This window comes from Zosterops lateralis (genome assembly GCF_965231275.1).
Source record: "Zosterops lateralis genome assembly, chromosome: 1".
NCBI lineage: Eukaryota > Metazoa > Chordata > Aves > Passeriformes > Zosteropidae > Zosterops > Zosterops lateralis.
The window spans coordinates 67,201,403-67,344,841 of NC_139762.1; the positions used below are offsets into that span (position 1 = coordinate 67,201,403).

General features: G+C 42.2%; 1 protein-coding gene across 1 annotated transcript; it reads left to right on the forward strand.

The window, feature by feature from the left end:
- Nucleotides 1-62,545: 62,545 nt before the first annotated feature.
- On the forward strand, nucleotides 62,546-121,514 carry F13A1 (coagulation factor XIII A chain). The gene is made up of 15 exons (XM_083857444.1): nucleotides 62,546-62,646; nucleotides 63,559-63,712; nucleotides 69,251-69,439; nucleotides 80,978-81,229; nucleotides 88,817-88,935; nucleotides 94,532-94,639; nucleotides 97,148-97,322; nucleotides 100,342-100,480; nucleotides 106,814-106,917; nucleotides 107,726-107,814; nucleotides 108,675-108,828; nucleotides 109,405-109,692; nucleotides 113,722-113,882; nucleotides 115,533-115,669; nucleotides 119,573-121,514. Exons 2-15 carry the CDS (start codon nucleotides 63,577-63,579, stop codon nucleotides 119,715-119,717), a joined length of 2,196 nt encoding a protein of 731 aa, XP_083713570.1. The 5' UTR covers nucleotides 62,546-62,646; nucleotides 63,559-63,576; the 3' UTR covers nucleotides 119,718-121,514.
- Nucleotides 121,515-143,439: the final 21,925 nt, after the last annotated feature.

Consider the following 143,439-nt stretch of genomic DNA (forward strand, 5'->3'; position numbering starts at 1 on the left):
GACCATGGCTGTCTGCCTGCTGCCAAGGCCATGCATCTCACCAGCAGTTTCCATCTGAGTTGCTTCCAGGCGCATCATGCCAATAGAAGTCAGGGAATGTGTGTGTTTGTCTGTTGAAGGCTCATATTTTCTATAAGCACCTTGGCCTCCATCCAAATCATTCTGAGGTCTGCTGCATTCTTTTGAGTTTGTGAAGATGGACCTGACCTGTTTATAGTCAATTAAAAACACCCAACAAAGAGTAAAATTCAGGGTGAGTTTCCCTTAAACTGTAATACTTACTGCTATTAAGAATTTAATTCAATAAGTCCCTTCTTACAGCCAGGATAATTTGGCCCATGATCCTTGCATGGAGCCCTTTGCAATCCAATACTGATTTATTAGTTTCCTACTGTGACTAATACTTCAAAGAAAACACCCATCCTCTGTTCCACACTCTGTTGGGTTTATTCCCCCTGAGATTGTCCTGAGTGTGAAAGATAATTAGTCATGAGGATTCTGAAAAGTTCTCCACAATGACAGACAGTTGATTATCTCCTGCTCCATATGTTACATGCTCGCATAGGAGGCTGCTGGAACTGAAATCCTGTCTACCTGCAAGTGCATAGAACAGACCCTGGTATCCCAGGCCCCTTAACATTTCCAGGCAGGAAGAAGAGTTCTTTCCTTGCTCATGGCCCTTGTAGAAGCAACTTGCAAATAGTGTCAGTGAGTTCTAACTGTAATGTACTCACGTCTGCTGTGGAAAGGACTGGCTCCTGAAACTGGCTTTCAAAGGTCTTTCTCACTCTGATCTGACCTTCCTAGTTATTTGCAAGCACAGTTTGACATTTGGATAATTAAGCACATAATTTATGACTGAAAAGGGAGAGCATTTTTTTCACTGGTATCTGACCCAAGATGTGGAGAGGTCAGGCTAATAGGAGTCCTTATATTCCATTTCTAATTTCAGTAAACTCACCCTGAATGAGGTTCTAAAACTTACATTGATAAGTCTTGCCTCTGAGAGATATCAGCAATGGACAATGTTTACTGGAGTGAAGTGGTACCACTGTAGTTGGTGTGGTTCAGGATAGTCTCACAGGGGTCCCTGCTATCCTTCCTTCTACACAAAGAAAACACTTGTATTAAATATTCATATGGGCGGAAATATTTTCCTTGTGGCTGGCACTGTGGTTACACTCTAGCAAGATAACCCATGCAGTTCCTGTGAAACCACCCATCTATCTAAAAGGCACAATATCCGCAGGGGTGAATAATAAGCATGGCCTGAGCCTGAAATGGCTTGACAGGCCTTGTTTTATTGGTCATGGCATGACCACACAGCTGGGATGGAGGGGGGTGGGATCACATGAGGATGCAATGGAAATATAACAGCAGAAGCAAACAATCACCTGTGTTGTCACGAGAAATCAGGTTTCTGGAGAGAGCTTTCCACTTACAGAAAGCCACCTTTTGCTGTGCTTCTTGTTTTCACATTCTCTGTAAGTTCAACAAGCATACACATGCAAAGACAAAATCAGACCCTGCTGTTACGTTGTGGAGACAGAGAAAGCCTTTATGAATGAGGAGCTGCCTTGCACACAGCTCAGCCCAGCAGCTGTGGCTGTGTGTGCACTGACTATTTTGTGCTGGCACAGCAGTCCAGAGTGGCTGTCTGATGTTTGACTGTGAGCAACAAGGGCAAGACTTTTGTCTCTGAGCACCCTGAGTGGGCACAAGGGGCTGGTAGCCCTTCTCCTGCTGGAGCTGGACGTAGCATGTTTAAAAAGGATATATCTACATTATACTTGTCCAGAAAAAGCTTTCTTGCTTATGCTAGGGGGTCTTTTGTGTGTGTTGAACCTTCTTTATGTTAGTTTAGATACTGCTCCCTCATTGTACAGGTGTGTCTCTCTTGGTGAAGGAGAGGATGAGGGACAAAAGACTGATCCTAGACTGGACCTTTGGATACAACTCCCATGGAACTTTGGAAATGTCTGAGGCCTTGGGTCTTGGGTGCTCTAACACTGGCTACAGGAGATCCACAAAACCAGCTGTGCTGTGTGACAGTAGGTAATGCCTAACACAGAGGCCTCTTAGACCATCTCTATAACGTGCTGCAATCTGCTAGTGAAACACAAATCAGAACTAGTTCTTCCACTGGAAGTGTTTCATGGAGCTTGTAATAGCAGGCCATGCTTGGGTATGACTTTTTGCTTTCTACTTCCATGTTTTCCAAACCTCACATCTACTGAGTAAAAGGTAGACGTGTTTGTACAGCCAGACTTTGGGGGCCCACTCTGTGCCCACAGCTCAACAGCATGTTTCTCTGACCATTTTAAGTACAGTAATTCTGTTTTATCTGACACCCTAAAGTCTTCCTGCAAGGGCATCTAGGAAGATTTCTTGGTTTTTTTCAGATTAATAGCCCCTAGGTGTCCAATGTTCTGTTTTGGGATACAGCTTTAGGTTGCTGTTATTTTGCATGTTTCAGTGGTGCAACCAGTTCCTCTTTCCATTACAGTGAGGAACCAGTTCTAAAACCTTTGCCAGCACAGTGTCTGCTTTTTCACTAGGATGATTTCAAGTGAAGGGAAAAATGGGCTTGTTTAGGAGTCTGGGGTGTTCCCTGCCACTCTAGTGGCAGGAAAATCCCTGCCTTTCATAAATGATTCTTTTTGTAACCGGTTTGAAATCTCCTCTGCCTTGACTTGTCCGTGTAGAAGGGTTCAAATGGAAAGAAAAGGTGATAAATAAGAATGAACCTTCTTGGCAGTATCCATTAAAGCTATGGCATGGCCTTCTTGCTGCTCTATGCTTTGATGTATGGGACCTGAGCCTTTACTGACTTGCCAAACAAAGATGATCAGGTCAGATGAAGATCAGGCTACAGCTCTTCAAAGGGCCATTTGTTTTACAGGGACCCTGAATGTCTAGGCTATTTTGCAGCACACTGGTGGGAAGAAAGCACAATAGTTTGTGGGGGTTTTTTTTCCTTTATTTCTTTATTTTTTTCTTTTTTCCGTACCTTCATTTTCTTATCACACAAAAAACGTGCTACCAGCTAAATGGTATTGAATGAGTTTTGGCCTCTAGAACTGAAAACACTCTTTGTAACTGATGTTTTTGTTTTAAGACCACAGGAAACTACTTGTTACTATCCATTAATGAGCACTTGGCTAGCTGTTTTTTATCTTAAGAAAAATAGATGATGAAGCAGAAAACTCCACCATCCAGAGTCTGCTGTTTTATCCCTCCATCAAACTAATACTGAACTCACTTTCTCCACAAAACACCATTTTCATTATCTGTGCTTGCTATTTTTTCCCATCCTCATTAAAATCTGCCAGAATAAGAAAGAATGAGCTAAATCCACAGTGAGCTCATTCGGTCTGGGAAGTGGGGGAGGCTGCTGCTCCTCCCAATGGTGATCAAGTCAAGGCTGGACCCTACTCATTCAATGGGGGAAATAATTGCACTGGAACATCAGCAGGTGCAGGATGGACTATTCCTCCCAATCTCTATGGGAAAAAGTGGTGGAGAAGACAGGCCAAGACAATGACCTGTGTTCCCAAACTGAGCGCACAGGCTACAGATCAGCAATCTCATCCCCACCCAACAGGCACATCTGCCTGCAAAAGCTATGTAAATAATTTAACAGTGAGATTTGTGGGCTTCTTTCTCACTGTGGTGTCTTAGATTGCATTTAGTCACATTTACCAGGATAATTGCCCTGAACTTGTGTTCTGATGGCATGGTAATGTGTAAGAGAGGCGCTGACATCTTCAGGTTGCCGATTGAAAGGGGGAAACATCTCTTTTTTTGTCAAAACAAAGCGTGAAAGACTATTTTTCTCCTTTTTTTAAAAAAAAATATTTTTTGGGCAAGCTTTCAAAGACACGGTGGAGTATCTCTCTACAGGTTAGATTGAATTCAAGGCTCTTTGGCTGTAAAAGCTCATTGCTTTGCTCATTCTCACAGTAATCAAATCAGTGTGTCAGACTTGATAGTTATACTCCATACAGGAAAAGGACATGGCAATTGTTTTGTGAGGGGGGAAATAGAGCTATCACTTGCAGATAACCTATTTCTTTTTAAAAATTGGAAAAAATTCACTTTTGTTTATTTTCTGCTCTGAGTAATTGAAGTATTTGTGTTTTCCACAGCCATTTTCTGACATGCAAATAGCAATTTATTTTTATGTGCGAAAAATCCTTCCTGTGTGCTTTCCACTCTGTGAAACAGAGTTGAGGGAAATATGCCTTTTTCCATGAAAATTCTAATGACTGAATTAAAGCATGACTCAAGTGGGCACTGTTCTAAGCAATAATATCAAAGTTGTCACAATTGTGTGTGGGATTTAATGTTCCTGGATGATACTTGCATTTAGTCTGCAGATCCATGAGTCAAGGCAACTGTTAAAATCTCTCCAAACCTTGGGTGGGGCCCAAATGACTTACTTTGAGGTGTTAATAGAGTCATTTGAAGACATAACAGAGAACGGACTTCCAAACAGGGCCAGCTGGGAGCACAGGTGATGTGGCCTGTTGCCTTGGGCAGCAGCAGCCTGCCAAGGGCACAGCAAAATGGTCATGTCTTCATCGCTTGCTCTGCCTCTGCCAGTGCCTGGGGAAATCAGGTTTGCTGCCGGTGCCAGGGCAGGGACCAGGGGGAGTGTGTGCAGACTGGGACCAGCTGCTTTCAGCGGTCACTGCCCCTGCCTGGTGAGTTCTTTTCTGACAGCATGAGCTGCCTGTCATGAGCTGTATTGTGGTTTAAGGGCATGCCTTTCCCTGGTGAACATGGACAAACTGTGGTGGCTTTTTCAAATCCTGAAAGATTTGTATACCCTGTGTGAGCAAGGGTAAAGTCTCTGCTATGTCCCTGCTACCAGTCTGTGGTGCAGCCTGGCTCCCCATCCTCCTCTGTTCTCTCAGCTGGATTTTGATTGGGTGCCTGGTGTTCCCATGATGGCAAGTGATGATGGAGTTTGGAGCTCTGACAGCTCTGCAGTGAACACAGGGTGGTTATATTTTCCAGAAGAGGATGTTTGAACATTTTTTGGTACATTTCAAAGTAAAAGTAATATAGATTTTATTACAATACATAGAATTTTTGTCATGAGAAAAAAAAAAAGTCATTAAAAGTTCAGGCCCCCACAGACATGAACCTGATGTTCTGGGGTCAGTGTTGCTTGTGGCTGACAGGTTCCTTTATGCTTTGACCCTCTTTGTCCATGCAGATGCATCTCGATTATTAACTATTTTATTCCCCTTTACAAAATGGTTGTGACTTCCATGATATTTCACAATGCCGGAACTGTACAGCAAACTAGAGTTAGGGAAACTTCTGGATACAGAATCCTCTGCACAACACACACATCAGTTCAGAGTGGCTTTCTAAAAGGTGTGTTCAACATTCATTGTTTCATTTCATGACTTCTTTCTTCACTAAGGATTCTTCCTGAAGCAGAAATATAGTCCCAGCAGTGTCCCCAGCAGAGAACTAAAGAGTTTTCTGGGCAAAAAAAAGGTAACATTCCAGCTGGAAAGGGGTTATTTTCTGGTAACCCTCACCCAGTGCCTACACATGCTCTTCATGAAGTTGTATTAGAAGCAATTGTGTGTACTGCAGTATTGACTGGTTTCAGGAACAGAATGGAAAGCAATTCCTTTGAGAGTTTGAAAGCCAGAAATCATTTTGCAGTTGGCTGTAGGATGGATACCATTACTTCTGAAAGCAGCAGCACAGGGCAGTGTGACTGGCTTGGAACAAACATCCCAAGCAGTGCTTGCTTAGGTGGAGATATTTCTAACCACTTAATTCCCTTTTCTTACATATTCATAGAAGTATTTGTATGGAGGAATATGTTAGCCATTTTAAACCCAGAGTCCACAAAATAATGCCATAACAGTCATCTAGCACTGACAAAAAGGGGTGGCAGGGTACCAGAGACTGGCAAATACACAGTTATAAGGGAATTTCTTCTAGTAGCTATAAAAGTTTCTCCTTTGTTGTTCTAAAAGCCAGCATTAAAGCCAGCATGGACCTTATCCATCTTATGCATCTGTTTTAGCAGACATTTCTGTACAGCTGGAAATTGCTAGTTCAGTGTGGCTGACCCAGAGAGCTTTCATCAGTCAGCTGATGTGTGGCTGCTGAACACATGCCTTCTTGTAACCTGTCCCAACAGCTCAGGAAGACACATTAGTGTGATAAACCATGTATGTGGTATAAAATCAGCTAAGAGAAAAATCCAGGTCATTGGAGCTCTTTGGCTATTTGTGGTGATATTCCAGAGGCAACTGCTTCCAATCACTTGTATTTAAGTGCCTGAAATAAGATCTTGTTCAGTTTTCAGCTGAAATAAAATTCCCTATTTCTGTGTATGAGTGAGCAAGACCAACGGCGGGGGGAAAGTGAGACTCTTTGGAAAATATATCTATGTAGAATATCTGAAACTTGGCAGAAATGTTTCTAGGCTTTCCAGCTACATGGTTAACTGCATGTTCAGGACAAAAGCAGTATCTCCCATTGTTGCTGTATAAAATGTGTGTGCATTTACCGGTACTTCAGTAGTGAGTGAGGCATGTGAGTATGTGTTATTATCTACAAACATTTTGGGTTTATCTCTGGACATGCTCCAGCACCTCAATGTCTTTCTTGTAGTGAGGGCCCCAAAACTGAACCCAGGATCTGAGGTGTGGCCTCACCAGTGCTGAGTACAGAGGGATGATCACTGCCCTGGTCCTGCTGGCCACATATTTCCTGGTCCTTTCCTGGCTACACAGGCCAAGAAGCCAGGATTGGCCTTCTTGTTGACTTTCTTCTGTTAAGTACCACTCCCAAGTCCTTTTCCACTGGGCAGCTTTCCAGCCACTATTGCCCAAGTGGGAAACAGTGTATGGCATCACATGGGGTTGTTGTCACCCAGAGACAGGAATGAGCATTTCCTCTTGCTGAACCTCACACAAATGACCTCTGCCCATCCACTCAGTGGACTTGACCAATCCTAGGAGTGAATCAGATGACTTGACCAATCCTTCAGTGAATGAGAAGTAGCATCAGAGAAGCTTCAGTACCTGATGATGCACTTTAGGTCAAAGTGCTTCTTGAAAGGAAAATCAAGTCATTTTCAAAATGCATGTTCTTGCTAAATAGATTGCATTATTGCAGAGGTGGATACTCCAAGTAATACTAAGGCAGTTGTTGCTGTTATCTAAGCCCTGGTGCTGCCAGAGCATTGCCTTATGGCAGCAGAAGCAAATCACTGGATGATGAATATTTAATGGTAAGGTTGACGTATATCTACAGTGAATCATTTGCTACAGAATTGTAAATAAAACAGTGTTTTTAATTCACTGCCTAGGGCTGTTTAAGTATACCACGTATGAGTTATGTCCACAGGGGAAGGGAGCTTAAGTTAGAGTAGCCCTGGCTGAAAATTTGTGAAAATGTAAATATATATTTTTATTTGATAGTGGTAGTTGTCTCAATCAGTTTTCAGTATAGGTATGTGTATGTTCATATGTCTTCTTAAGACCAAAAGCTAAATGTTTAAATGTGCCTGGTTTAAATTCAGTTGTCCAAACCCCTGATTTGTTGTCCCCCCATCTTCTTCTTCTGCTCTGTGTGTGTGTTTGAATTAAACCACTCTTCATGTAGGTGGTCACACTATATTTTCTTTCTTTGAACGTCTCACCTCAGTCCAGGTGGATTGTGCTTTTTCATTTCCTTTTATTCTCCTTCACATTACTTCATACACATCCTCTGAACCCTACACTGAATACAAGCCTTCCTCAGGGGACTGGAAATGCTGTGATCATAGTTTGTAAGCTGTTCATGGACACAAGTGGATTTCTGCCCACAGCTAGCTCTTCACTGATGTGAGGTGTCCTTGTACATAAGCCACTGAGATGCAGATGTTACAGCTGTTACTGCTTGATGTGCCCCCTGGTCTTTGATTCTGTATCTGGGATATGGGGGACCAAGGTAGTTATAAATTTTTTTCTCTTGCATTCACACTAAAAGCACAGCTCACACTGACCGTCAGTGGGAGGTGGGAATTCCTGTGTTCTCCATGTACCAAATGTCCCAAAATGGACACCAGGAAACTGAAACATGAGTACATTGAGGATATTGGATTAGAAGGGGTTTCTGGCAACTCTGTGATGTAGAAAAGCTAAGCCCAGAGACAAGTAAAATATTTTTTTTCCAGAGTAGCACAGAATTGCTACTACTACAAGCCCACCCTTTCAAGGCAATTTGGGAAACTGCTCCACCTCTCCGTCAAGTTTATTGTTGGAATTACAGCTCTTTTCCAGGTCAGGTGTTTTGGCTGCATCCCTCTTTAACTTCACCATGGGTACTTTTGAGTATCAGCTCCTCTCTACACTGCTCAATTCTAGGGTGAGGACCTCTGGGCCTGAACAAGTGAAGTTTCTCCACAAAACCTGAAGCATTTCCATAACTTCTCTGTGGGCTTCAGTCACAACTCCAGAGGTTCCCATATACAGGACTTGGCACATAGGTGTTTTGTCCTTTCTGCTGCCGCACTCTCCTAATGACCTAACAGGAAAGGATTTACGGCAACAAGAGGGCTTCTTGCTTTATCCTATGAAGCTTCTAGATCTGTGTAAGTATGCAGGAAAGCAGTCCATGACACCTTTCATTTGGATAGGTACCTTATGTCCAGGTTTATCATCAAAGAGAAGCACCACACATCTCCAATTTCTGTGATTGTAAGCCCTACCAGACCAGAGTCTGCTTTAACACGCCCCCTTTGTGTCCAAAGCTGAATTCATCCTATACACTGAAGGAGGCTGGAAACTGTGGGAAAACACTGTGTAACTGAGCATTGGATCCTTGAGTATACAATCCATGGGAAAGAATTAGTGGTTTTACAGGCATCTCTTGACTTTTTTGGGGATAGAATTTGCAACATTTTATGTCTTTGAGCTCCAGGTTATGGGTCATGCTCTTGGTCTTGCAGAAGGAAGGGAACTAGCTTCTCCAGCTTGCCTGAAATGGGAAGTTTTGTTCAGATTTTGATCTGTGGTTATGTGATTTCTTAAGACTGACTTTATTGAGCACCTTCTTTGACAAATAGCCTCATAAGTTCAAAGCAATGTGCTACGAAATAGCACTAGTATGGAGATCAGTATCTAGCAAGACTGGCTTTTAAAGTGCTGTAGAAAAACAGCAAGAAAATAAATGTATGTGAGACCAGAAGGACATTTATCCTACTAGTAAGTCTCATACATGCTCACTCAAACTTACTGTGACATACTCTGAGGACCCAGCCTAATGGCAGAGACATTAAACTTTGGCATTAGGGGACTGGACTCTGTAAGTTGGCTGGAAGGGTTCCCAAGAGGTTTTATTTATTTTTTGCCTATGGTATTTATGGCAAAGTAGCTTCATTTTTCTAGGAATACATCTTATTTTGTTTCCTTTTGAGACTTCTCTGTTACAAGAAGTTGTTGGTTAAAACTATGCAGAAGTAAGCAAACAGTAAAATCCTCAGAAATGTTTCCATTCTGTTTTTCCAAATATTTTAGGCATCTAAAAATCTCTCATTGTTCCATGTGACAGGAAAGCAGAGCAGAAGATCACTTTGGGGTTTTGGCAAACAGTGCATGTTCATGGGGCCAAAGAGAGTGAGAATAACTTGGTATCACAGCAGCCAGGGAACAGTCGCCCACAATTTGTTAGAAGAAGAGGAACCAGGAGAGATTCAAAAGTCCTCTAGCTTCTGATTTCAAAATAGTTTGTGGGTAAGAAATTCTCTAAAGATCAAATCCTTCTCCTGTTTCATCAGAAAGGAGAACCCTGGTCTCCAGTGGCCCAGTTGTATACAGTAACAGGCTCTCCACCTCTAGCTCCCACTGACTTGGTGTGAAGCACACAGGTGGAAAGGTCCCCTTCCTCATTCTCCTTATGCTTGAATTCACATGAGAAGTTTGATTCCAGATTGACTTAATTTTCCTTTCTCCTAAATTTCAGTCTTTTTGAGGGGGATCCATCCCTGTGCCATTTGCCAGCGTTTGCCTGGCAGTCGCTTGCAGGGCTTGCTGAGCCCTGAGGGAGTGGCAGTGAGAGAGGGAGGCAGCCAGAGATGCCTTAGGCAGCACTGCCTTTGAGCTGCTGCTGCTTCAGTGCTCAGCCTGACAGAGAAACAAGATGGAAATTATTCAGGAGCATGGACTAAAGTGGAGGTGCTCGTGGTACCAGTGGCATCCCAGAGGCCTTTGGCAGAGGTTTATAGATGTCAACTTTTGTGTTTCCTTGGTAATGAGTCACTGTGGCTGTGCTTAAATCTTTAAACTGCCTTTTAAGCATTCACAGTGGCATTTTTTTGCTTTTCGTGTGGCTACTTTCAAATACTAACTTCAGGTACACGCAGGCCTTTGCAAATTGATGTGAACTCTCCTCTGCTGGGCAGAAGCCAGGTTTGACCCAGAAGCTGTTTAGCCATGTTAGTCAAGTCCAAAACATGATCTAAGCTCTCTGGCAGGTTTTAAAAGCTTAAGCATGGAATTTTTTAGGTGGCTTTCCATTATAAGAGTGGGTTCTTGTGCAGATGGATCAAAATAGAGGGAGACTGATCTTGCAGTTACTTGCAAAGTCAGACTGACTATATCCTACGAATCTGCAGTATAAGAAACAACAAACCTAAATAGCATGCCACATCTTGACTCCATCTTTCATTGCTTCTCCTGTTCTGGGGGAGTTTCTACCTTGTCAAAATATGATGTGTGCAGAAGAAAATACCAAAAAGAAAATCAAGCAACAAATTAGGTATTCTCATCATACTGAATTTTGTGGTGGACAATGGGACTGTTCTCTGGGACACCATATACTAGAGATCATGGCATGATATGTAAGTTTAAACTTTCTCACTGCCAGTTTTGTTGTGTTAATGTTTGGGTGCTCTGCTGAGTTGGCACTGCCGGATGCCAGTTGTTCCTTATCCACTACTGGCAGGAAATGTTGAATCAGAAGGGTGGATACAGACACCCTGGCTACTGGGCACTTGCAATAGGAGATAATTTCCTGAGTAGCATGAGACAGTGTGGTTTGTATATCATGCAAAAAGCCCATCTCTTGTGGCATTTTCCTCTGCTTGCTGAGTCCACTGCAGAAGAGTAAAAACATATGACACTTAAAAATAGGATATATCCTCAACCATTGCAAATGCCATCTGTTCTCAAAGAAACAACTGGTAGAAAAAAATAACCTTGGGTTGAAACCTTGCATGAAGTTGCCATTTAAGATAAGTGGGGTTGGCTTTGTTATTTTTATTTTTTTGGAGGTGTGGAGAAGGGCTGTTTGATGGCAACTGAAAGAAAACAGAAATGTGAACTGGAGTGTGCGTGTTACAGATATGCAGAGAAGTCGTGTCTTGAAGACCTGCTAAAACTATGGGACCAAGCATCACAGTGACACTGGAAGGAACCCATACACTATTTTAAATCAGTTCGTGCAGGTGACTGCAGCAAAGTGTGTGCCCACCACCAGAAGGTGGTTTCTAGGGAAGATGTCTACATTCCTAGTCATAAACAGATAAGACCTAATTTTCCAATTGGACACAGTTCTCTGGTGAATGGTGTGGCTTCCTCACCCACTCAGACTCCATCCAGACTGGTAGAGAGAAATGAATCAGTAGTTTAGGGAATGCTGACTCCATCTCTGTATGCTGCTCCCCCAAAGCACACCCACAGCCATTGCCTCTGGTAACAGGAGTGAAGTTTCTGGGCTTTGGCCATTCCCAGGAGTCAGCACTGCTTCTTCTGGCCCTGTTAGAAGAGAATTTCATTTTCACATAGTAGCAACTTGCTGTTACCCATGGAACCTCAGTACTTAGTAATACCACCTGGCCCAAGTCTGATGAAAAAACCTGAAAGCTCATTAGTGGACTTGGTCACTTGTGCTGTTTGGATATCCTTCTGAGAAGTCAGGTGGGATACCCTCAGCATCTGCCTGTGATTTCCTTTGGTGCCAAAACTGAAGGCAAACAGGAGCAAATCGTCTCCTTTACATGGGCGGATGGGTTCAGAGCATCTGTGGGCTACATGCAGCTGCAGTAGCACGTGAAATCAGCAGGCCTCAGTAGCAATATGCTACACAGGCAAAAGTCTGTGTCTTCATAGTCTCGTATGGATCAGAAATCTGAAAATGGGATGACTGCATTTCAATGCTTCTTCCTCTGCTCTATACTAATGTGAAGAGCAGCTGACTTGTACTTAAGACACATGCCAAGAAACTGTGCATGAGGTAAAGGGAACACTGCATGGTGTTTGCTCAAACAGAATAGTCATGTTCCAAGGCAGTGTCCTAATCCTGTCAACCTCACTGTTTTTATGAGTTCCAAGTGGGACAACATGGTGAGGTAAGAAAAAGGCATTTTAATGAATAGGTTTGATAGTGATATTTCTGAATCATTTCTCTTTTTTGCATCTCACAGCACAGGAATAGCTGCAGTGATGTAGTGTTGCTATTTAGAATTGTTTTCAAAGTGTGTTTTGAGTTTAGTGTCTGCAGTATTGAAAATTTTGCTTTGGAAATGAGTGCACCTAAGGTAAGGGCTGTGTGCATGCATTTTCAGGCTCTGTCTCTCTGAATTTGGACTGCCATGCTTCTGATCCTCTTATTTCCGGTCTGAACATTAGAAGATTTGAAGGGTACTAGCTTGTGCTCAGCTTTTGTGACAAGCAGATGAGGGATGAGACAAATCTACTAAACACATTCCCTGCTTTGCAGGGGAATAAGGCAATAACCTGATTGCCAGTGTTTGGTCCTAGTAGACCTAACTCCTGAGATAAAGACCTTTTGGTACTTAAACCAGGGAATGAGTAATTATTTTGTGATGTGCTGCAGCAGCACATTTCTGTGTTCTGGCCTTAACTGTGCAGCAGGAAAACCTGGATACATTGCCCTACAACAGAGCAAAAAACCACTATGATCTTGAGGGTAAAACTCCATGGAAGCCTCAGGGGTGATGTGTCTGGCATAGTGCACAGTGGTGGGAGAGCAAGCTTCTGATTTCATAAGTGACAAGACAAAAACACTCAGTTTTGCAAGAACTTTTTTTTTGGTCAAACTCCTACTGGAACAGTGTGACTAATTTACCAGTCCACAGACAGGGCAGTAACACCAAGCCCTGTTTGAAACAAAATATGCTGTTCTTGCAATACAACTCATAGTTCTAGATTTGAGCCTTGAATGTGGGTCAACTACAGTTAACATTTAATGCTCTAGCAACATTTCAAACACACTCTGCTTTTGTCTACCAGCTTTTTCATTTCTTGGCACTGATGGTCTTGATCTTCTATGGCGGAAGTTCAATATCTCTCTCAAGTTGAAATAAAATCTTCAGTACTCTGAAATGTTAGATCAGCTTTATTATTATTAATTTTTTCCAGCTGTCAAGCTTAATGCATTTTTTGAAGCATCCTCCTACTTTAAGATAAAGTTGTGAAAAGTGAATATGTAACAGTGCATATCATATATATTTATTGTACATATATTTGTTTGTGAGAGACCAGGACTGAAAACTAAATTATGTTACTCCCTAAATCTGCAAGTTCACCACTTCTCACAGCTTTAGATCGACCAGTGAAGTTTGTTAGCATTGTGTATCTTTTTAATGGGCTAAATGAAAAGTCTAGTTTGGGGCAATACTGACTTTTGTCCTAAAATGTATGAGCTGGCTTGTGGTAAGTACATTCCCATCATGGACTCCTGTGCCTGCATCCTGTCAAATTCTCTTCCGTGACTTCCAACTCATGTCTGCTGTTCTGCCTAGTCTTTAAACAAGTTCATTAGATACGGCCATGTTTTAAAAATATAAACCACATTTTTCAGGCTATGGACCAACATGTTAAAAACCATCTGTGATATCAACTGCTCAACTTATGCTCTCCAAAGAGCCTGCTTTACTTAAGGCAAATGCTCTGCACTTACAGAAAATAAAGATGGTCATTAAGTACCTCAACTCACTTTTGAATATTTCAGCTAAGGCTCTATCATTACAGCTTTTATTGTATCTAATCCTCTGTGTTCTTTTGTAAATGTGGTGAGGTTTAGTACTTCTGTCATTCATTCCAGTTATTTGTGAGCCCAGATGTGGAGTTAGGTAACTCGCTTCTAACACCTGACTTTGAAAACAGGTGATGAGAGTGGTGAGTGAAAACTAAATGAAATTTCACAATCTGAGGCTTAGGCAAAATGTCCCTTTGGCTGTTCAGGTTAATATCCTTACCAGGGGAGACTTCTTTTTCTTGAAGCATTTGTTCCAGATGTGTTTCTTTAGCCTTCTGCTCTGCTTGGCTGACTGTTTATAGTCTATCCTTGCTCTTTTGTACATAAATAAGTTGAACTGCTGGATATGGAATTAGGAATTATCTTGGGATATTGAAATGATCTCTAAAGAAGGTAAAAATACTTCAGAGGAAAAAAAGAAAAAAATTACAGGTTGGATTTTTTAAGTCACACTGGTATGGCCATGCTGAGGATTACCTAGAAGTGTAGCTGTGTAAAACGCAGTGAGGTTGACATGAAAGTGAAAGGGAAAATGAATGTCGCACAAAAACTCTGTGTTTACAAAGTCACCTTCTGCACTGCAGGGACACTTTAAAGAGGAACATTAAGGGTGATAAACCTTAGCTGTAGAGCTCTTCTGAATTTCAGTCCTTTTAAACATATTTGATGTTCGGTACCTTATGCCATATGAGAACAACAAAGGACCCCTCAAAACAGCAACCAAAATACTGGCAGCTTGAGGTAAAAATTCTCAAAAACTTTCTCATTTCTTGCTCATTATGTTCTGTTCCTGCCCTCACCCACTGTAAGTGGTGGGAATCTCGATTTTACCATTGGAGCAGATGGGATTTCTGCAAGTCACTGAGGATTTCTACCCTGTTATTTAGTTCAGAGAGAAAAAAAAACCAAAAACAACAACACCTCGTCCCCTGCCCTCCCTCAATCAGGGCTGTTAGCTTTTTAGACTAATGCTTGGATGTCCTCCTTGGCTAATGGAACTCTAACTTCAGGTTCTTCAGTTGTGTCTTCTCCTCTGCCCCCTGCCCCCTCCCTCAAGAATCTGAGCTGTGAACAGCTACCATCACCTATTATAAATTTGTTTTCTCATATTTTAACTGCTACAGCAAAAATGAGTGCTTCACCACAGGTCAGGAACCAAGTCTGACCTTAAAAAGCTGTAGACTCAGTTCTTATTGGTACTCAGGCCCTTTTTTATGCCCTTGTTTTGCCATCAGCAACAAAAAAGTTCCTTTGCCCTTGCAAGAATGCTACAATGGGTTTTGACATGCATAAGAATCAGGGACCAAGTATCTCCAAGTGCTGAATGATTTATGAACATATATTTAGTTAAAGGACAGATGACCACAGCATGCCCTGTTTTTCTAATGCATTTTTTTGCAGTCAGAGAGTAAAATGTTGAATGAAGCAGAGTGTCTGAGGACACACCTATATAAATTAGGGCTGACAGCCTCATCTTCTCTTCCCACACTTTGTGATTTACACAAATTCCCCACTGCTCCACATCCAGCCAACATGGAGCATGGACAGTGAAAAGTTTGAGTCTTTGCCAGCCTGTGTACATGTACCCTTCAACTTTTCCCAGTTACCCTTGTGGTTTGGGTGTCTCTTGTAAAGCTGCTGTCAGCCACTCATAGTGGCTGACATTATTCCATTAAAAATTTTAGATGTCCAGAATATGCGTCTTCTGTTAGTTGTGGCTTCTTGCAATTCTGGAAATCCCAGTATCATCTTCTTGTGAGACAGTTTTGACCATCAGAGTTTGGGTAAAACATGTTGAATCACACTGTACCAACTGTACTAACTGTCCTTGGTCATGCATAAACTTGGCAGTTCATGGAGCTTTGCTCAGCCATCTGCTTCCACCAGATTCTTCTTCAGAAGAACAGCTTATCACCTTGGTCAAACAAGACCCCAGGCTCACCCTGTACTTCTACCTTTTCCTAGAAATACCTGTTTTTGTGTCTGATTACTCTGAGGCCAGACTTCTCTGACTAGTTGTTAGAATCTTGTCATAGGAGAGACCCACATTTTTTGGTATAGTCTGGTCCATTACTGATAGAATACAGAAATTAACACAGTAATGTAAAACATCTTTGGGACTGGGGTGGTCCCCACATTTCAATTTTGTATGGCTGGTGTGTATTTTTGTAAATATATCCGTTGAGTGTTTCAGTTCTTACTTGCAACAGTTATTTCTGGAGGTGTTTGTTTGTTTGTTTGTTTGTATCACCTTAAAAACCTTTTCCTACTGGGTTCCCAGCTCACCAAATGAGTATGTCAGTATCCATAATAAAATACAGAGACCTCATTAAAACATCTTTCTTTTTAAAGTTGTTGGGAATATAGAATTCTGATGGTATAGTTGGTGGCTGACTTAACGAGATAGCAAAGTTTCTTCAGAGCAGAGGTCTGCTGCTGTGCCAGGCTGATTAGCTCTCCCATATTATGACTGTGTGGTCACAGCTGAAACTAAAAATATGACTGTGTGGTCATAGCTGAAATTTAAGATGTTAAAGTAAATTATCCTTCTTCACTTCACAGCAGTGTGTGGCCAAGTTAATCAGCAGTATGGAGCTGCTGCATGGCACACAGACGGCATATCTTCTTGTCACCTTTCACAGCAGTGACACTGTAGAGGCATAAAACTTTGTTGTTGAGAACACTCAAATTTGTTGCCATTATCACACTAGCTGATCTTGTAAAGATGGTCTGAATTGTGAGGTAATATTCTGCTTAATGAGAAAAATGTCTGAACAGAAACACAAACTCCCCTTGTGACTGATGAAGTTGCCCAAGGTCCCCAGAAGCCAGTGGGAATCTGAAAGACTTACCTTACTGAAGAAAAAAATGTAGTCCTAGGACTAAACTCATGTTTAGCTATGCTTTACTTAAGCAGCTATTTCTGTTCTTACTTTTAGGGCATGCTAGTAAAGCAGATTCTGACTTAAGATCCTAATTTCTTTTTCCTAGCTAGGAAATAATGTCCTTTTCAGTGAACCTCCTTTCTTTCCAGCCTGTAGTCTGCAGTCTCAGATGGTAATAATGTTTTTAATATTTCTGGCTGAGAAATGTAGTCATTAATATTCTCATGCAGAACTCACAGCAGTGACTGTAAATTACATGGTACTCTGGAAACACAGCGGGAGGCGTTTCCTTCCTTGGACAGTTTATTACAGGGCCTTCATCCCGTGGCATATTACCCATATTTAATTTGCATGTTGAGTAATATCATTGTGCCAAGTAACAGCGTTCTCCTGGCTGGCGAGAATGCCTGTCTGTGACAGTGAGCTATCCCTCATGGTCTGCAGCTTGTCCCGTGTGAGAGCAACAAGAAAACAAGTCAGGGATGAAATTTTCAAATGCCTCCTAGGGATTTGCCTACTGGTTTTAACAGGACTTATGAGGATTAACTCTTCCTCAGCCTTGAAAAGATCTACCCTATTGTCTTTACTGAGAACAATAGAAAAGGTTTCAAAAAGTTCCTTTTGCTTTATCTGTGGCCAATAATTTGGTGTGAGACGTTATCACTGGCAGTATGGGATTTTTTACAAATAATCATTGAATCAGATTAAACACTTAGTGGACATCAAAGAAGGAATCCTGTCTGAACTTCCTGGGTTAATTCTGAGGGGAATATTTTTAACTAGAATGACTGCTTTACTGGGGACCATTCTAGGTGTTGTTTCAAATAACAGTGGCAAAGAACAATGACTGTTGCTTAATCAGAACAAAATAAGACACATTTGCCTAATTAAGATATATTCAGCTGGAGCCAAGTCTTTAAGTGGTGCTTAAATTTATATTGCAGTCTAAATTTTGGAAGTTTCCAAATAAGTATTAAATGAAGATGTAATGCAACAAATACTGGGTTGGGGGTTTTTCAATGTTGTATTTTTACATCTCTTAAAAACTACTTCGACTAAGGTTTTTAATAGCTTTTCTTTTTTACAGCTGTTAAAATACAATGATTTACTGTTCATCAAGGTGCCTCCATTCAGAGGATTTTAGTGCATTGTTATTAGCATATAAAAGCACAATTTTTTCATGTACCCCAAGTTCAGGGTTTTCCTCTGTGGGCAGCTTTTCTGCACAAGCTTGCAAAAGCTGTGACAGTGGTGTGTCCTGATGTCAGTCACCCGGTGGAGCAGCAGGTGGAGGAGGTGATGATTTTGGGTGCTGACCCGTGCTCAGCTTGTGGTTTCAGAAGAGAGTACACAGCTTTTTGCTAGCCCAGCACTCTTCTCTGATGTGCGTGGGGTGAGACTTCAATGCACACGGAGATAAAGGTACCAGAGTGCTGGACTGGAGGGGAAAATCCCTCAGGCAAATGAAGGGGTTGGTGGAGTTGCTACAGGAGTGGGGAAGTGGGATTTTCCCCTCTCTTTCTCTTGTATTTTCAAGACTCCATCAACGTGCCATCCCCATGGGGCAGGGAGGAGGCATGAACGATAAAGTTGCTCAGCATGAATGTGATTCACACCTGAACATTGTTTGTGAAAAACTACATCTTCCTACCAATAAACCAGCTGCTGTCTATAGCCTTTGAGGTAAAGAAAAACCCAGAAGGTGTGTGTGTACTGGGATAAGTAAGAGAAGAGCTGCTGGCAGATCACATTCTGTGTTATAAAATGAGATCAAAGATACATTAGTGCAAAAAGTCTGACATTGAACAGACCTGTAGTATCTGTCAAGTGGGATGTTAAGATGTCAGATAGGTTTTGGCCACAAACATTTTCTCTCTGGTATTTTGGATCAGATGCATTGATTTAATCATGAATGAGAACTGGAAAATGTTGCTTAGGGGATCATATACTTATAGGAAATGACCCTGTTACCTTACATCAACAGCTTTTTCTTAAAGTCACACAAGTACACTCTGTGCTACCCTGAAACATCAGTCTCATTTGGCTAAACTTCCTGAAGTAGTTAACCTTTATTTTGCCATCAGAAGGTATTTGGTTTTACAAAGAAGAAGTTGATAGTTTTGACAGATATATAGACTTGTTACATCCCTACTTGTAGGCCAGTGAAGATCTGAAAGCACTTACAGTGTTATCTTTCATGCAGTCCTGTGATAAGGGAAGATTTTCATCAAGTGTCTTCCTGGCTCTCAGATCTAAGGTCAATAATGTTCCCACTCTCTTACTGTGACATGATTCTATAAAGCCATTCAGTTACAAGCGTGTAAATGAGTAGGCTGAGGTCCATGCTTTGCCAATTTTCTCCCCAGCACCACAGGGCTGATTTTCCCTTTGGTCTGGGAGGATGAACACTGGGTCATTTTCACAGCCTTGCTACAGTGTGGTGTCTCAGCTGGCAAAGCAACATGTTGTCATGGGGCAGCAAGCCAGGTCTGAGAGTATCCATGTGCACCTTCCTTCCCTGCCTGTGCATTCATTTATGCAGGCAAACAAACTGTGTCCAAACTGCTGCACAGTGGGTAGACATGGGGGCTCTCTGGAGGCCGTGAAGGAAAGTGGGCATGGGTCTGGCGGTATGCTAAAACTTCTCAGAGCATCATGATTTACACCTGAGGCTAATAAATGAATGAGACCTGGGGAGTAGCTCTGTGAAAGGGAGTTGGGGTCAGTCCTGGTGGACAAACAGCTCAATCTGAGTGAGCAGTGTGCTGCAGCTGCAGCAAAGAAAGCCAGCAGGATGCTGTGCTGCATCAACAAGGGCATCACCAGCAGAGATGGAGAGGTCATTGTCCCTCTCTAATCATTGCTTGTCAGGCTGCACCTGGAATATTGTCTTCAGTTTTGGTCCCCACAGTGCAAAAAGGTGTGCACAGGCTGGGGAGGGTCCAGAGAAGAGCAACAAAGGTGATCAAAAGTCTGGGCAGCCTGACATATGAGGGAAGGCTAAGAGAGAAATGGATGTGTTCAGCCTTGGAAAAAGAGGCTTAGGGAGACCTCATCACCATATTCTAGTATTTCAAAGAAGATGGATATTCTCTTTTACATGAAGTCACATGGAAAACACGAGGGGTACAAATTATTCTCCAGAAGATCCCAACTGGACAAAAGAGGGAATTTTTTCACAATGAGAACGAACAGCCCTTGAAATGATCTTTCACAGGAAAGTGGTGCATTCTCCAGTATTGGCCACTTTTAGGATTCAGCTGGAAAGGGTGCTGGACTGTCTTGTCTAGACCATGCTTTTGCCAAAATAGGTTGATATTCTATGATTCTGTATCATAAATTACTCTCAGCACCGTTGTTCCAGCTACCCTGTGAAAAAGCAGTGCCTGGTGTCCTGTATTACTTTTTTCCACCTTGTGGTCTCCGGGCTGTCCTGCGTTCCGCTGCTTTCAAGAACAATGAGCAGAGTGGAGGTCAGTCTCAGGTAGTACAGCATGCAGAGAGGATTTTATCTGTTGGAATACCTTAACTGCATCTTAGGCAGGCACTCTGAAATCCAGAAATTCACCTTGCTTGACACATGTGGAATGTGGCACTTAGCTTAAATGGAGACTCCTCTTTCTCCTCAATTGGGAACCTCTTTAAAATCTCAGCACACCCACACACTGAAGATTGGGCTCATTTGATGTGTACCCAAGCTCTCCCTAGGTGGTACAACACATTGCTGCCTCTGCACAGCTTTCCTTTTAATCTGCTGTGCTGGGGTTTTCAGCAGTGAGACTATTGCAGTCTCTCTGAAATACAGTCTCTCTCTAAAGAAACACTTTATGCTATTTTTGAGAGTAAACGGGTGAATTAAAAAAAAAGCATACTGCCTGTCTTTCTAAACAAACATGTGGTTTGGGTTTTGATGTGAATCAGTAATTTTGCTGAGGTATCTGTTGATGCGCTAGATCTATGAAGAGAGGTATTTTCTTTAATGGAACATATACTGTCTTCTAATTCTCTCTATTATGGTAAATCTCAAGTCAAGCCAACTTCAAATTCCTGTTTTGGTTACCCAGTCCTCTTTCCCAAAATGGTACAATGCTGAGTGGAGGCAAATTATTTTATAGTTGTCATAATGGAGGACACTATTAGTGCAGTCATAAAGTGAGGAATTCTATTAAGTGGAGTCAATGCTTTCAGGGCTTAATTTCAGCCTCAGTCATGGGTTAGACTGAAGTTCAGCCAACAACTTAAAGGCTTGACAAGTGCCTATTAAAATGAAGCCTAAATGACAGAGGTCATAAAAAGAAGTATTTCTGTCATTCAGTGTCTCAGGATCCCCTTCTTTTGTTTCCAGCTCTCCTTTGGGTCACACCAGTCACAAACCCAGGTCTCATTCTCAAGATGTCAAATTACTAGGAGTCAGAGATAGAAATTTCCTCAGTCTGAAACTTTCTTGAAACCTGAGACATGTGCTAGGCATTCCAAGGTCTTTGCTGTAACCTTACACAAGAAACTAATCGTACTTCAGACATATCTGTAATTAAACTGATTGACTATTCGAATATGTTATGGCTGGATAAAAAGCCATAACATATTTAAATAGACAATCATTTTAATTACAAATTTATTTCTCATGTTGGCAAAGGAGAAACCAACATCCCTTATGCTCTCCAGGTAAAGAATAGTTTGTTGGACTAGAGTACTTATGAGGGAGACACATGATAAAGTTCCTGCTCTGTTGTTCTCTTGTGTCTTGGATGAGATATTGGAAAATCGTCAAATAACTGCTCTAGTAGTCAAGAAGTTGTATGTGAGAAACCAGGATGATTGTAGCCCTGGTTTGTTCCTGAGATGCTTTGGTTTTCTGAAATTCTTTTCCCAGGGAATTTTCTGTAAACAAGAGACATGTTTTTGTAACTGCGAATTTGTTTACATTCTTTCCTTAGGAGGGCCTTCTTGACGTCCCTCTGGTCTGATCAATGTGATTAAAGAGGTTGGTCTTTGTTTCACCAATCAAATTGGTCTGTGTAGAATAGTATACAAGGGAGACACATCCCAAAAAATAAAGGAGTCATCTTCAGCCTTCTGAAGTCGGAGTCTTTGTGTTGTGGTGTACAACAGCATTAGATTATGATTCTTTTTCAGAATCAGCATTTTTCTCTAAAATAGTTTTTGTTGACCAGTTTTGTCAACAGAATTTGTGATTAGGAATATCTTGGTAATCTCTAATATATATATATTACCTGAATAGCTTGTGTAAAGAGTCTTGGCCATTATTGGAATGCAAGGTAGAATTCCAAGGGATGAGAGATGCAAAGACGGATTGCCAGGCTTTTGAAAGGAGTTAGAAGCAATGAGCCTTTACTCATTTTAAAGCATACCTTCAGAATCCTAGCTTTTTCTCACTGCTGAAGCAAAACGATTACTGTCCTCAAACTCTTGTTTCACCATGGCAATGTATTTCCAAGTAATGCAAACTATGGAAGGTCTGGGTGCATCTTCAAGCAGTATTGTGCTGCATCAGCCCATGGAATAGCCATGATTCACCAAGTTTCAAATCTTTTAAAGATCTTGGTATCACTGAAGATGAAGGTTATAAATCATTTTGAGAGCAGCAAACTTAAAGTAGAGATATTTTTCTCTGAGAAGACAAATTTAAAAACACATTTATTGCAGTTTTTCAATTTTACATCAGAAATGTCTGAGCCTATCCCATTCAATTTCCACTTCTTGTATCAAGTATTTATTATGTTTACAGAATGTTGTAACTAGGTTAGAAAGCACCACTACGTCAGTTCTTAATTTGATAATAACAGCCTGAAATCCCAATGCTGACCACTGAAGTGTTTCTTCAAATATCTCTTTTGAACAATGCTGGCTGAAATGGCAATAACAATCATACTTGGAGGTCCACATGAGGAAAATATGCTTATGTAGTAAGTCAAATTGGAGTTCTCTTTCACCTGTCTCTTGTGAATACACATCAGAGCAATAATCACTGGGTAAATTTATCATTGTGATCTGTTAGTAAGAGACTACAGATTATTCATAAAAACGGTGCTTGTTAAAGCCAGCTTTCCAGGGTTCATCTCTGGCTGACCAACTGATACTGTATTAATGGGAATAGCTGCCTTTAAAGAAATTGCATCCCTGTCGTGGTACGCTGGTTTCCTCACCTGGCCAGCCCAAGCACCATGGCAAGTGAGATACCTTTTGGTGGGCACACCACCTTCTGGACCCCGTGAGTCTTGGCTTGTCTGTAAGCCCTCCTAACTGAGGCAATGATGGCAAAGGAACAAGAGAGGGGACACTGCTGAGGCGAACCAAACAGGCTTTATTTTTCCATGGGGGGAGCAACTAAACCCCAGGATGGCAGCCCCGGCAGTGCCAAGGAGCAGCCTTGTGCAACAAATTTTATGTGAGGGTGGTACAGAGGGATGGGTTCAGATAAGGTCCAATCAGAGGTAACATGGGGGCAGCCTGGAGTATAACTGGTAAATACAACAACCAATCAGGGTAACATGGGAGGGGAAAGCCGGGATCCTGCCCAATCACTCAATGCTCTCCTTGGAACTTTCCAGGTACAGGGAGAAGTCTCAGAGTGATGGACAGGACCCAGGAGTTATATAACATAAGATTGACAACTAACTGTAACAAGGGAGAAATCAAAAGGGAGTGGGGGGGGCGGGTACATGGAACAAACCAACATACAACAGAATTACATACAGAAAACTGTAAAATGTACCACCACACATCTCTTGGACTTTTAGTGAAGAAAATAACAAGCTTCAAAGACAAGACAAAAAGTCAAACATCGCAATGTGTAAGAATGCATTGCTTAATATTACAATGTTCCACAGCTGGAGAAAAATTAGTGTGATAGTTTGCTGGAATAAGTAAAAAAAGGGCACCTAGACCTTTGCCAACCTCTTCTGATCAACAATCATTTTATAAAATTTCAGACAGGCAGAAAAGCTGTTTGGCTCTAAAAGCTGAATGAAAACAAATGGTTGTTTGAAATGAGGCGGCTTAGATTTTCTGGAATTCTTTGGAAACACTTCTGTCTAAAGTGTTAATTTTTAAGCAGCATTTGTCAGGTGTCCTTGGGCAGCAGCCCATTACTGGCTCAATAAATGTATTAGTGGTGGTTTTGTGCCCTCCCAGAAATAAGGCACCTTTGCTCTCTTCAAATCTGTTTTGAGTGGTGACTGTGCAGCACTAACCACAGCTGCAGCCAAGCCTCATCAGGCTTCATACCTTAATACCACATGATTCAGAAGGTACATTGGTCCTTTTTCAGAAGTCACTCTACTTACAAGAGCAAATGCAAACCTTATCTTTAAAGTTGAGCTCAGCCAGGAGACGTGTGAGAGCTTCTGGAGCTAGCACAGGGAAAAGCCCTTGTACCTTCTCACATCCCTTCCCTTAACCTCTCACACTACCTGGCTTCTGACCAGCTAGCTCTCCTGGTGGCTCTGTTTTCTCAACTCATACTCTTCTAGTTTTGGCACATTCCAGGCATTATCCTGAAATGTTTTACTGAATATAGTATGTCACTCTTTTCTTTCATGTCAATCCATACTCTCAGCTCTAAAGTGCCACATGTCAGAGCCCTCTTTACCTCTCTGCTGCAGCTGAAGCTAAGCAGTGTGTGTGCCATAGCCTTTGATATTCTTGCTTATACAGGATAGAACTTCTGCTTGGCATAGCCCACCTTACATTGAAGAGCCATTTTCAGTAATGGCCTACACTGGGAATTTTACAAAGAATTTTAAAAAGCATTTGACAGGGTGATGAGAAAATATTTCATGCTCTTTCACACATGTTGGACTATAGGTTTCCTCTTTTCTATATCTTTGGGTTTTTATATTCAGAATCAGTTAAAAATTTCCTCTCTTAAGAAAAACAATAAAATAAATTTGAAAAACTCTTTTAAATCCCATTTCATTTGGCATTTTTTCCTTCTCACTCCTCTTTATACATACATATATGTTTGAAAATGAGAAATAGAAAAATAACCTTTTTTTTTTTTAATTTGAAGGAATGATGCCTGTTGAAAGGATCTTAATTAAAGTAGCAACTGTTAAAAAGGACTATTTCATTTTAATAATTCAAGTTTTGCTTGTGTGAATGTGAAAGGAAATATTTTTATAAACTTGAGATTTTTGTAAAAACTTGTTTTTACTAGTTCTAAAGAACTGAGTAGCACTAATTTGGCAAAATTCCTGGAAAATTGAACAGTTGAAAGGATAAAAATGGTTTTAGATTATCTTTGGGTTTTTACTGTTATTTTGCTTAGAGATTAACATACAAAAATTCAGTTGCCTTCAGAAGGCTTCACAACCAAAATAAATTGCTCAATTTTTCTTGTATTAACTATTAATTTTGGAAAATATTACTTATTATCCCAAACTTATCTAAATAGTGCCTGATCTTGTTAGAAAACAAAGCAAAACAAAAACCCAAACAACCCAAACCCTATGTTCCTTAGGAACTGAAACATCAGTCTCATGGAGAATTCCATTATTTCTAATGCATTTGTCTGAATTTCAAAAGAGAAGCCAAATATTGTTGATTTATTGGAAAAACAAGAAGTGCTTTTCAAGTAAAGGGAATGGAAGTGCTTAGGTGTGATAGTGCCAAATGCCCATTTTTCCCCCAGTGCTTTTATTCATTTTGTATGCATTTACTTCAAAACTACAGCAAGATATCAATAACACTAGATGTATGGTAATGGAATGTCCTGAATTAGGCTCTTTAAAATGAAAACTGTGTGGCCACTTCCCCAGTGCACTTCTCTTCAGGATGAGGGTCTATCGAAACAGCCTGGTTTGGGACTTGATCTCACAGGCATTGGGGACGGAAAAAGGATCTTCCACAGACTAATGACATCTGAGAAAAATCTGTGGCTTGTAGCAGGGTGGCAATCAGATAGCCACAGCCCTGGAGATCAGTAAGGAATTTATGACATACACACGGACTCAAAGCGTGGTATTTAAAATGACATGTTCATCCTGAAGTGAAGGAGAGACTTTCCAGCAGTGTGCTAAAGAAATACTCCCACTATTTCTGCCATAGAGTACCTGTGAATCAGCACTTTTTTATTTCTATGTGTCTTTTGAAATTTCTCTGTACAGAACATCCTGCGGTTGGAAAATCACAGGCGTGTCTGCAACCCTCTGGAGGAGACAGAGTGATTCAAAGGCCCTCAGCCTGTGATGGAAAACAGAGAACAAGAGCTCAGGTGTAAACTGGAGAGAACTTTGCTGCCAGCGAGACCTCCTTTGAGGTGGTTGCAGCTCAAAAGAGTTGAAATGAGAAGAGCCAGAGTTTGACTAGAAGCCAAGAAAAAGACCAGCTCAGGTCAGTTAACCTACCACATTGCATGTGGGGGATCTGTGATCGGGCACTGCCTCTGCCTGCTCTGAAATAGTGTAATTGAAGGGATACAGTCTTCAAAGATATCCTTGCCTGAATGGCAGCTGCTAGGGCTTGCTAGGCACCCCTGATGGATGACTCAGGAAACTACCCCAGCAAAATGCTGCAGCTGGTGAGAGAAATATGTATGTAAAAAATTGTAGCATTTAGAGAGGGAGTCTGTGGATGGATAGAAAAAGTATGGAGAGGGAGACCACCAAGCCGTTCAAAGGTATGAAAGCAGCAGCTGAGTAGAGTTGGACTCCTCATCCTGTCAGTGATGGAGTGCCGTAACAGAGACATAAAATCATGGGTCTATGCTGCTTGGTGACTTGAATGTGAGTTCCAGTTTGTTATTATTCTTAGCTGATATTTAGATACTGAAAAACCTGAGGAAACCTCCTGTCCTTTACACATGCTTTCTTGACATGTCTCAGACACAGCTGAGAGTATTTATGTTGCAGGCATTTATAAAATCACGTGAGGAGGAGATGCAGGAAGCAGATATACTCAAAACTAAATGGATAATGGAGCTTGGAATAGCACCCATTCAAAAAGGTGAACTGAAATCATGGCCAATACGTTTATCATCACTCCTCCATTCTGAAGAGAATGTCAATGCCAAAGTGGTGATACTTCAGTACTCAGCTGATAATAAAAGCAAGCCAAGAGAACTGTAGCTATTGGAAGAGAAAATTAAATGTGAGTAAAGAAAAACATTTTCTTTCACTTTCTTGGAAATTGTCCCATCTTCTCAATGCTTTCATCAGAAATGCTCACTCACACCTACCCACAATTTCCTTCACCCAAATCCTAAATGAGAAAGCCCTCAATGGGTGATGAAGACATTGCAAGATTTTAGCCTAGTTGCACAAGATATTATCTGATATCAAAATTCTTGTTCAGCATCCCAGCAAGAGCACAGGGTTGATAAATTTCTGGGCTCTTCCTTTAACCTCCCCAGACTTCTTAGAGCTCTTGCATAATTGCACATTTCACAAATCTCTAACTGTACCAGAGAAGTTTGGTGCCCCGGGGTCAAGATTTAGTTGAGTTCTGTTGTCATTGAAGCCTGCTCTCAATTCTGGTTTTGGCAGGCTGGCTACCTGGCTTTAATGAAGGTGATCTGTGAGAGCTCCAGATCTGAAGGCATAAGCAGAAAATTCACAAAGCTGAAGCTAGATCATTTGAAGGCAAATCTAAACATTGTAAATGTGTGTCAGTAGCTTCCTCCACAGGTTTTGGAAATTAGATAGAAATTTCCACTGAAAATTTCGGCTGCCTTGTAATGGATACTGCTGTGGCTAACCAGGTTTGGAGTGGGTCTGCTGACTTGATTTTGTTGATCCCTTGAGCAATAAATCTTGCAGTAGAAAGAAGCAGAAAGCAGGTGGTTTCTAATGGAATTTCCACCTAGAAAATTTCATTTGAGACATGCTTATCTGTGGAGAACCTGATCTTTCAAACAGCCTACTCCCTGATTCCTTCCATCATATTTGATGGCACCAAGCACTTTGTGTGGTCAGGGAGGCACAGACTTATTTGCATCAGAAGGAGAGAGCACCAAGCAAAATTTTCCTCTAGAAGCAGTCATGCAACTTAGAGGCAAAATTCAGCCCTTAAAAACTGATGATCCAAAGGAAGTTATTATTTCAATACTATTGTTACTGATGTGGTGTTAGTGAAGCAATGTCATGTCTTTGAACAAAATGACTCAGCTCCTTCCAGGAGAAAGAACTGAGTTCTGGTACTGACCTCTCCCTGTCCCTGACATACTAGGGTTGTCATGGTCTCAAAGGATGTAGGGAAAAGCAGCAAGAACTCATAAATAATTTGGCAGTAAGGAAAATGCCCTCTTGACATAAAGTTTCCTTTAGCCCTTTATAGAACAAGATCTATCTGTCTGACAAAGTGTTAACTTCTAATTTAAGAGTTAAAAGTAGGCTCATGTTACTAAACTTCTTTTAAAAAGAAAGCAATTTACGTTTCCACTGCAGCGATAGTCAGAGAAGGTGTGTTGTTGTGAGACATATTTGGTCCAACTCCCACCTTTGGAGTATGATAATCAGATCTGGATAAATACACATGGACTTTTCCTCTCCTGGGAGTGCTGGACCACATCATGCTGAAATGGCAACAGCTGGAAATATATTTGATTTTCATCAAGTTTATTTGATTGATCTTTCTTGGCAACAGTTTCAATGATCCTTTTCAATCCTTCCAAATGCAGTTTCTCCTTCTGTGGTTTCATGGTTCCTTTATTGCAAATTCACCTGGGCCAAGTTCTTAGTCAGCTTTCTTTCGGGGGAAAAAAAGTCACAGAAATGCCTCTAAGGACTTGTATAAGTGAATGCTCAGGAAAAATGTAAGCAAAAATATTTGATCTATTTTAAGAAATATAGAAAACTGCATCTTTCAATTGTCCCATGCCTGTGCTACCAGTGGTTTCTCCAAACTGCAGGTGTTGAGGGTTTTTTTTTCATTTTCACTGTTTAAACTCTGCCATCCTTCCCCAAATTCCTTCATAGGCTGAGTAGCAAGGTGAAAGTTCTCCCATTCAATACCCTTTTTACTTCAAAACTGCTGACACTACTGACCCCGTGTCTCACTAAATACTCTGCAGCATTTCCATCCTCTTTTGGATACCGTATTTGTGGGTCTCTCCTGGGCATTAGAGTCCTATTGAAGGGCCAGCTGCATGAGAAGCCACTAAGGAGTGTCTCTGCATGACCTTGTAACTCTTGAGTCCTCTATTTTTTTCCTCCATGGCTCCAATTAAGATATGTGACAGCTGGGTTTTTGTTCACATGTGCAGAACAGACTTGTGAAATAGGTGGTATCCATAAGTTTAAGAAAGTGTCTGTCTCTCTTTGGGTGCTCCACTCAGAGTTCCCTGAGCTCTTAAGGCACCCTGAGCACCATCACATGAGTATTTCTTGGGAGAGCTCTTGAAAGAGAAACTGGCACATGGCTGTGTGTTAGTGACCAGCCTTGCCATTTTTATGTAGTCCCTATGGGAAGAGAATTGATGCTGGAGTACTTCTGTCCTGTGGCTGTGTGTGCATGCAAACAGCAGTCACAGACACTCAGGACAAAGAGTGCATGGGTTGTATTTGGGGTAGGATCATACACATTATTTGGGCTGTACCACTTGTGCCACTTGCAAGCTATGTGGATTTTTCTAGGGCAGAACTCAGTAGAAGTAATTGAGAACTGTTTTACACAGATGTGGAAAATACGTTGGGACTGTTTTCATTTCCTCATGAAGACAAATGTTTGAGCTAGAAGTTCTTAGAAGACTTAGAATTATAAAGTAACTCCAAAATCCCAGAAAAATTTAAATAACCTGATGACACTAAATGCAAGCCTCAGGACTTTCCAGGGCTTTGACTAAGTTCTTTCTTCTTCCTAGAAAAAGTGAATATTCTCCATATCCTTTGTCTGAGAGCTCTTATTTCAATATTTGCAGGATAGGAGATGAAGAAACTATAAAAAAGTAATGACTCCTGGGTTATAGGGTAAGCAACTCACTCAGAGAAACAAGAAGAAGCTGACTTATGGCCTGCTGCTAATTGGAGTTACCTATAAATTGAGATGTGTTATCCTGAAAATTGCACAGAGACAGATGACTAGACGGAGCACAGGAGAAGATGAGGGAGAGGTTAATTTGGTAAAATTCTCTATGATTTATTGTGTGGTGATCCCAGCCATCCCAATGGACATCACTTTCACACAGTAGCTAGGGTCCTGCAATATACAACAAGAAGGTTCCTGCAAATCTGCAAGGGACTGTTACTGGCCATTTTCCTCTCTGATTTACAAACATTTGCCCAAGAAAAGGAAGCAAAACTTTAGTAAGTGGGGGAAAAAAAAAAAAAAAAAAAAAAAAAAAAGCAAGCTCTATTAAGGCTTTTATTTGTGGCAAAATATATTTGGTACAAATGGTGTTCCATATCTCCCTGGGTTATTTTCTTTCTTCTTTTGTGGATGACTTTATTATCTTCCTGGGTTTTTAATCATTATAATGATTGTGGTTGATGTAAGGGTCTTACAATTAATATTTTATTCTGGCAAAGATCAGATCAATAATTTGTACTCTCCTTTTTAGATTTTATTTAATATAGGCTGCTTCTTTTCCAGGGTTGGTAGCTTCCTCCTCAACTTTTCTGTCTACAGATCTTTTACACTCACATAATTTTTTCTTTCACAACTTTAGATTTAATACTGATGTTGTGACTTGGAGGGAGAGCTCCTTCCAAGAGGAGGAGGCAAGATGAGATGTCCAGACTTTGTTCACTCTGCAGCTTTTTTCAGACTGTATCAGCTCTTGTGAATTAGGTGGACTCAGGCTTGAGTCCAGCTTGTCAGGAAAGCTGTAACCTTCTTGCACCTCTTCATCATATCCAAGAATACTCAGGAGGAGACATAAATAGGGAAACAGAATAAGAAATTTTTGAACTCTTCTTCTCTTCCTCATTTTAATCTCCTTTTTCTGGCTTTGTCACATGAGGATCTTTCACACAGATTGTGTGCTTTGCTGCACCTTGGTGTAGCAGGAAGATGAGGTCAGCTCTCAGATACAGGTTGCTGCTCATATTGTGCCTTGCTCTCCTTAAAGCTCTGAAGAGCAGCCCTGGGGAACATCTGTGACTTCAGCCATATGAGAATCCTTGTTGTGCAGGCAAGACAAGGAGATTTAAAATAAATGAACTAAGTATGGGTTAACGATTGTTACATCATAACTTCTGAGGACTGTAAAGGTAAGAGCAAGATGCAGGAGTCAACAGTTCTAAATATTTATGTTGTAAAAGAGCACAAGTTTGTGTGCTGAAAGGAACTGGACATCTACACATTTGCTGATATTTCAAGTATGTGTTAAAAGATATATACTGTAATGGACCCTGATCCTTGATTGTCACTAACTTCCTTGAAACAGGTTTCAGCTTATGATGGAGGGATAAATTGAAAATGTATATATATTTTTTTCTTTTTTTTCTTTTTTTTTTTTCTCCATGGATTGACTCTCCCACTTTTAGCAACATAAGGACCTCATTAAGAGCTGTTCCTCTTTTGAGTCTTATAGGAAACACAGGGGTTGCTGACTGCAAATCCCCTTCTATCTGTCCCACCCAGTGGATTAGCACTCTAGAAGGAAATACCTCAGTCTTCCAGGTCAAGTGGGATCCCATCATTCCCATGCACGTGGCCAGGCTCTGCCCTTTGCTTTGCTGTTGCCTTCCACAGCATATCAGTGAGGTGCACAAGGTGCCTTTCTGTTCACTTTGTGAGTGATTTTGGTAACAAAGGCATATACTAACTCAGCCTGGCGTTGGTTCATTATTTCAGTACTTTCCCTGCCAGCATAGATGGTTTGAACACACATTTTGGTGTGGCCAAACCAGTTGTCATATAGACTATTTTTCATGTTTGCCCAGTGGGATGGCACTTGTTCATTCATTTAGGGGTTGTTATTATTTTACAAAGTATTTTGGACAATGTTGGCCTGTGCAAATTGGCAAGGAGAATTAGGACACCTAAAATAACTTTTAATTCTATCATGAGGGTATATCCTAGAATGAACAAATGTCCATTCTGATAGACCTGTGAAACTAGAGAAGAGATTGAATTTTTTGTGTTTAAGTAGAACTCACTGTCAGCAGCAATACACAGCTTCTGACTTGACTGTGTGTTGCTTATGTTGGACTCAGAAGAAAGGTCATAAAGGAAAAAATGAGACCAGAGATGTGGCCAGTAAGGTCTCAAGATTCCTGTTTCATGCCTGGTAAGAATAGGACTCCTAATGACAATAAGCAGAGAGAGAAGAATCAAGGCAAGGAGGAAAGTATGTGTAAGACTCCTAGGGAGAAGCAGACTTGAGAAAAAATGAATTTGTTGATTTACAAAAGAGGCAATCTTTTCACTGAATGAAGCTATTGTATAATTTTCTTTAGTCATTTTGAAGATTGTGATATGGAGACTGCGATCGGTCTAGAGTTATCTCTTTTTATCAATGTTATGTTTTTGTAAGAATATGCAGAGATTTCTTTCTTATAATAGGCATTCTGTATTACTTGGAAAATTATCAAGAAAGGGTTGCCTGCTTACAGAAAACATTTACTTTCCATACTCAAGGTTCACTTGGCAAGGAGAGAAAAGAACTGGTGCTGTAGTGAGTTCCCTGTTCTGAAAAAAAAAATAAAAAATAGGAAGGGCATGGTGAACAAAGAAAGAAATGTTCATAAATCCAATGTGTCCTTGAGGAGAACAAGGCTTTCTAAGGCTTAGAAGATAAAGCAGCAAGCTCTGAGACTCATGGGGGCAGAAATTAATGGCAAACAGGAAAAGAATTAAAAAGCTTCAATCATTAGTAGTTTCAAAGGAACGGCTTCCTTTGTTTTCCTTGCCTTAAATGGAGGTTGAAGCATTGAAGATCCTGGAGAACTAGACTTAACCTTGCAAAGTTTGAAAGAAACATTTGTGGCTGTTGACCCAAATGATAACTGAACACTGAGCATGGTGTTGCACAGAAGTCATGTCAGCCCCACAGAACAGTGTTGATTATGCCCTTAAGATCTTCACAATCTCCTGGGAACCAGAAACACCATCCTCAGCCCTCAACTTGAAAGCGATAATGGGATAGAGAGGACATCTGGACTTCCATGAGAGTGAAACCCCCAATCATTCAGTGAGTCTCTGGTTTTCAGATCTATGTTGTTTGTGCTCTAAGGATTGCAGTGCTGAACTGTAGTCATGTGAATGTTGAGCTTGCGGTCTGATCTACTGTGTGTAAGGCGATGTATTTTCCCCCTCTCTGGTGTACCTGAATACAGTGGGATGAACAGCCCTCTGGAGCTGTCTCTCTCCATTTACTGCAGAGAAAGCATAAACAACTGAGCTGATTTAGACCGTATCAAACTCCTAACTATCTTTGGTGAGAAGAGAAGAATCTAATTGGAGCCCACTGGAGATAGATCTGAACATTTCAAAGAAAGCAAAACCAGAGTGAGCCCTACAGTGAAGGCAGGTGAGAAGAAGCCAAGTGGAAATTAGGATGACAAATCCTTACTGCAGGGTCTGCAATTTCAAATGGGATCTGTGGGTGTGACTGAGTTAGTGGCACTTGCTGTGGTGCCATTGACTGCTGAAGCCTGGCTGTCCTGTAGGATACAGAGATCCAGCTGATGCAAGGGGATAGCAGGGGATTATGTGAAAGGCCACCACCCTGGTATCACTGGCTGTAGTGAGCTCCAGGATGGGTTTCTGAGAGACAGTTGTGGGCAAAGAGGAGACAGAGGCCTGTGCTGACCAAGAGGATGGACAGATGACAGAGTGAGGAAGTCATGAAAGGGGTCCAGCCTTCCTGAGGAAGCCTTTTTCCTGTAGATAAATTTAGGCATGTCCAGCTGAGGGGAACAATGTTTGTATCATATAAGGCCCTAAAAGTGACTTCAGGAATGAGAGAGACAAGATATCAATTTCAGAATGATTGTGGTGTCCAGGACTGGGTCATTAGGCTGAGGATCAAAGAGCTGAGCAGTCTGAGTAGACAGCAGGAGGTTTCTGGGCTGTGAGTTCCTGCTTTCTTCACAAAGGTTGTAATATGAAAGGAGGCCAGGAGTTCTCCCTGGGAGAAGCAAAATTTGGCCAACCAAGTACCTTGATGCCCTATTAATTACTGTCCTTTTTTTTCGCCTGTGATCTCTTCAGACACTACCTAAAACATGTTGTGCTGCCAAACCTGTTGAGGAATTTATGCACTCCAGAGATTTACTTAACACCTGTGAGGATTTTTATCAATCAAATTTCTGAATGTATCTACTTTTGCAACCATCCTACAACCTGGGACAAGTGCCTGTATTTCTCAAGCACAGAGAACTTTGGACCAGGTGACCCACTGTGGTCTCTTCTAACATTGCCTGTTCCCTGAGGTGAGCTAGCCACAAGATCTTCAGAGTTCACACCATGTTGAAACAGGCCAGTGTGAGGCAATGCTGGGAATGTCTAGCAGTCTCCAGTCTCATTTGGAAACAGTCTCTCAGTATATCTGATTACTCTGGTCCTAAGCTCTTACCCTGGACCACAGGTGAGATGGCTGGAGGGCTGGAAATCCAGCATCAGTTGCATCAATGTGAGGGGGAAAAGTAGATGAGGTTGGTTTGGGCACATTCAGAGTTCCCTCAATGCTAATGAAGAGAGAAACATGTTTGGCACCATTACAAGTCAAGCACCCTGAGGATTTCAAAATAGTGTCCTTTTTTATAACAGTAATAAATTTGTCAGTTATGTGGGGAAACATTGTGAAAAATGAATGTCTTTTACTGCATTCAGAACTGCTGTTCCAAATCTAGTGAGATAATGGCCAATAAAACTTTGAGCTGGGAGGTTGAGCTCTGCATTGCTAAAGCTTCATTATGTGTGGTTTTAGAAAATGTACACATGTGCCAGAGTGTCTCATTGTTCTTTTGCTCTTTTATTATTTTGTCACTATGAAGTGGCTCTGATTTCAGCCGTGAAATAGCCAAGTTTAGCTTATATTGATCCTGCTGTCTGTGTATAGGTCCTTAGCAACTTTGCAGGATGTTGTTAAGAGCAGTTAGGTTTTATTTGCAGCTGAACCATACTATCATCTGTTCCCTATCAAAACAAATTTCATCCCAGTCCAAATGTACTTGATGTATCTTTTTTTTTTTTTTTTTTTTTTTTTTTTTTTTTTTTTTTTTCATTTTAAAGTGTTGTAATTGAGGTCCCCCGGGTTTTCCGAATACTTAGAGGGAGTCAAGAGCCAATCTATTTGGGCATTCCAAGGCAGAGAATGTGACTGCAGTTCCTAAAACAGTTTCGTTAAATGGCAGGCTCTGCCGTGGAGCCATAGCATTCTCTCGTCTTTATAGTATACATATGCTCCATTAGGTGTTAGGCTGACTCTCCATTAGGTTTCCTGTTGCAGCTTCTAGGACAATGCAAGCTTTCTTTATATCTTTGACAAATCTAGTAACCCTTGTTTGAAAAACATTTTTACTTGGTCAGACTGGAATACAGTGAGGAGCTCTTCTGTAACCAGGGTTAGTTTTCAGCACTCAGTGAAAGTACTTCATCTCGTGAGAGGTTAGGATCTCAATCCAAGTATATCATATTGCCAGTCCACTTGTTGGTTCTTTAAGTATAAATCCAATTCACAATAATGACACTTCATATGTAGTGTCCGGATATTTTTCCCTAATTGTGGTGTACAGTTTGCAAAATGGTGCATAAACTAGCACCCATTAGCAGATCCTTGGAGGGATGGCATTACAGACACAATGATTTCAAAAAGCTTAGAAAATACTGCAGCCTTTAGGATGGGATATGTGAATTTATTTTGTTGTGTGACCAATGCTATGCTAGGAAAAATTAACACCTTGTGCTGGAACAAAACCAATAGACAATGACATGTGCTTGCATAAAAAGCCTACCCAGACAAATTGCAGAATATTTTTGAACAGAGAAATGGTGTGGTACCAAAGAACTGGCTTAGTGTAAACCAGACAATGGTGTTGGCAACACCAGGCATCTTATGAAAGACTGTGAGAACTGTGTGTTAGTGTAGCATCATCAGTATCTCTCAGTTTTCAGATCAAAACTGAACTCCTTGATGGACTGTGGGAATAGATTTCTCAGCATAGATGGACAAATCCTTGATCAAATTATTCTTTTGAAAAGCATTGAGCCTTTGCAAGGGAGGCTGGGCATAAAGCAGAGTAAGACCATACCAATTTTAAAAATTATGCTGGACAGAGAAGGGGAGGAGAGTCCATCATGGGCTGCCTCCCACCATGCTCTACTCCAAAGGACAAGTGTAGGAGAGCAGCAGAGTATTTTGTCAATCTCCTCTTGCAAAGGAAAACTCAGTGTTGACAGTACATCTGCTAGAGGATCAGAAAATGGAAATTGTTACTCTCCATTACCTCTCTTCTATTTCCAACACCTTGTCTGTTATTCATGGTTTTGACACAGTGCTATCACATGTATCTCTCTGGGGCTGTGTAATGGAAGTGCTGTACCAAAAGAGTGCAGAGAAATTTGCTGTTCCCCCTGGCAGGTTACAGCAGGTTACATGTACCACTAGAAAAACTCTCTCTGAAGTCACTTGATCAGATTTTTTTGCTGGTCATATACATTTGGAGAAATGTCTTCACTACTGTCCCTTGGATTGTGTACAGGCAATGAGGAGGGTCAGATCCTTCATTTTATCTAAGGAGTCAAAGGCAATTAAAGTCAGAGGATTTTAAAGGAGGGAATTGAAATCAGATGACTACTTTTGTGTTTGTTTATTTTAGAGGCAGTTAAGCTTATCAGAGTTAATTTTAGAGAACTAAAATATAAACCAAGAGCACTTAAACCAGCACCAAATTTCATCCTTTTCAAGTGGCTGTGTTTGTAAATAATACAGTATTATGAAACATTCCTGTAATGTTTCTTCTAATTCTTCTAACAAACTTCTAATTGTGTGTTACTGTTTCCCCTGTAAGGATGCTGCACAGGGAGCAGCATTCCACTAAATATTTGGAGATCAGCTGCAAAAGGCAGGGAAAGGTCTAGGTGGTTCCCTGACATTCACATGGTTTTGATAACCTAAGGGATCCTCTGTAAGTGAGGAACTCCTTCTTTACTCTTCTGCTCCTTCTCCCACTACCAGCTAACAAGCTACAAACCAAGTGTCCCCTTCCAGTGCAGTCTGTGTTTGCTAGAATTCTAGTAGCTCCACTCAGGCCCGGTGCTCTCCTCCCACTCTCATGCCTGAACCCTTTTCTGAGGACAAACACTGGGGCTTGAAGGGCTTCAGTTGCCTGCTACCACGGCTTGCCACACTGCACAGCCCTGCTTAGGAAACAGGATCTATAAAAGAGTGTCACTGAAGTCCTCTCAGATGTTTTTTGGCAAAGAAGCAAAGAGGAACGCTCGATTTGAGCATGGGAGGTTTAAAGCTTCTGTGCTGGTCTCTAAAGTCTCCCCGGGAGCGGTTTGAATGGGAGCCTTACGTGGGTTGAGTGGGTTTGGGTCTGCACCAAATCACAGGACTGAGTGGTGGGAGGACGGGGGGGTCCCAGGTCACGGCACACACCCTCTGTATCTCACTTTGGATGTGTTATTTTCTGATGGAAAGTGAAATGTTGATCCCCTCTCCTTTCCTCCTTATGGAATTGTTTTGCCCACTGCTAATTTAAATCTCAGTCATAAAAGAAATCTTTGTGTTCAAATAAAAAACATAAAGCTTCACTCTAGAGGCAATTAAAAATGAACAGACAAAATATTATAATATACTGAATGATATTCAAATGCTTTTTAACTTATTCCACAAAAATACATCTGCAGATCTGTTATTCCACAAAAATACATCTGCCATTGCAGAGATTAGTCTAAAGGGATTTGATCCATAAAACAGAACCATATACTGACTTTTGATCTTAACTGAAGTGGTGAGTGAATGGAAATTAAAAAAAAAAAAAAAAAAAAAAAAAAGGAGGAAAACAACACAGAAGGTAGAAATTGTGGAGAATACACCAGGAATTTCTGGAACATTTTACACTTCAAAAATATGCACATGTGGGTTGTGGAGTGCTCCATAATTTTGATGGGATTTGCCTCAAAAAGTTTGTCAGAAATGTTAGGGAGCCAAGGCTCTCATTCTTTAGACCAGATTCTGACAATGGAGCAAACCCAACAGGAAGGTCCTCAGGAGTCTTTTGTAGATAAAGTGGGCACACCATTCAGAGCACTGATATCGCAGATATCAACAGCATAGATATCACTCACATGTTTCCAGGAGTGGTTCAAATGTCCAAAGACTCTCAGAGGTTGGAAATAGCAATGATGAATTTTGTACTGGAGCAAATGTTAACTTTACCTCAGGTGCTGCAACTAACTTGATAGAAATGCAGTCTTCTGGACAGATCAAATTTGACCTGCCAAGTAGTCTGTTGGTGGAGAAACCTGGAGTCTGTGACAGTGAAACCCTGGTGAGAGACTCCGTTACCTCTCTCCTCACAGTACTAAATTTCCTAGTTTTTATATCACATACAGCTGATGGTGCAACAGAAAGGCAAAGCTGATGGTTCTCTATCTGTGATCAGAAAGTTGTCTAGCTGGCCTAGCTGGCCTAGGGGTAGTTTCTCGAAGATATACTTCCTACTTTTCTTATAGCCAAACTACACTGCAGAGAAAGGATTAATTAAAACAGAAACAGAAGAGAAGCTGGAGGGGGAAGCTGGAGAGAGAGGCATTGTGATGGGGTAACTTTCTCTTGAATTAGTGCAATTAGGTTGTGTTTGATCAGACTCTGTCATTGAAAATTAGTCCCAAAGATGACCTTAAGAGATCATTAAGCCATATTCCCTTCTGAAAGCAAGTGCAAATTTATCAACATCATCCCTGACATATGTGTGTTTAACTCCTCCTTAAAGATACCCAGAGATGAATGCTTGAAGTTGGGGTCTCAAAACTTAAATAAGCTTTAGCAAGCTACAGCAATGAGCAGCTGTGATTACCAGAATTAAGCTTATATTCTAAGGAGCTGGAAAAATCAATCATAATTTAAATATCTGAATGTGTAGGCTTAGTAGCCAAGCCACAAAGGTAATTCAAAATTAAGCTTTGTAGAGAGGTGAGACAGTAAATATCCTGGTCTTGCTGCCCTTTTCAGTTTGTTTTTATGGGTTTTCCCCCTTTATTTAAAAATTGAGTGCTTTCTCTGTCTTTTATAATACAGCTTTGACTGAAGATACATAAATATCTTAGTATCTTTTGCTAGGGAGGAGGGAGGAGCACATTGTTTTGTTTTAACTAAGAATTATTTTCTTCCTTAATTTCACATGGGGTGGAGGTGAACAGGTGGTGGGAGGCAAGGCAGTAACCAGTTAAGGCTCTCCAGCTTCTTACCTGCCTTGACATGGGTTTGCAAAAACTGCTGCTGAGAATCCGCATTTAGTACTTACTTCAGTTTATCTGGTTTAAATGTCTGGATAACTGCTTTTGTCTCTTTTGTGCTTACTATGGCCTTCTTCTAGAATCTTTTCTCTCCAAAATTGCTGAGGGATGTACAGGGAAAATTGTTTGTGGACTGAAGTCTTGACTTCAGAATTAGGTCATGAGTTATTGTCTGAGAGTTTGGTCCTTAAAACTAAACTGTCAGCAAGAATCATTGAAATTGCTAGGAAATACACTTAAAAAATCAGCTTGGCTTTACCTGCACAGTAAAGGAGGCTGCTCTTTGTACTTCAGCAAGGCTGGAATTTCGACATTAGTTAGGCATGTTTTGTAGCACAGACTTAATTCTGGCACATACCTTCATCTCTCTTTGGTATTTTGCTCCAGAGCCAATGTAGTTATGGCTACAGTGTTTTGAACTGAGTGCATCCTTTACAGATATGAATCCCTTTTCTAAAAGAGGAAAAAAGAGAGAAGTATATTGTGACTGACAGCCCAATCTCAACTTTGCCTCTAAGCAAAACCCTGGTCCACGTGCAAGGCAGGAAGTGAATTGCAGAGCTTCAGAAATAGCACAGAAACCTACATTCTGCTTGAAAATGCACCGTTCAGAGCTTCCACAGGGGCTGTAGCTCAGTCCCCTGCAAAAAAGGCAGCAATCCTGGTGTGGAATAACATGTAAAAAACTATGTTGTGATACACACTCACAATAAGGCTGCCTTACAGCAGGTAGGAAATCTTCTAATTGCTTTTGGGGTGGTGGAAAGTTGCCTTAATTCAAAGGCTTTGTGAGAAAATGAAGCTGAGTGTGGCAGAGCAGGACTTTGGAGGTTTAGTCTGGTGCAATGAAACTGCAGTTAGGTCAGGTGTGGTGCATGCTAAGGGAAAGTGAGCCAGGATCTAGCGTCTTTGGGTCAGTATGGAAAGCAAGACCTGGCATTTATAGCTAATGAAAAGTGTCAAAGTAGCTCTAAGTGGGCTGAGCTCCATCCAACAGTCTGCTTTATTTTTGGTTCTTTTTCTCTTACGGTGAGACTGGGTTTAAATAACAGTGGGTCTATGTAGTGAAATCTCTTAAAATGACCTAGAAGAGAGGTTTAGCTGACCCTGTGTGCTTATTCCCAGCTCCCAGAGCTGTCTCTTCCTTTCTTTGCAGAATTCATTCATTCCTAAGGCACAGTGTGGGCAAAGAATGCATATGTACACACTGCACATGCCTACAGATTACTCAGGTGCTTGTGGCATCACAGTGTGAGACAGGGCATTAAACAGGCCAAGGAGAAAGCAAATCAGCTCTCACTTCCTGCTCTTCCCATGCTAGCACATGATTAATATCCCAAGGTGCAGTGTGTCCTGAATGGTCTGGTGAGGGAATTGTTGAGGAACAGTGTCATGCTGGCTGCAGCCATGGTATGCAGTCATGCTGGCATCACCGGGATGAACACAAGCACAGCATCACTGTTCAGCCACAGCAGAGGATCCAGGTTATCTTCAAAATATAGTGCAGGTGCAGTCTGGCCACAGATGTGTTACCTGTGTCCAATGCATTGCCTCAGGATGATCAGTGGGAAGGCAGAGTCCAAGTGCTCAGGGTGGTGATGGGGAAATACTGAAGCAGTGGTAGAAAGCCATGTCCTAATTCCATCAGTGTGGCACTGGTTGTTTTTTGCATGTCTGACATAATCTGCTGTATCAACAGGCTGCTGAATCTACCAGAGTCTATCCAGGGAGTGTTAAGATCACAGAGGATTGAGCTGCTTTTTTGGAAGGCAAGAGTCTCTACCACTTACTGAAAACTTGCAGATGAAACCCTAAAAGTCTTGAAATTTCTAGAGGAGCAGTGAGAAACAGAAGACATGGGCAAAATCATGTTGTGATACTCTGTCATATTTATTGCAGTTCATAGTAAATGTGTGTGTGTAGACAACTATGTATTCATCTCTTTGTTAAATAGTTTCTCTACTTATGATTCTAGGAGTTCTTCATATTAAAATTAATAGAATATATGGTTTCACATCACTTATATTTGCAATCCCATTGTAGAAGAAAAGTATTGTGGTAGTTCCTGTTTGGTCCATTTCAGGAAGAAATATCCAAAACTGGTTTATTCAGATACACCAAACATATTTAGTTTCAATGATGGAAGTTATATAATCTTTTGGAATGTCACTTTTTATTTGTCTGAGTGGAAAATAAACAGCCCCTTCTTTTTTCCCCACCTCCAAAAAATAATAATCTGGAAATTGCTTTAAACGCTGGAAAACAGCCACCAGAAGTGCAAAATGTAGAAACAGAACTATCAACCTTCCCTAATGATTAATCCTGGATTTTAAATGACAAACAAAAATTCATCCCAAATGATAATTTTCAGGAAACCACAACTAAATGGAAGGACAGCTTTCCATTGGCCCAGTTGAGATTTTCATCTATACTACACGACATCCTTTTCCATGGTTAGTCCCATGGGATAATTCAATGTTAAGCATTTCACTCACTGTGAAACAGGTTATGGAAAAGCAGTGTCGTGAAAGTTTTGTGACTTTCAAAACACATCCATTCCCAGGCCTCTCAGGTTTCCTATTTGGAATGAAGGCAAGGACACAAGCATAGGACACTTGAGGGCTGGACCTCCACGTCAGCTCCTTGTGTGCTCTGCACCACTGTCATGCAGGAGAAGAGCTCTAGGTTTGGTGGGGTGGTGTTACCTCCCTTGCTTTGATAGAGCCCTGCAGGGATATGCCTACAGTCCATGCTACAAATGGGAATAACATCACCCTTTCCATCAGGTTTGTGCTCCTTTCCTCACTGTGTGTCACAGTTTTCTCTGCCAACAGCTTCATTGATCAAGGCATAAATGAAGGTGGGGAGCTGACATTTGCTGTCCTCTCAGCACAGAGAGGAATGCTGGCTCTGCAACCTCTTGAATGAAGGAAACACATGAAATCGCTTTGCTCCCCTTCTGCAGAGAAGTCATTAACCTCAGCAACAGGGAAGGGAGTAGGTCTTTAAACCCCATGCCTGGGGGATTAGACAAGAAACTGCTCTTAATGTCAGCATTGATATGTCTGAGTAAGTTAGTCCCTTTTTGAAAACATAACTTAGATGAGCAGAGGTTCTGACTGTGCAGCTTTAGCCCAAGTGGATGGAGCAGAACAAGGCTTACAAAGAAAGGCCAAACTCAGGCCTGTTTATGGTAAAAGAACTTCTACATGTTTACATTTATCAGTGTGAATTTCAAGGAAGATATATATATATATTATATATATATTCATATTCATATATATATATATATATATTCCTTTATATATATATATATATATATATAAAATATTCAGTGTGAAAAATAAAAGGCTCTTCACAAATGTTTTGGTATTGTGCCTTAAAAAAATGACACTTTCCACTGCCAGTCATGACTTTAAGTGAGATTATGACTAAAAATATTAAGGGAAGGATCACCACAGCAACAATCACATTGCTCCCATTCTGCAGAGGAAATGGAAAAACACTCAAACTTTGCCAACCTGAATAAATTACCCAGATTATCAGAACTGTAAGGAAAGCCATATGTAAGCAACTCTGTGTTTGTGTGTCTGGGAGTGTGTGCAAATGTGTTAACTGGCTTGCAACCCATTAAATACTTAAATCAAAGGGGACAACCATGAAAATATGCTCAAGAGACAAAAAATTACTGTGATGTACCTTAATTGGCCAGCAGATACCATGTGAAGGGTAATGCTCACTGCAACAGTGAGGGACTCTAGTCCAGCTGTTGGGCTAGAGTCTGGGCTCTCCTGCCTGTGCTGGGCTGGAGATGGGATGGAGTACATTGATGGTTATTTGGTCTTGCACCGATGTGAAGCTGAGAAAGATGCACTTTGCTGACACAGATGCACTCTTACTCCAGTCTCATAGCTGTTTGTACTTATTTGGCATAGTTTTCTTTGCCAAAGTAAAACATCTCCTTAGCCAAGGGGGGAAGAACAGGGGTAGAAGGGTGAGGGAGCAGGAGCAATATTGTCACTGCTTGGCTTGAAGCACATTATGCAGGAATCGGCACTGGAAACCTCCTCTTAGCAGGCTGCCCACACTGTCAATGAAGATAGGATGGCTTTTTTAGAGGCAGTCCAAGGACGTGACTTAGAATAGTTGAAACGATGTCAGGCTCTTTGGTGAATTCATATTGCATTAAAGACTCTAAAATCATCTTATGGAAGCCTAAAGCGCAGGGCTTTTGAGCACTGGAAGAAAAGGCATAGAGTGGAAAGGCTTTGTGTTCCCATTCTCTTGCTGTTAGCGTGAGCACTTGTTTAGTTGTTCGTAGGTGCAGAATTAAACCCTGGATTGTTGTTTGTCCAGGGGGCTGCTATCGCTTTCTGGCTTGATTTCTAGCTAGAAAGGATCCTAAGTTATTTTTGGGATCCCACATTTTAAATAAATGGTGCTTGATTGGTCTGTGTCTTTAGCCTTTTCTACTTTCCAGATTCCCAGATGTTTTGCAAAGGAGGTGTGTGCTCCTACTAAACAAATTTAAACATACTGATAACAGACTTGTTTTCTTTACTCTTTTTTTTATGTAGGCCAGTGCAACTTGGGCTTGGCCAGATGATCTAAGTGGCACCAGTGATATCCTGGCCCCATTTGAAGTATCTACTGAATGATGGATCCAGTATATATTGTATCTATCGTCTGTTGATGCAGACTGAATTCCAGTAATGACCCATACCTGATGGTAACACGGCTGGAAAATGGTTACAATGTCTGCTGTCAGAAGCATATGGGGCTCTCTCCTGACTGGTAGGACATGCTGTTCATGTGCCAGTGCCAGAGAGGCACATGAGCAAGCAGGAGGTTTCAGTTTGATCAGGCTGGCTGAAAACTCCAGCTGTTACCTCCAGCTTGGAAAGAGCAGTTTATGGTGAATTCAGTTGCTCCGCTTTTTTTTTTGTTTTTAAAGCGCATATTTTAAAATTTTCTTGCCAACTCATTTGAAGGGCCCTATGGGCCCTTGCTCTCTTTTCTGTCTTTTGATGGCTGCCCCCTTGCTGTGCCCACTGTGGCTCCAAGGCTGGCAGCCTGCTTAACCACAGGGCCTCGCCACATGGCATGGGTTTTGTGCTGGTTGGTGGTGACACTGAGCCATTGCAGTGGGGAAAAGCTAACAGCAGCAGCTGGCATTAATGAATCCTACATCACCCAGGATTAAGGACAGGAATCCCAGAGCTCAGAGGGTTTTCATGGAAGTCTGCTGCAATCTTGATATGAGTGAGTGAGCGGAGGAGATGAAAGCACATCTGGATGGGCTAAGGAATACATAAGCACTGGAATTCTAATACTAAATACAGTGCTTGTGCATTAGTTAATTTGTTTGTTGGGACAAACAAATTGTTTTTTTCTTTTTTTCCCGTCTCTTTTTAAGATTTGCTTGTTGTTTTTCTGGGTAAGGAAAGATGAGTGGTACATATGGTTAAATGCATGTCTGGTATGATTCTGTTATTGTGTATGGGACCTTTAAAAATAAAGTGTTCCCCTGGCTGTAGTCTAGAAGTGAATGCTATGCATCAATACAAGATACCCCTTAAAGTGAGTTACACTCTTGTTTGTTTCCCCTGTAGTTGTTATTTCTCTCCTTGCGTGTTTGATTTAATTTGAAACAAAAACTATTCTGGTTTTAGGCAATTTTGGTCTAGGCATTCAGGAAATGGAACAGGATTAGATCTACAGAAAATACAACTGCAAAAATCCTACCAGAACAACGTATTCTGTCAAAGTCAGGTCTGATCAGGATGTCTCCTCTATACTACACTGACCTATCTGTTAGAAGGACAGATTCTGAACTGGATGATAATGGACACTGATTTTCTTTCCCCTTCAAAATCACTGGCTCCAAACTAAGGTCTGTATGTTATAACCAACACTCCAGTCTAGAAAGCTGAAGTGACTCCCAGCTGCAAAACTCATATCTGACTTCCTGATAATGAGATAACATGTGAGAAGCCATCAATTTCTTTCACTCAGATTTACAGGATAAAAGCCTCAAATATGAGGGATATATCTAAAGCAGCTGTGGGTCTTGCCTGCATTATAGCTTGGGAATTGGCTTGCTGCATTATAGATTGGGAATAATGGACTTGATAGCCTCTAAGCTGAACTCGGCTTCACAGAATGCCTTTCTGGGGACTGGTTTATTCTGTTTGTTGTACCTTCCTGTCAAATGTGATGGGAAATCAGTGATGAACAGGAGGTCCCTAATCTCCATGGATACTTGTCTCTGCATGGTGTCAAAATCTGAGTTGGCTGTTAATTTTCTCATATTTTGCATATGACTAATTTACTTAGAGAGGGAGGGAAAGGAAGGAGGTTATTTGAGATTGAAGATGAGAGAGAGAAAATTTGGCAGTGGTTCTCAACTGTTGCTGCTGGGAGGCCTCCAGAAGCCTGTCCCATACCTGCATCCCCCAAGCTTGTTGTCAGCTCTCACACTTTGTTCTGTGCTCAGAGGAAGGTCTCAAAGGAACACAGCTGCTGCAGCTGCTCGTAGACCAAAAGGTGACCTTTTGAGTAGCTGAGGCATGATGCATTATTTAGTGTATTCCTGGCTAAAATGGAAATGAAATATATTCCTTAGGAGAAAGATTTGCTTGTCCTTTCACTTGAATGCATCCTATTGCATCACACAATAGTGTGGCATGCACACCACTCCTAGGGGTTTCTTCTGGGCAAAGTTTTTGGTAAGACTTTGAAAAAACACTGACTATTTACTAGAAGGACCCTACTAGCCAAATGTAATAGACTTGAGTTTAGAGGTACCAAGTTTGCAAAAAGCAACTTCTATTTAAATAATGTGTAGGAGTGAAAGCTTCCTGGTGAAGTGAATGTCTTTAGACTATCAGCTGATACTTGTAAATACCATAACCAGCTGTTAGTTCAACATGAAGTGTTTTGCTTCTTTCAATTAATCAAAAGTTTCTTGGAAGCTGCCATGCAAGGGCATTCATTACAGGGGTGTTTAATGAGTAGAATATTTGTCATTTGCATAGAGAGAGGCTTCAGCAGTGATCCCAGTGATCTGTGATAGTCAGGTACTTAGGCACCCTGTGTATCTGTTGGGTGAAGGAGGGGAGGCAGATGGGACCAATTTTTCACCATGTCTGACATTAAATTTCCCACATAGTCTTCCAGACAGAGATTCAAAGAGGCTGGAACCTACCTCTCCTGCTGACTGTGAATGAAGTGTGCAGTATACTCAGCTACAAGTCCATCTGCTCTTTAACTGTTTTTTAAGAAAATTATCTAAGAGTGTTTTTCCTTTGAAGTTTCCAGCACCATTTATGAAGGCTCAAAAGGGGTATTATTCACATATTTTAGAGGAAGAAAGCTGAACTGTCAAAGTAACAACTGACTTGAGAATAGCCAGTATTCTCCAAGGCATCAGCATTTAGAAGAACCTGGGAAAAGATCCTGTGCTTACCAGGAAATTTCACTGATCTCATCAAGCCCCAAAACACAGGAAGGAAAAAAAAATCTGCACAAATGAAGAAGTGCCCAGCAGACCATGCTATCTGCTTGAAAACTGCAGTGGTAAATTTTTTTCATAGAATGATAGGTATCTGCTTCTGTGGGATTATTTTTAGCAGTAAAAGAGTAGATGGTGTAAGACAAGTGAAGAGGGATTCCATAAATAACTGCATTTCAATTAGTTGTTTGGCATCATCTTAATTGTTACAAAAAACAACACAAGATGACAAAAAATGAGCACCTTTCTACTCAGAAGATAAACTGATTTTAAAAATGAAAGGAGTGAAACCCAGCTCTATAATTTTTAGAATCCCAGTTCATTAAAATGGACATGACTGGAGAAGCATAGACACCTGAGCAGCTTTCAAGACATTTCTCCAGCATACTCTCACTGACTCCAAGACCTTATTTCCAGCCACAGAATCTGATCATCCTAGTGCAGCACCTTTCAAACCGATCTTCCCCAAAGGATCCAGCAGACATGGTCTGAGAAAAGAGCTAAGCACAAGCTGGTAAGCACTCACTGCAGGGAGTTCTGAATGCTGTGGGATTTAGTCAAACAGTAAAGTACAAGCTTCTACTATGACTCATCTGGTGTAAAACTAGTGTTAAGTATTGTACATAATTAAGACAGCATTATTACAGTGAGATGGCACTTCTTTTTTTGGTATGGTTAAAGTCTTGAAAAGGTGTAATGTTTTCAGCATTCAGAGCTGTGAAGATGAGGAGTTCTGATAGGAGTTCATTCTAAGAGATATCATGGCTACAGTGAGTTTAGATCATAATTTGCGTTATTGCTGAAGCTTTGCATGCATATTTCTGTTGTCTTTGTGAAAAGCTGTGTTATTTGTGAGAATAAACATGACCTTAGAGTCGTGTTCATTAGATAACACTTGCAACACTGGCCTCTCTACATATTCTGAGGGTTTTCATAATTTTTAAACCCACAAATCAAGTATTTTATTTTGAGCCACACTTCTTAAAGAGGTCCTAATGGTTTTTCAAGTAACAGGCACAAAAAATATATTTGCCATTGAATGCAACAGAAAATGTAGTGTCAGTGAGCTAGAGATTCAACATTAGAACCTGACTGTCAGCAGGTACAGAAGTATTAGTAAGACATCATCTCTACCAATGGGAAAAGTTGAACAAGTAGGTCATTCCAATTTGCTTACTTGTCCCAACTTTTTCCTTCAGCCATCCAAAAATCAACTTTGCTTTTAGTGAATGCGTGATCTTGATAAAAATTTATTGTGGTATAATGCAAAAAAATTCAGCTTACTGGTCTTTCTAAAATCATTTGTTCAAGTTACTTGATTCTAATTGTCCTTGACTAGAAACTCCTATGGTGTTATGATATTCTTTCTGTTAATTGATTATCTGTCTGACTTGCAAGGGAGAGGTGGGAAAGCGGACTGCAAGATGGTGACATGGACCATTTTAAGGGACAGGACTTTAAAAGAACCTATTTCCCTCTGTGTATTCCAATGGATGCCTTTGTAGTATGTTTATGCTTTTACTAGAAAATCTATTGGCTTCTTCTTCAACCTAACTTTTTCACCACTTTTCTTATAGTTTCCTAACATGCTTTTTATACCATGTTTCATGCACATCTCCAAGGAATTGTTTGTGTAAGTTACAGGAACTACGAGGTCTCAGGAGGAATCCCAGGCAAACAATGCACTTGAGTGAAGACAACTCAACTACAGCCAGGGAGCCCTTTCTTTTAGTTTGAGTTGAACAACCTATAATATTTTACAAGTCTGAAGATTAGGAATTCCAAGGGTCTTTCTGAAAAAAAAACGATCATTTAATATAAAAGATAGATCAATTCCTGGTTTGTTTGCCACTTTCCAGGTGAGTTTCCAATCTATTAGTGAAGCAGTAAACGCTCCCCCAGCAACCAACCACTGATGTTTTGAAAGCAAATCAAAAGCAGTAAAAGGCTGTTGAAGAAAAGGGCTTGAAAGTGTACAGAAAGGAAGAGAATAAAAGATCATACCATTCCTATGGTACCTGCAAAAGTTTGTGAAGATTACAGCTGAGAGAGGGATGGGCCAGAGACCAGAGGAACACCAGGGATCAAGGACAATATATCTGCTTGCAGGATTTTGTCCTAACATGCCTGCTTACAGGCTCACAGCCTAAACAGCACAACTAAAATTCTGTAGGGTTGATCTTTTAGGGGCACACCACCAGACATGGAATTCTGTGAGAGGATGGATAAGCCTCTAATGGAGAGAGCACCTGTTGACAGTGGTTTTTACCTTGGATTTTGTTCAGCCCTGACAGGATTTATAGAGCTTCTGGCCATGTAAGAGAAATACTGTGCCTGCCCATTCTTTGTAAGATAGGGTTTTCACTTCAGCTGAGAGGCCAGGGACCTTGTTGTGGGTGCATGCTGGAGTTGCACTCCTGATGTACTCTCAGCTGGTCTGACTTTCATCTTTATTCCAACCATGAGCTCACTACAAGCCCAAAGGGAAAAGTATTTGTATTCCACTGTGCACATTGACAGTAATTTTGTGGATGCAGCACAACACTGTAGAAAGAGACAGGTATATGGAGCATTTAGAAGGCAATAATTTCTTCTAACTTTTTTATTTATTTATTATTTTTAGCCACACTCCAAAGGTTATAGTGGGAATAGCAAAGGAATAGCAAAGGAAAGAACTTGCAGACTTCACAAAAATCAAAGCCTGCAGCTTGTGCTAAATGGGTTTATTTGGCATACATCTGTGATTATGAAATGAAGTTTGAATTGCTGTTGAACTTCATCTGGAGAATGATTAATCCTTTTGATTTCCCTTTTCCCTTCAGAACATCTGCCATTAACAAACCAACCAGTTGCAATGTTTTACAATCCACATTTGAACCCATTTCTTGAAAGATTGTACATTTCCTTGAATAAACAATTACTCAACTCATTTGCACAGGGATAAGGTCAGTCTTGGGGCTGAAAATTGAATCAACAACCTCTCTGGCAACTGTCTTTGAAATGGTCAAGAAGCAATTGCAGTAGAAACATGTTGAACTGCAACTTCATGTTGCGCGTCAACACTGTTGATGTACAAACAGATATTACAAACAGCCTTGGTTTGGTTGAGTTGAGCCCATTACAGGATTTAGGCACATGCCTGAAGATGGAACTACATGACAGAAGTTAAGATGTGCTTAAGTATTTTGTTGTGTATGGGCCTACACGCTACATCTGTGTTTGTATTAAGAAGAAAAGCTGTTCTACAAGACATTCAGGCATTTTAAAATGTATTTTTGTTCTGAACTGGAACAGGAAGTTTTAGCTTTTAATGAAATTTAGGAGATTTTAATTCCAGAAATCTTGTAATTGAGCATACTTGAACCATTGTGTGTCAGTAATGTTGAAATGATTTGAGGCATTAAGATTGAAATATTGCGTGTCCACATATGCTACTAAATTAATTAGAAGCAACTGTTAACTAAGCATGTCGTGATTGCCTGGGTTGTGTAATACCACCCCCTGGATACAGAAAAGAGCTGTGGTCTGGTCTAGCTTCTTGGCTGAGATGCAATGTTCCATGAACATGCTTCTCAGCTGAGCAGTAAAACAAGGATATTCATCTGTGCATAAAGTAGACCTGGACCTACTAAACCCTGCACAGTCCAGCTGGATTCAGGTAGGGACATCTCAAGTGTCTCGTACCAGGCCTTTGCTGCAAGTGCTTCAGAAATGCAGGGCACAGACCCTTTACTTTTGCTTGTAGGTGGTTTGGGTTTTCCTTGGGTTCTTGGTTCTGCCTTTGATGTATTGTCTTAGTTTGAAAAGACAGGAGTCTGTAAAGGAAGGCAAAAGCCTCCTGTGAAGTGGGAAAGGTAAACTCCCTCCCTCCCTCTGAATTACCACAATTTCAAAATAAAAAAAAACAGCTCTTAGGCAAAGGTATGGGAATGGGAATAATAGTTATTTACTAGAAAAAACTAAAATAGAAAAAAAAGAACAACAAATGTATTTAGTACAAACAAAACTACTGATACAGTCAGAAAACCTGACACCCTGAGGAGTCAGGGTGTTGGTAAAAGTCCAGTTGGATGGTGGCTGTGCCTCCTGCAGTGGCAGATGAAATGCTGCTGAAGCAGAGATCCTGTAGAAGGGTATAGTTCTCTGTGAAGGTCTGGTGATAGAGTAGATGGGCTTGGTCTTCCTCTGGGAATCCAGCAGGGAAGAAGCTGCTTCTCTGGGAATCCAGCGAAGATGGCTGCTCCTCTGGGAATCTAGTGAAGAAAAACTGGGGCCGATGGCTTAGACTAAGCTTATTTTATGCAGGTAGGAATGCTTGGTTCCTCCTTCTGGGTGGAGCATCTCACAATGGGATGATGTACCTTATCAGTCATGCAGTGAGTCACTTAATGGCCCATTAGCAGGAGACATCTCCCCGGAGGGAGACATTGTTCTTGGAAGAGATAAGATAACTGCCCCCCACCTCCAACAGATGGCAAATAGAATACATTCTTATCTCACAAATCCAGGACATTATCCACCCCTTATTCTATTTCCATCTGCATCACAATGAAATCTTACACCCATTTCTCACTTAAGACTAGGTTTCCTTGTGGTACACAACGGGTTTCTCCATCTTTCTGCATTACCCACCAAGTATAACCAGGTCTTTGAGCAAAAACAATCCCACGGATGGGTTTGTCTTTGCCTGAGGTGGGATTAATCCAAACAGTTTTTCCTAAAATACCTTTCATATGTACCACAGGGACTTTATCTCCATCTACTGTGTGCACGGGTTCAGACTGGGCAGGACCAGCTCGATTGATGGACCCTTGGGTGTTGACCATCCAGGTTGCTTTTGCCAGGTTCATTTTCCAGTTTCTAAAAGTTCCACCACCAAGTGCCTTCAGGGTGGTCTTAAGGAGTCTGTTGCACCGTTCAACTTTGCCGGCAGCTGGAGCATGATAGGGAATATGATATATCCATTCGATACCATGTTCTCTGGCCCAGGTGTTGGTAAGGCCGTTCTTGAAATGGGTTCCGTTGTCCGACTCTATTCTCTCAGGGGTGCTATGTCTCCACAGGACTTGCTTTTCCAGGCCTAAGATGGTGTTCCGGGCGGTGGCATGAGGCACAGGGTAGGTCTCTAGCCATCCAGTGGTGGCTTCCACCATGGTCAGCACGTAGCGCTTGCCTTGGCGTGTCTGGGGCAGTGTGATGTAGTCTATCTGCCAGGCCTCTCCATACTTGTACTTGGACCACCGTCCACCATACCATAGGGGCTTCACCCGCTTGGCCTGTTTGATGGCAGCACACGTCTCACAGTCATGGATAACCTGAGAAATGCTGTCTATGGTTAGGTCCACCCCTCGGTCTCGTGCCCACTTGTAGGTGGCATCTCTGCCCTGATGACCTGACGCATCATGGGCCCATCGAGCCAGGAACAACTTCCTCTTATGGTGCCAATCTAGGTCTATCTTTGACACCTCTATTTTTGCTGCCTGATCTACTTGCTCGTTGTTTCGGTGCTCTTCATCATCCCGACTTTTGGGGACATGGGCATCTACATGACGGACTTTCACTGTTAGTTTCTCCACTCGAGAGGCAATGTCTTTCCATATATCAGCAGCCCAGATGGGTTTTCCTCTGCGCTGCCAGTTGGCCTTTCTCCACCTTCCCAGCCACCCCCACAGAGCATTGGCTACCATCCACGAATTGGTGTAAAGGTAGAGCCTTGGCCACTTCTCTCTTTCAGCAATGTCCAGGGCCAGCTGAACAGCCTTGAGCTTAGCGAGTTGGCTCGATCTACCTTCTCCTTTGGTAGCCTGTGCAACCTGTTGTGTGGAGCTCCATACGGCTGCTTTTCACTTTCGGTTTATCCCTACGATGCGACAAGAACCGTCAGTGAAAAGAGCGTAGCATGTTTCCTCTGCTGGTAGTTGGTTATATGGTGGCGCTTCTTCAGCCCTTGTCACTTGTTCTTGTTCCTCATCATCAGTGAGACCGAAGTTTTCACCTTCCGGCCAGTTCGTAATTATTTCCAAAATCTCAGGGCGATTCGGATTTCTAATACGGGCACGCTGGGTGATAAGGGCAATCCATTTGCTCCATGTAGCATCAGTGGCATGGTGGGTAGTGGGAACCTTTCTTTTGAACATCCAGCCCAGCACCGGGAGTCGGGGTGCCAGGAGGAGTTGTGCTTCCGTGCCAATCACCTCCGAGGCGGCTTGAACTCCTTCATAGGCAGCCAAGATTTCTTTCTCTGTTGGGGTGTAGTTGGCTTTGGACCTTCTGTAACCTTGGCTCTAGAATCCCAAGGGTCGGCCTCGAGTCTCACCAGGCACCTTCTGCCAAAGGCTCCAGGACAAGCCATTGTTCCCGGCTGCAGAGTAGAGCACGTTCTTCACCTCTGGTCCCGTCCTGACTGGGCCAAGGGCTACCGCATGAGCAATCTCCTGCTTGATCTGGGTGAAGGCTTGCTGCTGTTCAGGGCCCCAGTGGAAATCGTTCTTCTTGCGGGTAACCAGGTAGAGAGGGCTCACAATCTGGCTATACTCGGGAATGTGCATTCTCCAAAATCCTATGGCACCCAGGAAAGCTTGTGTTTCTTTTTTGCTGGTCGGTGGAGACATCGCCGTGATCTTGTTGATGACTTCAGTGGGAATCTGGCGGCGTCCATCTTGCCATTTCACTCCAAGGAACTGGATCTCTTGGGCAGGTCTTTTGACTTTGCTCTTCTTAATGGCGAAACCGGCTTTCAGGAGAATCTGGATGATTTTTTCTTCTTTCTCAAACACCTCTGCCACTGTGCTCCCCCACACAATGATGTCATCGATGTATTGCAGGTGTTCTGGAGCCTCACCCTTTTCCAGTGCAGTCTGGATCAGTCCATGGCAGATGGTGGGGCTGTGTTTCCACCCCTGGGGCAGTCGGTTCCAGGTGTACTGCACACCTCTCCACGTGAAAGCAAACTGAGGCCTGCATTCTGCTGCCAGAGGAATGGAGAAAAACGCGTTAGCAATGTTAATAGTGGCATACCACTTTGCTGCTTTGGACTCCAGCTCGTACTGGAGTTCTAGCATGTCCGGCACGGCAGCGCTCAGCGGTGGAGTCACTTCATTCAAGCCACGGTAGTCCACAGTCAATCTCCATTCTTTGTCGGATTTGCGCACAGGCCAGATGGGGCTGTTGAAGGGTGAGTGAGTTTTGCTGACCACCCCTTGGCTTTCCAGCTCACGAATCATCCGGTGGATGGGGATCACAGCATCTCGATCTGTCCGATATTGCCGGCGGTGCACTGTCGAGGTCGCAATTGGCACACGTTGCTCTTCCACCCTCAGGAGTCCTACTGCAGACGGGTTCTCTGATAATCTAGGCAAGGTGTTCAACTGCTTAATGTTCTCTGCCTCTACAGCAGCTATTCCAAAAGCCCACCTGAGTCCCTTTGGGTCTTTGTAATAGCCGTTCTGGAGAAAGTCTATGCCTAGAATACATGGAGCGTCTGGGCCGGTCACAATAGAATGTTTCTTTCACTCCTTCCCGGTCAGGCTCACCTCGGCCTCCACCAGGGTCAGTTGCTGAGATCCCCCTGTCACACCAGCAATGGAAACAGCCTCTGCCCCCACCTGTCCTGATGGTATTAAAGTACACTGCGCACTAGTATCAACTAAAGCATCATATTTTTGTGGCTCTGATGTGCCAGGCCATCGGATCCACACTGTCCAGAAGATCCGGTTTTCCCGTGCCTCTCCCTGGCTAGAGACAGGGCACCTCTAACACTGGTTATTATTCCCTTCCTGGGCATACATACTAGAGGTTTCTTCAAGGGGATCTGACACATCATACCCGGCAGCTCGGTCATGGGAGGTTGAGGCTACCTTCACCTTGGTGGAAGTTCCTCGGTTAGAGTTTCCCTCTTTGAGCTGACGCACCCGTGCTGCCAGGACAGAAGTGGGTTTCCCATCCCACCTACCCATGTCTTCCCCATGGTCACGCAGGAAGAACCACAAATTGGCCCTTGGGGTGTACCCTCTGTCTCTAGCTGGGGAATGTTGGGCACTGAATTTGGGGCCTGTAACTCGCACAGGGGCTGCATTAACTTTCTTCATCTCCTCCCTCATCTCCCTCATCTCCTCTTTGAACTCCTTAATCACAGCTGAGATATGAGCCTGCATTGGGCCATTGATCATGCTCTCATAATTCTTCAGCTTGTTGGCAACAGAACCCACGGTCTCTTGGTTAGTATCTGCATCAATTGTTGCAATAAAAGTGGTGTATTGAGATGGCCCAAGGTTTGCTAGGCTCCACAGCATTTGCCCTGTGCACCTGACTTTGTTGGGGTCATTGTCATGCTGTCCATCCCTCCTGAAGAGTACCTCCAATATTGCTACTTCCCTCAGCTGTTGGATCCCTTCCTCAAGGGTCTTCCAGCACATCTTATGGTGGTGCTCTTGCATTCTTTCCCTGTGGACAAACCTCTCTCTGACACTCATTAAAAGCCGCTCCCAGAGAGAAAGAGACCCTGGCTCCCTTACAAAAATCTGATTCATACCTGAGTCCTGGGTCAAGGGTCCCAAGTTCCTTGCCTCACCACCATCCAGCTGCACGCCTGTACCCATAAGATCCCAGACCCGGAGTAACCAGGTAGTATAAGCCTCACGTCCCTGTCGCACAATGTCTTTGTGCAGGTTACGGAGACTTTCGTACCTCAGGGACTCGGTGATGATTGCAACCTCTGGCTCCCCTGTGGGTTGTGAGGTTCCTCCATTCCTATCCTTATCTGGGTGCTCAGCTTTCATCTTAGACTTCCTTGTTTCTACCGGGGCAACTGCTGCTGGCTGTGACTGCCTTTGTGGTTCGGCTGGACCCTGGACAGTTGTAACACCTGTGGGTTCTACTGCTGTACTATTTGGCTGTCCCTCTTGAAGGCAAAGTGAGGGTTTCTCAATAGCTGGGGAAATGCACTCCTTTAGCATCTGACTCCTCTCACGTATCTCCTTAACCAGAACCCCCACCCAATCTGGGTGGTTCATTTCTGAGACAGACTGTGGGGCAGGGTCAGGCTCTGGAACAGCAGCATCTTTAGTCTCTGGGGCAGGTGTCAGGGTAGTTCTCCATGTTAATCTTTCCTTATCTCTGAGTGCTAAATATAACAGGCATATCAACAACACCACCCATTGTATGACATCATTAGCATTCAGAGTGGATCTTAACCCTTCAAAAACTGGTGGAGCAGACCCAAAAAGATGGTTAAAAGGTTGGGAGAAAATCTCCCCTGGTGTCATTTCTTCACAATAGGTACCATTATTAAGGTAACCCCAAAAACACACAGTTAGTGTATGATAGCTCTGAATCCATGTACCTGCCTTCCAGAGGAAGTTAAAGATCCATGAATTCCTCACTTTATTGACCCATAAGCCAAACTGGATAACAGCCACAGTAGCCTTAGTTATAGGACTCATATCTAGATAAGGGCCTGCAAATGGGAGAAATACAGCCACGATCACGTGCCACCCAAACCAAGGTAAGCTAGACCACATGGTGACACTCAAAGATGTTTCTATATCAGTACACACAATTAGATTACTTAAGAACTATTATTCCCTTTTTCCTTTCAATGCCCTCGAGCCCCACGTTGGGCGCCAAGATCTGTCTTAGTTTGAAAAGACAGGAGTCTGTAAAGGAAGGCAAAAGCCTCCTGTGAAGTGGGAAAGGTAAACTCCCTCCCTCCGAATTGCCACAATTTCAAAATAAAAAAAAACAGCTCTTAGGCAAAGGTATGGGAATGGGAATAATAGTTATTTACTAGAAAAAACTAAAATAGAAAAAAAAGAACAACAAATGTATTTAGTACAAACAAAACTACTGATACAGTCAGAAAACCTGACACCCTGAGGAGTCAGGGTGTTGGTAAAAGTCCAGTTGGATGGTGGCTGTGCCTCCTGCAGTGGCAGATGAAATGCTGCTGAAGCAGAGATCCTGTAGAAGGGTATAGTTCTCTGTGAAGGTCTGGTGATAGAGTAGATGGGCTTGGTCTTCCTCTGGGAATCCAGCAGGGAAGAAGCTGCTTCTCTGGGAATCCAGCGAAGATGGCTGCTCCTCTGGGAATCTAGTGAAGAAAAACTGGGGCCGATGGCTTAGACTAAGCTTATTTTATGCAGGTAGGAATGCTTGGTTCCTCCTTCTGGGTGGAGCATCTCACAATGGGATGATGTACCTTATCAGTCATGCAGTGAGTCACTTAATGGCCCATTAGCAGGAGACATCTCCCCGGAGGGAGACATTGTTCTTGGAAGAGATAAGATAACTGCCCCCCACCTCCAACAGATGGCAAATAGAATACATTCTTATCTCACAAATCCAGGACATGTATCCAAGATGATTCCATACTGTCCAGGAGCCATGGTAGTTTGGGCACAGCACCATCATTTTTTATCTGATGCTGTACATGATAACTGAGCCCCTCTGGAGCTGAGGGTTGCAGCTCTGCAGCAGCCAGCCGGAGTGCAGAACTAAGCTGCAACTACTTAAAGTCAAGCTGGGTTTTTGTAGGAACCTTAATGTTACCTTCAAGCCTGTTCTGCCACGGACATCCCGCTACCTGAGGACTGCAGCCTGGCTTTAAACTTAAAAGCAAAAATTTGCAAATCAAAGCTAAGCATGTTTTGGTAACTTCTTACTAACTATATTACCATAGTCAATTGTCATTTTCAATTGGAATCACTACAAGGAGACTGATGCATTCGGAAAAATTCAATCAGTTCTGTCAGTATATAGCAAGAATGATAGACAAAGTCTTACCAGACTGAATATATTGCTTGTTCTGCCTGTCTGTTGTTATAGTGGTTGTTCAAAAGGGAGTAGATATCTGGAAATAGTCTATGAATGGGAATCATACTCTGTTCCCGTGTTTCCCCTGCTCTTCAAGTTACTATCTCTTTTCTCTGTTTCATTGCCTGACAGACTAAGTAGGTTTGATCCCCAAGCCGAGGACTTATTTGGGTAGGTGGGCTTAAGAAGACTGAAACAATTGCTTCAGAGAGGAAATTTTCCATGGCTCAGGCATATGGCACCTGTGGTGAAATTTATTCAGACAAATGTTTTATCTAAAATGGCCTTTTCTGCTTAAAGTCTCTAGATAGTTATGGATTTGCTTGACCTTTTCTATTGGGGTTGAAATAAATATCTGCGGTTCACAGTCTTTGTGTCCCTACCAGCTTCTGGGTCTGCTGGCCAGGAGAGAAGTTGTCTAATCCCATTTTTGAGAGATGTTCTTCCGTCTTTCAAGGCCTCAACTCCAGCAAAACGTAAACCAGTAAATTTAGCTTTAGACTGTGAATATTGCCCCTTATGACAGACCCCTCTGGCCTTGCTTGGCTCCTCTCTTACTCTTCCTGTAAGAAACTAGGGTAGTTCCTGCTATCCAGCCAAGAGAATTCTTTGGATTCAGATGTAAGAATAGGAGTGGGAACCTGGATTCTATGTTCATAATTGTCATAATTGTCATTATTGTCATTATTATTATTATTACATTTTGCTGCAGTTACTACATGGTATGGTTATATTTCTGTCTGAAGAAACAGAACAGCTTCACAAATGAGTATAAGAAGATGCATGTGTTTTCCTGAGCTTGTATGTACTTAACTATAATCTGACACTTACTGTAAAAAATACATTTTATATAATTGGCAGTGGCAGACACATATTCTGATAGAAAAAAACCTGTGTATCACTGATAGTGACTTACAGCAGTATTTCCATAAAAGTAAAGGATAATTTAGCACTTGAAAGTCAGGCCTCAAAACCAAAATAAAATATTTTTCTGTTTCTGTACCTAGCCTAGGATATATCTCCTCTCACTGCAGACATCAGCAGTGGAGACACATATGGCAAAACCCATCACCCCATGCTCCCTTTGCAGTCAATACAGGGAGCAGGCACTTTTAGGCCATGATTCATCTGACCTATTTACATGTCTGCTGTAGGAGGAGATGAATCACTGCCTAGACTAGATCTGTGCGGAGGATAAAGGGAGCCTAAGATGGCCAGCACAGATGTAGATGCTTGTAAAGATCTACAGTTTGAATTTAGGCTTTCAGTTTGGAACAACAATTTTCCAGAGAAGAGTAAAATTTCCTAAGCTGTGTTTTCCTGGCAGAATATGTGTATGAATATATACATCTATGGTATTTTTCTTCCTGCAACAGAAACATTTACAACAATATCTTTTGAACACTGGCCCTATATCCCTTTCCAAATGTTCTACCATCTGAAGAGCTGCCATTTTATATCTCTCTGCCTCTGCCCCTCTTTCACACATACAGGCATGTGTACACATACCACATTTCAGAGCTGGGCCTTCTGAGTTTTCAGCATTAACTTCAAATATATTCCTCTGTGTGTGATAACCAGAGCTGCTGTTACACACAGACAGATGTATTAACTGGCTTTGTTTAAAAAAAAAAAAATCCAAAGCAAAATATGCAAACAGAAACACCAAATGAAGATTTCTGACATTTCCTTCTGTTTAAAAATAACATTTTTATTAGTTTGGTTCTTTTCTTCTAGGATCTGCTCTACTCAGCCTGCAGCCTTGGTGAGGCAGAGCATCACAGGAAGAAGAACATGAATTCCTGGGAGACAAGTAATGATGCAGAGGAAGGGGGAAGACAAGACTTGATCATCTAAGAAAGAGTGCAGGTTCCCAAGCAAAGCTGTGAGACAACAAGAGAGAGGCACGGTGGTGTTATTACGTATAGAAGGCCAGAGCTGAGACAGTATGGTTTCTTGAGGCTGATGTCCTGGCAGGTACTTTTGTGCATATGCTGTAGCACAATATTCCAGTGCATCCATACATCCATCTATGATGCAAATGGCACAGGAGTGATATTTTAAAAAAAGAAGAAGAAACAAAACCACCCTGTTGGAAAGCTTTACAATGCTCAGCTGCTCCCGAGGAGTGCTTGGTGTAGCTACAGCAGGCAAAACATCCCTCCCATCTAGTCATTGGCACACAGCACAGCAACCCATTTATGTGAGCACCTGGTTGATCAGTTTGTCTGTGACAGATCTTGGCACACCCTCTCCTCTGGCTGTAAAGCTTTACTGACTTGTGTGTTTTTTCCCCCACAAACTCTTGTCTGGCATGGGAGGACTTGGAACAGAGCAACCCTGGCTCTGGCAACAACAGGAAAGTACATTTTAGATAACCCTTTAGGGTGCAAGCTTTGCAGCCATTTAAGGGCTTTTCTATGGGGTTAGGGAGGAAGGGCTGTCCATCATCCAAAGTCTATTGCTGTGGGAAGGGTGCCTGTGACTGCAAAGGTCTTTGGCAAAGGCCACGAGCATCTGAAGGCTGCTCTGAGAAATGGATATGGGCTCGCAGTTCCCCACAGGGTGCTGTGCAGAAGAGAGCACTCTTCCACCGGTCATCCCAGTGCATCATTCATTAAACATAACGCCCTACAGGAAAATCAGGGTTTTGTTTTTTCCGTACCCTCTCCTGCATCAGCCCTGACGTCAGTAGTTTGGAACCACGGAAGTTAAATTAAGGCCAGTGCAGTCTAATAGGCAAGGGATAGCAAATGCTAAGAAGTCAAGGTAATGAGAAAATACCTGCCATCTGGAGCTGTCATAAGCATGAATTTGCATCTCTCCCCACCAAATAAATAAATCACAGCCTGCAAAACATTACTCTCCCTGGATGCAAAGTCCCACTCCTGCCGCTGCCACCAAAAATTTTGACCTCCCCACTTTCTGCACGGTTGGTGGCTTCTGCTGAAAGCCCCAGGGTGAGGTGCCTGGGCGTGGGGAGAATCTGCAACCACTGCCTGCTCAGGCACCATGGCTGGAGCGGGATCTGTTCCGCTGCATCCGCTCGCTCTCGTCCTCGCTCTGACGGAAAGTTTTCCTCCTGGCTCTGACAGCACCGCAGCCACTTGGGGAAGCACATGACTTCCTTGGGAGACGGTGTTTCTTATTTGCGTTGCAGGCCTCCAGCATGCATGGCACCGAGGCAATATTTATATCAGTTTTTGTAACATCGCCGCAGCAGCTGCAATTTTGGGAACTGAAGTGCTGGCTGGAAGTGGGAGAGAGAGGCACAAAGCACAACACGCCACACAGAAATGTGGATGTGAGGGGGGAAAAAAAAAAGAAAAAAAAAGAGGAAAAAAAAAAGAAAATTGGCAACCAGCCTCCTCCCCCAGAAAGCTCATTGTGTTCCTGCGTGCCAGGGGTGCTGCTTGCCCTCCAGATGGTTACCACAGGGCCCATCTGTGTAAAAGTGAGTCAATGGCAATTGCAGCTCAGGATGTGTGTGATGGGATCAGATCTGTCCCCTCAGGGTCCTGCACTCCTGGGAGAGCAGGACAGGGGAAGGGGAGTCCTCCAGCCAGGTGGTTTTCTGTGCTACAAGCAAAAACAGTGTTCAGCAGTCTTCTCATACCCTTCAGCTGTGAGAAAGCATAGTGCAACACTCGTGTGCAGGCTGCTGCAGGCTGCTCCCAAAACTGCTGCAGCCCCATGGTGTGCCTTGGCAATCAGCCCTAGCAAGCTCCTTATCCCACCTACCATGCCATGCTGCTCCCAGGCGCCCAGCTTGTATTTCTGACTCACACTCTGCATGTGTCCTGACCTCTGTGGAACTACCTTGCTTTGGCTGGGAAATCCCCAGGGAGGTAGGATAGAGGTCCTGTTTTCAGATGATTTACTTGCTACTTCCCATTACAGATATGTGATCCAGTTCTCTTTTTTTCTGACCCCTGGCTTGATTTCAGTGGTGTTTAGCCAGTGGAGGTTTGAAGCCTCTCTGGTACTATGGGGCTGGATGAAAGTCAGTAGAGTTGTATTCACTGTATCTCCTTGTTCCTTCAAATGCCCTGCAGCAGAGGCAAGTGCATGCCCTTGGTGGGTGCCATGTGTGTAAGAGGGGCTCTCCACTGCCCATGCATGTTCTCAGTAGGTGATTTCTACCTCTGCTGCCAAACAGCTGGCAGAACATAAGCCTGAATTCTTCCCTGTCCATTGCTTTTACTCCATGTAGCTCCACTGGTCTGTGGAGTTATGTCTGAGGAGGTGTCACAGTCTCCAGTTACCTTGGAGCTTGAAGAAACTGAAGAAAGTAAGAAAGAAAGTTGACATGAAGCTAAAAAGGTCCCACAAGGTGCAGCCACAGACCTGTCAGGTGATGCACATTTTATCATGGGCAAGAGCTGAAGGTCATTTGACCCAAATATAGCTGTGTGGTGCAAAACACCTTCATTGTCCTGGACAGCACAAGGTCTCTAGAAAAATCTGGGCTGCCAATGAACTCTCTGTGTTTATGTGTCCTGCAGTCCTCTGAAAGGACTGCTGTGAGGACCAAGCAAGGGAACCATCACTGTGTCTGCCTGGGAGGACTCTTGAAAACGAGCACCTGCAGCTGCATCACAGGCTCCCTGAGGCAGAGACACCATCAAAGACTGGCAACATGGTAAGCATGGCTTCTTGGACTATGTGCCTCAGAAAATCCCCTCCAGTCTCTCATTTCATTTGCTCTTGAGCCATAGGCACTCCTACTTTTGTCTCAAAAAGAACTGCAACTTCAATGCCCAAGTTGTTTCCTTAGCACAAACACCCCAAAATGTTCCTGGTGAGCAGAATTGGGGTAAGAAAGGCAGAGAGGGGAGGGAGGAAGAAAAGATGCCAGCTGTGGTGGCAGATCCTCCAAGGTGGCGTGGGGAGGACTTGGCAACCCTTTCAGCATTGTCCATTGCAACAGGAAGGAGGAGGGTATACAGAGGTTACTTAAAAGCCCCTGACTTTTTTCCCTGCTTCTGTTGCACTGCAGAAATTCTGCAAGGGAGAAGAAAAAAAAGACTATCTGAAAAGAAGGTACCATTGATAACTAAAAAACTTCCTTTTAGAGCTTACTTTTATTAAATAATTGCTACATTTTAAATTGCTGTTTTCAGGGAGTTTGGGAAGAAGTTTTCTTCTCAGTCATTAATATTTTCTTAGAAGGGTTGCATGGCTTTTTCATCGCTGCATGCTTACACTGAAATAGATGTGAAAGCAGTTTTGAGTAGCTCAAAAAGAAGTCTCTGATCAGCCTACATCTAAAATTTCCCTTAAGGACATTAGTGGGAGAGAAATAAGTGGATAAGTGCTTTTTTCTTTCCCTTTTTTTCTCCTTTACCCCCCTTCCCCTTTTTTTCTCAAAAGTGGATTGTCTGGGTGCAAGAGTTAGCCCTGTAGATATTGGGTGTTTGTGTGCATAGAGACAAAAATACAATTCTCCACTTATCATCCACAGACTGTTGTAGGCTGTAATATTTGGCTTGATTGCAGTATGACTTATAATGTCATTTTTATTAGGAAGAGGTAGTGTGTGATGCACTTTCTGAAAATATAATTTGCTATTTTGGATTCAATAATGCTTTTATGGAGGATGAGAGACCAAAAGATTTTCCAGTTCTTTTACCTGAAACTTCCTAATGTTTTTAGTGCCCTGCTTCTCCTAGGAAAATACTTCTGTGTTAGACTTCCCTCTCGTTCTCCCACCCCCTCCTTCTTCTCTTATTCATGTGTTTTGATGAACAAAAATGCCTTCCAATCCTTAGAGAGCTATACTTATCATTAGACTGATGTTTTCTGCCTCTCAGGTTTTATTTATGTAAGTCTAAATATGTGTAGCTCACTGGCACCCCACATTGCTTTTGGCTTTTCCCATCTTGCACGTGCCATTCTAGCTCATGTTTACTTTTTTCCTTGGACTCTTTCTTTCATGCTATTACAACTTTTTAGTACAGGATATCTGAAACAATGAGCACCAGCGAGGAGAATAAGCTTCCTTTGAATGGGAGAAGAGCCATCCCACCAAACTACTCCAATGATGAAGAAAATGAGGTTCCTGAGATGGAAGCTTTTGGAGTGATACCTAGAGGATTTAATCCTAGAGGTACAGTGTACAATTAAGCCGTAAATCTATTTTTACTTCTTCCATACTCTTAGCACGGGTCTGTGAACTAAATCCAAACCACTTTTTCCTTACATCTTTCCAATTCAGACAGTTTTTCTTGCTACTCATGGGAAAACTTACTGAAACCACCTGTGTGTATGGAAGTGTTAATATGGGTTATGGGTAAGGAAAGTGAGAAGTAAAGAAGCTGAGGGACCAGTTATCAGCTTGAACTGTGAGGCTGGTTTAAAAAAGGCAAGAATGGGTTTTTCCAGCTTGATCACAATCACGGAGTCACTTTAAGAACCTACTGGCATTAGGCATGGCTGTTGTAGCACTGGAGCAAAGGGCCAGAAGGAGTCTGTTCTCTTAATGGCCTGTGTCATTTATATGGCCTTAAACTGAGTATGAAACTGCTGCAAAATGTTGTCTGCCAGGGAAAACTTTTGCAATATATGTTCAGCTCACTCACAAAAAATAACATGAGATTAAAAGGAATACCCATATCATTATTTATTCTCCTGTGAAAAACGTTTTGATCATTTGGCTGGGGAAATAAAACAGTATCATGGTAGAGAATAGACAAATCAAAGTGTGTTCCCAGTGTCAGCTCTTTGGAGTCAACCAGAAATTAAAAAAAAAAAGTAAGATCTGGTTTAAAATAAAACAGAGTTAACTTCTGAATGACTCATTAATGAAATAATGTTAAATTTTTTGCTATTTGAATTGAACAGCAGAACTTGTTGAACGCAGCAGCTCAGGGTAGCTGGATGTAATACTACTTAATGCTCATAGGGGACTTTTCATCCAGAGTTGAAGGAGTGCTTAATAAATGTGGACAAGAATTAATTACTGAATTTCACACATAGGGGAACAGGCAAAGAGATTTTAAGTGACAAGTTGCAAAGCATTATTTCTGTAATCCTAATCATGTGCCTTAACCACACTCCCCTCCCCACACACCCTACCCTACCCCCATCTTAATACACACACATTTCTTTTAGAAGCATTTATTTTTTAAAAAATTCCTGAGCAAACCAACTGGCATGTTAAGACTGCAGAAATTTTCCTTGAACCTATTCTGACAACCCTGTAGCTCTGGGGCAAGTGTGTGTGTTTAAATTGTCAAATGCAATGCAATGCAGGTCCCGGCTAGACACTGTTTCAAACCCAACATGCTCACAGAAACTGGCAATGTGTAACTGTGGGATACCTTAGAAGGAATGCAGCCTGTAGCTAAAGCCCACCAGTACCAGGAGAAAGATCCCTGTTGCTTTTTGATGTGCTTCACATCAGGCTCTGAATGAAGTGTGGTGCTTGTGGGCGGCAGCCTCCTGCTTTTCAGAAATGCAGTGGAAACTTAGGAATGTCGGGTCAAGTGAGTTGAGGCAGGAGCCCAACATGTCCTTAAGGTGATGCTGTTGTTGAGGATAAATCCCTTGTCCAAAGCAACAGTTTGTGTGGCCATTGGGTAAACCTGGCTATGGGACTGATATGGCTGAAAAATAAATCTGCATAAAACCCTCTTTTTGTACAGCTGGATCAGCTCTGCTGTGCAATTCTTTCCAATGCTTGCAGCAAAAATATGCAAGGGGTGACCTGAAGGGTCACCTGAAGAGTCCCTGAATGGACTGTAGCAGCATCTCTGTTTTGGTGCACATCAGCTGTGATCTAAGCCTATGGTACCAGCTGATACAAGTGTGGACATACTGCTTAGGGTAGGACACCTATCAGACCACATTAAAGGTTTATTCCCCCATGGAGCTCAACCTGACATTCAGGAGCTGAGCTTGCCCCAGAGCACCCTCAGTATTGTACTTGGGGGATAAAATGTTTGTCCATGGGCAGAGCAGGAGCAGCACAGTGTGATGAGGTTCTAGACCTGTGAGCATATCCTGGCAGAGAGCTGCTTGTGACACCTTCCTCTTCTCCTGCACACCCCTACACTTCTGGGCTGTCCAGATTTTTCTGTAGTGGTTCCCAGATTTTGTTGCCATAACACACTGAATAAAAGCATCCAAATGCTTTTATCTCTGCTGTTACAAAGGAGGTGTTTTCTAGCCTTTGGACACCTGATATAAACATCTAAACACCTGTGTCAGATTGTAGTCAACACAGAGCCATCCAGTGAGTGGAGGTGAGGGCACAGGTTGTCCGGAGAGTCACTGGATGTCAGTTCCATGGTGATCTGTACCTTTCTCTCAGCTCCAATGACTGCAGCAACCAGTCATCAACTGGCCATAATAAGAAGTTGCATACCAGGCTCACATCATTTAGATGCCTAAATTTAACTGAATTCTGCCCTTGATCTGTGCAGTGTAGGAGTCTACAGCTGAGCTAGTCACCCTCGTTTCCCTTGACAGCCAACAGAGAGAAACAGGCATTTTTAGGGTGTGATTCATTTGACCTATTTTAGCTACTACTCTCGGATGAGGTAAGACCCTGTGCTTGCCTAGCTCTCTGCTGACACCCACTTCTCCTCGGCTGAATCACAGCCGGGGCGAGCAGGGCGGCTGCGGGGCCGGCGCGTCCCCAGCGCGGTCAGTGGGCTGCCTGCGGGAGAGGGGCTCATGGGAGGGACGGAACAGCAAGAAGCCCGTGTCCCCTTGGAACATCCCTGCGCCTTGTTCTCCCCCCGGCTCGTCCTGGTCAGCTCAGCTCACCAGAGTGTGTCGCGAGTGGGCTCGGTGGGAGGACACAGCCCTGTCATCCCACTTTCCTTTGCAGAGTCGGGTGACTAGCCAGGCGTTTGTGCTTCCCCTGCTGGCGGAGTGATGGGCGCTTCCTTTGGAAAGTCACGCTATTTTTTTTTTTGTAGTAATTCAAAGCCCTTTCTCTCTGCTTGTCTGAGGAAACCTGATGTTTGAAGGCTATTATTTTTACTTGAATAACTGCTCAACCTTGTGCTCATTTATTTCCCTGCAAGCTTGACATTACCCGAGCTTTAAGAAGGCATCACATTGTTGCCTCTCATGCAGCAAACCTGCTTGCACTGAGCAACAGACCAGACTACAGGCAAACCCTCAAGTGGACCTGACTTCAAAGGAGGTCTCGATTGGCCGCCTGTCCCTCACAGATGAGCATCGCCTGGAGCTTTCCTTTGGATCACACCCTGGTGCTGGTCTTAGCACATCCCAATCCCCTGCACATGTTTTGCTCTTTTTAATTACCATTACTGTAATTAGCACAGGCTCAGCCATGAGTTATCTTCATCTGGCAAGCTTAACGTACATTTTAACACTGAGACCAAAAATGAAATGTGTTTTTTTGCAGATGTGTATGGCTGTGTTCTGACAAGAGCCATGTAAAATCCTGTGATAAAATGAAGCAAATGCTGAACTTAAGGCCCAGGGTGGCTTAGCTTTGCAGTTCCTTAAAGGGGCTAACATGCAGGGGAAGGATGGGGTCACTTGCCTTTTATCGCAAAACAGGAGATGAAAATTAAACAAACCCTCAGCTCTGTTTTTATGCCTCCTTGGAATGAGGGAGAACCTGAGCCAGTTTCTTATTGATAGCTTCACTCCTCACAGAACCCCAAAATACACAGCTTTTACATGTAGCGCTTTTGGCCTGGATGGGTTAGAAAGATATAAGGGGAGAGATTCTCCCCTGTCCTTGCCTTATCCCTGTACAGAAAATCCTGCCTCGTGTAATTGAATTGTGAGTTTTGTCAGCATTTTTGAGAGAGCATTGGTAAATTTTGCAAGGAGGGAGGTGAAGACATGCCCTACTTCACAGAGGGGCAATGAGAATTATTTCTGAGCAAAATGTTTCATACAGACATCTGTAACTTCAGCCAGTGCTAAAGTCAGTGGGTTTTTACGGAAGTTATTCCAGAAGCATGGGGAATTGAGCAGAGAATAACAATAACATCGTCGTGGGACTTCAGCCTGACTCACTTGAACAGAGTATTCTAGCCTTTTTGCAGATTGGGGTTACCTGAGGCAGATGGTTTTGGGTTCAGTTATTCGGGGCTTTTCCATGAAAGATTCTTTATCATGCTGTGTCCTCAGGCATATTCCTTTCCTTGTGTTTCCTAAAGGACACAGATAGGGATCTGAGGGATGATGCAAACAGGAGTGGGACCTACTCCCATTGCCATTACTCCCCTGTCTCCCATTAGCTGCTGCCCAGAGCCCAGGCTGGAGCAGGAGAAGGACCATGCTGACTATACTTCCCATCCAGAGAAGATGCTGCCTGCAGGGCTCTGCTGCTTGTCCAGAACTGACAAATTAAATAATTGTGCTGAGCTTCTGTGAAAGGGGCCACATTCAGCCCTCAGTGACTTGAATGTCCGACTCATTTACTGAGCACATCATTCTTGCCCACTGTGTGCTTACTAGAAGGCCAAATTAGCCACCATCACAAGTACACACAGCTCCACCAGCTGCTGTAAATGTGCAGCTCTTTTTGCCAGGCATGAGTTTGGCTCTGTCACTCTAAGTATAAAATTCAGGAATTAGCTTGTTTCTAACTGTCAGCACCTGGAAAGACAAGCTGAGAGCTGCAAATCTAGCTTTACTCTGCTCTCTCTCTCCTAGTGGTGAGTAGTAATGGTCCTGCTCCTCCTGGCAGAGGTTTCATGATTATGTGCCTAAGCATGTAGGCGAAAGAACAATGTCCAGTTCATTTTCATGTGGTTTCTCATAGTGTGAGAAGACTCCCATTGTGCAGCTTCATGGTGTGGTACAGTCATGTAGCTTATGGTGACTGCAAGTGCCTGTGGCTATCCCAGTGACACCCCACACTGGCCATTTGCTGAACAAACTACTTCTGGTTTTCTGTAACCCTTCAGACAGCATGAATTTGAAGGGAGCAAAGCTCTGCCTGTGCATGTTATAGATACCTACTGCTACTTGCCTGTAACTCTATGCTGTAATTATATGCTGTAATGTTATATTTAGTTTTCATAAGAAGACACTAATAGCAGTGGAGGTGTACTGAGAAGCTGAGACAAGACACATACAGTACACCCAAACCTTATCTAATACAGGCAATCCAAGCTCTCAGCTGAATGCAAGATCATTAACTGTCTCCCAGCTCTCAGTACTGGGAGTGTTTTGCAAACAATATATTTAAGTGTCACAAAGCCCCTGTGAATTTGCATTTTACAAATGGGGGAGTGCAAGAAGAGAGACACAAAACCCCAGCCATCAAAGTCCCACTGACTGCTCTGGTAAACTTGTGACAGCAAGGCCCAGACTTGCAGAAAGCCAATGCCAGTAGAAAGATGGGTCCAGACTCTCCTTGGGGTCATTCAGATTCCAGCACCTAGCAACCTGCTCTTTCTGTGGTTCTCACCATGCCCTAGGAGCCTTTTAGCCTCTGTGAAAATGGCAGGTAGACAGAGAAGTGTCTGTCCATAAGTCTCTTCTCAGCCAGGAGAACGTAAGCCCCAGACAGATCCAGTGTGTTCCCATTGCATGATGTTCCTTCCCTGGAGACGGGGAGGACAGGGCCTCTAATGATGTTGATACCAATTTTGATATTTCAGCAGACTGATGCCTTCCCCCTCTGCTCATTTACGTATCTCTGCAGATTACCTGCGTGTTGTGGATATTTATATGTTCAAGGACCCTCATGAGATCAACAAGCAGGAGCACCACACTGACAAGTACTACAACCCCAGGCTGATAGTGCGTCGGGGACAGGCTTTCCAAATCCAGATTGACTTCAACCGACCCTACAAGCCACAGTCAGACCAATTCTGGCTGGAGTTTTTCATGGGTAAGTGCCTGGCAAAGGTGGTGTCTTTTCAGCAAAGCAATAGTCTCTCATAAACAGGGAAACAGCAGAACTTAATGGCTGGGTCTTTTCCTGTTATGATTGATAAACCATAAAAACAGGCTTAGCCATAGGCAAGGAAGTGTTTTTCTAAACAGTTTGAATCCTTTCTTGAGAAAATCAGCAGAATCTTGTTTGAGAGAAGAAGGAGCACAATCTGGGGGTTTCTGTTTCATAAGAAGCTGTACTTTTTTTAGCTTTCGAAGTTATATCTGGTTAATGCTTTATGGCAATGCTGAAAGGTAGGCGGAACAGGAAACCTCTTTTGTTAGTGTTTAGGAGATGTAGGGAGGAGGAGTCTGCCGTTTGAGGTAGGAGAAGTGACTCTATGAACTGAGATAGCAAAGTATTGATTGCATAAAGAGGGAAAATTACACAGCGTGGAAGAATCTTGCAACTTTTCAGCCTGCATTTACAAAAACTTAGTAACAAGAGATAAGCTCAGCAACTGTAATTTTGGACCAGAAACAGAATCATAGATTCATAGAATCACTAAGGTTGTAAAAGACCTCTAAGATCATTGAGTCTGCATGTTAGCCTAGCACTGCCATGTTTACTACCAAACTATGTACCCAAGTAGGGGTAGTGATTCCACCACTTCCCTGGACAGCTTGTGCCAGTGCATGGGTTCCTTTCCAGTGAAGAGATTTGTGCCAATATCCAATCTAAACCTCTCCTGGTACAATTTGAGACTGTTTCCTCTTGTTCTATTGCTTGTCATCTGGGAGAAGAGACCAACTCCCTCCTTGCTGCAGCCAACTTTCAGGCAGTTGTAGAGAGTGATAAGGTCTCCCCAGAGCCTCCTTTTCTCCAGGCTAAGTACCCCCAGCTCCCTAGCTCCCTCAGCTACTTCTCATGGGACTTGTGCTCCAGACCCTTCCCCAGCTCTGTTGCTCTTCTCTGGACATGCTCCAGCACCTCAATGTCTTTGTTGTAGTGAGTGGTTCAGAACTGAATGCAAGATTTGAGGTGTGGCTTCACCAGTGCTGAGAGACTTACTCAGGACAGTATCAGAGACTTTATTGATTTATTGCTGAAAAAGAAACAGAGCTTTTTTCCTCTCACTGAGAAGGCCTCGTTAGAGACCCAGGTCCTAAGGTACCTGTTGACTCACTGAAGGTACAAGACTAGAGAAGGGCATAACCTCACTAGAAAAGGAGAGAAGCAAAAGAGTTTCCTGCTAAACTCCAAAGATGGCCCCACCAAATCCTGGTCCCTACAACACAACTCTGGGAAACACCCAGCTTCATCTAGGTTGATCTGGGAGTTTCTGTGTTAAGACATCAATATTCCCCTTATAAAGTCTTTAAAGTAGGTTATAATTGATGTTTTAATTTACTTTCCAGTGAGATGCAGATCTGAAATTTGTAATGCTGAATCTTTTCCATCATTGAATTATGATGATGTGGCCATTTATTAGATTTGTTGCCTTTTAAAGCTAGATGGGCATTTATCTCTTAAACATATGTGCAGTGAAAATGTTACTGTCTGCACATTTTTTTTCATGGGTCTCTTCTTTCTAATTTAAATTAGGGTTGGGAGGCATGTTATGACAGTCCAGTGAATGATTGGCTGAACAGCCACAAGTGCCTTTAAAAATTTAATATGCATAAATATCATTAGTTCTTTTGGGATTTAATTAAATTCAAGATTGTTCCCTTAATCTTTATATGTTTAAAACAAACAGCTGTATCAAGAAGACGTGGAAAATGGAACATTTGTTTTTTATTGCATTCTGTGCAGTTTGCATTTGTTTTAATCAGATATTCTATATTAGAAGAAGAAAATTAACACTCTTTTGGCATTGCACAGTCCGCTTAAGAGAACACATTTGCTTATTTTTCTGTTGCTCTTTCCTAACACACCCGTCCATGGTTGAATCTCTAAGTATGGATAAAAATACTCTCATCTTCAGCCATGGTAGGAATGGGGTTAATACAATCTGAGCCAGGGGAGTCTCTGCAATAAACTCAGTTCTGAATGATTCCTTTGGTGTTAGCCCTGAGTGTGTGTGGAATTCTGCTCCCTCTTCTTCACTGTTGCTCTCCTTCCTGTGAAATGGGTGTCCATGTGGTGGCTGACAACTGGCTGCAGATACAAGATAGTGTTCAGTGCTATTGGCTTCCCCTGTTTTTTCTTTGCTTCTATGAGCACCACTGCCCTCTTATTGCAAGGACTTTACCTCACAAAGATTCAAATGGGAAGTGTTTGAGCTCCTCTTCTGGGAACTGGTCAACACTCAGCACTGTGCAAATGTTTCTCTTTATGAACATGTGGTGATAATGCAGTGTATTTGTTCTCAGAGGCTAGCAACAGGAAGCAAAACAAAAACAGTCCACAACAGAGAAGGAAAATACAGAAATTATATGCTTCACTCTTGATACTTCTCCTTTTAGTATCAAGTCCAATGTTTAATGCTGAGAAGAGAAAGGAAATTTCTCTTACTTAGGGAAAGGCAACTGGCTGCTGAATATCTCAGTGCTATGTGTGCTCTCATACCTTTTGTCAGAGGGAGATTTGGCCATTTTCACCCAGTTTTTTTCAGTTTATCTTCCTGAAGAGCAGACTCTCACCTCTCCTACTGCCTGAACAGCAGAACCCAGTCCAAAACTCTTGCCCAGGCTGCCTGTGAGCAAGGGAGAGAGGCAGGCACCTCCAATCAGAATTTAGCCCTGCTGCCTTAAAGTGGGATGAACTCTCTTGTGGATGTTTTTTCTTCCCTTATTGACTCTCTCTCATAGACCAGACTCAGACTTTAAGAACACCTAAGGCAGGGAAGGAGAATCCTGCCCTTTGGTACTGTCAGGCAGAAGCTGTCCCTAGGGAGTGGCTCAGACAACAGCCCTGCAGCAGAGGCAGCTTGAGCTCAGAGAAGCTTTTTGTGCTGAAAGGAGTATATCTCCTAGGAATGTGCTGAGTTTGGGAGATTAAAGTAATGGACACATGGAAATATTGGCAGGCTGTTGTAAGATGACCTTTCCAAGGAGCACTCGGTGTGCAGTAGATTTCAAATGGTGCAGCAAAACTGTTGAATAAAATAACCTAGGTTGGAGGGGCCTCTGGAGGTCTCATCTCCAGCCCTTGGTCAAAGCAGGTCCAGCTTCTCCATCATCTCTGAGTCTTTCCATATGAGCAGGTTCTGAGTATCTCCAAGAGTGTAGATGTTTCCCCAAACAATGTAGACTAGGTTGTCCTGAACTGCAGAATATTTTAAGTGGTTCAAGGTTGTATTCTCATAAGGTACAAATTTACTCTATAGGGATGGCTGGCCTTGGCTCCCAAGGAATTCAGTTGAAGCTGGGAAAACTTGAAGTCTTCTTTTGCAAGGTTGTGCCTACAGTGGGGGGCTGTTTATACAACAGTGCCTATGAAGCTATTCAGAAGTTATTAGTTCCCAGCTCTGAGAAAGTTCCCAAAGATGACATTAATCCATCACAGAATTTTTATCCATTAAACACTAATTTTGATCCTGAAAAATGTGACAATTGTAATGGATTGATCCTGTGGGTGTGCACAGAACTATTCTATTTCCGTTATTCCCTAAAATTTGCTTTCCTTTCTCTTTTTTTTTTTTTTTTTTGACTCCTATTTTTTCTTCTTTTGCATCATTAAAAAGATGATTAATGAAGCAAGTAAAGCGAGTAGAGACTACTTAATCCTTCTAACTGATAATGAATCAAGGGTACCTGGGACAAATACTTCTTCTGTCATGTGAAACTAGATCTGAAACACTCAGAGAACAATCTTTAATTACAATCCTTTTTAATCCACAGTCCATTTAAACACCATTTTCACAGAATTCATGGGTTAAATTGTATAAACAAATATATATATATTATATATATATATATATATGAATATATAAATAATTCACCCCAATTTCTTGAAAGTCACATTTACAGACATTCTTCTGTGATAGTTCCTTATGGCTGAAGTCGTTCTGGCTTTAACAGACTGTTTTCTGTAGAGTCATCTCTGGTGAAATTGAATGAAATGCTAACATGCAAATTATTATAATGCAGTTTTGCACATAATCCTTCATTAAATTAGGACCATAGTTGCCTGCCAAAGTATGGAACACAATGAATGTGCCAAAAAATCCACATGGAAAAATATCCACTTATAAAGAGTAATTAGATGTAATTACAGTTCTTGTGCTGGACCTCAGCCCTGCCTCAGTACTTGTGGTTTGAGAGTTGCTCCATCACCACATATTTCCCTTATTTCTGCCTACTTCTTGGCTTTTACAAGAGGAAAGGTGAGCATCACCCCTTGGGTGGTACTCGTTTTATTGGTCTGGGTTTGCGGTGAAAAAGCCACATGTGCAGATGCTGTGCTTACATCTAGTTCAGTGGGATTAATACCAGTTTGTTTGGAGCCTCAGTGAACCCAGAGGAGCCAATGGACTCCTTCACCCATCTCGATCTGTCCTGACTTCTGACTTTGTGTGATGGGGATATTTTGTGTTCCTTTTCGTTTTCCCACAATGCAAGGCTTAGCCTGGCTGAGCGTAGCTCCCACACCTGGGACAGCCAGTTTGGTGTGAGTGCTGCAAAGTTTCCACTGGCACTGCTGCACTGGCAGGGATTTCTCTGAAAAGCAGGTGTATGATGAGATGGGCTCATACAACATTCAGTCTTGCTTTTAGTAGTAGTTTCCAGTACGTGGCTGTAAATCCTTGAGGGGTTGATGAAGTTTATATGGTGCATCCTGACTCTAATGATGTATTTCCCCACATCCTCATAAATTGTTGTCTATTTGTGTTTTCCTTAAATGGCTTCATAAATCCATATATATTGGTCTAGCTCTGAATGTTATTATGAACGTTTTATTCATTGATGCACTTCTGGAATGACCATAAATTCCAGTCCTCCAGGCTACTGTCACCTTTCCACATGTGTGCATGTATGGACACCCACGCATCCCTCCATATGCTCTCCCCAGGCTTCTATAAATGATTGGCTTCTGGCCTGAGACCAGAGGAGAGACTTACTGCACCTTTTTCCACGGTCTTCCCAAGCCAGTTCCACAGGGATAGTCATAATCACATCAAACAAGCTAAGAACATAAAGATGTTAGAGCTGATCCCGTATGGCTTATTTAGGTGACACCAAATTCCCAGTTACAGTCAGAGGGATATCTGAGTTAAACCAAATAACCAGAGGTCCAGTTCAGAATACACATACAAGAATCAGTGGAGCTCTTCCTACTGTTCTACAGTGTCCACGGCCTTTCCTTGTTTTCATAGCAGAGTTGGGCCAGGAATGATGCCAGCATTATTGAGGTTTTGATGATCTGGTCAGGCAGTACTTGTGCCTCAGTGGGAAATATTGCTGTTACCTGTCCTCCTCAGCAGCTGCGGGGCAGGGCAGATTGTAGCCAACAGAGGTGCTGGAATATGAGATGCCCTCCAGCACTAGGGGTGAGATGTCAAGCTGAGTTCTGACTCTGGATAAAAGTTGCTCTTTGGAAAACTGTGGATCTTCATGTTTTAGGAAATTTCTTGGCACTATCAAGAGAACTAAACAGTCTAGAGGACATACTGTATTGGTAGGTAACTCAGCACTGTGAGTTCATTTGATCCTTATTTCACAAAGAAGTACGAAAATTTGAGCAGAGATAGAGAAACACCTGATGGTCAAAACTTGGAGTCTCATTTTTTGACAGAAAAAAAGAATATTAGCAGTGGAACATATTTCCCAGAGATTGACTCACAGCAGGCAAGAGATCTGTTTGCCAGCTCTTAGGAAAAAAACAAACATCTCAATTTTCTGAACAAAGGCATTGGGGTATATTTTTCCTCCCCTCTGGAATTCTCAGCTGGGCTCCAGAGGAGCAGAGAGGAGGGAGTCCCTTGACATGGTCTATGAATGCAGTATTTAATGCAAAGCAATCTTTATTAGGCTGATTTTTGCACTGCTGCAGCAGCATCAAGTGGCACATAAAATCTGGCTCTATTTTTTAGTTGTTTTACTAGCTAAGGTGTGTGGCTCTGATGTGTGTTTTACAGTTGTAAAATACTCGAAACATTCACTGCTGGGACAGAGTGGCTGGATATTAAGGATTCATAACTGGGGCCATGAGCACAACTTCTTTCAAGATATTTGCATTTACTCCGTCTCCAAGTTTGTATATAGCACTTTAGAATGCAATGGAATTTGAGGGTGAGAGGAACCCAGATGAGATGTTAGAGATTTAGAGACTACTGCTTTTAACAAAAAATTAGCTTTTTCTTCTTCTTGCTTCCTTTGATTGTTTGGAGTTTTATTGGAGCACCTCTCCCGTTTCTTTCTAATTTGTTTTACCCTAATTTGGGATTTGTGTCATAAATCCCATATGCTAACAACCATCTCCAAGGCTGCTTGGTATCAAAAGGCTTAGCTCTGCTACACTCTACAGCTGCTCTACTGGTGACTTCCAGCTCAAACTTATTTATCAACATATCAAAATTATTATACTTCTATGGATGGTGTTGAAATAGATTTTTTACCCTTTATATGAAAGAGTGTATCTAGATAAAACAAATGAACTTATAGGAAAATTGTTAATTACTGTGTGTAATATATATTCCAAAAGAAGACTGATCACTTGACTCCTTGAAAAGTCAATCTTCCAAGGAGTGTCCCTAAAAAGACAAAGGCTACTGTGATAAATCTTTGTTCACTTTCTTCCCTTCTGAGGTATCCTACTTCCATTAGGAAGGAAATGCCCTGTGAAGCTCACTAGATCTCTAATCTCTGTGCTACCAACCTTTTTCTCCTTGCTGCTGGAAGTAAAGCTCAGTTGTGTAGGACCTATCCAAGAACACCTGCTAGTCCCTGCAGTGTCTGTGCCAGCAGCACGGCACTAATTCAGCCATGGTGTTTATGAGCTGTTTAATGCACACACACAGAGCAGTGTGCATGTCCACTGGAGATCAAGGGAAAAACTAAACTACAAATAGCCAGGAGTTTCCAGAGACAGGATAGAGAAGGAGAATGAGGAGAATAGTTTGAGCAAGCCTTGGTTCCTGTTAGTCACTTGTAAAGAACCGCAGCAGAATTGGATAACTGGAGGAGGACCTCTCATGTTTTGACAGCTGAACTCACTGTACCTATCTCTCACCCTCTCTCTGTTGCTGTAAATCCCTCTTTGGTGTGGCAGTTTTACCCAGAATTTAACACAGCTTGCCTCCATGCCTGATGGGCACAGAGTTGACATGCTAGAGAGGAAAGGCATGCTGAAAATAACTCACTTTGAAAGCATGTGTGTGGCCAGAGTTCTGTGTTTTAGACGGTTCATTATTTTGCTGCTACATAAATAGATTTTGGCAAGTTTTAACAAATGCTGCACTTTGCTCTTTGCCCCTGTAAAGTGTCTATGTGTGACAGGGGACATCCCCATGCATGCTCACATCCACACACACTGCAGTCATGGTGCCTTTTGCCATGTAGATCTTTACTCATGTTTGTTAAATATATTTTATGGGCTGCTTTAATATAGACAGCAGCTACTTTGCTCCTCTTTTCCTGGGTGCCTGGAAACTCCAAGAAGTGTAAGTTGACCTGAGCTACAACTGAGGTGAGAATGAGCTTTAGGACCCCAGCTTGGTTAGCTACAGAAACCAGAGTGGAATAAGAAAGGATAAAAAAAAGAAGTATCAGGCAGATCTGTGCACTGTAAATCAGGGGAAATAGATTTGTCTGTGCCATTAAACATTCTGTACAAGGAAAGTTTCTGTAAAAAGTAATGTCTTCTGGCAGTGTTGTGGCTCAGGACCTAGCACTGAAATGCAGAGGGTTGGAGGCCTGAGGAAGGGAGTCACTGTGAGTTCTCTCCTGTCCTCTCCTGCTTCAAAGGCAGGGCAGTCAGCAGCTTCTGTTCAGTACACGATATCTTTGAAGGAGCCTGCAAAAGAATTCACCCAGTACAGGAATCTCCAGACTTTGTGAGTTCACAGGCTGGATTTTCTCATTTCCATGTGCTGTTAGAGTGAGCAGACAGGGACATCCCAACAGCATGATGTCATGCAACGACTTCATCACAGAGCAATCAGCTGTGGAATGTCCTCATTCGAGGAGGGCCAGGGCCTCCTACACCCAAAGCAAACGTGAGCACTGGGGAGTGAGGCAACCACAAGGAACTGGCTGTGGAGCATGGCTCAGGCTGCCAACTCCTGGAGCAAATCAGAGCTGGAGAGATCCTGAGCCAGCTAATGCTACTGGCATAATGTCAGCACCCTCCTGTCAGCATAAAAAGGGTTTGTCTTGTCTACATGTCCCAGTCCTGACATGAACTCAAACTGCCTCCTGACTCTCTGTGGGTTGGGTTAGCACCAGAGACCCTTCAGAGAGCACTCTGCCAGGCATTCACAGGCTTTTGGTAATGAGTCTTTGGATAGTATTGAATCTTCTTCCTTAGAGACTCAGCCAGAAAATGAAATCACCACTGAATGTTACTCCTTCTGAGAAAGGGCCAACATTGCAGATATCCCAACTATGAGCCAAAGTTGGCTCTGCTTTTCCATTACAGCCAGAAATGTGTACTCAATATGTAGATAAAGGTCAAAAGGCCAAGCTACCCTGAGAGGACTTCCCTACAAAGTTGATAAACATAGTACTAAGCCTATGTAAGAATTATTTGGCCAGAAATCTTTGCATGCAATGCTGAAGTTACTCAGCTTTATAGCACTCTAGTGTCAAGACAACAGATGTGTGTATATGAGACTAGTGTGGCTGATGCTGTCAGATGTCTAGATGTGTGTTTACAATTCAGCTCCACAAGCTCCTGACAGAAGTAACAATTCTCTTACTCTTTCATTTACACCCCTTATTCTTCCATTTGCATTTTGGTTAGTTTGGGTTTTGGTTTGGTTTGGTTCTATTTCAGAAGATTAGGGAACCTGTCCGCTCTTCAAAGAAAACACTGGAAATTGCTCACTGTGCTCTTGAAGGCTCTGCCCATCTTCCCAAACTTCCTTGTGGGTTCAGGATTTATGTAACCATTAGCAAGCACCAAATCATGAATGTCTGTCAGGAGCAAGCAGTTCTCTTGTATTTACTATTTATAACACCTGCAAAGTATCCAGACTTCTAGGATATCCATCCCTGGCAAATGTGCTATATCTGCAGAGATGCAGAGCATCCCTGGTGACCCAGAGCACCTTCTCCTCTTGGGTGAGCAAGCTAATGCAGTGGCTTCTTACTCTGTGGGACCAGCTGTGAAGGGCTCTGGGCTGAAATAACCTTGCATACTACTCAACAGCAGCTACAGCTGCTCCCTTGTCAAGCAAAAGGTATATTAGGGTGTCTTGTGGCTTTGCTTGTTTGGAAGGGAAAATGGAGTTCTGAGTTTTCAGAAAAAGTGAGAATACCAGAGGCTTGGTCCTTCGCCAAACCTGCTTATGAGGTGCCAGTGGTCCCATAAGGATGTCTTGAAAAGTTTTCATGGCCTCTTTGAGATCCTATCTGGTTCCTGTAGGCAGATTTTCTGGGAAGTGATTCTGCAGTCTCCCCATGTATATGTGGCATACACAGACATGGTGGTGCAAAGTCACTGCCAGAGCACAGCTCCTCCTGTCCCCAATAGGCTCCTACACCAACATGCAGCTTCCAGCAAAGACAAGGATGTCAGTTCCTAACCATGTTAAAATAGTAATCTCTTCCCCCTCCCACTTTCTGAAGGAGGTACAGGAGGTATTTTTAAAAGTAGCACTTGTTAACGGTTTTCAAGGATATCAGTTCAACTACTTGGTTTGCTCTGCTGCTTTGTTTGCGTGGACTGCTTTTTTTAGAAAAAGATTATGTCAAAACTAGAAGCAAAATATCAACTGTAGAGGCAAGCTGGGTCATACACAGTTGCACTACAAAGAACAAGAATGTGTTCAGCTCCCAGATCTGTTACCTCTATAGGCTCTTCTCTCTACACTGGCTTTCTTTTGATGGTTTATATTTGAAGTGTCCAGTGCTCTATCTTCTAGTGTTTTCTATTGATTTTTCTCTCTTATTATAGTCCTTTATTCTTCTGTAGGTCTTTTTCTTCCATTGTATTCCTCACTGATCTGAATGAGTTTCATGGGTTACAGCATCCCTGGCCTGCAGGGCAAAGTGGGCTATTTATGTGCACTGTATATCTGCAAAATGGAAATTCATGTGCTCAGAATAATCTCTTGGATGAAGCACAGTAGCCCCAGATTTCTCAGAAACACAAATGTCGTGGCAGCTTGTAAGTTTCAGATTTAAAGCTGGAGTTGTCCTTTCCCAAATTGTAGCAGTGTTCAGATCTGCGATTATCTCTACATTGGCAGTATAAAAATAAGCAAGCAAGAAAATGAGTTTAATTTTGAAGTTCTTAAATAGTAGGAATGAAAAATATAGAAGTCTGTCCCTCCGTCTGCCATCATTGCTTTTCATTACCCTATTTTTGAATGAGAGAGACTGACTTTCAGCCTAAAATATGAAATGAAGAGTAGATTTGAGAATGAGATAAGGAACTCATCCTTTTCACAAGTGTCTCTTCTGTCTATGCTTCTGGTTGGCTTCCAGATTTAGTTTGGCTCTACCTCAGTCTCAAGGGGTGGAGCCTCACACAACTTTGAATATTGGCACTGTACATGTTTACATGTAGCCTATCCATCTAGCTGCTTTTAGAGTTGGCAGAGTAAAATAAGCTCCTCTGGGGTTGTGATTTGTTTTACTGTGAGGCAGAATATCACGTGAGGTATTTTGGAGGTGTGTTATACTTTGGGACACATTTCTACGGAGAAAGTTTGGTGATTCAGCCCCAGCATGGTGGTGGTCTATATTCTGGGCATCCAGAATTGATTCTCTCTTCGTCCCTGAGGAGTGGATACTCAGGGGGAACCAAGCACTGGGTATTTGCAGGTGGACTCATTTGTGTTTCCTCTGTCTGTGTTGACTTCATGAAAGAGTGCTTGGTCTTTGCTTGGCAGTGCAGTAGTGCAGAGAAGAACAGGGTTCTGCTCTGCTAAAGAGCCCCAAAACTGATGTCTGTGCCCAAAAGGGCACTCGTGTTCTAGTGACAAGGGTGGTGGGTGCACCTGAACTGGGGAAGGGGCTCTTACCTGACTTCCTAAACTTACCAACATTCTAGCTGGTGGTGTTGACACCAAGGCAAGGAGCAAGCTGGAGTGCAGCTTGCTGCACTAGGATAAAAAACGGTGAGCAAGAAAAGCCTGGACAGCCCCTTCTCATGCTGGCAGGGCTACCTATGCTCCTGGCAGTGCTCAAGCCAGCAAGACTGGAGATTGCTGGAGTGGGGTCGGTGGGGGTGTTGGCACAGGCTGCCTTCAGGGAGCCATTGCAGGTATTTGTGTGGCTGTGCTGTCAAGTTACCAGGCCCTGTGAGGAGCAGTGAGAGAGCAGGTTATTTTTGCCCACTAAAACCTGCAACCTCCATTGAAAATAAGACAAAAGGACAGAGCACTGCTAGAAAATTAAAAAACTGACAAAACTAAGTGAACCTCTTTACTTCTCTCTCCAGGTCGCTACCCAGAGCAAAACAAAGGCACCTACATCCCAGTCCAAGTAGGCAATGCACTAAAACCTGGTCAGTGGGGAGCCAAGATTATCCACAGAGAAAACAATTCAATTCGGCTGTCCATCATGTCCTCTAGCACCTGCATCATTGGGAAGTTTCGCTTGTATGTTGCTGTCCTGACTCCCTTTGGCATCCTTCGGACACGAAGGAATTCAGCCACCGACATCTACATCTTGTTCAATCCCTGGTGCCAGCGTAAGTACCTGGTCAAAGGCTTACACTTTCTGCTGCTGAGCTCATCAGGTTTTTAGGTGGGTTGGTCCAGGAATGGGAGCATGGTACCAAGGAGGTTGGAGACATGTCATTTTGGGTCTGGAAAATTGACAGTAACTCTGCCAAAAGTCCAGTCTTTCAAGCTGGGGAATACCCTGTGTGAGAAGGGCTCCATGCTAGGAACCAATGCCTTTGTTTTGTCTAAACTCTGCAGTTTTATGAGGCCAAGGCTATGTTTCACAGTTCAGGCTCCACAGTAAACATACCCCAAGGCTTTACTCTGACTTGAATAAGCAATACTGAGAGTCTCTAGTGTGCCTGTGTGTGCCTTAAACAAGTCAGTATGAGCATATATTTTCCAGGATTTGGTGTGGGGCAGGATGTGGTGGCCTCACATTCTCTGTTGATTTACACTGCTAATTGCCACATTTGGGATTGAACATCTGCAGTCAAAATGTTGCAGCAATTCATTAAACAGGTTGGGTGGAGTCAGCCTGCTGTGGCATCACTGGTGGCGCCTTCCTACTGCTACATGACATTTGCCCTTATAACTTCCCCTTTAGTGGTGACTAATTAGCAACAGTGCCCTCTCTGAGGAACAAAACATTTTGCAAATGAGCCTTTTTTTAATAATACAGTGGGTTGAATAACAATTTTTTTTTCAAATCTCCCAGCATCCTTAGAAGAAATCAAGCTTTACACTTGTCAGGGTTGTATTTTACCCAATGAACTCTGTCTCTGGCTTTCAGGAGAGGGCAAGGAGGACCAGAGAGGTCTGAGCCAGCCTTCTGACAGGCTTTAGCACTGTCTCAGCTTCCTACACTTGCAAGGCTCCAAGTCATATATATTGCAGTATATTTAGGTCACCAGCTAACTTCAATATTCTCCTGCTACCCTTCCTTCAACTTTCCATTTGTTTACCACAGTACTTGCATCAAATAACCCTGTACCAAACAAGAGCCCTCCTACCAAGTGACAAGTAAGTTTAGTATTATTAGTGGAGCCCATTATTCAGCTGCACTACTGTCAGAACATGGAATGATTTGTGCTGGATTCATTACTCGCCCCTAGTCCGAGGGAATATAAGCAATGATTAGTTTATGCATTATTTAAGAAGATATAGATTAATGCTGAATAAAGAGGAGTTATTTAAGTGGGAATAGGAGGGAAGGGCAGGGCCTTCGGCCCTGCCATACTGTGAGATACTTCAGAAAGCAGAGTAAGGTACCTCAGAGCAGTGTGCTAACAGTTTGTTCTGAAGGGCGTGCAACAAAAAGAGAGGAAACATTGCCAAAGCTGTGACCCACTGTGATCAGACAAAACTTCTCAAGGTTTGTTTTGGCATCATCAGACTCACAGCTTCAGCCAGGGAGGTGCAATTCTCCACCTAAAGGTAGAGCACTACTTGGTTTTAGTCCTGGGTGTTGTAACAGTTGTAACAGAGCACAGTGACTCTGCAGTTGCTCAGCACATCTTTGGAAAGGGATGAACCCCGAGGAAAAGCTTCTTAAATTGCCTCAGTTTGCCTCATGATTAGCAGACAATCTGCCAGGGCTGCATGCAGTCCTAATGTGGAGACAAGATGTGATGTGGGGGATGTTGCCTAACCCCACTGTGGTGTGACTGGGACCACACAAGCTGATGTGAGGTGTTAGTCAGAGGGGAAAAAGGGAAAATCGATCCCTACTTCACACCTCCTTGCCCAGCAACTCTATGCGCAGACTGATGTACCATTATTCATGGTATATGGTCACTTTGCTGTGCCCTCCCTCCCTCACACCTCAGCTGAATGAGTCCAAAAGCCAGCAAGAGTGAACCCATAGGGAGCAAGACATGCAGCAGTTGCCTCCACTGGCAGGCATTGGCAAGGCTGATGGAAAAAGTCTTCCTTAGGAAAGCAAAAAAGACTCTGGGCACCAAGGACATGCCGTGTGACCCCAGATCCAGGGCAGGCAGCTTGGGGGCCACGTTTTCCTCTGCAGTTTACATTTTCAGGTGTGTCTCAATGGCTTCAGGTCCTGTCCCTTGCTGACTACTGTAATTTTCATTTCCTGCTTCTTTCATTTGGATTTGGATACATCCTCATTTTTGTTCCTCTTTTACTCCTAGGTAGTTTGGGCTAATTGGCTCCTATGTCTGTCTTTCCCTTCTCTCCTTGTGTTAGAAAATCAAGGACTGTTTCTTCATGCTTTATCCCCTGGCTGGAAAAGATTTTTCAGTAGAATGACAAAAGGGTAGAAAAACTGAGGCAGTTAAAGCACAGAGAAAACAATAGTTTGAAAATCTTCTAGGCTTGTTTGCTGAGTTGATAGCTAAGCAGAAAAGCCTGAGTGAAAAGCCTCATTAAAAAGAGAGAAGACTGATGCCAGGAATGAGTGGGGATTGTTATAGCAGGGAGCAAAGCATGGGCTCTAGTGCCTGGTACAGCTTTCCTACTCATCATTTTGGAGGAACATCAATATGTCAGTATGAGCTTTTCTTTAAGACAGAGGCATTTGTGCCCTTTCTTATTACTCCTTTTCTCACTATAGTTCAGTTTTGACATATTTTCCCAGGCAGGGTGTTTTTTTTATTCCTACTGCTTCAGAAGAAGTTTGAATACTTTACCAGTCAAACTACAGAGTACTTTGCTTCCAAAATCATCATATGCTTTTATATATTTTAATCCCTTTAGCTACATTTAAGACTGATAACCAAGAATACTTTAGACACAGGGCCTGATTCTCCAAAATTATATACACCAGCCCCAAACATCTGGGAATTCACCTAACTAGAGGATGGAGATTTCAGTTACACTGGTGAAATTTTCAGTACTTAATAAGCAAGGTAAAGTCTGTGAGAAGAGGCAGCATCCTTTCTACAGCCAGATTACATAGCTGGATAAAACAGATGTGCTTTTGGGCATGCACAGCTCTCTTCAGTTCTGGAACAGAAGATACAAATGGCAAGTAGTTAAGGATAACTTCTTGGAATTTAACTAAACTCTTGGCAATATCAGACTACATGAAAGCAGAGAAGAGCTCCTTTGATCTGGGTACTGTGAGCCCTTTCCAAGGAGCTGTGAGCTCTTTCCAAGCAGGTGCTGAAACTCTGCAACTTTCTTCTGGGGAACATTAAGTGCTTATCAGGAAAAGACCTTGTGCTGACATCTGTGACTCTCTTGCAGGTGGAGGTGCATAGTGTAGCTGAGTAAGTTGCAGACCCCGTGGGCTGAGGTGTGCAACTCGATCACCCAAGCCTCATGCAAAGTGGATTACATTTAAGCAATTAAATATATTGCAATTTTATTGAGTCAGCTGCATATTTGTCCTGTTCTAATGTTCTAATACAGTTGGAGGATTAGTAACGTGTCTGACTCTGGACTCATCTCACATATTACCAAATACTAGGACTATTCAAGGCAGCATACTGGTCTTGATCCTGGGAAGAATGTTTTTTGTAGATGACTGCATTTAGCTCTTGCACTGCATTTAGCTCTTGCAGCCTGGGGTTTGTCACAGCACTGTCCTCTTCCCAACATGAGCCCTGGGGGTTTTGTGGTTCCTGTGAGACACAGCCTCACATTCCTGGTTTCCTGCAGAAGCACTTTGAAGGGAGCTCAGGGCAAGCCTGCTGCTTCCACTTCCACGTATCTGGTGCTGCTGTGCTCAGCTGTCACTGTCTGCATGAAGAAATGGCTTTTCCAGCACCACAGGGTTGCTGTGCTGGGGTTGGGGTCCCTCCGTTCTGGGTAGAGTTCTCCCATGTTCATTCACTTTTCCCGAATAGAAAGGGTTACTCTGCACTCCTCAAGTCTTTAGTGAGGGATTCCTCAGTGCTGTCTTCACGTGAAGTGTATTTTCACCTTACCCAACTTCAAATAGAGTAGCACAGAAGCTAATTTGCTTCTTTGTAGCATTGCTGGAGTCTTAGTAAATTCCCAGGATAAAAGGAGTGAGTAAAAAAAACCTCTGAACTGCTAGAGAAAAAGAACAAACAAACCCAGCACATTTCTGTGGAATTCTTCTGTTTGTCAGATGTGAGCCTCCACTTGCACAAAATAATTAGGAGTTGCAGTATGTAGAGCATGCTTAGCATCAAAGTAGTCACAAATGCCTCATATTTTCTTCTAAACAGTCTCAAGGGTGGTGAAAGCTGTCAAAAATCAAAGGAGCTGACTTCCCTGTAAAACACAAAAGACCTTTTTACCTTATCAAAACCACAAATATTTAAAATAATCGACAGAGAAGTTAATCAATTTTCATCTGATTTAGCAAAGATCATGCAGTCTCAAAATAACATAAGCATCTCAATTGATACCAGCAAGATCAATGTTGATATTTTTAATCCCCAAAAGGAAACAACAGCTGTCAAGAAGGCATATGCACACACTTCACTGAATGTGTAACTGCACAGAAGAAGGTGTGAATTCTCCTTCTTTAAATGAACTCTCTGTACTATTTGCACGGCCAGACTTTAATAAAATCCAAAACTCAGTGAGAGAATGCAGATAATCATTCAATGAGCAAATCAGGCAAATCCAGCCTAATGAAACAGAGCCTACATGATCTGTAACATCTGAGATATTTTTAGTGGGATGTTATAAAGAACTTGTTGGACCAAAAAAGTCATGTGACATACAGTTTCATAAGTATGAGAGTCCCTCCTTGCATAAATGGCCACAGCCTTTTCATTCACTGTCAAGTTTTTACACTCTCTTTCACCTCTTAGCCTCTGAATATAGTGAACCCATGATCATCCACTTTGTATGTACCTGGGTGCAGGCTGAGGTTGGCTATGTCATGGGTAGTGAAAAGCTTATAATCTTCTTAATGGTCCAGCCTTTGGAAGCCAGGTGAATACCACGCTGCCAAATACAAGAGTGGGTCTCAGGCCTGTCTATTTTTTAAAACTCCATGAAAGCTGCTGTTCCTCTGCTTGCTCCAAGTTGTAATTAGTCATCAGAGCCTATACAACAACTGCCATAAAGCATAGTGGCAAGAAGTTGATAAAAATGAAATTTGGAGAATTGAAACCCCTGATTGTTATCTTAAATGTTTATCTTTTAATGTAACAGTAAAAAGCCACCTCTGTGGCACCCTGCCCCCCCAAACCACCTTAAAAACAGACCTTGAGAGCTCCATTCAAAGAAGCCCGACACCGCGGCTCCCCACCCCCGACGCTGCCGCCGGGGCCGGGGAGAGGGAAAGTTTGTCTGCTCGCCACCGCCGCTACGGCCGTGCTCCCAGAGTCCCCGCCGCTGCCGCCGCTGCTGGAGCAATGCCGTGTGTCCCCGCGGTCCCCGCTGAGCCGCCCGCCCCGGCGCGGTGACCCCCGCCCACAGCCAGCCGCCACCGAGAAGGCCGAGAGCGGACGGGGCCGCCCCGGCCCGGAGTCCCCGCTGCTGTCGCCGCTGCGAGGCGGCGCGCCTCGGCCCGAGCCCCGGCGCGGAAAACCCCAAAGCCCGCAAAACCACCACGTGGCACTGCCGCCGGGCGGCTAACCGCCGCTGCTGGATGGCGCGCCCACAGGCTCCCGTGCTGCGTCCCCGGGCGCGCCCCAGACCGCCGCCCCGCTCCAAAAAAAAAAAAGAACCCACGCCTGCCACATTCCATCCCCACCTCATAGCCCCGGTGCTGCCCACCATCGAAACCTCCAAGACGCCATATCTGATTGTGAAACTGCCATGAGACCCTGCAGCCCCTGCTTCCCGGGGGCGACCCTGTACATGCAGATTAGAAATCCCAGGTGCATCTCGGGATCCTTTTAACACCAAAAACCCCTTATAAAAATAAACCTAAGTAGAATTAAAACACACAAAAACCAATACTAGGCCGTGTAAACCCTAGAGTATCAGGGGAACTGATTTTTCCAGTTTTTGTGACTTGCTGTGACTTGAAAGTACCAAGCCAGAAGTGAGACCCCGAAGGAAACAAAGGAAATTCAGAACTCCGGGAATACTCCCGACGAGGGAAGAGTTCTCCAGCTCTGCTGAACTTCCTGCTGCAGAGCTGGCAAGGACCCTCCTCCTCCACGGCGCATCGGGCTGCCACACCCCTCGAGCAACCATTGTTAGAGCTGATTAATAAAGGCATTTTAAGGAGAAAAATATTATCTCCGCCCATTTTTAACAAAGTGATCTCAAATGCAATACAGGCTTCCTGTATTTAACCCCTGCTTCTCTATCATCCTTTGCACACCAGTGTGGAGGTCATTACCTCCATTATTTTTCATACCTAGGCATAATCACTGATGTATAGATAGACATAGAAATATAAAAATATCTTAAGAGAAAACAAAACTTCTAGAAGGGTCAGGTGTGTATCTTGGCAAAGCCCCTCACTTAGCTGAGGCCAATATGAGTCTCACCGCTGATTTTTTTTTGTTTGTTTTGTTTTTGTTTTTGTTTTTGTTTTTGTGGGCTTAGATTTTAGTTTATTTTTGGCAAAATCACTGTTTCATGGAGAAGTGAAGAAGCTTTTGAGGATGAGGTTTACAAGAAAATCCAAATCTGATTTGCATTTTGACAAAAAACAACAAATCAGTAGGCTTTTAAAAGCTAAATTATCCTCTAGTAATTTCTAGTGGGATGCTGAAGAAATCTACAGATGTTAGTGAGTGTAGTTTTGTACTTGCTGGTATCGCACTGTTGGAAGTTCCCTTTAATTTGCTATTTGGGGCCACAGTACTGATTTCCTCAAAATAATTTATTCCCATGCTATTAATGGTTAATGTGTATCTTTTAGTCTCAAAATACAAGCATTGGCATGGGAAGGAAAACTTCAACTATTGTAGCATCACAGCATCACGGCCTGCTTCATACTTACCTGTGAATGTCTGAATGGTTCCATGTCATTCAGGGTTCCTTATAAAGGTTAATAATGAGTTATTCACATATTTAAATCATGTTTGCAAGTCAGGCATCCATGTAGATGCTCTTGATTTTTGATATAACTCCAATCTAGAATGTGTCCTTTGTATATGTTTTGTAAAGATCTCATCCAATCGCTTCCAGTTCTCACTTAGACACTCGAATTTCTCCTCATCTCACCTAGTCAGTCAAGGTGTGTGGGGAAGGGATACTCCAGTCAAAAACTAATGTACAGTAAAGGCAATCAAACCTTTCTCTTAATACTTTATAAAAACTATATTCCATTTCTTTCATGCACTCCAGAGTTTTCTTTAGATCTCTTGACCTGACCTGTTTTCCATTAATATTAATAGGTTTAAAATTGTTCTTTGATCTGTTTGTACAGATGCAGAATTGCATTGTGATGCTCCAACTTTTAAATTAGTTGTACACAGTAATCATAGAATTTTTGATAAGATGTGACATTTTAATCATATTTTACAAATCCTGAGAAAACTGGCAGGAGTTGCCAGCACTTTTCCATCTTGCATGTTTTTAAGTTGTGTATCATATTCCTAACTAGGATCACTGCCTCTTTATCCCTGTACACTGTTGAAGCAGGTAATGGAAGAGGGATACTTTTCATCAAAGATGGATGTATTATATGCTAAGATGTTTTATCTGTCCTATATGAAAATTAAACACTTGTACTAATATTTATTTTTGGTAAACAAATGCAGTGGATGCTGTGTACCTGGACGATGAGAAAGAAAGGGAAGAATATGTCCTGAATGATGTTGGTGTTTTATTCCATGGAAATGTCGAAGATGTGAAATCAAGAAGCTGGAGTTACGGGCAGGTGAGCTGTTTAGATCTTCTCTGGCTGCTCCTAGTAGGACAGCAAATGAGTTTAATTGACACCAGACTGTGGTTGAGACTGTGGGCTCTGGATTGCTTTATTGGTTTCTCCTTCAGAAAGATAAGGGTTATAATTTTAAAATTGTATGAAGCGGGTATATGCCTAATCCAGAAAAGCAATGCTATGATAGCTGATATTTAAAGACCTTGTTTCAGGGGCATATTTCAGGTACTAAGAGGCTGCCTGTTGGAAGTTATAATCATTAGCTGAGGTTTCCACAGGGCAGAAGTATTTCTGCTGCTGCATTATTGCTGCTTCAGGATCAAATCAATTTATGAAAAGCAGAGTTGTTTGTTTGGGTTTTTTTCATATTTTGACAACAGGTTTTATTGCTTTTTGACTTTTCTTTTTAGCTTTAGCAACTTAGTGGAAATAATTCTGTTCTTCTTGGGGGTCAGATAGTCACAAGTTTCCTATGACAAACTAGTATTTAATCCCAAAGTTTTAAATTCTGGGGGATTCTCTCCCTTTTCTGCCTGGACTTGATAACATTAGTCTCCAGTGGTCTCTTGCAGTCTGGAGGAGATACCCTCCACTAGGCTGGAGTGGGGTTTTGGTGTGCCTTCAATAGCATAGAATCGTAGAATAATTTGGGGTGGAAGAGATTTTTAAAGATCATCTGGTTCCACTGCCCCATCATGAACATGGACACTTTCTACTAGACCAGGTGCTCAGATTCCTATCCAGCCTGGCCTGGAACACTTCCATGGATGGACCATCCACAGCTTCTCTGTGCAACCTGTTCCAGTAGTTTACCACCATCATTGTAAAAAACTACTCCTTTATATGTATTCTAAACCAACTCTCTTTCAGTTTAAAACCACTACCCTTTGTCTCAGACTTTCTACTTGCCTATTTTAACTCAACCTTCTTGTAAGAACTAACCAGCCTAAAAATTGCTATGGGATGGAAGAGTTAATTTATTGTGTGAGAATGGGAAAAAAGCATTGCCAAGCAGAATCAAAATGATAGCAAAGCTATAACCCTAGCTGTCATTCAGAGGGGCTCCAAATGCCAGGTACTGGACATGGTGAACTCCTCTCATCTCCTGGATTTTCACAACAGCACAATTAAGAAGGCATTTCCTTACTCCTCTGGTGATGGATCCATTCAGTTTCTGTTGCACCTCCCTAGCACAGCTTTGCAGAAGGGTCCTTTCTCTCCCTCAGCTAAATACCACCTCAAAGCTTGAGCTGGATGGATTGCCAGTGTGCTTTCTCTGGAGAGCTCTTTGAGCTCATCTCTCTCCTTTTTCTGTATTTAAGGGCACAATTTCATCTTTTTTTTTCCTGCAGCAGCCCTGCCTTAGGGAGTTGCTGCCTCTGCACCATTCCTGTGGTTGTGTCAGTGCCGTTGTTTGCAGGGTCTGACTGGTTTCCTGACTGAGACAAAAACAACCCATAAATAAGGAGCGGGGAAGAAATTCCACAAGCTGATGGTGCCTCTGAAATAAGAGAATGTGGAACCAGATCCTGAGGCCAAGCTGGGTTTGCATGTATGCTGACCAAAAATGCCCCCTCCTGGCCCTTCTTACCCCTGCAAGCACTTGTGCAGCCATGCAGTGACTCAGACTGGAGAGCTGAATAAGCATCTCCTTGATTCTTTTTTCCCCCTGGGTAATTTCTTGGGCTTGCTCTGTTCCTAGATTTGGGATTCGCTCCATGACAGATGTAAGGGGGAGGGAGAAAGAGGAATAAGCAGCTGGAGGTGGAAGATGGTGCTTAAACCAGACGCTGGATTTATGTCCTAGGATGCTAAATTTATGGCCGATGGTGGCTTGGACTGAGGTGTTTATATTCTGGGAATCTGGCATCTTCCTGACACAAATACCAGCCTCCCTTGAGAAACTGCATTATTTATTTGGTTTTTCTAGGAGATAGTTCTGTCTGGGAGGTTAGGGCCATTCCATAGTCCTTTTTCATGTACTTTGGAAATGGAAATTCCTGTGTTGGCTGAAATCAGAGGACCTGATTTTCACCCTCTGCTGTGGTGGTTCTTTTGCTATTGGTTGCCCATGTGAAAGCTGTGTGTGGCAGAGGCATCTCAGCAGGCCCAAGCCAAGAACTTTAATGGAATTGATAATTTTGTCGGGTTTAGCAGTCATGTCAATCTGCAAAGGAACAGAGGAATATTCTTCCAGTTCCCTTACTTTCAGTGAAATGGAGAAAAGAATGTTCCTGATCTTACCCTGTCCATTTCCAACCATTAAATACACGTTTTTGGCAATCCTAGATGTTAAGAATAAGAGCATTGCTGTGAGTGAGTAAAAGTACTAGCGGAAAAGCCTACATTATGAATATGTCATACAGTTATGCTCTTTATATTTATAATATATAGGCCTTTACGACATGTAAGCAAAAAGCACAAGACCACACAGAGTCATAGAGGTGAAAGGTATATGGTCTTATCCAAAAATACAGATGGACTTGTGCATAGTAATGTTCTTAGGCTAAAAAATTGCTTAGGACAATGACAGCTGGAAACTTTAACTCAGGTTGTAAATTGAAAAGGAGCATAGAGTTCAAAACTGGGTTACTAGCTTGAGATGGTTCTCAAAGCTGCTGTCTGTAATGAGAAGCAAAGGCAAGAAACATGGACAGAGGAAGAGAAAACAACAGAACAGTTGAAGCATGACTGCAATGAATGAGGATGGAGGTGTTCCTTGTAACATGACTACAATCCCTCCTAAGAAACTGTAAAAAGGCAGTCACTCAGAAAATTCCATGGAGGATTCAGGGGAAATTTGGCTTTGGAAGAAATCTAGGCACATAGGAATTCTCTGGCATGAAAATTGTCAGAAATGGAATGCTATATTGATCATTTAATGCTGCTTTTTGGTTTTGTGAGGAAAATAAAAACAGGTGGACATAGAGTAATCTTGCCATCATGACTTCTGTCATGTCCACACATTGATCTGCTTTAGCTTGGAAACCCACTGTGCCCATGTAATTCTACAGCACATGCATTTGTTCTGGTCAGACCACAGGCAACATGAGATCACATCTGCCTGCAACTGACTGTGAGAAACACAGCCTTGAGTTAAGCAGTGAAAAAGGTGATACAGCCTCTCTTACTTTGGTTCAAATGGGATTTAACTTATTAGAAAGAGTTTAGCATGCAGGAGGATGCCCAGGGCAGCTACATGTGTTGCTCTGCAACACAAGGTATATCTGTGTGCACCTCACCTGTGTGTTTTCTTGTGCCTTATTTTCCACCTGCATTTTTCCCACGTGGTTTCACCAACATTCCTTGCTCCCGAAATAGGTTTATTTTCATTTCAGGTTCAATGGGACAGACAGGGACTGTGCCTGGATCAGGTTCACTCACCTGACCTAGCTGCCCTGCCTACTACTTTTTCTCTGGTTCCTCTGATATTTCAGAGATGTTCAGCCTTCTAACTACAATTTGCCTATTCCACTTCCCTCTAGATAGGATTTTCTTGCCAAGAGTGAAGGCAGAAAACTGATCTAGTTTGATTTAATATTTTTTAAATCCCGAATAGTCAAGAAGGGCAAAATTGGCCTTAGTGTCAAGGCTACTCTGCATCCTACACTACTGCAACAGTGTAAGCCAGCTATAGCCCTTGCAGCTTGTCCTCTCTTCCACGTTAATCCATTTTTTTCACACGCCTTCGTGTCACTTTGTAAATGCTAAGGTGGAAGGCAACAACCCTGATAGCTATTTATTTCCTCTTTGTTCTTTCTGTATATACTGGCAAGATTGACAGCATCTCATAAACTGTAGTTGAGAAAAGTTTAATTTGCAGGGTAAACCTCTAATTGATTTAACCCAGGTCTGATTAGTTGAAGTGGAGATAGAATATTTTGATCCTGGTAAAAGATTGTTGGGCCAAACCAGAAGAAAAGTGAATTTGAACCAGGAAGGACAGCTGTGAGGGCCCAGAGTTTACATTTTCTGTTTTGAGGATTCTCTTTGGGAAAGAGGTTCTCCTCAGCACAGTCATTCATCTGACATCATTTGTGTCGCATCCCAGTGGAGTGGACTGGGATGTGCAATTATTCAGCTTCCCAGTAATGAGAAAGTACTAGTAGTAGGTCTCTGAGAAACACTGGTCCCTGCTTCCCTATTCCCAAACACCATGAATTCAGTTTTGCTCAGACTATAAAGTGATCATTAGTGAATACCAGCTCCAGAAAAAGTAATTCAGTGCAAGTGTAGGTGATAATGAGAGAGGTGTGCTGCCTTGGAGAACATTTGCTGAAAAGGATCCGTAGGCAGAAGCAAAGGACTCTCATTGGCCAGGAAACGGCTGAAGATGGTGAAAAGATGGTGCTTCCCCTTTCACGTCTTATGCCAGAGCTCAGCTGCTGTCTAGGATGTCACTTCTACCCCTCCTATTTTCCCTGCTGTACCAGCACAGTCTTTACTCTTTGGGACTTCCTTTACAGCTCTCTTACCTCACTCTTCATTCTCCTCTCCCCAGACTGCCAAAGCAGCAGTTTTATCTGGGGTCTTGCTCATTTTCTTCAGGAGGCAAAATTCAGGGTGGCCTTATCTGCCAAGGAGCCCTAAGCCAGGCTGTAGAGTTAGGAAATCAATCCAGCTCTCGTAGCAGCACAAGAGCAAAAATCCTATTAGCATGAATCATATCTTTCAGAATGCAAGCACAGAACATAAAACCTAACACCACGGAGTTTCTGTCACAGCCTTGAATGTTAATATCATTTTGTATCTAGAAGGTATTTGTTTTATTATTGTGTATTTCCCTCTCTCCTACCATTTTCCAGGGGACAGAGGTATTTTCCTTTGCTATGCAGTTTCTTCTAAGGAAAATGAAATACATAGCAGGGCAAGTTCTGTGACAAATGGTTTCTGGTCTATTTAGACACCTCTGCCCTCAATTCATTCTTGTGCTTGTTCATGCTAGATTGAAAAAAATGTACCTTTTCACTCTATTTTTTGAAGAAGACTGCTTTAGGTCACTTGGTATTTTTGATGTCTAAATTTTGTGGACCAGGATTAATCTATATATTAAGCTTTTGTCTTGTCATTTTAAGCAGATTTTAAAAATAACTTTGAAATACAAGTGTCTTCAATTACCACTGGCAAACCACTTATTGTTCAAGTTCCCAGCAATGTACTGGCTCTGTCAGAGAAGTCCTGAAATTAGCAGGTCTGGAATCTTTGAAGGGCGTAAAGTCCTTTGCAAGTAGACAAGCTTCTTGTAGTTATTATTATAAAACACTCCTATTATATATTTGTTAGCACTTAAAATTTCATGTCCTGTCAGAAAGTCTGTGTTGTCATTTCAACCTTCTGGCAACTGGACTGAGATAGAATTGAAAATTACACTCTCTTCCCTCACAGCTTCTCACATTTTTATTTTTTTCCTGCACATGGGTGATTATTCCAGAAGAAAATTTCTATTGTTAAACACAGAGCTTTGATGTGACCAGCTAATTTTGAAACTGATCAGCAATTATAAAATCAGGGAAAAATGTCTTTGCCTATTTTTTCTAGAATAAGAAGTGAGTTAATTTTTCTCCTGTGTCCCTTTTTATTTTCTTTTATCTAGTTTGAAGAAAACGTTCTGGATGCTTGCCTGTTCCTGATGGACAAGGCAGAACTGGAGCTCTCTGGTCGTGGAAATCCAATCAAAATCTGCCGTGTTGCCTCAGCAGTGGTATGTAATGGATGCCTCATGTGTGTCAGAAGGGACACATAAATCAAAGCTGGTCTGATTTAACTGGCCCTCTTACCCTGATGTGCTCTCCACAACACACAACAGATCTGTTGTCCATTCTGACAATTGTCCATTCTGACATCTGGCTTTCTTATTTCTCTCCACTTAAAGTTCAAGCAATTTCTGTTGGCTCATTGCCTCTCCCTGCAAGTGCTGCCTCACTGGTGGGAAAGTCACTTTTAGACATTGCACTCCAGGCATAAGCGTTTCTTATGTGACAATGTGCTCATTTCCAGTAGCTAATATAATTGAGAAAGCTGTTTCTGCTATGGATAATACAGTGGCATGATGGGTGGAATTTTGGATGGGGAACTGAGGGACTTTATGTGGGCTCCAGTGCTAACCTCAATGGGGTCTTAGAACATTGCAATAATGTGTGTTGCTGTATCTGATCCAAGCCCCAAATTATCTAATCAGTTATATGAGTGGGCTGCTTTTCCCCAGAATAAAACAGTGTGGGAACTGTCCTCTTTAACATGAGGTCCACAAAACACACCCCACTCAGAACGAAGGAACCTAAAATAACCAAGAAGACTTTCCAGACCTCCATTCTTTCCAGTTTCCAGGCACCAGGAATCATGCCATGGATGTAAAAGCAGTCTCATCCCTAATATTCAAGATGCTAGACTCATCCAGGTTGTGGAAGACAGAGGCTGAGTCCTCTCTTTTGCCTTATTAGAGGTCTGAACTGATGCTTTCTGCTTCCCAGAATAATACTCTAGTCACTGAGCTAGGGCAATTAGATGTTCTCATGAGCCAGCTACTAAAATAGAGTGCCCACAAAACGTGGCTGCTGGAGACAGATGCTTCTTTAACCCACTTGTTATAGTATTTGCCGAGGCTTTAAGAAAATGAGCTCTTTGTCTTAAAAGACATTGAAGTGGGATCTTCATCTCACTTACTCTTAATTCAGCCTCTTAATCTTGCATGTTGAATAGAATAGCTTCAGCATAAAGTATTGAGAACACTTCTACTTCTCATTGTCTTTTAACATTTTAGTTAGTTCTTTCACTCCAGACATTGGAAATACAACTTTGTACCTTTGGATAGAAGAAAGAATTAAATGTGGTTTCTTCATCCCTGAAGAGCTAGCAGATGAAAAAGCCCTTCATGTAAGGACTGTAGAAGTCCTCAGGCCAGAATTGAACAAGTTTATGAACCCAAAAAGGGCTTGGATATTAGTTAGGTTTTGAGCCACTCAACATTTTAGAGAAGTGGAGGAGTTCACCATTGGAAATCCAGAACTCAATGGACTTTAGGGCTAATCTGAAGAATTGGGCCATAACTGGATAGGGCGATTGCTCATTAAAATCTGCACCTGAATAAAAAGTGGGCAAGAGGTTCTGAAAATCCCACCTGTGTTACTTGACCCCATTCTTGCTCAAGTTGAAGTGTGGTAGAATTGAGCTAGTCTGAGGACATGCCTCCCGTGTTGGAATCCTTCTGAGGCCTTCTGGCATGCCAGAGCAGGTAGAGTCCCCCTCCTCTTCCACTCATTACAGCCAGAGTAGAACCTGAAGATCAACATGCTGTCCTGTCCTTGAAGTGATGCTTTTCTTGGCATGTTTCCTACACCAGTGAGATGGGCACAGCCTCTTAACCTGTTGGTTATGACTCTGAATACTTATCTTTGTTCAGTACTAGAGTTCACAGGAAGTCGATTTTCTAATTATAAAACAGTAGTTAATGCAGCCAAAAGCTTTTAAATGAGAATTGTGATTTATTTGGCTGGCATGTAGCTGTTCCACATTAGCATAATTAAAAGGTACAGAGCGAATGAGCTTTTTGCACAGCCTCAACTGGTTTGGTTCAAATTGTAGCTGGGAGACGTATTGCTCGTTAATGCCTATCAGTATAGCCATTAGTCAGCAAAACTCTTTGCTTTGTATAATCTTACCAGAGGAAAACTTACACAGCAAATTCCTTCTTGTTTTCGTGTGTGCCAGACCAAAGAAATTAGTTTCTACTCTAAAAATAACAGTAGACTGGTTCTCCTATCAATCTGTTATAAATCAGGAATGATCTTATAAAAATCTCTGGGCTGATATGGACAGAAAAACAGATGATGGAAAGAATACAGCTTAATATTTCTGAGGCTTGCCTACCAGTATATAACTGATTGCATTTATTAAAAATACATAACAATAAGCATGCTTAAGGTTAATAAAATTTATTAACTGGCAACATGGATAGACACTGTGGTGATTTAATTTCAGATTTACTTTTAAGTGTCTGACCTTCATTTGGAATTATTCAGTGATGGAGAATCCTTAGCCCTTTAAAAGATTGTCCTATTTATCCCCTACTTTCATAATGAAACACCTCTATCTTACTTTCTAGCCCAAACTTGGCTATATTCACTCTCTCTCATCCTATTGGTCTGCTGAGTTTAAAGCTTTTTATTATTCAGACTCTGACATCTCTAATGCTCATTTCCTTTGATTTTAGATTAACTCCAGGGATGACGATGGTGTGATTGTTGGATCCTGGAACAACACGTACGATTATGGTGTTGCACCTTCAGCCTGGACAGGAAGTGTGGACATTCTTTTGGAGTATTACAGTTCTAAGCAACCTGTCCGATATGGCCAGTGCTGGGTCTTTGCTGGTGTCTTCAACACATGTAGGTATCAGTGAGAAAAGCTCCAAACTGCTATGTGATTCCTACTTAACTGAGTTTTTAGGTAAAGCTAACTAAAATACTTCCTAGCTCTAAGCTGTTCAGGAGTAAGTAGTAGAGACACTTAAAAATAGCTAAAATAGATGGTCTTTAAAGAAACCCCTGGTGTGTCCTTCAGGTCAGCTGCTCTTCCATACAAATCTGTTAGCTATTTATTGGTTCAGTGAAATGTACTCAGTGACTCAGTGAGGGTAAGTTTGTGTGAAAGAAATTTGAGTCCTCCAGCACAGTCCACATTTCTGTCAAGAACTCTTAGACAGGGTGCTTGTTTTCTAGACCTAAAAGATTAAATCCACAGTATGGGATATGTGGTAGTGTTTCTGCTCCAGAAAGGCCAAATCTCACCTACTGAGGATTGCTCATGGGAAAATTGGGGTGCACTGTCCCTGCACCTGATAACTGAGCATTGTTAACATTTTATACAGAGTTTATGAGTCAGAAGAACAGAGAAAATAAATGATGGCCTAATTTATGAATTGTCTAGCACTGCAAGGTTAAGTCTAAACACATTTGGTCAAACTAGAGTTCTAGTGTTGCAGTAAACAGAGTGTTGCATGTCATAAAAACCAGTGGGGAAGTCAGCATTAGATTGGTCCCATATTTTGACTGTCTAGCACTTTCTAACAACATCATCTGCTAATGCACAGGAACACACTTTGTGGCCTTCTATGGAGTTCCTCCAACAGGTCAATGTCACTCCTGTGCTGGGGACCCCAGAGCTGGAGGCAGCTCTCTGGGTGGGGTCTCAGCAAAGCAGAGAGACAGAATCCCCTTCTTTGGCCTGCTGGCCATGCTGCTTTGGATGCAGCCCAGGATACAATTGGCTTTCTGGGCTGCGAGTGCACATTGCCTGGTTATGTTGAGCCTCACACAATGGGTTTGAAAAAGTTCATGCAAAGGTTTCTTGTGGATGCAATTCCTCACAGTGGAATTGCACACAGCTTTGTCTTCTCTGCCCATTGCCTTATCTAGATTTCTCTTGATCACAGAGAGACACACACATACACACCAGTTTTGCCACCTTCCCCCTACACTTGCCCTGAATCACCACTATGCAATAATTTGCCTGCAGGCCACTGTGAAACTGGGACGATGCAGCAGAGGCCCAGAGCCTGCTGTGTTAAAGGGAGAGGCGTATTTATCTGGGGCAAAACTAGACTTGGTTTGCTAAGTTAGTCAAGTCAGAGACCTGGCATTTTGCACTGCAAGTATAAAGTTTGTTGAGCATTATGAAATGCACATATTGTCCAGTGGCTGATCTGGTGATGGGCACTGAGACATCCAGCTGCTGACCACTGCACAGGGGACAGCGAAGGTCCAAACAATCACATGCAACTATCAGGGTTGTTCTGAGGTGTTTTTGAGTCTCTCTCATCTGTCAATGTTTTATCATTGTGACCAGTCCAGCTTTCCAAGGTCACTGTATTGTACACTCCAGATACTCATCTGTTAAAAATGCTAAAACATTCCAAAAAATGGTCATTAATCTTGAAATTGTCAGACAAATTATTTCCAATGAGCCCTGATGGCTCATGTGCTGGAAGCCTGGGAGGGCACTTGAATTAAGTTTAATCAATAGGTACATATGGTATTGGATGCATCCAGGTAATTTTTCATCCAGAAACTTGAAATGAATGTGCAGTGTTACACTTTATTGGGAGTCGCAGTAGTGACAGTAATGAATATACAAAACCCAGCGGTAGCAGCAGGGCTGTTCAACTCTGCAGCATTGGAACTCTTTTAAAATAGGACTTTCAATAAAAATCTTTTCCCTTAAAAAAAACCACAAAAAAGCCCACAAAAATCCACCCCAAAACAAAAACCACTACCACCACCAAAAAACAACAACAAAAAAAAACCCCAAAACCAAAAGCACCCCAACAAAAATAATTTTAAAATACCCCAAACCGACCAACCAACCAAACAAAAACTAAAACAAAAAACCAAAACAAATCCTATCAACCACCAAAACCCCCTCACCCTCTGTTTTCTGCAGAACCATGTTGGCTCCTAAACTGAAAGCCAGTTCAGAAACTGAACTTTTTCTGGCTTAGACAAAGTATGTCATTGTCATCTGGAGTAGCTGAGATGATGTGCCACCCCACAAACCCATTTCCCTAGCCCTGGGATATGCTCCATGCCTATTTATCTGCCAGGCTACACAACACACAGAAGCCTATTGATGCACTGATGCAGATTATAGACATAGCTGTAGCATTTCCACAGTTTTTCCATGTCTCTTAAATTTACCACTTGTCAAATGGTTAGAAGGGTTATCAGTGCTTTGTTGTGATGGTGTGAGAGTTAGGAGATTTTTTCTGATCCTCTTTTTAAGGTCTTTTATTGGAAAGGACTGTTGACACCAAAATGCTGTTACTTAGCAGGCAATATGAACTATGTAATGCATTTTATTCAGATTCCCAGACCTTGTCATTTCAGTTGCAAATAATTCTTTGCAAATATTCTTTGTGTTCTCAGGATCCCTTCTGACAGCAGACATCAAACAGGAAAACTCCAAATCAATCAAAAGGAGATACTTTCTATTAATTTTCTTTTTAGCATAGTCTCATAATTCTCCTGAGTTACTGACACTAGGAGATTTAACATATTGTGTACCTCTTGCAAGCTCAGACTTCTTTTTCTTTGTTCGTGCAGCTGACCCGTTGCACCCAGATTTGACCTGAAATTCTGCAATATGCAAAGCTGCTTTAAAACTATTTGTAATCAGCTGCTTCGGTTATAACCCGTGCACCAATACTTGTCTTCAACACTCATAATTTTGGGACCAAATAAAATATTTAGCATGTGCAATATAAAAAAATATAAGGGGAATTATTTGGGTTGATTTGACTGATTTTTCCCATTTTATTCTAGTTCTTAATATTTCTGTCCTCCCATCCTGTCATCCATGAACATAGTCTCCATAGCTGTCCTTCTCATCACACTTCTGTCTTTGCCACAGTTCTAAGATGCTTGGGGATACCTGCAAGACTCATTACCAACTATTCTTCTGCCCATGATAACAATGCCAATTTACGATTGGACTTGTTTTTGGATGACGAAGGAAAAGTGGACACCAGACTTACGAAAGATTCTATCTGGTGAGTCCTCCTGGGAAATGCCTTTACAGTGTCAGTGATAAAAGTAGTAAAAAACACAATGGCAATGCCTGTATTGTGTTTATTTCTCTGAGCATTGAAGAACACTGCTGGCTGATGTGAAACAAAATGAATGGATTGTTGATAGGCTGACTTGTATGAAGCCTTGCTGTGTAAACAGGTAACCTCTGGGGTATCCTGCTATTAATGCTACCATACAGTGCTCATTTAAGCACACTGGAGAACTGGAATGGGCTTGTGCTCCTTAGGAACCAGATTTTTCTAAAAATGGAAGGGAGTAGGATGGGCACTTCCATCCTTCTGGAGCCAGGCTCCAAGGGGTACCTCAGTATCTATGGAAAAACACACTTTTTGATCTACTTGTGCCCAGCTTTCATATTTGACTGTTTCTGCATTGTGTTCATTCAGCCATTGTTGCAAAGAGGTGCATTCCAAAAGAAATCCAGTTCAGCTGAAAAAGAAGCAAGTCAAGGTATCATAGAAGATACTGAAATGCTATCACCAGATTTATAAAAAAAACCTCTCTAGGGCCAAAAGAAGGAGTTTACACATTCTTTTTGAGAAAGCAGTCCTCTAACTGGCTCTTCAAACTCTTACTGTCTTCTATCTGACAGGAGAAGTGTAGCATATATTGATTATATGCTCTGTGTGGGATATTGGCCCTCAAGCCTCTCCTCCTCAGAGTGAAGGAATGAATGTGACCTCTACATTCCTGTATCCAGGAGATACTTGTCCTATTCAATGTTAATATAGTTGACTTGTGTCAATGATTTCTTCAACTGATTAGCATAGCAGCTCATCAGCATGTTTCATTAATAACTTAATCTCTGGAAGTCTTTGTATTAAAACTGTAATAAGCCCACTATGTGGTGGAGGAAATGACTGAACCTGTTGCTGTGACATCTTTTATGTGATTTCCATAATAAAGACAAAATCTAAGGAGAGAAGGTTCATTTACATGGGGTGCTTGTGTCACAGCAAGACAGAGTAGTTGAGACTAGAAGGGACTCTTGGAAGTCGCCCAACCCTCCTGCTCAAGGCACCATCAGTTAGAACAGGTTGCTCAGGTCTGTGTTAGCTGGGCTTCGAGTATCTCCAAGGATGGGCACCCCACAACTTCTCTGGGAAACTTGTGCCAGTGGTCAACCATTTCCACAGTAAGAAAAGTGCTTCCTTATCTTTGGAGAGCTTTTTCTGTGTTTCAGTTATGTGCCCATTGCTTCTTGTCCTGTCCTTGGGTACTGAGAAGAGCTTGGCTCTGTCTTCTTTCCCTCAACACCCTAACCAGGAATTTATACACAAGGATAAGATCCTACTCAGCCTTCCCATCTTCAGACTGAACAGTCCCAGCTGTCTTAGTTTCTCCTTGTGGACAGCCTGTGTTGTATCAGCCATTCCTTCCAGTTTTCTTTATCAGCAAGCTTGCTGAGAGTACAGCAGATCTTGTAATCCTGGTCATTAATGATGCTGTTAAATAGTGTCAGACCCAGTATTGAGCCCTGGGGTACACAACTAGTGACTGAGCTCCAGCTGGGGCAATCACTACTGATCATAACCCTCTGATCCCAGCAATTCTTATTATTATATATAGTTCTTATTCTTATAAGCTTTCAATATATCTTGCTGTCTGTTTGTCTAGTCTATACTTCAAAAGTTTGCCTGTGAGGATGTTCTGAGAGACGGCACTAAAGTCAAAAGGACCAGCCCCCATGCACTGGTCTCCCCTTTGTCCTTTAAGTCACTTGTTTCATCAGGAAAGGCTCTCAGGTTTGTCAGGCACAGCTGGCTGCTGGTAAATCCATGCTGACTACTGCCAATCACCTAGTCCTTAATATGTTTGGAAATGTTTTTTTAGAAGAACTTGCTCTATAACCTTCCTAGAGATCAAAGGGAAGCTGACAAGTCTGTCTCTCCCTAGATATTCCTCTCTCTTGAAGAACAGAGCAATATTTAATTTCCTCTAGTCCACAGGAAGTTTCCCCAATTACCACAATCTTTTGAAGATAGATATGCGTGGTCTTACAGTGACATTGGCAAGCTCCCTCAGCATTTTTTATGAGATTACCTCATATTTTCCATCGGATCCATTGGACTTGTGTGTGTTCAGTTTGTTTAACTGTTCTCTATCTTGTTACTTGTCTAATTTTCATTATTCCAAACCTCCACACTGGTCTCATGGGCTGTGATTCCTGATGGCAAATCTTATCAATAAAAGCCAAGGTAAAGAAGACATTGAATGCCTTCTCCTAATCCAGAGCTTACTGTGTTCAACAGCAGAGCCACATTCTGTAGGCTTCCTTTTGACACTGATTTGCTTGATTTTCTTGCTGCTCTTCACATCCCTTGACATACTTGATTTGCTCTGTTTTGGCTTTCCTATACCTATGCCTGCATGCTCAGACAGTGACTTTGTTTTCCTCCTGGTCATCTGTCCCTGCTCCCCCCACTTTCTTAACCACCTTTTATTATTATTATTATTGTGTTTATTTGGGACTATCTTATGGACTTGCGCCGCTTTTGCTTGATTTCCTGCAGACAAGAATGGACCATTCTTAAGTCTAGAGGAGATGACTCTTGAAAAACAACCAGCTCTTGTGCATCCATCTTCTACTCAGAGCTGCCTCCCATGGGGTTCTTCCAAGCAGGACCTTAAACATGTTAAAGCCTACTCTCCTGAGATCCAGAGCTGTGGTCCTGCTATTTGCCTTGTTGCCTCCTGTTAGTATGCTTGGGCAGTTTTGCTTGTTACCTGTGAGACAGAAGGACCTCAGCATGTCTCATGGGGCTGGTCCTTTTATGGCTCAGAGAGTGTAAACGAGAAGTCTTCTGGAGCTTCCTCTGCCTATAAAAGATGTGAAACAAGAGCCAGTGACTGGGCGCCACAGTGCTCCATCCATACACACCCAGTAATGGATCAGTGCTATGCTCTACAGTTTTCACTGTCTCATTCCTTCTCTCTTTCTCCTAACCTGATCTATGAAATACATCCCAGCAACTTTTGACACTTCCTGTTACTTCCCTACCTTTTTTCCCCAGCTGTTTCCCAAGGCTTCTTAGTTTAATCTCTTTTCTCCTTCATTCTTTTGAGACAGGGTCAGATCTTCCAAAATTATCCTAGTCCCAATGAAACCCATATGCAATTTTACACTAACATTTCATCTTTCTATTCTACATTGCTTTTCCGTGGCTTGATAACTTTTTAAACTGCCTTGTTCATCCTTTTATCCTCCCAGCGCATTTATTAGTACATGGTGCACGTAACCCTTTGGGCATGACTTAATATATACACCTCTTTTCATTTCTCCTCTGTGTCCTTTCTTTTCATTACTCTGTAACACTCCTTGGTAGCCCACATGCTGACTTCTAACGACTTGTGTCTTAACCCTGCTTTTATTTTTAATGTCTCTTTTATTTCTTTTTTTAAGAGGACAAGCTCAAGGTATTTATAATGATTTTTAAAATGCCTTTCTCACTTTTATTTATAATCTCTTGCAAACTAGAAGCAAAGCTCTTTTTCTTATTAATATATCATTTCTATTGTACTCTAGCCTTGTACTCCTGGAGCTGATCTGTCTTCAGGTCTTAAATACTCTCTGACTTCAGGGATATTTGGAGCCAGGATTTTTAGTCCAATCAATCTCTGTGTGTGAGGCTCCCTCTGAATGTTATCTGACATTTATTTATTTTTATTAAAGATTGTCTTCTCCCTCAGGATAGGAAACAACACCACCACCACCAAAACACATATACAAAATTACATAGACTTAGCAAAAAAGTTATTTTTATACATCTGGCCAGATTACTGGGCCATCAGTACTGTCTGTTCTCCTTGTCTCTCTTAATGATAATATAAAGACACTTAAATAATATTTCTCTTGGATGAGAATTAAGACTCACTCCCACTGTGAGGTCCAAGCAGATCAACATCAGCATCTCAGCAGAAATTTGCTTGATGTCACCCAACCCCATCGGAGTTCATCCATTTTCAGGCCTGTGAAGAAAGCCCTTCCAAGACTTCTGCTCTTCCATTTACTTCCAGATCACTTTGTTCAAATTTCTCAACAATATTATCAGTGCCTGACCCTCAGTTTCTCTTGACCTCAATGCCTGAACTTGTTAGCTCATAAAAGGGCAGCAGCTGCTTCCAGCATGTGCCTGTCCCATAAGCAATACGAACTACCGCTCTTGAATTGTCTTCCAGGCATAAAACCCACCCGGTCATCTTTTATTAATTTCCCCAGTGCTTTGTTTAGTCTATCCGTAATTATCTCTGTAAATATTTAATGGTCACTACATTGATCTCTATTGCCATTCTTGCTTTCTTTAATGTCTCAGGCTTGCTGAAGAATACAAGAATTATAGAATCAGTTCAACAAATTATGGCCACAGAATCAGCTCCTCAGCTATGCTCACTTCTATAGGGAAGTTTCTGGTACCTTTGTAAAGGCAAATATTTCCCTCATCCTCCTTAATGCTCACTGCCCTACAAGCACTGTCTTTGTCTCCGTTCAGATTTGACATCCTTATGTGTATTTGTCATTTGCATGGCAGCAGACCTAAAGAAATTGCCTGTTCTGTCCAGCACTACACCAATTGAAACCAGAAAGAAAGATCCTGTTTCTAAGATGAATACAGAAAAATATAGAAAATTTGTGTTACTTAATTAAAGAACTGAAGTAGATCTGCCATTTTGCACACTGTTACCCCCCTCCCAGCCTTGTTTTTGTCATCTTTTCCTTTTGCCTGCTCTTCAGGCTCTTCTTTCACAGAATGCAAAACCAGTGACACATCTGACTTCGATTCAAAGTGAACCAGTGAAGGCTTCAGGGCAGGGATTGTCTTTCTCATATGTTGGGATAGCAGTTTGCAAATACCCACCTTCCATGAGGTGTGTCCCCATTCTCAGACAGCCCTCAGCAAAGTTCTTGAGCATGACTCAGCACAGACTACTCTCAGCAGCATCAAAAATTCTCTGAGTGTGCGTCATTTTCCTTGAATAATTCCTTTTTCTGTAGTGCTGCTTCATTAGCTCTCCTAACTGACAAGTTTTACCCTGATCCAAGCTTTCATTTCCACTTTGAAATGTCTTGTTAGACAAGCTTCAGATCCTTCTGACTCTGCTCCATAGCCGTTTTTCACCTATTATTAATGAAGTGGTCAGAGTTCAACAATCCCCATTTTGGTTGCTAATATCATTGCATGTACTAGAGGCTATATCAGCAGCTACACAGATGTAATTTTATTCAGATCTGCTGTAGGATATGTATAATTTGCAAGCAAAATTGCCTCTTTCTCTACTCTTTCCTTCTTTTATTTTTTGCAGTAATGAAATTCAAACACTTTGCAGTCTTTACTGTGAGACCCTCTTTCCAGATGATCTTTTTTCCTTGCTTGTGCTCTCCCTTGAGCGTTGCTAGCATTGCAGGAAGTTACAACCTCTGTCTGTCTTTTCTGCTCGTCTTTGAAACACCCAGGGCATTCTGTGATGGTGCTGTACTGTTTTTTTAATTCTCCTGAGCATGCAGCCAGGTGAGAGCATTTTAACCCTGAGCATCTAGATGAACTACTCTCAGAATTTTATCTTTCCTGTTGCTGTCCTGGGCCCTAAAGATTCAAATTGGCCCACAGTTGTTGTAGGTGGGTTTTATAAAAAGACGTATGTTTTAGGAGCTCTGACATCATGCATTGGCATGACACATGGGGAAAAACTTATAAGGAATCCAAGTGAAGGTAGTTTGAGAAAGGCTATGCAGGGTCTTTTTCTGAACCAACATGGAAGGCAGCAAAGCATGCTTGTTTTGAGCCATGAAAACAAGACTACACACTGTACATTGCAGAGTTGATCCCAAATCTCTTCATAAGGGATGCCAATTCTTTAGTCAGAATAACTATAAAGCAGACCATGTTTCATTGGCTTGAAGATTCAAAGTTTGCTTTAGCAGGCAGATTGAAGTGGAGGTGTTGAGCTGGAAAGGGATTCTAGTTTGTGTAGCTTTTCATATACCCCAACAATCTCCAAACACTGGCATATTTTCTGAGACATTTACACACAGCACACATTAGAAGAATCAAAAAAGCTTCTTCAACTTTCAGTCAAGAAGCTACAATGAAGGATACTGGCTTTCAGGTTTTAACAGATAGGTACCAAACTTAGAGACCTAGAAATCTGTTCTCTTAAAAGAGTAAACTTTTTTATCCCTGAATTGGCAATCGGTGTTATTGAAGCAATGCCAGGACATAAATACACAGGATTTTTTTTTGGTCTGTGTGCTTCTTTCCAATAATTTAATATACTGGTCCCATCCCTTTTCTAAGGAATTATCATTGCTGGAACGAAGCTTGGATGACCAGACCTGACCTTCCTGTTGGTTTTGGAGGATGGCAGGTTGTAGATGCGACACCTCAGGAAACCAGTGATGGTAATATTGCTTGAAGTCCTCCTTAGCTCACTTTCTAATGTTTGGGATCTTTGTTTCAAACAATGAACTGATGATAGCTGAGCCAGTGGCACCTGGCATCATATGACCAGTGATAACTTCTTGAGCCAAATAACCACGCTTGCCTCAGAGCCTTCTCCTCATTTGTTTCTAAACAAATAAATAGTAGAACTCTAAAATAAATCTGTCCTTATTATGGCACTGCTCATGATGCCCTAGGACACAAAATCCTGCACGAGAAAGGCCCTGCTTGGTACAGAAGAGATGTAATCCTGTTGCCAAAGATGGCTTCTCACATTTTGGAATACCTATACAGGAGCCTGATCAAATTAATTTGCCTTTGCTTTATGTAGCCCTAACTAAAGTACATGAGCAGGCAGTGGGCAGGAGAGAAAAAAGTGAAAAGTCACTGCTCTTTCTTTCCAGTCCTTAATTTCCCTTAAAATACAATCTTCTCAAATTTGAGAGATCTTTCTCAGCCTGTGGTGTACCTGAGTCCTCCTAAAATTATCTGGTTTAACCAAAACTAGCTGTAACTGTATTTCAAGCACGTGAGACTTACAGTGGATTTTATAGTGCCATTGAAGGTACTGAACCACCAGGTTGTTCCAGACTCAAGTCTGTGTTATCTACAGGGCCAAACAAAATTAAGCTTTTTGCTTCTTGGTCAGGAGTTCCTGTAAACTATTAGATTTCATCAAACCCCAATAATTCTTTTTCTTTGATAAAATGTATTTTTTCATGTTTTTAATTTATTTAGTCTCTCACTTTGTCTCTCTTCTCCCCACAGGTATGTACAGGTGTGGTCCATCCTCAGTTCAAGCCATTAAACATGGTCATGTTTGCTTCCAATTTGATGCTCCTTTTGTCTATGCTGAGGTATATATGTGAAAATTTTTACTGCAGTGTGTGATATCAGTGAGACCATAGTGAGACAGAAGATAGGGTTCTACTTCAATTTATGGATTGATAAGTTACTTCTTGTCACAGAACAATCTCATTATTATATTTTGACATGCCAGCAGGTGTGGTATGGCTCTAATGAAAGACAGAGATTTCTCATCTCTGCTCCCCAATGTAATAATAAGAAAAAGCTGTTCTGACTTCATTGAAACTTCAGGCTATGGTCATTTTTCCTTCCAAGATTCAGCTATGCTGGATGGGTCACTAGCTCTAGCTAGTGGTAAATGGGTCACTAGCACTAGCTGCTCATTCTCTTTGCTCACCACATTCCTTTTGGCTGCTGTGGGTCATGGAGATCTCACATGGATGATTTGACTGACAGATCTGAGAGAGAAATATCTCAATAAGGAGATAGATTGCCTGGTCTGGAGTTTTAACCTCTTGCATCACCAGAGGAGACATGCCCAGAATTGCAACACTGCAGGACAAGTTTCTCTCTCATTGAATTGTAAATGGTTTAGGACAGAAAAGAATGAAGATATTTTAGCTATTAAGCATTCTCCTCTCTAGTTCTAAAGTTCTCTTTTGGTTCAAGAAATGTGTGGTAGTGCTCCCCAAATTTGAGTGACCTCTATGTAGCCTTGTAAAGCACTCTCTGTCATTCTGGACTCGTGAATAGTAAAATGTATCTCAGCATTTGACTAATTTTAAACATGACATTTTGCTGTAATTAGTGGGACTTCAAGTAAACATGTCATTATTTTGGAGGAGATGGCTGACTTCTCTTCCTCTCTATACTTCCATATATCTCAATCTTCTTTCATTTAATTCCATAGGTGAATGGTGACATTTTTTACACAAGAATTGAGAAAAATGGAACCCAAGTGGTAGAAGGTGTTGACACAGCCCGTATTGGGCAATTGATTGTGACCAAGGAAGTTGGAGGTGATGGAATGATGGACATTACCGAGGAGTACAAGTTCCGAGAAGGTAAACTGAAACGTGCTGGGACCATATAGATGTGGACTTATCTCAGCCAGACCCTGGATGATGACTTGGAAACCTCTGTCACTGAGGGAGCTTCATGAAAAGCTGCCGAAGTGTCTTCTGGAATTCTTTATTTGTAATTCCATCCCGGAAACACAGTAAATGCTTTGATCATAAGGCACAAAGTGCAAACTTTGCTACTCTGAAATGCTTTAGATTAATTAAGTTGTAGTGAAAATAAAGGTTAGTCATGGAGCAACTCAAAGCATTCAAAACAATTCAAGGCTTTCTGTATAGATATTTAGACATTTCTTATTCAGGCGAGATGTTCACACAGAGTAAACCAGTGTAGCTGTATTGATAAGAATTCAGCTACATTAGTTTGTCTGATATGGCTTTAACACCAATTCCCTAGGTAGCTGTGAAATTCTCCCACTGCTAGCATTACCCCAAGAGGTTTCACTGTCCTCATCCACTCATTTCAGCTACTACAAACTATGGAAGACACACTCTTATGATTGGAGGTGGGCTAACTCTGCACTTCTGTTTTTTCTAAATCTGGTTTTCATTCATTCCTAGGCTCAGACGAGGAGAGACTGGCTCTGGAGACTGCTGTGATGTATGGTGTTAAAAAGCAAAGTGTCCAAGATACCACGTACCAGCCACAGACAGACGTTGACATGGACTTCCAGGCACAAAAGGCAGCCCTTGGCAATGACTTCAAAGTCACTATAACTTTCAGGAACAAAAGTCGCAACTCCTACACTGCAACTACCTACCTGCTAGGCAACATAGTGTTTTATACAGGAGTCCCAAAAAGGGAATTCAAGAAACACTCTTTCAGTGCAAAACTGGAACCCTCTTCATGTAAGACTTCCATAATTGTTTGCTGTGTTATTAACTGCTAGGGTTTTTTTCTGTGTTATTAACTGTTACCAGTGTTTCCACCCATGCATGGGTAGAGCCAATTCTAGTAGCTAGGGGTAGGATATTCTATTGAGTATCAGAAGGATCCACTCCAGACCCTGGGCTGGATACCAGGGTCATTTAAAGCTGGGGCTGTTTTCTTCAGGCTGTTTCTCCCTGCAAAATGCTCTTTTACACCAACCTGCATGTCTGGGAATTGTTAATTTCTCTTCTTTAGTACAGAAGAAATCAAAGGAACACAGGTATTAAGCTGCAAGGTATTGTTTTTCCTTTGAATTCCTTTATTTTCCTAGCAGCATCTCAGCAAGGGTAGAGCAAGTTCTGGTTCCACAGGGTGTCATGTACAGAGAAAAAAAGGTGTATTTTTTGTCTTACCTGGTAGAAACTAACAAGTTCTGAGTAGATTCCAGTGAACATTTGGCTTTGGAGGACTGTGTGGTTCAGGATTTCATATTTATAGTGATCTAAAAAGTTTATCTGTAATGAGAATGTGCCATGATAGAGCAAGGACATTTGTCAGCTAGGCAAGGACACCAAAGGTGAGTTATCTTTACAGATGCTGCATTTACTTTTCATACTGCCCTCTGGAATACAGTAGGGAGATCCTGCCTCCCACTTCTCATCAGAGAAGCAGCTCCTGGCAGACTAGCTCAGGAGGCTGTGGGCAGGTTTTTGTACTGCTCAGAGTAGGGAAGACGGATGTCGTCATTTTTAAACTTGGACATAATCTATTTCCTGTCAGCCATTGCAGTAGGTGTTTAGGACCTGCTGTACTTCCAAGTGCTACCTGGCAGGCTTCACCAAGAAGTGACTGCCAATCACTTGTTCTGACAAGCCTGTGTCCTTGGTCAGCGCTTCCAGCTCAGCAAAAGTGATGACAACATGCTCTTACAGAGATGAAGCAGAGGATCCTTCACTTGAGTTCCCTGCTGACACAATCAGCAGCCATGACTTTGCATTCTAGACACTGTTACTGGGCAAATCAATCTTTCTGAGTGCAGCAGGAGTGGCAGGACTTTGGGAGCCCAAAGGCTAGGCCTCCTGAACTCAGTCTGCTGCTGGATCACAACAGTCCTGTCTGACCTCTGAGCTTTCTGTCTTGTCTATCTCATCCCAGCTCAAGAGACACTGTGAGCCTTCTTTCCTCAAAGAGGATGAGTTTTTTCTCAATGAGAAGCCTCCATGGAACCACGGCTCCTATCAGGCCACAAAATCCCCTGCTTTCTTCCTCACTTTGAATATCATCTGAAACTGCAAATTCTATTTGGAGCTGGTTATTCTGCAAAAAATAGAAACCCACTGATAAGGATCTACTGGTGGAGGTTAATAAAACTTCTACCTCCAGATTCTTTTTAACTCTGAGGATGGCTTGCAGGGGGCCTGGAAATGGGCATTGGGTTGTTCCAATACATGCTATCGAAACACAGAGTGAGGGTTTATAGTGACTTACATCAGTTACTAAATATCTGATCTGAAATACTGCAAAACTTTTTGAGATTTGAATAGGTTCAGTAAAAAAAATCAGATTCAGTAGTCTTGGTCTAAATTCTGTACCTCTTCTTTGATGAGGGAAAATTCAGTCATCTTTTAGAAGTGCCTGCTACATTTTCTGGCATGGTTCCAGGACTTGTTTGTGTCTACTCTTGTGTCGAAGGTCTGTGTAGGATATTACTACCTAGAATTCTACAGTGCTTCGAGGATCACCTGGCTCCTCTCTGCGAGAAATGAAATGAATAGATGTTTAAACATTACTGAGCATCATAATTCATTTTTTGTAAGTTAAGTAAATGCTAAGAAAAAAGCTTCTCAAAATAGTGCTGGAAAGTCTGAATTGAGAGATAGTGAGTGAACACAGACCAGGGGGAGAGGCCTGAGAGAACAGAACATGGACTTTTATGTATGTGTACCAAGAGTATGTCCCCATCACTGCTTCTTGCCAATGAGACATTTAAAGTTATTCCCACTTTTCAAGGTGGGAATTTGCTTATATCTGAACTGTAGTCACCAACCTGTGGGGCACTTTGTTCTGCAACAGGACAAAAACTCCTCACAAACTACACCACTTCTGAAGGTGATACATGAAATTTGAGCATGAATTCTTTCACCTTTTCCTTGGAAAGAGGTGGAATCAGGAATAGTGTGTGAGCAGGTGAGCAGTGTGAAAGAAGGTAGTGTGATTATCTTCAAGTGCATAAGAACAATCTGTCAGGGATGTAAAGGGAGTGTACCTTCTGAGACACCCAAGCAGGATTTGTAGACTTTGTTTAGTGCAAGAAGTGTGTGTGTGTATATATATATATATATATATATATATATATATATATATATATATATGTAACAAAAAATTGCAATGCTAAACACATGTATTAAAGGCATTCTTCCAACCCAAAATAGTCAAAGCAGGCAAATTAAGTTTTCAAACAGGAAATGAATGAATAATTTTCAGAATAATGATTAAAGGAATTGTGTGGGTTGAGAACATCTTTGAGGATTTGAATAGCTTAAACCTTCCAGTGCCTTCAAAGGTGCTCTCACATCTACTGAGTTATATTTAGTTTTCCCTATTTTTTTGAAAAACTGTAAGGCAACTCAGTGTTGTGTCTCCCTTGGCTTTCCCAGATGCATAAAGTGGTACTGACAACTCATCAGCACAACCAGTGCTAAGGCAATAGAAGTTTATTCTTCTTTTTTTTTCCCTGCAGTGATTAAATTTAAACAGAAAAGTGTTTTTTTCTTCCATTGTAAAGTAAATTTCTCTTGGTTTGTAACTAATTTATTTACTTATTTACTGCTCAGATGAGAAATACCTTGCCTGATTTATAATTTACAATTAAGGGTATTATGGGAAATTCTTTTACACAAGATAAATAAAGAGTGAGAGGGAGGGAGCAGGAGCACATCAAGTAAATTTAAGGCTGGCCTAGTAAATCCAGGTCAGGTGGCCACCAAGGGAATAGCTTTGAAACCAAATCAAGGAACTGGTTTTGATGTGAGTGGATCAAAAGAGTGAAAAGGGGTGAATGTCATTTACCCAGGTTCAATTATCTCAGTGTTTATAGCATATGCCACAAATACAATACAAATAATGGATAACAGTAATCATCATAGGTAACAGATGGGAGATCTTGATGTGTTTACTAGGGTTATAATGAATGTTTATAGAGAGAAGAGCTCCAGGCCTATATATTTTGCCTGGTCAGTTAGTTAACAGGTCTGATTCTCTGCATCACATTCTTACACCATTGTTGGGCTGAGAATTGCAGTTCAATATAGTTAAAATTAATGATTCCCTGCTTCTCAACTGTCTAGCCTACAGGGACTCGTTCCTTCCAATAATTATTGTCAGCAAGCATGTGAAAGCTCTCTGGAGGGCATGCTGGTGACAGGAAGACCTTCTTGCTAAATTTTGCAGGCAATTCCAGGGTAGAACAAAGGCAGATATCCAGCCATGTCCTGGGGAGCAGGTGATCTCCCAGGTAGCCTGCTTGGGCTCACATCCCCCATTGTCTGCTCTGGTGGCATCCCTGTACCAAGAAGAGAGGCAAAGAAAGAACACGAGTAAATCGAAAGAGCAAACATTTACAGGAATGACATACAAAAGCTGGTTTGGATCTTTGTGCCCAGTAGATATGCATTTCCAGCCTTCCTTCTCATTTATTTTGTGGTAGCACCCAGAAACCTTCAACAGTGACCTGGCCATGCTAAATGTACTGGGCAGGGGCTGTGCACAAACCCAGCCCTTGTCCCTGGAAACTCACAGCCTAAATGGAAAGAGTGAAAAAATAGAGGGGAAATGGTGTAGTAAAGAAATTAAGTTAGTTAGAAAAAAATAATCAAAGCCATTTGTCGGCTCGCAAATCACTTTTTTTTCCCCAGGCACTCATGTAACTGGCACTGGCCATGATGGGAGGAGCAGATAGTGATTAGATTCCTTCAGACACCTTTTTTGTTTCCTGTGTCTCCCTTCAGCCAGCTCTTTCGACATTGTGATCAAATCGAGCGAGTACATGAGTGACGTGTTGGAGCAAGCCTCCTTTCATTTCTTTGTGACTGCGCGCATCAACGAAACTGGGAAGATCCTGGCCGTGCAGAAGGCGGTAGTGCTGGAAATTCCCACTCTGCGGATCAAGGTACCTCGAGGTTGTGGTGGAAGGGATTTGTTCTCCACAAGGGTGTTGTGTTGACCTGTGGGGCAGATGAGTTTGTGTGTGCTTATGCGGATTAGAGCATCTAACATGGGCCTTACTGAGCAGTGGCTGGCTGGAGTGTGTGAGGGTGTATCGGTGCATTATACAGTGTATTGGGTGCCCCTGCATTGAAGAGAGAGGCTGGCAGCAGCACTGGTAGCTAAGAGCTGAAATTATCTCAGTGGAGGAAAGAGGGAAAAAGATCTGAGAAAGCTGAAGAAACTCAAAAGGTAAAGAGAGATTACTCACTCAAGTCAATCAATTTCTTTAACTACTTCAGAAGTTTATTATATTTAAAGCAACACAGCACAGGGGTCTCTTGCTGAAGAACGAAGAACACTGCTATTGAAGTGATTTTGCTGGGACAGCTTTTGCAGGTACTGTGGAAAGTTTCTCCAAACTTGAATGGGTGGCATTGATTCAGGACAATGTCTTGGGATTACAGTGCTTTGCTACCTCTCCAAATATGCCAGCCTCTCTCTTCAATACAGATACATATTATAGCTTCAGCTGCAAATGTGAGAGTTCAGGATGATTTTGAAGCATACCCAGTGAACTTAAATGGTCAATTGGAATAAAGAGGTTATAGGATCTCTAAGTGAGCCAAGACTTCTGAAAATGCCACCAATGTCCTTTTGCACATTCAGGTGGCCAAATGCTGTTGAGAGCGTAGCTGTATCTCCTCCTTTACTCCAATTATTTTATTGTTTTTTGGCACAGAGTAATCCCTTAGACCAGAGTCTATGCAGCATTTTGAAAATGTCATACATCCTTAAGACATCATTTTAAATTTATTGACTAGATACTTGTTTTTCTGAGTTACCTTTCTCAAGGCCCTTTAAATCAGTTGGTGGACCATGAAGTGGGCTGGAAGTTTGGCCAGCCATAAGTTGAAAACCCTTGCCGGAGCCAAGCAAGTACACATATTCTGTGAGAAATGCTGAATTTCCAGGGGGGGTAAAGAACACCAAATCCCCATGCATGTAGCCATTCTTTAAAAACACATTTGTATGGAGGTTTACTATTTTCCTGTGCAAAATGTACTGCTCTTTTGCTTACGTAGAGTTTGGAGGAAAACCGGCCTTCAGGCCTCTATAAGAGCACGTGTGCAAGGTTAGAAACCCTTCAGACCATGAGAAGAGAATGCAAAAGCAAGGGGAAGATGGGCATAACAATATTGAGGATAAAACCACATAGCCCGGTGTTCCTAATTTAGGGTAGTAAGACCTGCCCTTCTCTTCTGGAGCTTATTTCCTGAGCAGATCCCTTCAGGGCTGGTGGGCAGCCTGATGAGGGGGGCAGAGTCTGAGAGAGGCCCCATCAGCTGGACTCACCCTCAGTTGGGCCTTTAGCTCCAGAAGTGTACATGCAGATTTCTAGTTTTCTATGGAAATGAGGGCCTGCCTCTTGATCTGCCATGTGGTTTGAGAGAAAATTACAATGGGTGGAAAAATGTGCCATCAAACAATTTTCTTCTCACGAGACTTCCTTTGCCTTGTGCTGTTTTGCTGTGCGCTCTGTTCTTCTGCCTTGCCAGTGCTGTGTATCTGTTATTATCAGTTTCTGGTGCATTGTCCTTTCCTTGTCTTGCAGACCGAAGGTGCACTGGTAGCTGGTAAAGAAGCGTCTGTGATTGTGGAATTCACCAATCCTCTGAAACAAACCCTGGAGAACGTCACGCTCCGCCTTGAGGGACCTGGAGTGCTGAGAACAATAAAAAAGCAGTTCGGGTAGGGAAGAAAGCATAACTAGCTGCCAGTTTGTCCCCTGCTTGCTCACAGTAGGAAGCTCACAAGAGACACTTAACTAATGCTGTGCTGAGTAATTTAATTCAAACACTCTCTCTGTACTTCAAAATCCAATACACAGGGGAGCTGTAGGTCTCAATAGTCAGTAGAATTCGGGCTATCCAGAGAGATCGTGAGAGCATTTCATCTGTTCAGTACCAGGGTTGGAGAAATTGGTAGTGTTTGCAGGTAGTTACTAGTGCAGCCCAAGTTTACTTTTTCACTGTATTACATTATTTTTAGCACTTGACAATAGCACCTACAAGCAGCTATCACAGAGAAGAAGATTTATCCTACACTTGAAGTGTTTACTGCAGCTCACTCAGCATGTGGAAATCAAGTCTTGTGCTGTTTTTCAGAAAGGGCTTTTCTCTGCTCATGTTAATCATGATTATACAAGATGTTCAGGTACCTCAGATGATCTTTTCAAGCTCTTGTCAAGACACAAAATGTGTGTTGTTTGCAGAGCCTGCTGGCATAGCTGCAGTGTGTGTGTGAGCACAGAGCTCCCCCCGGTAGCTCCACTGCACAGGGCTGCCCTGGCACACAGGCACGTTGCCAGCACAGGGTGCTCCCAGACCTGGGGAAAAGGAAAACCACTTTCATTATTCTCAGAGCCACACCTTACCCTGACACCATGATACCCCTACGCTAAGCAATTTGTAAATCATCTCTCCGTGTGAGTTCAATGTCATGAGCTTAGCGTTTGCCATGGGTATATAATGGAGAAACTTGGAAAATTTTGAGGGTATTGCTTAGTCCTGGGCATCTATCTGTCTGAGCTTAGTATCTATCATTACCTGAGCTGATGGTCCCTAGGTGTGTGTAAAAGGAGTTTGAAAAATTGCCTGCGCTCCAGCAGCTGCATAAATTGTCAGCATCCTCTGCAGCCGGCAGGGGAGGTCTGAGCCTGACTGCACCTGGGACAGGGATAAAAAGATCAAAACCAATCTCCAGAGTGGATCTGATAGAAAAATAACTGTGAAAGAGCAACATACTGTGTTTGCTTTGTGCACATAGTATGTCACGGGTGCTGCTGAGCATGACTCAGCATGGTCTACAAGAGTTACACAAGTTGTGGCAATAGCCCTCATTGCTGCTCAGCTGTGCCAGCCTCCCCTGTTGTTCTGCATCCTGTTCAATCCAAAAGCTGCTGTGGACTGCCCTCACCTTCAAGGATGCAGAAATTATCAGATGCATCAAAGGCACAAGAGTTAGGGGAGAAAAATGACTCATGGAACAAATGTAGTTTTCCTTAGAATCACCATGTTTTCCTCTTTTCAGTAATGCCCTTGGCAGCATTGAGAATGGAAATGGATCAGCTTAGTCATTTTAAGATTTAACTTCTCTGAGATGAATGCAGGTGATACACACAGAGGACAGAGCAAGGGGCAGTTGTAGTTTATTTAAATAAAAAACACATTTGTCTCCATGCATTCAAAGTGATAAATAGCTCCAGTGTGATGATGGCTCAGCATATTATGCAGAATCATTCATCACTGAGTTGTCTCCCAGAAAAATCAGATCAGGGTGGCTTACTCCATTTGCAAAGAGAATTAAACACATTCTAGGCTTCCCCCACCCTTCAAACACTTCCCTATTTACCAGTGACTGTTAAATATGGGATGGAACTTTTACATTTCTATGTGGAGATAAGGTTTTTGGCCTCTCTGGACTTTTCAGGTAGCTTTTCTGTATCACTTGAGTGGCTCCACAAAACTGGTCATGTGTGACCCGGCTGTTACAACATTATTCTGGTAATGTAGTGGCCTGGGGGCTTCAGTCTTGACCATTCATAAAGTCTATATATAGATAAAGATATTGATATTTAGCTATTAGCCTCAGACAGATGAGGAGCATGAGTTATGGAAAAGCCTTTGGCAGCAGCAATTCTTACACAGGGCATAGTGTTTGCATGACTAATGAGAATTAACCAGGCAGTGATGGATTGTGCTAAAAGGATTATAGCCAAGCATACTTTCACACCAGCAGGTAAGGAATTTTGGGTGTTTCTATATGTCAAAGCTAAGCTAGTATTAGCATTTTTAGTGAGAAGCAACTTGTTTTAGAAACAGGACAGTAGAGAGACAGGAAAGGGCAGGTTTGGTTTCCCAGCACATCTGTTGTCTTCCTGCACATGAACACACACACACACACACACATATATGTGCTGAGATGATAGCACTATAAAACAAAGATGGCTGTGCTACCCTCTCTCACTGGAGCACTGTGCAGCTGTGGCCCAAAAACCTTCAACCTTAGAGAATCTGCCCCCCCCCAGTTGCTCAAGAAGTGTAGTCTGCACAGCAGACTTGTATAATAACTTCTTCACTTTCCATTCAGAGAATCCCTTGAAGATAATTCCCATAAACTCTAAAAGGTATTTTACTTTCTTCAGCAATTGAAGTCATTGGTTTATCATGATTCCATTTTAGTGGGCATCTGGTGGATGCAAGCCAACTAGCTATGGGGAACAGAATCTCTCTCATTAATAACAAAGATAAAAAGAGAGAAAACGCTTGCTGGAAGCAGTCTGCACATGCTCACATCAAAAATCTGATCTTTCTCTGCTTTTTTTTTTCCTAAAAGTGGGTACATGCCCCAAGGTACCACTATCCGTATATGCAAAATGCAATGCAGTGCCACGTAGAGATACCTAAGCTAACCTCTAAGGAGCTGGAATACCTCATTTTACCAGGGGCAGACTTACACTGAAAAAAATACTCAGGTGAGAGGATTCCAGGCTAGCTCATTTAGAGCTAATTAAGGGTTTTTGTCTCATGGCAGCTTGTGCTGAGCCTGGGCAGATATTTCTGTCCTGACCCTGCCACAGGACATGACACCTGAGAACCAAATCCTACCAGATAAGAATTTGAAACAGTGATTGTAATATAGGCTTGCTCTCACTTTGTTCAGTTGTTTTCAGGACACTGTAGCCATATGAGATAAGAAAAGTGAACTTAGAACCCTCTTATTTAATGCTGAGGAAAAAATCATTCATTTTCTTAAATAGCTCCCTACTACACTGCTTTTTCCATTGCTTTGATTGGAGCAGTTGTATCCCAGCATCCACCAAACAGAATCAATCAATCAATAAATATCAGCCTTCAAAATCTGCACACAGAACCTTGTGAAAGAACTGAGAAAACACGGAAACCCAATACCTGAAGCTCTCCATGCATCTTAATTGTAGCAAAAATTGAAAATCAAGAACAGTGCAGAATACTGTTGTTTTATATATGAGTTATCAAGAGTCATACATAATGTAAAAGAGTAACCAACAGCAGCAGGACTCCCAAGAATGCTTTGACTTGTTTGTATGGACATGAAGAAGTCATCTGAAGGGGCACTGGGTAGATCTGCTGATGCAACCTCTGTGGCAGGGTGGTTCAGGGTAGGAGTGACAGATGGGTTCAACATCTCATAGGGTGTGCAGAGGAATGGCCTGGACACTTGGACTTATTTAACCATTTAAGGAATCACCACCGGGCGATAGGCTATAATAAGCAGGAAAAATGGAATTATAAAGTAGAAAAAATATATGTTAGCTATAAAGAAGGTCATTCTGAAAGTGATCGTGAGAGGAAGTGACAGAAGGCAGAAGAAAATGGATTCATTTTGGAAATTTAAAATTAGCCTGGAGGAAAGGCTAGAAAAGGCTTTAACAGGGTCAGTTCTGAGAGGAAAAGAAGATGGAGAGAGTAATTTATATGATGCTTATGAGAATGAGCGAAACAAAAGATTCAAGACGTTGTATTATCCACCTTCAGTTTCTCCAGTTGTGTATCAGGTTGAGAACACTGGCTGACTGACTCCACTATTGAAACTTTTCCTTTTTTTATTCAGGAGAATCCCGATGAACTCTACATTGACCTGGGAAGTAAAATTCACCCCAATGCGACCAGGTTTACGAAGACTGATTGCAAGCCTGAATTCTGATGCTTTGAGGCATGTGTATGGTGAGCTGAATGTCCAGATTCAGAAACCATGAACCAAGGTGTTGCCTTCTTCTCTCATTTAGCTATATTTAAAGATAACATAGTATAAGGTGGCTGATGGAGAGGTATAAATCTGCTTATTGTTATTTTAGTCATTCTTGTGCTGAAAAGATTTGATAAAGCAAACTAATTGGTATGACTGGGGAGAGCATAAAAAAGCACCTGGATGCTGAATGATTTAAAAGTAGCTATATGTAATTAAAGGCAATTCTAGGTCATATTATTCCTGTAGTTCACTTGTATTTATGGTCTTTTGCATTAGTGCTGCAAGGGAATTTGAAAGGCTCCATTCACCAGAGTAATCTGAACTTTAGTTTTAATTAAGGCCTGGTATTTCACTGAAAAGGGAAGGAAAAAAATAAAGAGCCCAGTGTTACAATTTCTTAGACTGAATTACACAACGTTATGGTAGATCATTCAGGCTGCAATAGAAACAGGCATTTCTAGCTAAAGGATCTGCTTCATCATACAAATTAATAATATTCTGGTTCATGGAGATCTCACTTTGCTGGAAACATCTCTCAGGATGTTTTATCTCCAGAATATTCTCAGCCCCTTTTTTCATCTTGCATCTTCCCTGTGCTTTTTCTCCTACTCTCTCATGTGTGCAGGCACTCATGCATATTTACTTCATACCTTCATCAGACCCCATACACAGCTGATATGGTGTTCCTCTACTTTACTGGGCAAAAATACAGTTTTTCTGCCTCTCCTCAAAATTTATCACACAAAACCTGCATGTGCTGGTCATATCTCTTATGTAACGTGTTCTCTCTTCGCCCTTCTCTGCCTTTTTTTCTCTCCCGAGTCCACCCTGTAGACCCATCTCCCACACCAGTGTGTCAGGAGTGTTTGCTGTCTCAGATGGGGTGAAGGACAGAGGAGTGGAGCAAGGAGCCTGAGAGTCTTCTCCTGCCAGTCCTACAAGCCTAGCCAATATCCTGCACTGGAACTGGGCATGATTTTAGGCTAAAAATATGAGTATGAGTTTAGATTAAATCGTGCCTCAAAGTTTCCAAGAATCATGGCTAAAGCAGAATGAAGACCTATCACATGAGAAACCCCAGGAATACTGAGGGATAGAAACTCATCTGGGAAAGGAATAAAGATGTAGGCTGGGAGTCAGAAACTTACACAAGTCACAGCAACTCCTCCCTCTGGCCATAGTGTGTATGTAAGAACAGATCAGGTATTGACAGCACAGGGGAGTCAGCTGAGCTTCTAAAGTTAAGAAGAACCTCTTGCTCTTTAAACCCTGGGGCTTTACAGGATGACCATGTCATTTAGTGATCTCAGTAAAAAGCAAGGGAGATGACTTCCCTTCTGCTCCTCTTGTTGCCACACATTGCCCACGGTACCTCCTGCAAAACCTGTAACCAGCTGTTAAAATTCTGGGAGAGGAGAAATGCAGCTGCTCTTTTTACTAAAGTGTGGGGAGCAAAGCAAAAATTCATACCACCTCATACACTCTGGGAGTACCCCAGGATCCAGTAAAACCAGACTTTTGCGGGCTTTCATTTCAGGCATGGACGCACCCTCATACAGCTTATGTGACCACATTAGAGACTTTGCAATGTCAAAATCTCTCATATAAGTCCTGTGGGGTAGAAGAGACTGAATAACGTGTTATCAGTGCAAGGTGACAATCTCTGTTAGGTAATTAAGCAGCCTTTACCAAGGTCTACATCTTCTAATAAAATTATCCATTTTGTGCTCTTGCATATAAACCTGCTTTCTATTCCAGACATTTTATAAATAGAGTGTAATAAGAATTCAAAATAAAGTGTGTCTGATTGCACTTGTGTGTTGTGTTCTGTATTTTGATCAATTACTTCTACATAGTAGCACTGTAGAGACCAGTTGCTGCATCTTCATTGTAAAGATTAAAAAATGCATTTCTGAGCCATGCTAATAACAGTGTCTTTTTTGGTGCTAAAGAGAACAACTTATATTTATTTAAATGAAATATATATATATACAGGCTAATTTTAGCTGTTTTCCTTTGGTTTTCCTTCTGTTGCAACAACTGGCTACCTAATGAATTGGAGAAGGTGATGATCCAGAGAACATCACTAGTACCAGGAAAAAGAATCCCTGGAATGTGCTTTAACTTGTCAGAGACCATTAAGGCACCAATTTGCCCCTAATGAAACCTTACCCATGTCACATTTTTAAGGAGTGCTTCTCTCAGCTAAATATTTCAAGTCATTTTACTAACACACATCAAGCCGAATGACCTTTGCCAAGAAACGGGAAATATTTTTATTTATAGTTTATAGAGGGGTATATTGAAGCTAAATGATGGCTGGGAACAGAGACCAGGGATGTCAGCAGCCCTTGGCATCACTATCCCTCTCACTGTGCACCAAGATGCTTACAAAAACCTAAGGGCAAAATGAGGATGGCCTCTAGGACTTCAGCCACTCGCCAGCCTGTGCATGGGCTGTTACATGAAACACAGGTAAAACCAGGGAGAACTCTGATTGCACTTTAGGTACATAAGATGTGATCAATAAATAATGAGAACAGATTGGCAACTTCAGATGGGGAAGAGCTCTGAACCTGAAAAGAGTCATAGAGTTCAAATTTTTCAGCTGAGGGTCTTTTTTGAGTAGGCTGAACTTGGGTCCTCAATGCAGCCATCATGGCTCAGAGATGCACTGGAGAGGAAAAAGTCCAAAACCAAACCTCTGCTTCCACAGCTCTCACAGTCCAGCAGCTCAGAGATGCTAAATACAGACAAAAGTCACTCCTGAAACACACCTCATTTGTTACTGACTTGTTACATCCAAGCTGTGGGGCAGGTTGCTCCAATAGCCATCAAGTTGTCACATTCCAAATCTTGCTATGATCAAAAGGAAACACATCTTACATGCAGACCTGGGAATAATATATTGTTAGCCTTGTTAAAGATAATCTAATCAGAGAATTATTAGTAGCTGAAATAACTAGGAAGGGATTATATTCTTGTATCTTTATTACATAATACTATAATTTATAGTCCAAATTGTATTAGATAAAACTGGTACACATAAACTTTATAGCATACTCCACTTTCTCTGCTTTTTTCTGCACCTCTACACTGCCCCTGTGACGTCTTCAGTCTGGCTGGGGGGTGTGTATAACAGCAAGTCACCAGTGTCCCAGGTCCTCCACCAAGCAGAGACTGGTGTTAGCAGGGAGAGTTTATCTTTCTCATCACTGGGATAAGCCCAACAGAAAATTTCTTCCTTCTCACCCTATGATACATCAGGGGTCATTTTTACAGACTTCTTGTACACTCCACATCTTGTCCTCTTTAATTATTACAGCTTCACAGTAGATCCTAATTTGCTTCATGATGCATTTTACATGTGTTGGGTATCATTGTTTGTTCTCCTTTGTTACATCTAGAATTTTTCTTACCTACCTCCTAATGTTACACACTTTGACAACCACTTATTAACTACTGGTGAGCTATTTGTAGCCTGAGGTCTCCCAGATCATCCTACACTCTCACTGTCAAGGCCCCTGTTACCATCCCATCCTAGTGAACCTTTAGGCTGCATTTTATTCTGAGGTCATAAATAGCTCATTCTATGAGGAATAACTGCCTCTTACCATCTACTAGTTACAAAAAGGACACAATGCAACAAGCATTTCATCATACAATTGGATAAAGCATAGCAAAAACTAAAAGAAAGGCATTAGTAGATACCAGGGCATTAGATAATTGCTCTTACGGGTAAAAACTTGACAAGCTCCAGTGCCTGTGCTGCTAGATTATCTCCAAGCTGTGACCTTTTGTAAGCAATGGCAGCATCTGATATCTGCACCAAAATGAGAGAATGTGACTGAGCATTGACTTTTCTAGTGACTGGTACTACCAGTGATAATTGGTTTGAACTGAAAATAATCAATAAACACTGCCAAATCAGTGAGACACCTGGCCCCCACCCCTTTCTGCTGCTGGGTGCTTTCCTTCCTGTTATGCCATTTTCTCAGCTTATTGCCTTCATAATTGTCCTGGTTTTTCCCAAGGAGAAGGCTGTGGCTGCTGGTGCTAGCTTCTGAATTTGAGTGATGGCACAACAGAGGAAGACAATGGAAGACAACCAGATCAGAGGAGGTGGAATTAATATCCCTGTTATGAAAGAGGAAAGTCTAAAGTATACTGTAAGTGTCGATGGAAGGAGAGGAATTGTCTTGTATATTGGAGCCAGCATGATAGCTGTATGAGTAAGGGAGAGATGAGTGTGCCCTATGGGGAGATCCAAGCTGGGGTCAGCCTCTTCCATAAGTTACCTGCAGCCTGACTCAAACAGGGTTGTGCCTGTCTGGTCTCTGCAGGATTAGTCTAGGAATAAAAGGGATCTCTTGCAAACACTCATGCAGCTCCTGCTTGGGTTTTGGCTACCACAGAGTGGACACAAGGCCCTGCCATATTCTGGAAGCACTACTCAAAGCCACAACAACACATAGGCAGGACATGATTGATGGGGAGGGGAGGAAGTCATTATGCCACTGTCATCACCCGTAGCTTGCCATCTCCTGCAGCCATAATCCTGGAGTACTGATTGTGTGACTGTTTCCTCAGAATCCACTGACTTATGGAAATGGTGTAGATCAAGCTTCCAAGCTGGAAGTTATAAATACTCAGCTTACCCAAAAATCTTTTGAAGTGGATCCAACAGCAGGCAGACTGCTGAGAGTCTTTTGCCTCCAGGTGTGAAACAAGGGACACCCACAAAGTGATGGCGGAGGAAGAATGAGTACTCTCACTGTCTACTAGGTAACTATTTTGTTCATTGCTGTGTGAGTTGTGAGTTATGAATAAGAGAACTGGGAGTTGGAAACATCATGAATTAAGAGATGAATCAGTAAATTGGCATGTTGGACTGGTTTGTGCAAAGTTTGAAGTGTCTGTTTTCTTTCCTAGTGTGTTCATAGAATAGATATTAATTTATGTATTAATTTTAATATGTTTGCCTGTAATTTTGAGCAATCTAAATGCATCATGACAACCCTAATGGAAGGAGTGGGAAACATCTGGTCTAGTGAAAACTGTAGTAGCAATGAGTGGTGTTGTAGATGCAAGTATTTAGCTTATGCAATAGGAGTATATCCTCATTGAGCAGAAACGCAATATAGAATCTCTGTTTAGTGGCTTTGGTGGCTCTTTCTTTTGTGATCTGTGAGAACTTCATTAGATTTTGGCATCTACCAAGGCAATTCCCAAGGTGTGCTACTAACAGATACAATCAAACATCTCGTATTTACTTTGAACCTCCTTCTCCCACTGACCCCCTTTGACATCCTGTATCCCTGGTACTGGGAGAATCAGAGAGACCTTCTTCCCTCTCCAACATGAGACCTATAGATTCATAGACTTCTGAACTGCATTTCATGCACATCACATCTTCTTCAGATTTAGTCTGTCATTTTGTGCATGGAAACGCTTCCATGCTTGTAACCAGTATTGTTCCTCTCCTCTGAACTTCTCCCAACGTTATGTCACTTTAAGTACCATTTAAACACAGCAGTTTTAAGCATCTTCATTTTGAAAGGACACTGCTAATGAGTGACTGGCAGTGACTGTACAGGGACAATGTGGGTCTCTTGGGACCCAGACTCCTTAGATTAAATCTGGACTCAACTGTGGCTGAAACAGATTCAAAACCTGCCCTCATTGCAAGATCTGTACCATAAAGGTTGAACACATTTTGGGCTTTTGCATGCATTGTTTCATTAAATACCTCTAAACTGTCATAGAAGTGTGACTGCCCTTGAAAGGACCACAGATCATCTTTCTACAGCAGTGTATGAACAGTAAGTAGGGCATTAACATTTGAAAACCAACTGATCTTTTTCATCACTGTGTAGATTCATAGGATTATGAGATGTTCTTAAATGTTATCTGCATGCTGTTCTTCTTCAAAGTAAATATTTCTCAGAATTTCTATGGTTGTATGGTGCTCTTCAGGTTGTTTTATCTGATTACAAAATTCCTCTGCTTGGAAATAACCTGCAGAATAATAGTGAAATGCTGCTGTGAACTTCAGACAGCTGCACAGAAAAAAACTCACAGAGTAAGGGGTAAATCTAGTGAGCTGTAACTCAGTTTTAATGTTCTTCAGCTATATTTGAGTTAGTAAGTTTTACAGGGGCAGATCTTTAGAGTGAAGCTGCTGGTACTGAGTTCCCAATAGCTACACTGTATTTTCGAGGATTTATATTAGACTTGCCATCTCTGGTCTGAATTGCTGTGAGCCCTTGGAGAGCCTTTTGTTGCGCTCTTCAATTCAATCACTCTTCACTCTTCAATCAACCCAGACAAAACTGAGCTGATCCAATGTGTGCTCTTAGATCACTGTGACATGGACTAAAACACCGTAAGTCATCTTTTCAAAAACATGCTACAGGTCAGAAGATGTGAGGGATACTCAAGAGCTCAACATCTGTGACAGCAGCACAGCAAAGATCTGCCTGGACAATGTGATCTGAGAGCATTGAAGCATTCAGTATTTCTCTGTGTAGGTGTACTGGTACAAAATTTCTCACAATGCCACTGCTCACTCCAATAGGAGGTACAAAAAGTGCACCTGCAGAAGTAATGGTAGGAATGCTTGGTAGTCTAGTGTTAAGGAAAACATTCTCTAGTCTCCCACAGGTCTGGTTTTGTATCAGCAGGAATTGGTGGTGCTCTCTCCAGAGTGGCACACTAACTCTTGTGTGATCCCTAGATCCCTGTGTGATCTTTATGCTGATCTAGCTGTATCTGTTCTTGTACCAAGATGCATGCTTTGGGAACTGGTCTCCTTTTAAGCAAATACTATGTACTTCACTTGTGATGCACACTGCCTCCAAATCCCCTTTGCAGCTGGAAAAATTTACCCTGCTGTTTGCTTAAAAGTTTGTTGGGTTTGTTGTCCTTTACAGAACAAACAACTTAAGAACTTGAGCTAATTTAGGGACTGTTATAAAGATGATGTTCCAAAGCCTCTGCTGCCTAAACAGTTTAGTTTGTAGGAAGACATTTTCCTTTACTAAGATAAGCTTTGCACAGGGCCATTATAAACCCCACTGCAACATGCTGATGACTTACTTTCTGCCTTTCAACTGGTTTAAGTTAGGTAGCTACAGTTTTTGCAATATAAAGCAATACTTTGTGCTCCAATCAGCTAGTTCTGGAGGAGCTTTTAAGTAATAAAACCTATTCCCAAAGCTCTGTTGACCTCATAAGCATTACTGGTGCCCAAGAAAAAAAATACCTTTGCATTCAGAGACTCAGCATTGGGGAAGTGTCATAATCAAACTGCAAATTAACTTGCATCCAACTGTGGTTACAATTGAAAGTGTGAGGTTAAACAAATGGGAAAAGCCACCATTTTGAGGAAAAGGGGGATAAAAAAGAAGACTTCAGACAGGAGATGTAGAAATTTAAGAATGTAAAAGAACCTCGATGTGTGATTTTTACATATTAAGAAATTGAGTAGCAGGAAACAAATACAGCCAGGGACAATGTTGAGGGAGAGAGGCAGAGGAGGCTGTATCTAGAACAACACAGACATGCCAGCAGGCAGACTGATTATGCCACTTTCTTTCTGAATCTATAATTTCTGTCACCAAGTGGATCTTGCTTCCTATCTATAACTGCTCAAACAAACAGTGGCCAAATCTCTCTTCCTGCAGCAGGAAAGGGACTTTATGGCTCACACCCCTTCTTGGGTGTTTTCCATCCACAACAATTTGTTCAGCCTATGGATCTCCTTTGTACAAAACCTGTGTCTAGAAAACAGGTGCTTAGAAACAGAGTATGGATTAAACTAATAATGATGGTAGGCCACAGCTTCAGGCCAAATCTTTCCAAGATTTTAGCATTGCATTACCCCTGGTTCTGTCTGCCTTGTCCACAGCTGGTAGGTCCAAGCATATAAAGACACTCTGGGAATGTTTTCTTTTCTAGGCACGTGCCTTACCCTAATACTGCTGGGTCTATGTAGAAGACATTAGCAGGTGGTAAAGCCAAGTGCTCAGATACTAAGTCACCCCCTTTGCAGGGTGGTCATCACTACTGTATAGACCAATTACACACTTTTTTCCACAGGAAGAGTGTCTCCCTTGGCCAGGATGGGTGGCAAGGTTGGGCAGGAAGGAATCTGATCTGAGTGCAGCCCCTGCCTGTTGGATCCCAATATCATTCCTGCAGGAGAGGGGGAAAATGTAGTGGATAAGGGAAGGGATCAACAGGAGAACAAGATGAAGGCAATCACTGTTTAGGCCGTGAGCGCCTTCACTGGCAATGCACTCCTCTGGTGATGGGTCGATCGGTCTCTTTGGGATGAGCTTTTTGTGGCTCTGAAAGATGAATTGCTGGCACAGGGCTCATGGGTGCAGGGATAGCCAACTCATTGGCGTGGGAGAGGCTAATGAGGGTCCCCCACCGAGTTCATTAAATGTGGCAGGGAGTGTAACTCCTCTCAAAAATCAGCTGTTAATTGAGCATCTGTTTTCCGGGCAACTTCGGGTTTCCCACCACCCTGTATGTTACAGAAAGGTGCAGTCATGGTATGCAACAGAATGCCTGTGAAGAAAGAGTAAATCTGCTTTCTGAGTAGGGCTTTAAGAGCCAGTGGGTGGGAAAAGCTGGACAAGTTTGAGTCAAGGTGCTCCTTGACCTCTTACCCCAGCCCTTTCTCTGCTTCCTTGGCCTTGTTGAATTTAGGGCAGAAATTTGAGACACATTACAGAGCCCACAAAAGAACAAAAGCAGGGGATGTCATGGAGATGAAGGGGAGAAGGCAAAACTCCTTGCTAACATTCAGCATATCTGTGGTCATTGTACTGGTGGCAGAATCCCCCCTTCTGAAACATCTGTGGCTACAGATGCTGGGGCCAGGCTGTCTGTGCTAGCAGCTTGAGAGTGGGAGTATCCCATGCTGCTTTCAGTGGGACTAGAGTGGCTGAAGTGATGGGCCACTGCAGTAACCAAATTTACAACTACTTAATTGACCAGTTCTTGTCATTCTATTATTTTAATGATTTGTTATATTAATTGATGTTGCGTATCTGGGCAGTTGAACACTTCTATTTTTCAGTAGGATCAGGGCTTTCAGGAAAATCCTGGTGAGCCTTCTTAGGGAATGTTACCAACACTGAAGCTGATGGGCTTACAGTGTGGGACACAGTCCAGAGGCTCTCAGTCCTTAAGCCCCACACTGAGTCTACCAGCTCAGAGCTTTGGTGCACCATAAACCCAGGATGATGGGGCTGAAGGCTGGAATTAAAGGGTGATGAGGCTGGGAGGTAGCTGAGATTAGTTTGGTAGCTGCCTTACCAGCAGATACCATAAGTCCATTCTGTTCCCCTTTGCTTGGCCCCATCACAGTCCTCAGGGAGAGAAGAGAGTTTTGACTTTGTTCTTCACCTCTCCATCCCTTGAAAATAAATAATATGCATGAGGAAACACCAAATAATAAAAGATAATGATGTTTTTCCTCTGCTTTTTTTATTTCTCATGCTTCATTAATTTTGGGCTGTACTGTTGATGTCTGGCTAGGTTATGAGTAGATTCATTTACTATTGCAATCCACCCTAATAGGTTCCTGGTAAAGGACATGGACAATGAAGTCAGCTCCAGGAGGCCTTCCTAGAGTACACCAGAAAAGATAAAAAAATAACACAGAGAAGAGCAGGTAAATCTTCTTCGGAAGTCTGGTTGTTGCTTCTCTTGTTATCACATATATTGACTTTAGTAGATATCCAAAAATTAACTAGAGAATCAAAGGGAATAATGGGAGTAAAATCAGAGAACCTGAACAAGGACAATAACTCCCTACTATAGGAATTAACTAAACTCATTCCTAAAGCCAGAGAAAGAGGGAAATATTTCTGAAGATCTGTCATTTGCCAAGGGAGACAATGATGTCAACAAGATAGAACTGGAAGGAGATTCAGAATAAAATAGCTCTGCAGTTGGCTTTTGGTCATCCTTGTGGAAGTCTGTTCTCTGTTTTGTGTCCTATTTTACCACTGGGATGGGTTCATACTGCTTCCAAGCATTTTCTGAAGCCATGGACCAATGCTGAGCCATGGACTCCAGAAAGTGAACCTCAGAGCAACCACTGCTGTCTCTTTCTTTTTTTTTTTTTTTTAATTGCACTTGCAGGGAAACAAAAATTGGGGATGAATAATAAGAATAAACAAAGTTTCAAAGCATTAGCTGATTCTTATTTGGCTTCAAATTAAAAATTGTATGATGATCAGAAAGTCATATGTCATTTTTCTTCCCAAAGGCTTAACGTGGGTTATAGATTTTAAAATATATATAAATCAGAAACATGGCATTATTACTCCAGGTTATTCTAAATCATGTATGTAATATAGAAATAGATAGAATAGTTAAAATTATTCAATATGTAACATCTCCAGCAACAATTGTCCCAGATGGTTGCTTCCAGTGAGGGTTGATTAACAATGAAATACAGGGCTGTTTTTCAAAGGCACTGAGTAAAGAGTGCTTGGCTCCTGCTGACTTCAGTGAAAGCACATGGTCCCTCCCAGGAAGAGGCATGTCTTACCAGAACACATACAGGACCATTGATAATGTGCCAGCTTTTAAAAGAATCAATAATAACTATGGTTTTTTGTGTTTTAAAGGCAGGTTAAAGTAATATCTAAAGCAGATGCTGTGTCAGGGTTGGACTGACTTACATCAGGTCTTGGTTTGGCTTTGTGCTCTTTATTGACTAAAATATAGTATTTGATTGCAACAGCAAGATCTACTTTTAATTAGCCCGAGTTGGATGCTTGTATCCTGGGTCTTTGATAAATTTACTTTGATACTAGTGCAAACACTGAAGCCACCATTGCTGTGTCATCTTTGACTCAGAAATTTCTCTTGAGAAGAACATCAGTTGAGCATCTCTGTGTGACAGCACAGTAAATCAACATCTCCATACTCCAGCCAGGTTTTCTCATTTCATCAGAGATCAACACTTTTACTACTGCATCAGCCTTGAAAATACTTTTCAGTATTTCCTCTCTCAACACTTTTGTAAGTCATCTTAAGTGTCTCACTACACTGGAGGCTGATCCACAATGGCTCAGAGTGATGCAGAACAACACAGTAATACAATTTTTGGCGCCCTAGAAGCACATACAGTGACGTTTTGATGCCTCTCACTCAAAATTAGCCACAGCTCTAACTCCTTAAAAGTTTGTTTCATTCTGTTGCCACAGTCTTGATGGTTTCCTACTACCTCTGAGTCAGTCACTTCAGTCGATAATGATTCTAAAGCATTGCCTACAATTTTCCCTTTAAACCAATCCACTGATTTTTGAAATATTAGCACATATACTGGTTGTTGGTGTGAAAATGAATCAACTTTGTGGCAAGGTACATTTCACAGCCTGTAGCCTGAATGTTAGACTGGTCCCCTGGAGGTTTGATGGGAAGATCTGTAACGGTTTTAAGGTCTGAGCCTAGCACTGTTTGACTCAGTAGCCTTGAGTACATTGTTGAGATCCGAAACCACTCAAAAAACAGGAACTGAGGTGTAAGGGCAAGAGCACCAGAAAGCCAAGTGCTTCTTTTGTGCCACTTCCTCATTGCAAAAACTCTTTCCCTGAATTTGTTTTGTCTTAGAAGGTCTTCCAAGTCATTCTATTTAAATGCTTGGGCACCATCACCCAGAACACCCACAAGCTCTCCATGCACATGCATTACACACATACACATGCATGCTCACCTTCAGGCATCCTCAAAGCACTCACATATCCAAGGATGCTGAGCCCCAGCCCTTTAGAATGTATCAAGTTGGTAAGAAAGTGGCTTACTCTTTTTTTTTTTTTTTTAATGTCTGCTCATGAATGTATAAAGGGCTTTCCAAGAGCTACTATGAAGAAATAATCTAATGTACCACATGGCAATAATCAGGCTAAAGGTTCATAGAAGCAGTAACAGGATCTGACCACTTTCTACAGGGTTAATATTTTTCTGATAACCCTAGTCTATACCATGGCCTTTGCTGATCATTCTTCCTCTTTCTCTGCAGTGCACTTGCTGCAGAAATCCCTGCCCAATCTCTCCATGTGGGCCCAGGGGTACCTTAAATACCCCTTGCATGAGAATTATCAGCTGGGATGGAGCCCTTTGGGTTTGGTGCTCATTTGCTGAATTCCCTGTGCTAGCAAACATAATGTGCAGAATTCTTGCCTGTGCTTTAAAGACCTGCTTACATCTTAAAAATAACTTTTTAGAAAACAATTCTCCTTTACCTTTTCCCCTAAGCCAGACAACTCATTCATGTCCTGAGTTATATATATCTTTTTTCCTCGTGCTTTCCTAATAATGGTAGTGGTATTTTTCTGGGAAAAGCTTCTTACTTGTCAACAATTCCTACTCTCCTGCAGCTAATTTCCTCATTGGGATCACAATTCTCTGCAATATCTTCATTGATTTCTTCTGCAACTGTTAATAAAACTTAGTTCTTTATGCATAATTATCAGTAAATGTAAACTGGCAGGATTCTAGAAAGTAACTAGCAATCTCTGCAAGTTCATGCTGCAAGAAAGCTTATTTTCCTAGAGAATGTTCCTCTGCCTTCTGAAAATAAGTTTTGCCCTCTAAACTGGTTCAGGCTGCATGCCCATAATGAAGCTACCAAGTACCTACCACTCACTGGCCTATAAGCCTGAGTGTGGAGTTTAGTGTCCAGCTCAGCACACTGGAAACAGCCACAGCATCTTTACCAAGGCTGTGCCCCCAGTCCCTTCACGACAGCTGCACAAACTTTGGCAAGGCTACCATCCCAACCTGCCCCCCCAGGAACACATACACCTTCTCATCCTCCCATACAAAGCCTTCAACACTTAACTTTCAGCTGGTGAACCTGCTAGCAAGGTTCCCAAACAGATGGCAAGTCTCGCGCATGAGACAAATTTCTATTTCTGGCCCCATTCTGCAGAACACAAGAGCTCTGGAAGAGGCTTGCTCGCAGCCTCACAGTGAAATCACCAAGTTGAGAGGACGCTCAGACCTCCCCAAGTGCCACCCTACAGCCCTGAGCACAGGGTGGGCTCTGCCCTCTTGACAAGAGCTCTGCTGCTCTTCCAACCACTGCTGGCCAGTCACCTGAGCAGCTCATGCCATCGAGCAAGCCAGCAGCCATACCTTTAAAAACTGAGTGGCCACAGCTCATGAGAGATTAATTTTCAGTCCATGTCTGAGCTTGAGTCATGGGTTTCAAATCCCTGCATTAGGCTGCAAACATGCAGCATAAAAGGAACAAATGGTGACCAGGAAGTACAAATGCACCTAGTCCAAAATGGAGAGTTGATCTCTCCTCCAATTTTTTGGTTGTTCTTTTGTTTTGATCTGGCTATCTGACATATTGAGAAGGTCTCGTGAGGGGAAGTGGTCTTCTTCCCTCTCACAAAGGGAAAATTTGCAGACACTGCATACAGTGACAGATTTATGCTGTCTCCAGTGCCTGGAAAGTTGTTTTGCTTGTGAAGGGCAGCCAGGCTGGAAAACAGTGAGAGGTCCTTGATCCAAGGCATCACTGAGATACTCAAAGAAAAGATGAATGTCTTTGCCCTCTCTGTACAGCATAAGTGGAGTAATAAAAAGGGGATTTCCACACCAGGGCTGGGACAAACCATCTGAGACAAGTTCCAATTCTGCTGGCAGAGAGAACAGCAATGAAGATCTCAAAAGGAGGGTGAATTTAGAGTTGCAGGTGCAAGAAGCTGTTGGGAGAGCTTAGAACTGAGTGGTTAAAAATCTTGTGGGTAGGCAAGAAACACAGGCTGTTGATGGACTTTGGCCACCACAGGTGAATGGATACACTGGATGGACACTCTGGGTGTGGCGACTCCGTGTGCAAAGCAAAACACCTGTATTATGGTGGCTTTGAAGCAGGTGTCTCGTGGGAGTGGATCCTTAACAAATGAGTTTTTTGTAGGCTGTTCTAATAAATCAAGAAAGAAAGCATATTCTGACCAGCAATTCCTTGTTATTATTTCAGCTAACTGCGAACTCTGCTACTATTTTGGCTCAGCCACCTGCTCACAAAGCTTAGTTTGTTGCTAAGTGTCAAAATACCCTAAATCAGAACTGGTGTCTCAGCTAGCAAGCAAGCAGCAGTAACACTAATGAGTCTGCAACATGATTTACATACAGGATCTCAGTGCCTGCTACTATAAGAAGAGCAACGATAGAGACTAGGCGGTCTGCATGAGCTTAAACAGAAAAATCTACCACAATTATGATCACTTTGGGGAAAAAACCCCACATGTTCAGGGGGTTTAGAACATTTTAGTATCCGATATCCTCCTCCTGAATTACTGGAACTTTATATTCATGCTGACTTAAGAAGTCTTAAGTCAGTATTTTTCAAACACATCCCAGAAATAGCTTTTGGACATCAGCTTTTTGTTTTTCTGTTTTTGACTAAGAGTAAGTATTTTTATGCAGAACAAAGAAAAGGTACATGTAATTTTGAAGTATTTGACTCTAGAAGCATTATGGTTAGCAGGTCAGGATTTGGCTATTAGGATGTGTGGATTATGGCAGCATGCCAATTTGTTCCTTCTCCGTTTGCTCTGCGTGGCTCTGCCTATGCTCCAGTCAACAAGGATTGGTTGCAAATCTCATTAACATTGCTGGAAAGTGTTCATGTGTGCAAGGGATGAGGCTCCAAACACCCGAATATTCATCAGCAATGACTCAGAGACCAGAAGACATTAACTCATAACAACACAAGTGTGAGGCTGATGCTCCCAGACACAATCTGAAGTCTGGGATGGCTGGGGGAATTCATTACACAATCTAGCTACTGTGGGTCAGCACCAATGAGAGTTGAGCAGTGGGACCGGCAGGGAGCATGGAATATCCACAGACTCACCTGGGGTTCCTTTCCCTGATGACACTTGATAAATGCACAGGAAATGCTGGCGTTCAATTTTGACCTTCAGTCTTTGAGAGCATAGAGGGGAAACTGTGAAAAAAAAAAAAAAAAAAAAAAAAAAAAAGGTGGATAATAATCTCTTTCCCTATCTTTTCCTTGTTAAACCAGCAGGCTTTACCCAGCAGGCTTCCAAACAGTACAGGTCTGCTTTTCCTCCTGTCTCACCACCCCAGCAGGAACCACCAATACCTCAAACTGTGCCGTGGTAGGAGATCTGCCTGGCAAACCCTCTGCTCAGCAGCAGGGAGCTTGCAAATGCCTGCAATGGGCCCAGCTCAGAGAGGTTGTCAGAGCTGCTGGGAAGCAGCAGGACCAGGACAGAAAGGTCAGAGGGTCTCAGCTGGGGAAGGAGGAAAAGCAGATCAGGTGAGGGTGATTTGCAGCACCCAGACTCAGCTTACTGGCACAGAGGTAAAACAAGATCTGGTAGGAACACTTGATTGTTGTAAAGCTGTAAAAGTACACCTGGCTCAGCAAGGCAGGAGAGCACTTGATGATGTCTACATATGAAATAATCTCATGCATGACAACGGAGAGGAGAGGAGAGGAGAGAGGAGAGAGGAGAGAGGAGAGAGGAGAGAGGAGAGGAGAGTTCTGTGGGTGAAAAAGCAGTTTAAAGAACTGGAAACAGTGTGACTTTCATCTGTAAATGGCTTTTGTGGAAGTTCTCCCAGTCTGAGATCATTTTCCATGAAGGAATAAAAAGATTCTATTTTTTATGTTTATATCTATGAAATCTGGTGAAAATAAACTACACATAAGTACTGTTCTCACCCTCTGCACAGAGGGAAGGAGGATCAATTTTTGGGCAAATTAAAGCCTTGGTGCTGAAAGTTTGTCTCCAAGTTTAGGCAAATAAAAACCCAAACCAAGCAAACAAAAAAACCAACCCAACTAAATCAACCAACCAACTAAACAAAAACCAAACAAAAAATCAAACCCAAATCATAAGGAAGGAAGGAAGAGAAGGGAGGAGGAGATAAACCTAGAAGGGTCACTCCTTTGCATAAACCCAGGAGACCTACTGATCAAAATATGCAGATATTCAAGGAGAAATCCATTCCCCATGGCTGCTGTGGACTTCAATGATTCCACAATTTCATGTGCTCTGTTGCAAATGAAGTGTATGAAAATTCAGTGTGTAAAACCCATCACAAAAGACTGGGAGGGCCTATTTTTCATCTGTGTATAAAACTGGACATTCTGCACTGCAGAAATACATTTATAAGAACATTTTTGGCCTGGTGCACAGGAAGATAGCTTCATATATAGCCATCAGTGAAATAAAGAATATGAATAATGCCAACTCTCTTGCCATAAAAAGCCTTACTGTAAGAGCAAGAAACTAAATGAAATACATGTACTACCTCATTTCTCCAGCACCACATGATGTACAGTACAAAGGTATTTAAAACAGCTCTAGTTGGATAGAGTATAGCTTGAAAATGTCCTGAAGGGACATAATTACAATAATCAATGCAATAATGTGGGATAAGACCTTGCATTATGCCTAGACCTGCACCTTGACTCAAAGAATTTTCTCTCTAAAGCAGAGCCCTGAAATCTAGGTTGTTTTGCATTCTGAGGCTATGACTGACAAGCATATGAAGCAGCAGCTGCTCCATCATTGCTCCATTTCAGATGTCAAAGTCTGACCCTGTCAAACCCACTCACAGCCTCACGTGTTCTGGTGAGGAGCTGGAGAAGTGCATGGACTTATTCACCAGAGCACTGTTCATTCATAACGAAGTCATCTGTGCTACCCACATCCATTAGCCAGGATTTGAAATACCACACAGAAAAGCAACTGCCTAAAATTTTCATGAACTGAGGTATTGGTCCTTGAGATATGAATGGAAGGAGAATCGGAAGTGTGCTTGTGATGATGAGTCACAGGTTTAAAAGGATATTGCCAGGTAAATATTTTTTTAAGCCTTCCTCTTTCTATTACCAGCACTTATCTCACTGCACCTGTGAGAATCTGCAGGACTGAGTCCTTGCCTGGCAAATTCCAGCTGAGCACCCCAAGCCACCATTCCCTGCTCAAAGCCTAAATGTTCACACCAGGACTGAGACCACAGCATGGCCTTTAATGTAAAGGATTTTGCAGCACCAGTCAAGAGGTGTTCAGCTTTTCTGGACACACCATGAACCAGGGAGTGGCAGAAGGGCATCCATCCACCAAAAGTTTCTCCAAAGACTGGATAACATTATGGCTCATGAAGAGTTCATTTTCAGGAGGAACTTCTACACTGAAGCACAGGGCAGCCCTCCAAACACTCCACTCACAACATGAGCTTGTAGCAAAGCAAGGAATATTTCAACAAAGGTCTGAAGGAGACAATTACATGTAAAACCACCTAGGTTTCCAGAAGATTCTGCATTAAGACACATAGAGGAATTCATGCAAACATCTAATCGACTACCCACCAGTGATGGAGGCTGTGCAAAGTAGCCAGATTTCCCTGTTTCCTGCTCACCCTTGTGCTGGACTATCTACATGAAGAGGACAAAACCTACATTTGGAAGTGTTGGCTGGGGAGAGAGATCTTTGGATGTCCCAGTCAGTCAGCTGGTCCTCACAGCTTGGAGCTACACTTCTTGCTTCAGATAATGAGGAGTTCAAAAGAGAATGAACTTTTTTTTTCATCACAGAGGATTTCAGTGAGGGGGCTGGCAAATCCAGCCAGGTGGAGAAGGGAAAGAAGAGAAAAGAGAGGCACAAAGAAAGGAAAACTATTAGAAGGGATGGAGTTGGAAGTGATGGAAAGAGAAAGAGGAATCTCAAGGGTAGGCAGTAGCACAGGTGTTGTCATTGTGCAGAGTAATATGGAAGGTTACAGAGAAAGAGGACTTTGCTGATGTACACACAGAGAGCATGTGCTTCTTGTCCCTTGTGAGGGACCCAGCGAGTTGTCAGGGTCCCTACTGCCCTGGCACAGTTTGGGTGAAGGACCTGGATGGCCTCAGGTGGACTACTGGCTTCCTCCTACCTAGTGTCATGTTTATCATCAAAGTAGGCAGTGCTGAGATACACCAAGGGTACCTTGTGCGTGGACCAGTCTGGTCAAGGTGTGTGAATAAATTTCCTGCACACATCAGTGGTGTCCCACTGGGCAATGGAGTGGTCAGGATACCACTGGAGAGGATAGTGTGTCCCACTGGTAGTCCCAGCAAAACTGGGGTTATGCCATACCTCCTGCATGCTGCAGTGGCCACTCGAAATACCTTAAAGAGCCTCAATCTGTGGCTTGGGCAGCAGTGCATGGCTTTGCAGCTCTCTGCAAAGTTCACCTGCCCTTAGACCTGGAAGATAGCATAAATACACATAATTCTTTCCAAAAGTGGAGACCACAAGGATCTCTGAAGGCAACCTTTCACGTCCAGACATCAGTGGGTCACTGGCAGGACAGATGCCTGTAAAGATCCAAGGTGCTCTGGGTACTAAAGGGATCTCGTGTCTCTATTATTGTCATTTGACTGAAGGACAGGATTGTCCCATTCTGCTCCATGCTGGTGCAGCCTCACCTCAAGTCCTGTGTGCAGGTTTGGGTAACACAACATCGGAAAGACACAGAGCTATTAGAGAGCACCCAAAGGAAGGCTACAAAGATGGTGAAGGGCCTCGAGGGGAAGCCATATGAGAAGGGGCTGAGGTCACTTGGTTTGTTCAGCCTGGTGAAGAGGAGACTGAGGGGAAACCTGAGGGGCAGACACTCATCTCTTCTCTGGCTAGTGACATACCTGAGGTGATGGCCTGAAGTTCTGTCAAGGGAGGTTTAGGTTGGATATCAGGAAAAGGTTCTTCACTCAGAGGATGATTGGGCACTGGAACAGGCTCCCCAGGGAAGTGGTCACAGCCCCAAGCCTGACAGAGTTCAAGGAACACTTGGACAATGCTTTCAATCAAATGGCATGACTCTTGAGTCTGTCCTGAGCAGGGACAGGAGTTGGAGTTTGATGATCTTTGTGGCCCCTACCTGCTTAGGGTATTCTATAATTCTGATTCTCTGATCTTTCCAGAGGTGGTGCAACACAGGGCACGTGCCTCCTCAGCAGGTGTTTCCTGTGGTGTGCAGTGTGGATGCCCTTGGGACAGACAGTTCAAGGGGTGAGGACTCAGCAGAGCAGTGTCCATGGACAGCCCTGTGTAGAGCAGGGCCAAGATGTTACATTGAGCCTAAAGTCATTTAGCTCACCATTCCCTGCCTGCCAACAGCCATGCATTATCCTCCATCCTCTATTGAAACAGCTGGGGCTGGGGCCACCTTCCAGGAAGCATGTTTTGTTCAGTATCCAGCACTGCCATATTGTGGTCCATGACTTCTTGCTGGGAGATGAGTAGAATTGCAAGGCTCCATCTCTGAATGGCAACTCAGCATAGATAAAGGAGCAGGGGGCAAGAGAGAAGCATTTGAATATATTGATGTCACAGCCTTCCCATCTTCCTCATGTTCTCTTTTCACTCTAGCTCTCTTATGAAAACCTTAATATAAAAATAATATAATAGAGGAGCCTTTTGCATTGACATGTGAAACAATCTTTGCCTAAGAGCTGCAAGATATCATCAGCTTGTGGAGCCTGTCAGAAGGTCAGCTCTGTGACTGAAGTTTATCAGCAGGGCTGACAAGGTTGTGCCTGTCTGTCTGTGCCAGCAGAAAATCACAAGATTTCTCATTCTGAGTCTCTAACAACAGTCCCTCTTCATTGTTTTTATTTGTAGGACTGACTGAGGGCACTGTAAACCTGTAAGTGAGCAGTCCAAGGACCTGAGTTAGAGTCTGGGGGTCAGTCTCAGTGGGGAACAGCTTTGTAAATGTGTGCACTGCCTGTGGTTTGCTGAGATAGAAGCTCCAAAAAAAAGGAGCATGTGAGGTAATAGACAAGAGAAGTAGGTTACCCATGACTTACCGGTATTCTTTAGCTCTCTTGCCTCTAGAGAATGGCACTCTTGGAAACACATAGCTGTCATGTAGACATTATCAGATAAAAGGCAGTTTGCCTGGAAAAAAAAAATTGCTTTATTTACTGAATTCTGATGCTTTGTACCAGATGACTCATTGTCACACTTCTTTTTCCTCTTCTCACTGAACTAGAATCGTGTAGCAAGTTACTTTCATCCATTATGGCTTGTTGATAAGATGAAAGGACAAATTTTAAACTTTAAGATTTTTCTTATTCTATAAGAGATGAGCATCACTGAATTTTTCTCTCTGGTCAGCTGGTTGGCATTTGGAGCTGAGTAGTGCCATTTAGTATTACTGACCCCAGACCTCAAATTTAAATGTTTTATAAAGTTCTTTGCATTGGTTTTGGGACTCTCAAGTTGGGGGGATAAGAGTCGTCTGAAGGCCCTAACTCTGCTTGCTGGATTTTAGCCAAGGACATTCACATAAATATAATTCCTTGGGTATGATATTAAAAAAATCACACAAATTAGAGTTTTCCCTATTGTTTCTCAGAGTCTGGTCCAGCTCTCTAGGAAGCTGGCAAGAGAATTATTCAGTTTTAATTAGAATTGGATAAAGACTTAGAATACAATGGACCAGCTATTTATTTTGCATGGACTTGACAGAGTACAACTGGCTTCAATAAAGATGTGCCAGTTTACAGCATGTGACAAACTGACAACGTACAGTTCCTTAACAGCTAAAAAAATGTGCTAACTTTACAGTCACAGGTTGATGTCAGAATTTGCATGTCAAAACATTTGGATTTGAACCATTTGAGGAAACAGGTAGGGTGAATAATGAAAACCAAGCGAATATTTTTCCTTAATAGTAGTTCCATCTCTGTTATTCCTTTACATTGAGTGTCAAAATCCCAAATTTTTGAAGATGAGACACTTTGGAGTATACTAGGCTGAAAGAAACCCAACCTAGTACAGACCTTCTAGTAGAGCATATCCCCCAGCTTTTAGACCAGAAGCAGTAATATTTGCCAGATTATGAAAGCTAGGCAGACAAATAGACCAAGCCCTTAATTACACATCCTGGAGAATTTCTAGATCCTGTTAAATTGATTTATTCTATTTTTATGAAATGAGAAAAAGGTCCACATGTGGGAGGCTCAATTTGTGTAGAAATAAGATGGAAGATTAAGACAAGAGTACTACTTTATTACATGTATCTGTTTTCCTTACAAAAAAAAAAGGTAATTAGTTAAATTAATTACTTTAATTATACAGACCCATTATAATAGCTTTCGATCATGTTAAATAATGGCATAACACTTATGAGGTAAAGTTCACCTAAGAAAAGTCATCACAGTAGGCATTTGGGCTCAAAGGGGTGGCTGCAGTTAGCACACAGCAGGATTTTATGTAGATAGAATTAGGATAAAGAAAATTGATTTTTAACCAACCATGAGGACCACAAAAAGAAAAATTACCATGCTCCTTAAGGGAACAGAAGTGCAGCCACCCCCATGGAAAGAGAATTAGACTTCATTTCTCAATGAAGCTGAATTTCAGCAAGATTCAGTAATTAAACTGCTTTGCTTTAGCAGTCAGGATATCTGCAGCCAAATGATTGTTTCTTCCTGCTTAATTGATAGGAAGGCACATTTGCATTCAGTGCTTGTCTAGTCACAGCCACACCACAGCGTTTTCTGCTCAGAGGCCAAAGGCTGGAGAGGAATCTGAGCACTTGACAGAAGCCAGAGGTCAAACCCCACCACCTCCACTCATGTTGGAGGTGCCAAGAACCACAGCGAGCCCTGCTTGTCATTAGCTATTCCCATCAAATTAAAGGAAATTTTGGGATAGGAATGACAACCCCTTTGAGGTTATGTGTTTCACAGGAGCTAATCTGTATTAAGTTGTGATGGTATATGTGGAAGCAAACATTTGCCTCGGGTTCTGAGACAGTTTGATCATTTTTATTAGTGCCTGTTAAAGCTTTTGCAGGGAGTGGACCACTGCCACATGACAGCTGTCAGTCACCAGGGTATTTTGAGGAGTTACAAGGAATGAGGTGTTGGAGGCATGTGAGATTGCTTGCCATTCACCCTGAATTTACAGCTTTTTCCTAGTGGTTCAAAGGCAATTTCTGCAATGCTCTACTCCTCCAGGCCTTGGGAATTAAAAATAGAGGAGTCATTTGCACTGGCCTGAGCCCCACCACCACCAGCATCAAACCTGTGAGCTGTCACCAGCTGGTTTCTTTGGGAATACAAAGTTGGTCCCAAATGGGACACTGGGTGCAATGCCCTGGGGCTGACTGGCACCCCAGGCTCCTGGTGCAGAGCTGCTGCCTCAAGCTTTCCTTGCACCACACAACAGAGCTGATCATCTCGCTGCTGACCACAGAGCAGGAGCAACAAGTCTGTGGGAGAAGAGGGAGGAGAGGTGAAAAAACAAAAGCTGGGAAAAGAAGTGAATCTGAGCAGACAGAAAGAGAAGAGGAAAGACAGGAATAAGGAAGAATGGCATTTCAGTGGACTGCTAAGGAGGAGAATAAATGTATCTGGGAAGAATTACATTTGCTCACTCCTTTCTAAATTAAGACTTGTAAACTAAAGTAAAGAAAATAATTGAGGAAAACAAGAAGCAGGTGCAAAGCAGGATGCTATGCATGGCTGGTAATGAGGAAGAGGATTTTTCTTCAGCACACAGAGGAAATGCCAGGATAAGAAGGGAAGCAGATGCTGCTTCCTGGCAGCTTGAGTCAGGTAATATCAGGAAAGTCAGGAGAGGACAAGGCTTGTCACTTTTTATGATTTTTCAGTCCCCATAATGGCCTTTTTATCAGATTACAAGATTATTTGAACTGGAGAAAAGAGTGAAAATGGATGTCGTGCTGCGTATGCATGAAGGACAGAAGTGCAGCAGCCAAGTGGAGGGACTTAGATGGGTCCCAAATGGAGACAGAAACACACCAGTGTGAAGAGAAATGCCAAAAGTTCTCCCATAGCTTGTGTACAAGCAAAATTCCTCCTCATCTTATCAAAATCCCTTGAAAATTTGAAGCACTGGAAAATTATTTTCGGTAAGATAAACAAGAAAGCTAGTCCCCAAGAGGAAGTCTATATAGAAACAGAATATAGAGAGCTGTTTAAGGGATTGTTTCCTTTAAAAATTCAAATCTATTGTAAGATTATTTGAAGAAATTTTTAGTTTTGTTATTCCTTCAGAAATTCCCTGAGCTGTGTGACTGGACTTGAGCTCCCCTGGGTCTTCCTGCCCCATGCTTGCACCTAACAAAGCAGTGATTGATGGATGTTACCATAAGAATGCAGCTCTTTGGCCCCTGAGGGAACTGAGGATTAGGTATTAGCCAAGCTGCTATTGCAAAACACCACCATGATACCCACTGGACCCATGGCTGGGATAGCTACCAGCTCGTCTTGTCAGTGAGGGCTAATTTGTAGCTGCAAATTCAGACTGTGAGGATGTCCTGTTGGGCTTGGCTGCATGAGCTTCCACACAGGCTTAGGCCATCTGCACATACAGATGTGGCAATTACTTTTGCATGCAGGTTGTCCAAACCTTTTTTGGTGGCAAAACTTACATTGAAAAGCTTGCCATGGATCTGCCTGTGTTCTCTCTCTCTGAGTTTGTGATACTGCTAATCACAGATCAGACAATGCACTACTGGGCTTGCCAACATCAAGGCTTGACATGACTCAGAAACTTTGTATGGATCGATTCCACTAACAAGTTGAAGCCACAACACCTCCTGGATGGGCATAATTTATTTCAAGGTCACTGGAAAGTACAGTGGCCTTCTCCAAGATGCAAACATCACCACCCTGGCTGCATCTT

Excerpts from the sequence above, each read along its gene's own strand:
- F13A1 (XM_083857444.1), top strand. The coding sequence starts at position 63,577 with ATGAGCACCAGCGAGGAGAATAAGCTTCCTTTGAATGGGAGAAGAGCC. Across the intron at positions 100,481-106,813 it reads CTTACGAAAGATTCTATCTG|GAATTATCATTGCTGGAACG; the intron begins GTGAGTCCTCCT and ends CCCTTTTCTAAG. Across the intron at positions 106,918-107,725 it reads ACCTCAGGAAACCAGTGATG|GTATGTACAGGTGTGGTCCA; the intron begins GTAATATTGCTT and ends TTCTCCCCACAG.